Source organism: Bos indicus, chromosome 2, assembly GCF_029378745.1.
Source record: "Bos indicus isolate NIAB-ARS_2022 breed Sahiwal x Tharparkar chromosome 2, NIAB-ARS_B.indTharparkar_mat_pri_1.0, whole genome shotgun sequence".
NCBI classification, from domain to species: Eukaryota; Metazoa; Chordata; class Mammalia; order Artiodactyla; family Bovidae; genus Bos; species Bos indicus.
This window is the reverse complement of record NC_091761.1, coordinates 88,389,076-88,533,254: the sequence shown is the minus strand read 5'-3', so window position 1 is coordinate 88,533,254 and position 144,179 is coordinate 88,389,076. Positions and strand designations below refer to the sequence as shown.

Genomic DNA, 144,179 nt, shown 5'->3' with positions numbered 1-144,179 from the left:
TATTTCCAGAACTGATGTGTTTAGTCATTTGTGTGCGCAAGTGCCAAAGGCAGGCTGGGTTACTGTCCCAGGGAACATCTGCACCGTGTTTACCATCTTGGTGTTTGAGAACTCCGTCAATACGCGCAGACCCGTGACAACCTCAAGATTTTGTTTCCAAATGTGCCATCGATGAATAACGGCCCAAATGAGCACAATCATTCAGACAACAATTTGGGTGGAGAGTGAGGCTGGGAATTACAATGCGTTTCCAAGTGCTCTGGGGGTAAAAATCCGTTGCTATCATTACAAAACAATACAGTCTTTGGAAGCACAATAATGTGTAGGCTGGCTTTAGAATCAGACAACTTGCTTTTGTTTTGGAAGCACAGATTCAAGTCTAGCCTAGGATAATCACTGGCAGAAGCAGCTTTCTTGATGAAGTCAGTCCCCTGAAAGAACATGTGTCTGTATAACAGACAGTGCCTTCTCCTAACCCCCACCTCAGAAGCAAAGACTGAAAGCCCCTCAACTGAACTCAAGGCTCTCTCAATCCAGAGCACAGTGCCTCAACCTCCACCACTAGTAACTTGAGAAAAATTCAACTTCTGCCTCTGTTAGTGTCCCCAGTGGTTCTATCTCTTTTCAAATGACTCGACTTTTGTCTCTAAATGGTATCTTAGGGGTGTGCAAAGGCACAAAGGCGATTATTTTTGGCTACCTCCTAGAACTCGAGAAACTCCTTCGCAGAAGGTTGAAACCATGCCTGGTCATTTAGTCTGACTTGACTTAAAAAGGCATCGGATACAAATAGATTCTGGGAAATAAATCAACTTTAGGCCTTTTACTGCTGAAGGCTTAAAATAATTCCCAAAAAGGCTAATTATGTCTTTCTTTGCTCTGTAGTTGGGCTTAATAATAAGCACCAAGCATATGGCAGAGACTGGGCTGCATAACCCATCATAGCCTTCTGTTCAGCAATGAGGGTATTGGTCTGAAAGGAAACTATATACAGAAAGCTTATACATATTAATAGTTGTAGCATGTATTATTGCTAGAAACTATAAATGCAAACCTGGCTTCTAAACATTTCTTTCAACTTACTCATAATCAAAGAAACATAATGTGAAATAACACTAACCATCTATTTTTCATCTATCAGATTAATAGAGATTCTTAAATGATTATAATATGAAGGTGGATTTGATGAAATAAGCACTTTTATATCTTATGGTGAGAATATAAATTGAGATAATCTTTCCAGACAGCAATTTGGCAAGAGATACAAGGGCCATAAAAACATTCATATATTTTGATACTATCATTTCATTCCCAGACATCTATCTCAAGGAAATAGTATAAACTATGGACAAAGATTTACATATAAGAGTGTTCCTTGTAACACTATTTATAATAGCTAAATTGAAATGAAAAAAGAATGATTAAGCAAATTAGGTACATCTACCACATTCTATGAGACATTATGCAGTCATTAAGAATCATGTTGAGAAAATCATGTTCAAAGGCAGAGGGCAGAGGGGGAGTGAAAACAGGATACAGAACAATGGATACATCATGATCTTAACTATGCAAAATAATACACCCAACACATATTAGAGAAGAAATAGTGTTATTTAAAAAAATTCATCCATTTCTAAATTTCTGGATAGAAGCTGAAATATGTATTAGTTAGGGATTGGGATGTTAGAGGGGAAGTGCCTAAGCCACTGTCCTTGGGGAAATTGTGAACCAGCAGAGTAATCCAAATCCACTTGCAAAAAATATTCTGTTTAATATTACCGAAGCCTACCTTCTCTAAGGGCTGTGGGCTCCTCCACACATTCAAATAACAAGTATTTATGGAGCCCCCACTATGTGCCAAAGCACTATGCTTGGTGAAGGGAAGGCAATGTTAAGCAACAGAGACAGTTCCTGCCCTCGCAGAGCTTACAGTCTGAGCAGTCAGCATCATTTTGCTGTCTCCTGATATTTTTTTCTCAGTAGTAGCAGCAAGTCAGGGATTTGGGAAAAAGATGTCCAGTGGGATATGTGTGGCTAATGGATGCTGGACACAGCAATACTCAGCTGTCAGTTTCCTTTCCCACAATGAAGTTCCCTGATGGAATCCTCAAGACATTTAAAGTCTGTTAAACACGACTGCCTTGTGTTGGCTGGGCTATAGGGAATAATAGGAGGGGCTGGTCCCCACACTTTGTAGCAAAGCAGGCATAAGCGGGCAGAAGAAGCCTAACAAAGCACTCACCAGGGATGTGGAGACAGAAGCACAGAGCTGCTGCCAGTCCAGAGCAGGAGCGAAGGAGAGCAACAACCAGATGTGTCGGTGGAACATATGGAGTATCTCTAGAATACATGACACAGATGTAAACTCCTAGAGGAGGATATCCCAAATATATATAATACCTAGAGGTAAGTGGGGTTGTGGGTATATTCATTTTTTTCCTTCAGTCCACCTGATACTATCATTACATGAATGAAATGTAATTTTTAAAACCTCATTCCTTGCCACTGTCATATCATTTGTATTTCTACTACACTGTCTTCCTTGCTCATCTTTCATATCATTCTTCATTTTCTTCCTTCCCTCCTTTGCTGGCCCACAGATCACAAGTCTTGTCAGCCAGTCACATATATAAGGAGACTCTTTGTGCATGCACTCATTAAGCATTTCACATGTATTGACTCCTTTAATCCACACAACCTCCCTCCTGGATAGTAGTACCACTATCCTTATTTAGCAGACAAGGACATGGAAGCACAAGGATATAAACCAATCTGGCCAGTCATAGCAATGAAGAGGAGGACTTTGATCTGAACCCAGGCACTCAGACCCCAGAGCATACACATACCTAGCCCCTTTACTGGGCAGCTTGGGGGAAGACACAGATAACCACAGTTACAGTTCTAACCCCAAGACTGCTTAGTGTCCCAGCTTTTATATGAAATTGAGGGTATGGTTCCTGGGATCTTGAGCCTAAGTATCTGATAAGTGGTGGGACATAAGTCCCAGCTTAGTGCCCTGGGGCACACACTGCACCCACTCATACCCTCACCAACAGAAGGCAGGCCATAGGACTCCACTACTTAGTCATGTGATCTCAGGTAAGTTGCTTAAGCTTTTTGACCTTCATTTCTCAATCTACAAAAAAGGGCAGTAATATCCACCTCATTAAACAATGTTTATATATCTTATATATCCTTACTGTTGCATAGGACACATGAGTTTGATCCCTAGTCCGGGAAGATCCCCTGGGGAAGGAAATGGCAACCCACTTCAGTATTCTTGCCTAGAAATCCCCATGGACATAGGAGGCTGGTGGGCTACATGGGGTGACCCATGGGGTCACAGAGAGTTGGATAGAGCTTAGCAACTGAACAACAACAATAATGTATCCATGGCACAGTGTCTAGACATAATTAGTTCTCAGTAATGTTAGCTATTTGTCCCTATCAGTCATTGGCAAACTTTTTATGTTGTAGGACTCACTTGTCCTCATGTAGCTTACCTTCTAGGGGTCAGCAATCTACAGCCTCTAGAGTAAATCTGGCCCACTGCCTATATTGTAAATAAAGTTTTATTGGAACACAGCCATGTTCATCTATTTACATATTTTCTAAAGTCTGCTTTCATGTTACAATAGCAGAACTGACTAGTTGCAACAGAAACTGTACTACCTGAAAAGCCCCAAATATTTATTCTTTGGTCCTTTACCCAAAAACTTTGCCAACCTCCCCTACAGACACACTAACTAGATGGGGTAACAAAACAAATATACAAAATCGGCATTTTTTGGGTCAGGTTTTAGATCTGTATCTCTGTTTTGTTTACTTTAGGGGAAGCTAAAATAAGGTTTATATTCTAGACAAAGAGCACAGCAAACACATAACATAAAAATTTAAAAATTGTTATCTTAAAAAAGTCACAAATACACAAAGTCATTTGGCAGGATGTGAAATGTTTAACAAATTCCCCACATCATCTGGCCTTCCATGTGTCATTTCAGCATTGCTACTGAAGGCTTCTTTCCCAGGCACTGATAGTCTTATCAGGGAAGCAATGATCTATGTTTCAGCCCCTTGGTTCATACGTTTGGGTATCATCTGCCTTTCCCTGAGATGAATCAAAATGAAACATTATAGGCGTGAGAATGGGGAGGTTATGGCTTCCAGAATAAAACAGCAGCCTAGTGATCTATAGAATGTCTCCAAAGGATATTAAATTAATCAGCCAAGGATTATTGTGTATTTTTCTGAACATCTGTGAGCTCTTTCTTTAGGGTGTTTGGATGGAGTTTCTACGATGAGATTGTAGCAGGGAGACCATGGTTACTGTTGCACGGATGGCATGTGGTGAGAGATTTCACATGGTCAACAAGGCTCAGCATTCAGTGTCCAGTGGATTCTCTGGGAATATGAGTATACACACTTCCGAGGAAAGGAGGCTGTGTTCTGCAGTCTGTTTAGAGAAGGCTCAGGTTGGTAGGAATAGAAAATCTGTTTCTCCTATTGTGCTCTTTCAGAATCATGCAGCAGCCAAAAATCCCAGAGAGGGTGGGAAATGAGAGGTCTTTTTAGAAAAATAATTGAGGGGGAGGGAGAGCAGATCCAAAGTGTAGGGCAATTGTACATAGTTACTAAGAAAGTGAGGGATTCCTCCCAAATTAAATTTCATGTTAGGTGACAAAGATTACAGATCTAAACTAACCAGGGACTTGAGGGAGTGTGTTTTGGAGGCAAAGAGATGGCTGTGGAGAAGTGGAAACAATTTAGTTTAATGTAAAAAGCTGTTGTGTCTCGAGCATCCATCAAATTAATTGTGACAAAAATTACTTTTCAAGGAGGATACTTAACAGAAAGGCATCATATCAGGGTTTGGTTAGACAGTACTGCACAAAGAAAATAGTGAATCAGAGAAAGAATAGGGGCTTCGGACTGAGATAGACCTCAGTTTGCAGCCCAGATTAGCCACTCACCCTTGTAGAAGCTCCAAGAAATTACTTTGCCTCTCGGAACCTCCCTCTCCTCTCTCTGCAGCCAACCATGCCTTACAGTCCACTCCAGAGAGAAAATGGCAATCCTCAGTCCCAACCTCAGGCTTTCTGCACTCCCTCCAGCTTCAGGCTCATTTACATCCATATCTTTTCATGCCTTTTTTCTTCCAGGGAATGGAGGGTGTCTCCTCTGGTTCCCTTTAAAGCCACCTTGCTCCTGCCTTTGTCCCTCTCACCTCTTGACCCCCAGTCTCTATATCTCTGGTCTGTACCTCTCTATCCACTCCTTAGTCTCACAAGCAAACATTCCTCACCTCTCCCCTAAAACTCCTCAATTCTCCAATTACCTCCTAATTCAAAAGACACACTGGACTCCCGCACTCATTCTCAATCCCAGTACCAGAAATTCTGATTCAATAGATCCAGAGTAGGGCCTGAGGAATGTGTGGTTTGAAGAGATCCTCCGAGCCATTCACTTATTTCCTCCCACCTCCCACCGCAACCTGACTCCCAGATGAAAACCCATGCTTTGAACTTAGGCAGGAAGCCCAAGCCAGGCCTGGTCATTCACAAGATGCCTGGAGTCACAGCTGTATGCTTTTTCAGCTGCATTAGCTCTGTGCCCTGCTGGGAACCAGATGCATCCATGAAAACTTAGCTCTACCAGGCACCTTCTGTTCTTCCAAGGGAGTCAAGCCAATTGTTTTTGGCTGAGCCAAATACAGAATTGAAAGGGCCCTTTGGGAGATCCTTTGCAGATTTCTATAGCAATTAAGTATTTTCCTGTCTAACTTCCCACTCCAATGCTATTATGCATGGGCAATATGAGTTTGCAGACTCTGACTCTCCAGTCCCAACAAAATCTCCACCAGGTATTTCTGGGAGTTCTCAGAGGTGACCCATTATTGATTTCTGGTATTTTTGTTCTCTCTTCTTGCTCCATCCTCTCTCCCTCAGGTGCTGCTATGTTCATCAGTCTCTCCTGAACCTGCTGGACCTGCCAAGGCTTCCCCACAACTCTACTGTTTCCATCTTCTCTTCAGGATGCCACTGCCTTCACTGGACACCACCACCACTTTGGCAAGACCACTCATCCATCCAACAGGTTTGGCTGCCTCCTCCAGCAAATTGAAGGATTCCAGTGTTGATTCAAGGGGAGCTTGACTTCCAGGCGGCTGTTGAAGTGGGAAGAAATGTCTCTTTCTCCTTTTAGTGTGAGATTCTCTTATATGCATATCAAAGCATTTACTTACATCATAAAACCAAAGACCTCATTTTACAAATGAAAAAAATCTTAACCCAAGTGAGGCTGAACAACTTGTCTTAAGGATCAAATGGTGAAAACCCAAGTTTCAAATCAATTATTGTGTACTGAGGTTGTGGAAATTAATTTTAATGTAAGCCTGAGATAATCAAAAGAGAGAAGGATAACTTGTGTGTCTAAAAATCTAAAGTAATCAATAGGGAAATGTAAAGGCTTGTATGGCTTTTATGATTAATGATTGTAGCAAATCACAGATTAAATAGTCAGTAATAAGTCTGAGGCATTTTTGCCTTCAGAACCAACTGAAGTATCTCTACTAGCCATTCGGTAACAGGGAGCCCAGGCACCTCTTTGCTTTCCTTGAAGACCAACATCTGACCAGAGATAAGCCTTTCCCAAAGACCTGCTTAAATTTCCAATTATATCCAGCATGAACATCAACCCAACTTCATTATCGTAGGAGGACTGTTCTTCAGCCAAGCCTGTGTGCCATTTCCATGCCTCACACTCATGTAGCAGCAGTGGGCTTTGGACACACGCTTGATTGCTTCTAATACAAACACTAGTAACTATTTTGGAAACCTGACAGTTGCTCATCAAATTCTTTTCTAATGGCCTAATGTTACGGCCTTAGAAGAACTTATTGAGGGACAATGACCTCATTTGAATCTTTAATTACCTTCCACCTCTTTTATGGATATAAGCATGCAACTCCCTCATAGAACTATCATCATACGAATATGTTCATTAAGTCCAACAGCTGTCCTTTACCACTGAGGCCCAGAACATTCAAGCACTACTTCTCTGAATAGTTCATCAGTTGAATTATTTGATTTATTTTACACTTTTCAAAACAGTAAGCCCCAAGTTATGAGGTTTTCTCTTATTGCTTATGTTGAACTCTGCTGTTCCTCTGGTTATCCCATACCAGTGGACTCAAATTTTCATTTGGAGGTATGAAATTCTGACTTGGTCACTTTCCAGAGGTGGGGAACAGGAAGAAAAGGGAAGAGCCATGATTGCTGATTATAACTTGAGACCTATTTAATAAAAGCTGTATTCTGGCTTGATAAACTTTCTGCTAAATGTCTCTTTTAATAGAAAATGGTTCTGGGGTTTATTCTCAGGTGACAAGTTTACTTTCCAAAATCAGATTAAAAATTAGGTGGGCTGTTTTATTTTTATATTTTCTTTTGCTTATTTGAATTTTTAATGTTTTCATTGAGAAGATAAATTACTTGTATAACAATAAAACTGTTGTAAAGAAGTGAGGAATACCGTGAACACTTCAGATGACCATGATGACGTTAACCCCATCAGGGGACTATCTGGATGGAGTTGCTGCCCAGCCCGACTGAGTGAACCCTTTTAGTGCCTCTGCAGTTCATTAAAGCAAACTCTGCTGGGTTCATATGACAGTGTGAACTCAGCTTTGGACCCTCACTCTGCTCCAAACACATACATGGATAAACACATGGATAAAATACAGAGATACAGAAAAAAGACTACCAAGAAACTCAGCTGACCTAAAAGGTGAGAGTAATATCTTTCTGGTCCAGTCAAAGAAGAGAGATTTTTAAAACTTCTCTGTATTTTAAAAAAAATAGTGAGGGGTTGGGGGGAAAATAGGTGAGGGAGATTAAGAAGTATAAACTTCCAGGTGCAATGTAAATGAGACATGTATAAAATGCACAGTGTGGGGAATATAGTCAGTAAATGTATGATATCTTTGTATGGTAACATATTGTACCTAGACTTAGCATAGTGATCATTTTGAAATGTATAGAAATATTGAATTACTCTGTTGTGTAACAGGAACTAACATAGTGTTGCAGGCCAATTATACTTTAAAAACAAGTAAACAAACTCATCTAAAGATCAAATCCGTGGTTACCAGAGGCAGAGGGTAGAGGGAGAGAGAATTGGATGAAGGCAGTCAAAAGCTACAAACTAAAAAAAAAAAAAAATTATGTTTTAAAATTTGAGATGATTGTAGATTTATGTGCTGCTGTAAGAAATAATAGAGTGAGAGCTTACATACCCTTTACTCAGTTCCCCAGACAAAACCTTCATAACTGTAGTGCAGTATCACAATCAGACCATTGACATTACTATAATCTAGCAATCTTAACCATATTTCATGAGTTCTACATGCAGCTATTTGTGTGTATATTTAATAAGATGCAATTTGATATTACATGTATAGATTCAAGTAATCACTTCCATTGTCCAAATAGAGAGGAGGCCCATCACCAGAAGGATCCCTCTACTGCCCTTTTAGGACCACAGGCACCATCCTGCCCACCCATCATTATCTCCTGGAAACCACTGATGTGTCCTCCATCTCTAAACTTTGGTCATTTCAAGAGTGTCATATAAATGGAAGAATCATAGAGTACTTTTTTGATTTGGCTTTTCAAACTCTGTATAATTCATTCAGGATCCATTCAAGCTGTTGCATGTATCAACTCCTTATTACTGAGTAGTGTTACATGGTATGGATGTACCACAGTTTATCTTTTCACTCATTGAAGGATCTTTGGATTATTTCTAGTGTTTGACTATTACAAATAAAGCTACTATGATTTATGTATATATTTTGTGTAAATATTGAGTTTTAATTTCTCTGGGATACATGCCCAGAACTTTCTTTCAATCTCTCATACCACACGCAAACATAATAGGGTGGAATCATGTGTCTCATAGTTCTCACAGCTAGTCTGCGAGTCTGCTCTGGATGATTGATTATCATGTTAGAGGCAGAGAAACTGAAAGTATCAAAATGATCCACCAGACTACTCTGAATGTAAACTTTGAAGTTTGAATTCTTCCTCATTAAGGCCTTGTTTGTTCTTTAAGGCAGCCCTTTTCGTAAGGCAAGATTTCTCCATACTTGAAACGTGATATTCTTCTGTTACCTCTGAGATTTTTCATCTTAGTTTAGGTACTTACATTTAAAATACACGATTTCTGCACACATTTGGATGTCTCTGATTTTGAAAATGGATCCCTATCCCTTTCTCTTAATGACGAGAGCAGTCTAACCATCTCAGACAATGAGGAATGCATTACCACCAACTGGGGAAGAGCAGGAAGTCTGTAAACCCGTCAGCAGAAGCTAGCTAGCAGCCAGAAATTCCTCTTCCCCATAAGCTGGAAAACAGCTGTCCCTGAAAATTGTCGCTCCAAAGAAGGAATTACTTACACTCTTTTCTTTAACTCAAAAGATCAAGGCCTGGCCGAATGGAAGGCCAGGTCATTTGTCTGTACATTCACAAAGCACAGATTTAGCACCCCCAACCTCCAACTGGCTCCAGGTTGAAAAAGCAAAACTGGAAACCAAGAACCATCAAACCCTAAGCTTCATTATAGCTCCCTTTGACCGCTTCATTTCATTTAAACGGGCCACTCACTGACTGAATTTTTGTCCATGTTTTTCCATGTAGGAAGACGAAAAGACAAAGATTTGAACCTTCAGTCAACAAAACCAAAAAGAAAGAATTTTAAATCCATCAATCCCAAAATGTGCATTTCAGAAGATAGGGAGCTGGTCTAATTTAACAGTATGCTAAACAGGTAAATTATTTTATCTTAGAATTAAACTCATCAGCAGTGAAACATGAAGCTTCTACAGTCTGCCTGGAAAAGACAAAAAGTGCCGTGGCTCTGTTGTGAGAGTCATGGATTCAGCTCAGAGTGGGCAGGGGTCCAAATGACCTGAATATCCCACTTTCAACAACTAATTCAGGTTAAGTGAATTATATCAACATCCACCTTTTCTAGATTCTGGGTTGGACTTACATATGAACAGAATTGATGCTTGCTGGGCTTCCCTGGTGGCCCAGTGGTTAAGAATCCGCCTGCCAATGCCAGAGATGCAGGTTCATTTCCTGGTCTGGGAAGATCCCACATGCTTAGGAGCAACCAAGTCCATGAGCCGCAACTATTGGGCCTGTGCTCTAGAGCCTGGACGCCGCAACTACTGAAGCCCACATGCCCTAGAGCCTATGCTACACAACAAGAGAAGCCCAACCACTGTAAGGAGGAGTAGCCCCTACTCACTGCGACTAGAGAAAATCTCACATAGCAACGAAGATCCAACACAACCAAAATAAAATTATAAATAAAAAAGTTAATCCTTCCCAGGGAGATGGGATTTCATGTAATAATAAAAAAAAAAGACAATAATACCTAATACTGATTAGGTGCTAGCATAGGGTTAGCATCACAGGGATTATTTCCTTGTATCTTCAAGATAATCCTATGCTTCTGACTGCTGACAAGGGTTCAATCGTGTCCAACTCTTTGCGACTCCATGGACTGTAGCCTGCCAGGCTCCTCTGTCCATGGAACTTTTCCAGGCAAAAATACTGGAGTGGGTTGTCATTTTCTACTCCAGGGGCTCTTCCCCATTCAAGGATTGAAACTGCGTCTCTTGTGTCTCCTGCATTGGCATATTCTTTACTACTATCACCACCTGGGAAGGTAGATATTGTTATCCTATTTGATAGCTTAGGAAACTGAGACTTAAGAGAGTACAAGTGACTTGCTTACGATTTCATAGCTATTAAGTGATGAATCTAGGATTCAAATCTTTACCAAAGTTCAAGTTCTAAACCAACAACCAGAGACTACCCAGTTTAGTAAGAGACCAAGCACAGATCTTCTAGACTCCAATTTCCATTTTTCAGTCACTACAAGATAAAGCAAATGAACTATAAAATAAATATCTTTGAAATGAATCCCATATTAAAATTAAAACAATATTCAAAGGACAGCAGAAAGGGAGATGGTACCTCATGTGGTTCTTATAGTCAGGACATTAAAGAAGATTGGATTGGCCTTGAGCAGGGAAAGGTAGCGAAAGTGATGTTAAAGAAAAATCAGCCAACCAAATGCCTTGAGAGTCACTTGACTGGTGTGGTTGAAAATAGCACATGCTAGTCATGACCAACTAACAGAAAGATGGCCTGGATTTTAAATCCTCAAATCCTTACCTGAGAGGTGGACATGTGCAGGCTACATTCTAAATAAAGTTATATGTCTTATTACTATGATGGTTGGGGCCCCAAAGCCCAATGTGTTCTCTTGGTGAGGGGGGATAGGCCACCATGAGCCTGGCTCCCAGTTGACCTTATAATAAAAACCAAGCAGGAGATAGTCTTAGGCCTTCCCATTGCCTGTTACAAACCAGTCTTTCCTGGCTGTCTGCCAAAAGTGAGAGTTTGTAGATTTCACATCTCTCCTTGGAGTTTTCCCTTTAGTCCTTAGCATTACTTTCTAAATGAAGGAAAAGATGTACAAGAAAGCAGACAAATTATGTCCTTGTCTTATTCCCAAGTGCATATCTCTTGGCTTGAGAAAGAAAGCTTTGTTCTTCTCTTCAGGTAAGTGTTTAATCATTCCTTGTTAACCCTATGGGTGAAAAAGGGATTTGTATCATGGACTTTGGAGATGGTCAAATGCATGACACCTAATGTAGGGTGAGGGAGTTAGGGAGGGCGAAGTTCAGAAAAAGAAGGAGACCGGCACTTTACAGGAACAGATCACCTTTAACGAGGCAAGAAGGGGCAGCAGTCAGATTAGTGAGCTGCTGCACTAAGCCACGGAGAAGGCAATGGCAACCCACTCCAGTACTCTTGCCTGGAAAATCCCATGGAAGGAGGAGCCTGGTAGGCTCTCCACGGGGTCAGGAAGAGTCGGACATGACTGAGTGACTTCACTTTCACTTTTCACTTTCATGCATTGGAGAAGGAAATGGCAACCGACTCCAATGTTGTTGCCTGGAGAATCCCAGGGACGGCAGAGCCTGGTGGGCTGCTGTCTATGGGGTAGCACAGAATCGGACACAATTGAAGTGACTTAGCAGCAGCAGCACTAACCCAAGAAAAGAGTAAGTATATATAGGCATATATGTGGAAAGCTACTGTCTTAAGGGGGCCTGTACTTCTCCAAGGTTGTTCAGAGTAGTTATCTCTTAAACAGCTGCGGCAAGGAATTTTGGAGATCGGCCAGAGGCTGGACTGGCTGGGAGCTGGGCGTAATCAGCTTTAATGTCCATTTTTTTCTTTGGGTGAGAGAGTTCTTTGTTTTGCATAGAATGGTGGGGAGGACCTGGAGGGGAGTTTTAACTCCAGGCTATTTTGAGCCATGTAACTTTCCTTTACCTAACACCACACAGCATTTTATCAGTCATATATACTCCCTTGGACTGCAAGGAGATCCAACCAGTCAGTTCTAAAGGAAATCAGTCCTGAATATTCATTGGAAAGACTGATGCTGAAGATGAAACTCCAATACTTTGGCCACCTAATGTGAAGAACTGACTCATTGGAAAAGACCCTGATGCTGGGAATGATTGAAGGAGGGAAGAGAAGGGGATGATGGGATGAGATGGTTGGATGGCATCACCGACTTGATGGACATGGATTTGAGTAAGCTCCAGGAATTGGTGATGGACAGGGAACCCTGGCATGCTGCAGTCTGTGGGGTCTCGAAGAGTCAGACATGACTGAGCAGCTGAACTGAACTGATATACTCCCAGCCTAGGAGAGGAGGACACCACACACCACATATGGTCATATGGGGACAGAGTGAATGATCTGGGGGTATGGGAAGCTGCTTTAATAGTATTAAAAGAGTGACAGGCCCCCTGATTTCCATCGGAGCATGTTATTGGCTTATTTGAATAATTTCATAGGCAGGAAGGGAACTACAACTCGCTTCTCAGGGATGAGTGCCTCTGTGCCTCTTTCCCATGATAAGGCTAGAAGACCTTATCCATCGGAAGAGAACTGGGGAGGGAACTTGTGGTCAGCCCCTTAGAGGCTCTCTTTGTTTCCCTTGGATGTCAAGATGCATCTGTCAGGCCTTATATCACAATAGGACACGTTCTTAATGGAATAAACAAAAACAGAGAAGGGCTATACAAGTTTTGGTTTGTGTATGTCCTTCCTTATTCAATTCACATGCCCTTGAAGTAAAGTACATACCTGTCCCTCCCCATTTTTTCCCCTCCATGAAGCACTGGAAAACAGTTTGTCATTTTTGATGGAACACCTCAGTAACTGGACATCTGATCAGTGTTATTGTTTGAAAAAGTGTTTTTATTTGATCAAATGTTGGTGTCCAAGTTTTTATTGATTTACCAAATAGTTATAGAAACTCTAAGTAGAGACCTATTTGGTAAATTAATTAAAAAAAAAAAAAACTTGGACACCAAAATTTATTCAAATAAAAACACCTCTTCAAACAATAACACTGATCAGGAATCCAGTTACTGAGGCTCGTTCTCTGTGGGGCCTCTGGGTCCTGGTGCACACAGGGTTTTTTTCGAGCCCTCCAAACATCTCTGGTGGGAGGGGGTTTGATTCTAAACGTGATTTTGTCCCTCCTACCATCTTGTTGGGACTTCTCCTTTGCCCTCAGACATGGGGTATCTTTTTTTGGTGAGATGCAACATTCTCCTGTCAATGGTTGTTCAGCATTGAGTTGCAATTTTGGAGTTCTCACAGGAGAAGATGAGCTTGTGACCTTCTAGTCCCTTATCTTTATCCTACCTATCCAATCACAGAAAACTAACCAAACTGATCACATGGATCACAGCCTTGTGTAACTCAGTGTAACTATGAACCATACCATGTAGGGCCACCCAAGACGGGGTAAGGTGGACAGTTCTGACAAAACATGGTTCATGGAGAAGGAAATGGCAAAACTACTTCAGTATTCTTGCCTTGAAAACCCCATGAACAGTATGAAAACACAAAAAGATATGATACTGAAAGATGAACATCCTAGATCAGTAGGTGCACAATGTGCTACTGGAGAAGAGTTGAGAAATAACTCCAGAAAGAAAAAAGAAACTGAGCCAAAGCAGAAACAACACTTTGGATGTGACTGGTGATGGAAGTAAAGTTCAATGTTGTAAAGAGCAATACTGCATAGGAACCTCCAATCAAGGTAAATTGGAACTAGTCATACAGGAGATGGCAAGAGTGAACATCCATATTTTAGGAATCAGTGAACTAAAATGGACCGGAATGGATAAATTTAATTCAGATGACCATTGTATCTATTACTGTTGGCAAGAATCTCTTAGAAGAAATGGAATAGCTCTCATAGTCAACAAAAGTGTCTGAAATGTAGTACTGCAATCTCAAAAAAGACAGAATGACCTCTGCTCATCTCCAAGGAAGCTATTCAATATCAGGAATCCAAGTCTATGCCCCAACCAGTAATGCTGAAGAAGCTGAAGTTCTATGCTGACCTACAAGACCTTTTAGAACTAACACCAAAATAAAATTAAAAAAACAGATGGCCTTTTCATCATAGGGGACTGGAATGCAAAAGTAGGAAGTCAAGAGATACCTGGAGTAGCAGGCAAGTTTGGCCTTGGAGTACAGAATGAAGCAGGGCAAAGGCTAACAGGGTTTTGCCAAGAGAATGCACTGGTCATAGCAAACACCCTCTTCCAACAACATAAGAGAAGACTCTACACATGGACATCACCAGATGGTCAATAACTGAAATCAGATTGATTATATTCTTTGCAGCCAAAGATGGAGAAGCTCTATACAATTGGCAAAAACAAGACCAGGAGCTGACTGTGGCTCAGTTTATGAACTCCTTATTGCCAAATTCAGACTTAAATTGAAGAAAGTAGGGAAAACCACTAGATCATTCAGGTATGACTAAATCAAATCCCTTACAATTATACAGTGGAAGTGAGAAATAGATTCAAGGGATTTGATTTGATAGACAGAGTGCCTGAAGAACTATGGATGGAGGTTTGTGATACTATACAGGAGGCAGGGATCAAGACCATCCCCAAGAAAAAGAAATGCAAAAAGGCAAAATGGTTGTCTGAGGAAGCCTTACAATAGCTGAGAAAAGAAGAGAAGTGAAAGGCAAAGGAGCAAAAGAAAGATATACCCATTTGAATGTAGAGTTCCAAAGAATAGCATGGAGAGATAAGAAAGGCTTCCTCAGTGATCAATACAAAGAAATAGAGGAAAACAATAGAATGGGAAAGATTAGAGATCTCTTCAAGAAAATTAGAGATACCAAAGGAACATTTCATGCAAAGATGGGCACAATAAAGGACTGAAACTGTATGGACCTAACAGAAGCAGAAGATATTAAGAAGAGGTGGCAAGAATACACAAAAGAACTATACAAAAAAGATCTTCATGACCCAGATAATCACAATGGTGTGATCACTCCCCTAGAGCCAGACATCCTGGACTGCGAGGTCAAGTGGACCTTAGGAAGCATCATTAAGAACAGAGCTAGTGGAGGTGATGGAATTCCTGCTGAGCTATTTCAAATCCTAAAAGCTGATGCTGTGAAAGTGAACTGCACTCAATATGCCAGCAAATTTGGAAAACAGTAGTGGCCACAGGACTGGAAAAGGCCAGTTTTCATTCCAATTCCAAAGAACGGCAATGCCAGAGGATGTTCAAACTACTGCACAATTGCACTGATCTCACATGCCAACCAAGTCATGCTCAAAATTCTCCAAGCCAGGCTTCAATAGTACATGAACTATGATGTTCAAGCTGGATTTAGAAAAGGCAGAGGAACCAGAGATTAAATTGCCAACATCCATTGAATCATTGAAAAAGCAAGAGAGTTCCAAAAAAATATCTACTTCTGCTTTATTGACTATGACAAAGACTTTGTGTGGATCACAACAAACTGTGGAAAAATCTTCAAGAGATGGGAATACCAGACCACCTCACCTGTATCCTGAGAAATCTGTAGGCAGCTCAAGAAGCAACAGTTAGAACTGGACATGGAACAACAAACTCGTTCCAAACTCGTACTCCAAAAGGAGTACGTCAAGTCTGTATATTATCACCTTGCTATTTAACCTATATGCAGAGTACATCAGGCAAAATGCCAGGCTGGATGAAGCACAAGCTTGAGTCAAGATCTCTGGCAGAGATATCAATAACGTCAGATACACAGATGACACCACCTTTATGTCAGAAAGTGAAGAAGAACTAAAGAGCCTCTTGATGAAAGTGAAAGAGGAGAGTGGAAAAGCTGGCTTAAAGCTCAACATTCAGAAAACTAAGATCACGGCAACTTGTCCCATTACTTCATGGCAAATAGATGGGGAAACAATGGAAACAGTGAGAGACCATATTTTCTTGGGCTCCAAAATCACTGCAGATGGTGACTGCAACCATAAAATTAAAAGACACTTGCTCCTTCAAAAAACAGCCATGACCAACCTAGCTGCTGCTGCTGCTGCTAAGTCACTTCAGTCGTGTCCGACTCTGTGCAACCCCATAGATGGCAGCCCACCAGGCTCCCCCGTCCCTGGGATTCTCCAGGCAAGAACACTGGAGTGGGTTGCCATTTCCTTCTCCAATGCATGAAAGTGAAAAGTGAAAGTGAAGTCGCTCAGTTGTGTCTGACTCCTAGCGACCCCATGGGCTGCAGCCCACCAGGCCCCTCCGTCCATGGGATTTTCCAGGCAAGAGTACTGGAGTGGGTTGCCATTGCCTTCTCCGACCAACCTAGACAACATATTAAAAAGCAGAGACATTGCTGACAAATGTCCATCTAGTCAAAGCCATGGTTTTTCCAGTAGTCATGTGTGGATGTGAGAGTTGGACCATAAAGAAAGCTGAGTGCCAGAGAACTGATGCTTTTGAACTGTGGTGTTGGAGAAGATTCTTGAGAGTCCCTTGGACCACAAGGAGATCAAACCAGTCAATTCTAAAAGAAATCGGTCCTGAATATTCATTGGAATGAGTGATACTGAAGATCAAACTCCAACACTTTGGTCACCTGATGAGAAGAACTGACTCATTGGCAAAGACTCTGATGCTTGGAAAGATTGAAGGCAGGAGGAGAAGGGGACAACAGAGGATGAGATAGTTGGATGGCATCACCGCCTTGATGGACATGAGTTTGAGCACTCTGGGAGTTGTTGATGGACAGGGAAGCCTGGAGTGCTACAGTCCATGGGGTCGCAAAGAGGTGGACACAACTGAGCAACTGAACTGAACTGGAGTTCAGTGACTGCAGTCACTGGCATAATATTCATATTCCAGGAAGAGTCTGTCTGGCACATCTTAAGACTTGGCTAAGGGAAGGGGACACATTGACTAAACACTCTACCCAATTTGCAACATTTAGGGAAAATTTCTCAAAAGAAAATCAAATGACTTTTCACCCTAAGGTAGGAAAAGGAATTCTGAGCAAGCACAATGAAACAAAAACAGATATTCATTTCTAGAGATATTTTATTATCTTATATGAATTAGAAAATCAATGATTATCAAATGAAAGAGGTAAATCATACTTTAACTCATTTATGGTTCTTTGTGTTTTATCATTTCTGCTTGTGTATATACTTTCTCATTTTACCAAAATGAAGCATTTTCAATGCTTCAATAGCCAGTTGTAGAATAGACTTGTTATGCATTGAATTCAAATGGGTCAATCTGCCTTTAAGCCTTACCTCTTACTCCAACTGCAAGAATGGGTCTTTTTTACTTTTTTCACAAGGAAGTAGGTATAAGAATGGACTAGTGAAAACTCAGTGTGTTGAGTGATCTAAAAACTACTTAATGAAAGCATTTTTTCTCTTTTTTCAGTTCTACCATGCAGCATCCAGGACCTTAGTTCCCAGATCAGGGATCAAATCCACACTCTCTGCAGTGGAAGCATGGAATCTTAACCACTGGACCACCAGGAAAATCCCTAATGAAAGTATATTATGTGCAAAGTGTATTACTGCAGTGCTAGATTCCTGGGCAGTAAAAAGATACACACAACAAAAAGGAGAACTGCCTATACCTAAGGAGTTTACAATGAGCTTATGCACAGGCAATTTAGTGAAAGTTCAAATAACAAATATGTAGCCCAGATGTCAGCGGAAATTCCACATTCCTTTCCTCTAAAGTTTCCTGAAGAATCCCAGAGGCTTGTGTACTCAAGGTCACTTTTGAATCTCAGTGTCTGCCACCCCTGGAATCTTATTTTCACTTTTATTTCTGCCCTACAATTGGTTCCTTTCTCTGTTCTGTACCAAATCAGAAACTTGTTCAGTCACTAAGTTGTGTCCAACCCTTTGTGACACCATGAACTGCAGCATGCCAGGCTTCCCTGTCCCCATTCTTCACTATAAAAAAGGGCATATTTGAGTATCGCAAATTTCACTCAAACTTTGGAGAAAAGAAGACATATCACAAAAGAGCTAATAGGTTAAAAAGTATTCTATTTCTATATTTTTAATAGTCCTTGGGACTCTTCCAATAATTAAGAGCCCCAGCAGCCTGTTGTGTATTTTAGCTCTCTCCTTCTCTCATTCTTTGTCAGTAATTTGTCTCATGTTACTATGCCAAGCAATTCAGCTCTCCTTAATTCAGCCCCAGTCCTCAGTTGACACATCCCAAGCTGTTAGACAATGGCTCATCTACTTCTTCACTGGAATATACAAGAGAAATAGACCAGAAGAAATATTTTTTCTCCAGGGATATTAATCTTGCAACCCATCCTTGAGAGTTGGTAGTGGGAGCAGAAATGGTTATAATTAGTTTGGACTTTAAATAACATTTTTCTTTCTGTTACAATTACTCTATGAAGGCCCACAAGTGAGAGACGTTTGAGAGCCCAAGTGGTAAGGAAGGGGCCCAAGTGGTAAGGAAGGGTTTTGAAGGAAAGACTAAGAATTGAACTCATGACTATGACTTAAAAATGCAGCAATGAAGTTTAAACTGAAAACTTCATATTAAATTTTTCTTAAAGTTAAGTCACTCAGCTGTGGCCGGCTCTTTGCAACCCCATGGACTGTAGCCTACCAGGTTCCTCCGTCCATGGGATTTTCCAGGCAAGAATACTGGAGAGGGTTGCCATTTCCTTCTCCAGAAGATCTTCCCAACCCAGGGACTGAACCCAGGTCTCCCGCATTGTAGGCAGGCGCTTTACCATCTGAGCCACCAGGGAAGTCATATATTATCTCTCTTTCCAAGTCCCATCTACTTGTCATAAGTAATATCAAAAGAAGAACAAACCTCCCGCAGTGAGGAAAAACCAAGAGTGGTACCTTCAGGTAAGTAAAGAACTTCTAGAAGATATGAAGTGAATGGACTTCCCTGACAGTCCAGTGGTTAAGACTGTGCTTTCATTGCAGGAAGTAAGGTTTTGATCCCTCGTTGGGGATCTGAGATCCCACATGCCACATGGCCAAAAAAAAAGAAAAAGAAAATTTCTTAAACTGAATAAAATGTCAAGTTAAAAAAAAAATTAAAAGAAATTTTAAAACAAGCAAACAGAAAATGCCCCCAAAGGTGAAGAACCTGCAACCCCAAGTATTTGAAAGAAAGGAATGCCCCCCATGAGAAAAAAAGGAGAAAAAACAATTTTTTTAAGAGGAAAAGAAGAAGAAAAAGTAGATTTTCCAGAAGAATCTTGAAATTCTAAGATCAAAGACAGTAAGAAGTAAAGGAAGAAACTGGCAATGGGGTGGTAGGCTAGGTGAATAATTAAAGACTTACAGAACAGCTGCACCAGTCTCCTACTCTCAGAGTTGCAGGCTCTGTTGTTTGACCTGGGATATAGTCTTCCACTGGCCAAATAAATGAAAAATCTGATACAGAGCTTTTCCAAGGTGGTTGTTGGGACCAGAAAAGCAGGAAGCCCTCTAGGTAATATACGATCACTGTGCAATTCCCTTGGGAAAAGTAACACCTTGCACATCTTTCCCTCTGCTTCCTTTATGAGTTATCAAAGGAAAGGGGGTTCTATTTAGAACCTATCACTGCCAGAGAAACAGGGATTTTCATTCAGGCTGGGGAAATGCACTCCAGCTACCAATCCAGGTCATTCATAAATATGAATATACAGCCAACAACCACCAATCATTTGAAGGAAATGAATACTATGAAAGAGAGAGAGCAAGCTCAGAGAGTGGAAGAACTAATTCCTAAAGAAGCAGAGTTAATAGAAGAAACAAAAGAGAGTTAGGAGCATGTCATACCCAAAAGAAGAGCAGATGGCTGTGAAAAAGAATCTATCAGAATCCTTGGAAATTAAAAATATGATCACCATAATAAACAACAGATGGCCCAAATAACGGAATTTACATAGCCAAAGACAGAGTTAGTAAATGAAAATATCTGGCCAATGAAATCTCTGAGTGTGTAGTAAAAAATAAGATGAAAATAGGTACAAAATTAAGACAGGAAAGAGAGTTACAGGAGATGCAACATTCATCTAATTGGAGTTCTAAAAGGGAAGAAAGACCAAGAAAGAATAACCAAATAAGCAATTATAGAAGCACATGAAAAAACACTCAACATCACTAACCATTAGAGAAATGCAAATCAAAACCACAGTGAGATACCACTTCACATCAATTAGGATGGCTATTATTAAAAACACAAAACAAAACAGAAACAACAAATGTTGGCGAGGATGTGGAGAAATTGGAACCCTCATGCATTGCTAGTAGAAATGTAAATGATACAGCTGCTATGGAAAACAGTATGGTGGCTCCTCAAAAAAGTTAAACATAGAATTATATGATCAAGAAATTCCTCTTTTAGATATATATCCAAAAGAATTGAAGGCAAGAACTCTAACAGATATATACCAATATTCACAGCAGCATTACAATAGCCTAAAAGGTGGAAACAATCCAAATATCCATCAGTGGATGAATGGATAAACTAAATGTGGTATATTCACATAATACAATATTACTCAGCCTTACAAAGGAATAAAATCCTGATACATCTACAACATGGAAAACCCTTGTAAACATGCTTAAATGAAACAAGCCAGAAACAAAAGGACAAATACGGTATGATTCCACTTATATGAGGTATTATAGTAGTCAAATTCATAGAGCCAGAAAGTAAAATGGTAGTTACCAGGGGCTAGAGGAAGCAGGGAATAAAAAGATATTGTTGAATGGTTCCAGAGTTTCATTTTGGGATGATGAGAAAGGTCTGGAGATGGATAGTAGTGATGGTTACACCATAATGTGAAGGTACTTAAGACCTCTGGATTGTGCATTTTAAAAATAGTTTAAAAGGTATATTTTATGTTATATACATTTTAACACAATAAAAAAAGAAAGGAAAACAAATATATTACATATTGTGTTTGCATTTAAATAAATAATTTAGACATTTTAAAAAGAAAAAATTATGCAAAATTTCTTAAATAATTCATTGAGTGCTAAGCAGAAATAATTTTAAAATAGACCTAGACACACCATGATCAATTTTCTGAACTCTAAGATTAAAAGACAATCGTAAAAAACCACAAGAAAGAAAAACCAAATTACCTACAAAAGATCAGGAATCATAATTGCATATTCTCTAAAGTACAAGGTGCTATTAATAGAAAACAATGGAGTGATGCCTTCAAAGTTTTAAAAGAAATTATTTTGAGCCTAGAATTCTTTCTTCATCAGAACATCATTCACATATCCACAAGGGAGGGTAAGTTTAGATATTTAATGTCTCAGTTTACAACTTAAGAATACTTTCTAGAACAATTATTGGGAGATAAGGCAAATGAAAAAACTGATTTTAAAAAAGAAGTGCAGTTCAAGGAAAAAAGACATGCTAATAAGAGTTTAATTTAAAAATAAGTAGTTGTTGATAGATGGCTCTAAAACACACTACAAAAAATACACACTACAATTTTTAAGAAAAGATAAGCATAATGTAAAATGATTCATAATAATTAGAATTTAAAATTCGGAGTAATTTGAATAAAACCTAGGCAAGGGAAAGAGATACAGAAATTAAGTGAAAAGATTTGCCTTGTTTTGAGGAAAGTGAGAGTTTAGATATAGATTAAATATCAATTTCAAGAGAGAATGTAAGTTTAAACATAGTTATTAAAAATCTAAGAATACTGAGACAATAAAAATAAGACTTCAGTTCAGTTCAGTTCAGTCGCTCAGTCATGTCCGACTCTTTGCGACCCCATGAATTGCAGCACGCTAGGCCTCCCTGTCCATCACCAACTCCCGGAGTTCACCCAAACTCATGTCCATTGACTTGGTGATGCCATCCAGCCATCTCATCCTCTGTCGTCCCCTTCTCCTCCTGCCCCCAATCCCTCCCAGCATCAGGGTCTTTTCCAATAAGTCAACTCTTCGCATCAGGTGGCCAAAGTATTGGAGTTTCAGCTTTAGCATCATTCCCTCCCAAGAAATCCCAGGGCTGATCTCCTTCAGAATGGACTGGTTGGATCTCCTTGCAGTCCAAGGGACTCTCAAGAGTCTTCTCCAACACCACAGTTCAAAAGCATCAATTCTTCGGTGCTCAGCTTTCTTCACAGTCCAGCTCTCACATCCATACATGACCACAGGAAAAACCATAGCCTTGACTAGACGGACCTTTGTTGGCAAAGTAATGTCTCTGCTTTTGAATATGCTATCTAGGTTGGTCATAACTGTCCTTCCAAGGAGTAAGCGTCTTTTAATTTCATGGCTGACTTAGAACTTTCAAATACCATAGCAGGAAAAAAAGAAAACCTTATTAGTAAAAGTGAAAAACAAGGACCTAAAACAACACAGGCAAAAACAAAACAAAAACATAAAATAAGCAAAACCAAAGACAAGAAAGTCTTTCAAATAGAAAATACAACCCAAGAAGGCGAGAATAGGATAGATTGATTGCCTGAACAAGCACAAGAAGCACTTGCTTTATCCTAGAGTCTGCTCTAAGTTGTTTACAAGTATTAATTGATAGTCAAACAATCAAGCATTCAGTTATCTCCATAAATATGAATGGATTAAATTCCTTCATTAAAAGAGATTCTTGTGCCTTAAGTTGTGTTAAGGCAAGGAGGCAAGCGTGGAGAAGATGAAAGCAAGAGAGGAAACAATACCTTAAACAAAATTAGTTAAAGTTGTGGAGATAAGAATCTAGGAAAATTCTACCAAAACAAGACAGACAAACAAAGGGGAAATGGCAATATTATTATTAAATTTGAAAAGTAATAAATAAAAGAAAAAGAATTATCTTAAGATGGTAAGAGCTATCAACTATTAAAGGCCTTGGAAATATCCACTTATGAGCCTCAGAATAATATCAAAACATATTAATCCAAAACAATTAGGAATCCCAGGATTTGAATTGATTCAGGGGGTTGAAAAGGGAGGGAGAGGCTTTGGTAAAAAGGAATCACCCAGCGGTAGTTATAGTTAAGCAATAGCAACAGCACCTCCACTAAAACCGAGGGTCACTGGAGGAGGCAGAAGGAGAGGCAGAAGGCAGACTAGAAAGATAGAGCAGGTTGAATGCCAGGTAAAGAAGTCTAGTTTTAACCTCCAGGCAAGGCAAAAAGGAGCAGAAGACAGAAGTGATGAACGGTGATCTTTTAGGAAGATGAGGCAGGCTACAGTGTGCAGGGCTGGCTGAAGAAGAAATGGAGTGTTTGCAAAGCAGGTCCAAGTGACTGCTTACTTTTGATGAATCAGTACAACACTCTCCTGTTATCTTTATGTTCCTAGACGATCACAAAGAAATGCTTGGGAATTGAATTCAGTAAGGGATATGAAAGCATACTGAATATTGAGGGGCTATAAATGTGTAATATTAATATTAATTATTCTCATTCATTCTATAGTATTATGTTTAAATACTTAGAGTCTCTAAATTATGATCAGTGTAAATTGGTCTCCACGATCCTTATCCTGTAGGTAATTGGAAGCTTTGAAGAACTGGATCAAAGTGAATTCTTTTTTACCGAGAATCCAAGAAAAGCCAGAGTCCGTGCAATTGCAGAGCCTTTGCTAGCATATCTCTTCTCCTCTCCTTTCTTTCTGTGCATGGTATCCCACCCTACCCCAGGAAGAGTTAAGATCTGGGAACTGCCAACTATGAGAACATTTTCTTCTGTGAGAGAAATTTTCTTTTTTTAGAGTAATAAATCAGTTTTATAAATTTAAGATGTTAATACCTACATTTTTAAGGAAATATAAGTCCTGATTCTATAGTGCATAGGATATGTGGAGAAGCAGGCCATGGAAGATGGATTTGCCTGGTTTTAGGAGCTGTTGCCATGGATGCTCTCCCCTTCAATCACCTGCATCAGTGGAGACAAGACAAAATGGAGATAATCCCAACAGTAGATGGTTCAAAACACACTACTCTTTAGTTCGGGAGCACAACCAATTGCTTTCTCTTTCTGCAGCTAGCTCTTTCTAATTGCATATTACCTAGGTTAATGTTCAAAGTCATTTGCTATCCCTGACCACACACTAATTTATAAAGGGAAGAATGGCCAAGATATGCTGGTTGGCAGTGGTACATGAGCCTAGGATTAGCCAGTTGCCACAGATAATTATGGGCTTCCCCAATGGCTCGGCAGAAAAGAATCCGCCTGCAATGCAGGAGAGACATGGGTTCAATCCCTGGGTTGGAAGATCTGCGGAAATGGCAACCCACTCAACTATTCTTGCCTGGAGAATCCCACGGACGGAGGAGCCTGGTGGGCTACAGTCCATGGAGCTACAAAGAGGACACAACTGAGATGAATGCACAGATAATTACAAATGAGTAATTCACAACCAGAAATTTGAGAGCTCTTTTTTTTCCCTTTTGACCACACCGCACAGCTCATAAATCTCAGTTCCCGAACAGGGATTGAACTCAGACCCCAGCACTGAAAACCTGAAATACTAACCATTAGGCCACCAGGGAACTCCCTTGTAATTCTTAAATATATATATTTGTTATGTGCCAACAGTAAAATTTCTATGACATCTGTGATTCTGTGTGTGTGTGAGAGAAACAAAGGAGTTTATGGTAATGTTATGGTAATCCTTTAACACTAAAAGGCAACTACTGAGGTCCTGCTTTTAGGAATTGAAGTATCTCTGTAGCTACTTTCTAGCTTTGAAAATGTGAGGGTTTTATTTTTAAAGGAAAATGTTTAATGGTAATCTTTAAGTAAATGATTGTAATGTCACATGCCAAAAAGAGAAGATATTTACTAAATATGAGGCATCTTTTCTTAACTGATTTTATCAAGAATGATCATTTCCAGGGTTTTTATCAAAGTCTCACATTAGCATTGTCAACAAAAATAAACATAATTTAGTATCTTTCTGGCTTCACCAAGTACCTTTGTGAGCTACCAAGAACAATTATTAAGACATATGCAATTATTACTGAAGGATATAAGCTATTTCTATATTTTCCCATAGCATGTATAAATATAATAAATTAGAAGAAATCAGTATAATCAAAATGCATACACAATAACATTTGCTTGGCAGGTGGGAATAGGTGGGTAGTCTGTTCTTTGGTGAAGCTGAAAAAAAGTGAAAGTGGAGTCACTCAATTGTGTCTGACTCATTGTGACCCCTTGGACCCTAGCCTGCCAGTCTCCTCTGTCGATGGGATTTCCCAGGCAAGAATCCTGTAATGGGTAGCTATTCCCTTCTCCAGGGCATCTTCCTGACCCAGGGATGGAACACGAGTCTCCTGCATTGCAAGTAGATTCTTTTACCATCTGAGCCACCAGGGAAGCTTATTCTTTGGTGAATCTGTCCCAAAGTATAAGGCTAAAGGTAAGATGGCTATTGATACTTGGTAATAGCAACTGAGAAATTAGATGGATACCTGTTTGTAAAACCTTACATTGGAGACGACTGTCATTCTATTTACCTCTCCTTTTCTTACTCTTCACTTCTCTTTCTTAGAGAGGATGCCTGGTTGTGACTGGAAGGGACATTAAATCAATGTGTCCTTGCCTGTCAGACCATGTGAGCTGATTGGACTAAGGTTGAAATCTCCCTAAAGCTGAGCCCATCCAGGTCTCTCTACTGGTCATAGAAGTGCAGGTTAGAATGCCATTAGTAATCAGAGATGGAAGCTACTGTTCTAGGGACATTCATAAGAAAGCGAGAACAAAAGACAGAATCTTACTGATCTCTCTCTGGTTCTGTGAAATTCGATAGACTTGCTAAATTGGGCACCTTGAGATGTGTTTGTATCCTTACAATAAATCTTTCTTTAATTAGCCCAGCTTAAGTGAATTTCTTCTTGCTAACCACGCATAAGAAACCGTGTTGATTTTCAAGACTTCTAAAGATGGCAATAGCTTACATTGTTCTGCCAGAATTTCAGAGAGAAGAAAGCAATCTGATATCAGAAATACCATTGCTTTACTCTTGGTTTGTATCTCATATCAGTTTAGGGAACCAGTGGGTGAACCTTATTTTTATATGGTCCATAGTCAACTTACCCAAATTAGAAGCATGATTATAACACTAGGGATACTGTAAGAAGTGGCCAATTTTTTTTAAATTATCTTCCTATAAGTGGTGGTAATTCCAAGTATAGGGATTATGTGGAGCAATTGGATCTTTCATACATGGTTGATAGAATAGTTAACGATATAATCACTTTGGGAAAATACTTGACTTATATCTGACTCTATGCTACACCATGGATTGTAGTCCACCAGGTTCCTCTGTCCATGGAATTTTCTAGGCAAGAATACTAGAACAGGTTGCCATTTCCTTCTGTAGGGGATCTTCCCAACCCAGGGATCAAACCTGCATCTTTTGCATCTCCTGTATTGGCAGGCGGGTTCTTTACCAGCTGATTCACCAGGGGAGTGTTACTGTGAGGGGAAAGTAAAGATATTATTTATATTGCAGTGGGTAGCCTTTCCCTTCTACGGGGATCTTCCCCTTCCCTTCTCTTCCCAACCCAGGGATCAAACCCAGGTGTCCCACATTGCAGGTGGATTCTTTACCAGCTGAGCCATAAGGGAAGCCCAAGAATACTGGAGTGGGTAGCCTATCCCTTCCCCAGTGATCTTCCTGATGCAGGAATCAAACCAGGATTTCCTGCATTGCAGGCAGACTCTTTACCAACTGGGCTATCAGGGAAGCCCCAGACCAAAAGAAATATAAGAGGACAAAAAGCTGTTAAGAGCAAGTAAAGCAGGAGCACAGATGGGAACACCTTCCAAGGAAACAGCCTCTGGCTTATTGTTGAGCTTCAAGTTCCTGGCATGTCTGCTTCCCCCGGAGGCCTTGATAATAGATACCATGAAATTCAAGCATACATGAAAAGTCAGAAAATTTTCATGTGTATCGGCAGTAATACTTTTGAGGACATGACATGCAGCAAAGGAGTACAGTCCCCAGCTCCCAAATGCAGGGTTCTGACTCTATGCTACACCATGGATTGTAGTCCACCAGGCTCCTCTGTCCATGGAATTTTCTAGGCAAGAATACTAGGTTGCCATTTCCTTCTGTAGGGGATCTTCCCAACCCAGGGATCAAACCTGCATCTTTTGCATCTCCTGTATTGGCAGGAGATCCCCAGCTCTGTTACTATAATGGCAACCCACTCCAGTACTCTTGCCTGGAAAATCCCATGGATGGAGGAGCCTGGTAGGCTGCAGTCCATGGGGTCGCTAAGAGTCGGACACGACTGAGCGACTTCACTTTCACTTTTCACTTTTATGCATTGGAGAAGGAAATGGCAACCCACTCCAGTATTCTTGCCTGGAGAATCCCAGGGACGGGGGTGCCTGGTACTCTGCAATCTAAGGGGTCGCACAGAGTCGGACACGACTGAAGCGACTTAACAGCAGTAGCAGCAGACAAGTTAACCTCTCAGCTGTAAAATGACGATGATAATAGCAGCCATTTGGTGGGACCACTATAAGGATTTGATGACTCACACATGCAAAGCTCTTCAAAAGTTTTTGGCATATAAGAAGTGCTTGATAAATGTTAGACTCTTACATATCTTTCTTAGAAAAGGAAGCAAGAACTCTAAAGTGGATTCTCAGGCATGGACTGACTACTGGGCAAGTTTTAACATATCTAAGTAGAAAAAGATAAAAAGGCCTTTGAAAATTTTTATCTGCCTGTGTATTTCTCTGAAAATGTCATTGGCACTTTTGTGGGCATCCAGCAGTGAATGCTTCCGTTCAGAGAAGAGGCAGTTCTGAACTTGATACAGCTGTTTGCAGGGAATAGCGAGGCTATGAATTCTAGTCAAGATTTCACCATGTTGCCTACCAAAGTCTGGTGGTAAAGGAGCTTTGGGGATTAAAAACATTTTTTCCCACATCAAAGACTGTTACATTATCAAAAGTCAACATCCTACTAACTGAGGCTGTAGCTATGTCTGCCTGTTTACTCCAAATTACATAAACTGTAACTAGTCAGGATATCGTGGAATGTTGAACAGTGCATCCCCTCTTATTGGGTCCCCCTTCATTTGATCAAAAGCTACGAACATATTCATTTCACTTCAGATTTTACCTATGGTGTGCATGAATTTGACCTCAAAATGACTATGTTACTATAAACTAGATTAATTTAGCCAACTTATATTACCAGCAATAGTTTGTCTTGTTCTGAGATAAATACACAGTCCTAACAATCTGATATAGCTCTCTTGAAAAAAAAAAAAAATCCCCTACTTGGTACAGGAATCCAGAGACATTACTTACTGAAATGGATACAGCCATATAATGTATCTTATTGAATCAGAAATATTTCCCAGTTGATTATTGGATGCCTAAGTCCAATCAGAGTTATCACCTATTGAACTGAACACATTAAACTTACAAAGCCAAATGGAGCCCCTGGCAAATCATAAATACGGCCATGTCATCTCCATATCGGAACTCTAATGGCTTGAGTCAGGACTTGGGAGGAATGTTAACTCTTTCAGGGCACCAGGAGCAGGGCAGCTGGGCTCTCCTAGAGATAACCCCAAAGAATCAGGTTGAGGAAATCAAACTGCCCTTCACATCTGAAAAGACACCCTTCCAAGAAATATATGACAAAGAGTCTCCTTCAGACTCCCTGTCCTTTCTCTGCTGGAGTCGGTGACCTCCAGAGCTGTAGACAAAGCAGCTTTTCTTTTGCATTTAAAACAAACAGCACAGGAAGGTGACCCAAGGTGATTAAGAGACTATTAGGCGGTTCTCACTGATCATAGAAGTGTAAAGTTGAACTCTCATTAATATGCTGGTCCTGCTTTCCTCCTGAGAGGAAGTTGAATTTGGGGTTACCACAAGAAAGCTGGGCCATCCCAGGGTGAAGCAAAGAGGGTTGTTTTTTTTTTTTTTAAATTTCAGAGTGACTTGCCAAATCCTAAATTATTCTCTTCCTCTCTATGGTCCATTGTTTTTCTTTGTCTTATATGTATATTTAGACATCAAGGAATCAAATGTCTTACATATTTCTAGATAACTCAGCTTTCAAATAGATTATGTTCTTTTCCCTAATGCATACTCGTACCAGTCAGATCATGCTTCCTATTTTTTAGTTTGGAAATCAAGGTCACCAGTATGCCTAGGATGAAACACTGCACCATGTCGTGACCACTGTCTGTCTTCATTCCTTGTCATTAAGTGGGGCAGACATTTTTCTGTATTGGTATTCTCTGCCATAGTCTGTATGTTAGTTAACATTCCTTTGATTGCCAGTGAGAGAAACAGTTTCTGGCTAAGTTAAGTAAAAAGATGCAATGTATTGAAAGGATGCGGAGGCGGCTCTCCAAACCGAGGATGATGAAAACAGCCAAGTCTGATGGAAACCTCGGCAGCAGAGAACCTTTCCCCCATAGTGCTGCCACCGACGGGCATCAGTTTCAAGTGATGCATCCCTGCATGTTGTCATGCAACTCTGGAGATTCCAGAGAGAATCTGATTTGCTTAGCTTAGGTTGATTGTCCATTGCTGTATCCATCAGTTCTAGCCAGAGGAGAAAGCTTGTCTACAACTTGTCTATCCAAAACAGTTTCCCTCCAGGTAAGGGAAAAAGGTAGTAAACTGAGAGGTGATAGCCAGAGGCACTGAAGGCAGGAAGCTTTTGTTTATTGCTTTGAATAGAACCAAGCATTTCTTCAGTACTTTGCATGATACTTCCAACATTCGATCCAAGTATGGTCTCTTCCTCCTCAAAGAATGACACATTCTTACCTTCATATGTTTCCAAGGCTTTGAGAACATCATTTGGCTCACTCTGGTGTGGTGTGGAGAGTGCAAAACTAGCAGCTGATAATACTGTACCTACTGAGTGCGACCAGACCAAATTAAAAAAAAAAAAACAAACTTCTATAGCCAAATAAGATACATCCACCTCCCCAAAGGCATAATTTAGGATAGAAGAAAGGAGGGTGCTTTTAAAATGCCAGCCAGTTAGTTTACAGCCTCTATCAGTGCTGCAGAGATGGAAAAGGAAGGTGTAAAAAAGAAAAAGCTGATTTACTATCTATAAAAGATGAACAGCTTTGCCAGGCCACGGCAAGCCTAGAAGTAGGGCAGAGTAAAATGTTCCTGTTGGGTCCACACTGATGAAAAGGGGTTAGGTGAACTGATCAACCAACTTCTCTCCACTGTGGGGAGAAACTGCCATCCATGAGGATCCTGTCTGGTCAATTTAGGAAGGTGTTTGGGAATCCAGATGAATTAGTATTTATTTTCGCAAATTGAGACAAACAAAGGAGTCTGGAACTAAAAGAATAACCACATTTCTAGTTCTTATCTAAATGAAGAATATCTAGTTCTTATCTAAATGAAGGCCATCAGTCTCCTCTGAAGATTTTCTCAGGTCTCCCTCTTGGGAGTTGCTAGTGTTCATTCACTCATTGTATCTGACTTCCTGTGACTCCATGGACTGCAGCATGCCAGGCTTCCCTGACCTTCACCATCTCCTGGAATTTGCTCAATCTCATGTCCATTGAGTTGGTGATGCTATCCAACCCATCTCATCCTATGTCACTTCCTTCTCCTCCTGCCCTCAATCTTTCCCAGCATCAGGGTCTTTTCCAATGAGTCAGCTCTTCCCACCAGGTGGCCAAAGTATTGGAGCTTCAGCTTCAACATCAGTCCTTTCAATGAATATTCAGGTTTGATTTTCTTTAGGATTGACTTGTTTGATTTCCTTTCTGTTCAATGGACTCTCTAGAGTCTTCTCCAGCACCAAAGTTCGAAAGCATCAATTCTTTGGCACTCAGACTTCTTTATGGTCCAACTCTCACATCTGGACATAACTACTAGAAAAACCATAGTTTTGACTGTATGGACCTTTCAGGAGTAGGAGATACCAAAAGGTCCAGAAAGAAGCTGAAACTTGGTGAAGGTTGGCATCAGTAGAGCTGGTAGGGCCAAAATATGGGTCAAACCCAGAAAATAAAATGTTGGCCAGCATTGGAGGCAAGCCAGTTTCAGAGTTAGAGATGCCTTGTCCAAGCATCAGATTGATTCATCCTCTCTCTGAACAATGTGAGAAGCAAGTGGCTGGGTAGGAACTGGAGGTCCTCCTGGCCTGGGGCAAGAGCTACATCAACTCTTACAACCAAGTCTGGGTCAGAAGGAGGAGGACAAGGACCTGAGTGCAGGACAGATGCTTCCATATATGCTGAACCAAGGCCATCAATTGAAAAAACTCTGAGAAGGTCACAAATATATGACTAAATTCTGGAACATACTGAAATAAAAATTAATAAAAAAATATCTTTCTAAACCTATAAAAAAGAAAATCAAATTCTTTACTAGTGTGCTAAGGAAACCTGGCAGAGTCTCATCTAGTTTCTAAGTATTTCCAGTGTGAAATTTATCTTTCTGTTTACCCATGACCCTGCGTATGATTTCATAGAATGATTGGCCTTTCTTGTATTTAAATGGTGCCATTGAGCCCTCTGAGAGATATTCTATCCTGACAATTTTTTACTGGGGTAGTGTTTCTAAACCCTATCAGATCCAACGTGTCTCCTTTTAGAGAAAATATTTTATAGCATCTTATTTCCTATCTTGAGATTATAATCACAGATAATATATCTTACCTTCACACATAATTTTCAAAAAAACTATATAAAGTCATAGTTGTAATTTTAAGAAGAAATAAAAGGAAAGTAATTTTTCATAGGATAACACATATTTCAATATGTAAAAAAAGTTCAGAAATGACTGTTTTAGAAGACGGAATGAAAAAGCCAGATGTTTGCACCTGTATGTAGAAATATTATGGTTTCCACAGCTAAAAATGCCAACTGCCAGCTGATACAGGTGCCACACTGGCAACTCCAGTGTATCAGTTTTCTGAAGTGGCCAACAACTTTTGTTTCGTTCCCAAGAAAGTAAAGTGTCATTATTCCCCCATTTGAATGGTTGTTGTACTCATGGAAAATTCAGTATATATTTAAACTGTATCCAAAATAGTCTGTTTATATATAAAAATAGAGTTAGGCTTCAGGCTTGGATCATTAGAAACAGATTTTTCTCCTACATTGATGTCTTCTGGGACATTTAAAAACTGTGCCGCTCATGCATCCGTTGTTCACTATGCAAGACTGTCCTGTATATTGCACAATGTATATTGCACAATGTATATTGCACAATGCACAGAATCCCTGACACGTACCCAGTGCCATTCACTGTGATGGTAGAACATTTCCTCCATGTTTCCAAATGGTCCTTAGGGGAAGGCGTCCCTGAGAGCCACTACATTAGGGCATCTCAGTATGAAAAACCATTTAAAATATAAGGATCAATGAATTGGCCCCTTGTGTTATCGTCATGCTTTTGATGAGTGAAAATTTCAAGCAACAAGACTAGAATCTAGGAATAAGGAGACAAAGGACCACTTGAAGATCCCTCATATCACTTAACTAGAGAGCAAATAAGAATACTCTAAAAATGAGACATTTGATCCAAAAAAATATTATTGTTGAAAACCAAAATCATGTACCAACCTCTACAGGTCAAACCTCCCAAGTTTTAATCAAAAGGCCAGAATGGAAAGTCTTCACCCATTTTTGGGTCCTCATCTAACTTCAAGATCACTAACAGGGCATTGGATCCCTAATCTGTCCTATGCTTCTGACCTTTTAGATACTTTGCATCTGCAGCTTAAACATGTGATGTCAACCATCTGTGACTTTTGCATAATTGAAATGTTAAGCACTTTGAGGGCAGGAATCTTTTCTATTGTTTCTTGTGTTTCCTCACAAGAACTGGTACAAAATGACAGACTGGTGAACAATTCCAGGGAGAAATGGGAAGAACAGCTCCCAGAGAGGTGCTAATCAAGAACATTTACAGTCTCCAGCAAAAGGGGTCTGGCAGCATGAGCCCAGCTGGATTTCACTGCAATTTCAGAATTGCTATGACCAGTGACTGTAACTTCCATTCTCCCCCTTTATAAATGAGAGTGTTTGCTGTATCCTTTCCCTGTCTCACCAGTGAAGTAGGGTGTGTGTGAGTGAGGGAGGGGATGGAGATAACTTGTGTTTTTAGTTCATGAGTCTCCAGATACCAAGAATCACTGTCCTAGAGTAGTATATCTGAAGCACCTTGTCAGCAGTTGGACCTGATTTCAATCTTGAAATCCTAGACTTCAAGTTTAATGCCATAATAGCATGACATTTTGAAAAGCATGTAAAGACTTCAGTAGATTTGGAAAGAAAAAAAAAGTAATAATTTCTTTGAATTTCCTCCCATTAACACTTGGTCCTATAACTCACCTTCACCAATGGGACCTTAGCAAACAGAGAGCAAAGAGAAGCTTGAAATTGTTCTTGCATGCTGGATTTGAAATATTTGCTTGAAAATTATGTAGGCAAACTTGAGCTAGCCTCCCAAAAGATGAAGCAAGTGGAAATAGGCCCCAGTCCCTCTACCCATTCACGAGCTGACCACAACCACATGAGTAAGGCTGAGTCAGACCAGCAGAACTGCCTATGTGAGTCCAGCCCAAGAGGCCAACTTATAGAATCATGAGCTAATCAATGATCATTGTTTCAATGTACAAAGTTGTGGAGATGATTTGTTATGCAGCACAGATTAACTGGTACAGTAACTCTACAGCACCTAATGACGAGAACCTCAGCATCATGAACAGCTTGTGTTCCCTGGCTACTACTTCAGAAGACTTCATTATCTGGCTCACTGGAAACATGTAAGATACCCGCTTATCAAAAGGGACACTGGCCTCTCTGATTACTGACTTGTTTTATATATTCAACTTCCACACACAAAGTTTTCAATCTTGCTAAGTTATCAGATCCTGAAACTGCCTGAGAAAAAGAAACTTCGGGGTCCAGTACACCCTCCTGACATTTCTAGGCAGTTCCTCTAACTTTAATTTTACCTTTGGCTTATGAAATTTTATTTAATGGATCAGTTGTGCTCCTTAAAAACTTTGGGATTTTATCAAATTACTAGTTGTTATTTGACCCCATGCATCTCTCCCCATTGTCCCAGCTTACTGCAAGGTACATATGATTAAATATCATTAACCAAACAGAACTAAAGAAGTTTCATAAATAGACACACCAACCTTTCACCAAATATGGTCCATAGGCTCTTTCAGAAAAGAAATGCTGGAGTTTTTTTTTTTTGGCGTTTCTGTTTCTGAATTTGATTAGGACTGTGTGAGGTGAAAAGGGTACTAACCTAGGAGTTACAAAGCCTGGCTTCCCGTTTAGACCCTTCCCTCTATTTGTTAGAAACTCTCGGAGTTATTTAATCTCACTAAGCCTCAGTTTTTCCCATCTGCTGCTGGGAATGATAAAACCTATCCTACCTGCCCTGCCTGCCTACGTGGGAGGATTAAACACGAGGATGCTTTGAAAGGGATTTTGGAAACTGTGAGATGGTCTACACAGTAGCATAGGTCAGTGGTAACAGGTGCTGTTACTTTCTGTCCCACAGAGCCCTTGCTTTGCAATGTTTCCTCTCATGATACAGTTTAGCTTGTAACAGGAAGGTGTCAGTGAAGCAGTAACTGCAGCTCTTACCGAACAGAACAGACCATCTGAAGCACCACCTCTTTGAAGCATCCCAAGCCTTGTCGCACTGATTGCTGGGAAGGTGGACTTGGCCCCTCCTGGGAGTAATCTCCACCTTCTTTTCAGAACTGCCCTCTCACCTGCTATAGAAGGTCTCTGTAGTGTGTATTGCATTGATTTATTAGATTAGATCATTAGACCATTTTTATACCTGCAGGATTCAATTCTACCAAAAAAGTTTCCACACGCATTTTACGCACAGCCCCTAACATTTGTGGGATAAATGGAAATTGATACATCCTGAGAAATGTTTCGAGTATCAAGGAAGCTAATAAAGGGGTTAAATAAAATACATTCTCATATCCTGACAAATATATCTTTACATTTTAACCTTGAAAGTTAGTTTCAAATGTAAATTTCCCCTAAATTCAAACTTAGACTTTTCAGATTTCCTTCCTACGACATGGTGGGCCACCTCCCCCCAACCCCCACCCTTTCTCTTCCATCCTGCATTCTGAGGGACCTAGTGATCACACATGTGGACACTGCAATCCCTGTGTCCAAGCTCCACTCACACTCCTCACAAATGTCAACCTTTTGGGCCACTGGTAGACCCGAGGTGTGCACTGGGGAAGCACAGTCCACACTCAGAAGGGCAGGCTGGGGTCAAGGTCTGCACAGCCCCTGAAAATGGGCTAGGGGCCACTTGAGCAGGGATTTCCAGGGTCCTGGACACGCGGGTGTGGTCTAGGAGGGGACCCGTGGGCTCTAGAAGCTGTGTTCCCTTGGGCCTGCAGACTCCTCAAGCTTTACTTACTAAAATCCTGGAGGTTGTCAACTCTCAGGTTCACAACCTTCTACCCTCCAACTTCAAAAGCAAGCCACAAGCCACGAAGGGATTGTGTTGGCCACTGGTAGCGACAAAAAACACTACAAAATTATGTTCATTCAGTCAAGATGCCTGAATGCGCTTTGGAAGCAGGAAGCAGACCTGGGCTCTCTGGATGGAGTTCTGAGGCCCTAGATACCCAAGTGGATGTTGTTGACAAAGAAGGGTGGGTTTAGGGGGACATCTCTCTGACCCAGGGACTGGCACAGCTGGTGAAGGTGGGAATGAGGCCCCTTAAAGCTTGAAGATGAGTCAAGTTTGAGAAGCTGATGAGAAATCCACATGTAGATGTCCTACAGACCATTAGAAATGTGGATGTAAAGTTTGATCAAAGAACAAATAAATAAACTTGAATATTAAGAAAGGAAATGAAGTGGGATTTCCCACACAAGCTGAGAGATGGTAGAAAGTTGTCAGCAGAGGCTTGTGATGACCCTGAAATCATTGCTCCTAACAGCACAGAGGTGGTTGTCTCTCCATCTCTTGCAAAGGCTATTTCAGTGAGATATGGGATTGTCCAGTGACCATTAGGGGCAGCTGAAATTATCCTGAGATAAATGAGTTTGGACTACAAGTGCCAAAAAATATCAATTACCTACACAGTAGCTGTCCAGGCTGCAATCTTGTGCCACAATCTTCAGATTTCCAAGCTTCTTTTGTCTGCATCCTGAATAATAGTTTCCACCTCATGGTTTAAGATTGCTGCTCAAGCTCCAGTCACCATGTCCACATTCCAGTCAGCGGGAAAGAAGAGTAGAGTAGTTCTTTACCAGAACTTAGACACATGATCACATCCAACTACAAGAGATTTGGGAAATACACAGTTTATTTCAGTGAGCCAAGATCTCTCCCTCCTAAAAATTAGGGCTTCCATTACTAAAGAAGAAATAGATAATGGAAACTTAGAGACAGTTTAGCTGACTCTGCCACAGGTTGGAAAAGAGATAACAGAAAGAATTACTTTAGCAATAGCCTCTTTTTGTTTCTGATACACTGAAAGAAGTGAAAAGTATTAGTCACTCAGTCATGTCTGACTCTTTGTAACCCTATGGACTGTAGCCCACCAGGCTCCTCTGTCCATGGGATTCTCCAGTCAAGAATACTGAAGTGCATAGCCAATCCCTTCTCCGGGCGATCTTCCAAACCCAGGGATTGAACTCTGGTCTCCCACACTGCTGGTAGATTCTTTACCATCTGAGCCACCAAAGTCCTGGGAGTATGCCCTGCTTCATGTCCTGGTCCCTCTCCTACTGTTTAGGAGGGTGTAGCAGAAGCCTCCCCAGCTCCTCGCTCCATTTCTTTTCAAATAAAGCCTCCTGCAGCAGGCTACTATCTAGATACTGGGCCAGAGTCACATCTTAATTTGTCCTTGCTCTGCTCATCAAAGGCTATTTCTCTCTTTGAATGAGCTGTAGCTGTAGCCGTTATTATGCCCAGAAAGGCTGTGAAGTTTCCACGGATCAGCAGTTTTGGTAGTTGACTCTGCCTGATCAGATGTAGAGCAAATCATAAACTATTCAACATGTAAACACTGAGGATGTGCTCTGCATGGGTAACTCCCACGAAGTTTGGTTTGGCTAAATGCATCCTCGGAGGGCTTTAGCTCAGTCCACGGATTAAAGGAGAGAGGGGCGGCTCTAAATCCTATCAGCAAAGTTGGGGAAGGGGAGGGGGTGTTGAAAGGGGGCTAAGGGGGAAAATAAGGAGCATGGATTTATATTCTAAGGATGAGTTTTTCCTATGATAGTCTGTTGTCTTCCTTCCTGATGAGTCCCTTAAAGCCAAGGACTTCCTGGGGAGCCCATTGGGAAAAGACTTGGTCACACAGCAGTCTAGGGGAAGAAGGATGGCACGACTGATTCCTTGGAGTACAAGCAAATTTGCCACTCAGGCTGAATCTTAGCATTCATGGGCCTCGCCTGGTAACACTTTTCCCAGAACAGCTCTCATTGATCTGTCCTTCTCACCAGTAGGCTTTCAGATGGTAAAGAATCTGCTTGCAATGCACAAGACCCGGGTTTGATTCATGGGTCAGGAAGATTCCCTGAGAAGGGAATGGCTACCCACTCCAGTATTCTTGCCTGGAGAATTCCATGGACAGAAGAGCCTGGTGGGCTGCAGACCATGGGGTCACAAAGAGTCAGAAATGACTGAATGACTAACACTTTCACTTTCCTACCAGTTGCCACTCACTGAAGGGCAGGACAGGGGGCACCATTCTGGCAAATCCATGGGGTTTGGCGCCACAGATTAAAATTCCAGTTCTGCTGTTCACTATTAATAGTTACATAGTCTTAAGTGTGGCTACCTTAAGCCTCAATTTGCCTACCTGTAAAATGATGGGGAGAGGACATCCTCACAGGATTGCTGTGAAGCTGAAGTAAGGTAATTCGCATAAACTCCTAGATCACTTCTGGTCCATTCGGTGACCCAAGTTATAATTTCCTTCCACCTTTTCTCCTCCCCCACTGGAAACATTGAGGCACATGTGGAGACCACCTGGAAAACTTGCTGTGTCTAATAATCCTTGCCCCCCACCTCTGCGCTCAGCAACAAATCCCCCACCTTGCTCTCCCTGTCGGGTTGGGCCCTCCTCCGATCCGGTTCTTGGCTCACTGGTCATGGACTGTCCTTTTTCAACAGCTGCCTGGCCCCATCAAGTTCTCTCTGCCCCAGAGAGGCTTAGGGAGGAAGTCTTTAATTTCTCTGACCACAAAAACTGCTTGTTAGCTAAGCCATACGTCAGCCCAGATGACGGGGGCCTGGCCGGTCCATGGTGTCAGGAAATCCACAGCTGTGAAAACATGCAGTCCCAGTGGCTGAAAGTCCCCTGATGCCCAGGGCCCTCTGGAACCCCCCACGGTGGCTGAAATCTTCTCTTGGATCAGAGCAAGATGCAGGTCTAAATGGAGACTGGAACCCCAGAATCTTCCTTCTTGGCTGGTGTGCCATTTGCAATTCAAACCTCTTATTCTCTCCTTCTCCTCTGCCTGCCTGGCCTCATTGGAGTCAGTTAGCATTGGAGGCCTTAGAGCGGTAGGAATAAGAGAACTCCCTCCTGAACCACTTGCTTCCTCAGTGAGACACATCCCATGAGACCTGTACATGCCTCATCTGTTTCCCCCTCCTCATAATGCAGGGAGCCCCTCAGCCAGCCCTCTGCTGGGGCACGGGTCCCCGCCCTTCATGCCATCACCCTCGGTCATCCTTTCCCCTGCACTGTCAATGCTGCCCTCTGGATGGACTCACTCCCCTCACCATACAATCAGATTTGGTCATCTCTCCTTTAATAAGCAAACAAAACAAAAGACTTCTCCTCACCCTCCATCACCCGGCTCGACTACACACATACTTTGATATACCAAAATTACCTGCAAATAGTTTGTTTTAACACACTTTGAAAAAGCTTTTACTCATGTATATTAAGCAGCATTTTTAGTTTTGCAAGACCTGCCTCTTGAGAAACCTATATGCAGGTCAGGAAGCAAGAGTCAGAACTGGACGTGGAACAGCACACTGGTTCCAAATAGCAAAAGGAGTACGTCAAGGCTGTATATTGTCACCCTGCTTATTTAACTTATATGCAGAGTACATCATGTCTCTTGGGCAGTGAAGTAGCAGGGAAGGTAAGCCTAACTTAGGGAGATTATTCCACAACACTGTGCCCATCTGGTGGCATCCTGTGAAAGAAACGCTTGCTGGGTGCACCATATAGTTTCTCACAAACATACAATGTAGGCAAGCGTTCTCCCACTTCCTAGATCCTCTTAGGAGAGTTGTCTCCCTGCCTCATGCCTGTTCCCTGCAGAACACAATTCAACCTCCTCTCTGCTGTCTCTGTAGTTACCAAGAAAAAGACCTCCAACCATCTCCGTGTTGACAAACCCAGAGGAACACTTTTTTTCTTCATTTCCCTTGACTGAGCATCAGTTTTCAGTGAAATGGGCCTTTTTCTCTCTTGATGTGCTCAATCACTTCAGTCGAGTCTGACTTTTTGCAACACCCCCAGGCTCCTCTGTTCATGGAGATTCTCCAGGCAAGAGTACTAGAATGGGTTGCCATGCCCTCCTCCAGGGGATCTTCCCAACCCAGGGATCAAATCGGCGTCTCCTACATTGCAGGTGAGCCAAGAACCAGATCGGAGGAGGGCCCAACCCGACAGGGAGAGCAAGGTGGGGGATTTGTTGCTGGGGGCAGAGGTGGGGGGCAAGGATTATTAGACACAGCAAGTTTTCCAGGGTGGTTTCCACATGTGCCTCACTGTTTCCAGTAGGGGAGGACAAAAGGTAGAAAGAAATTATAACTTGTGTCACTGAATGGACCAGAACTGATCTAGGAGTTTATGTGAATTACCTTACTTCAGCTTCACAGCAATCCTGAGCCACCATGGAAGCCCTCCTCTCTTGATCCCTAATCCCAACTGTCTCCTGGTTTTCCTCTTTACTCACTAATCACAGTCTCTTTGGCTCCTTTGTGGCACACCCTCTTCTAGCCAAGCATTAAATGCTGGAGTTGCTCACTTCTCAGCCACGGCCTTATTTTCTCCTTTTTTACAGCCTGTCTTCAAGGGCAACATCCATTCTCACGGGTTTAGAGCTCTCTAAATGCCATTTATATGCTGATTACTCCTCAATCCACAAGTATTCCTCTGAACTCTCTTCTAAAATCCAGACTCCACTCACTGCTGGAATTCTTCATTGGGTGTCTCACAGATATTTTCAAAATGGCCAAAAAAGAACTTTTAATTACCGGAAACTCCTCTTTCTTCCTCAGCCTTCCTCGACCAAGGAAAAGACATAACAACTCTATCCAGTTAGTTGCTCAAGCCAGTGATCCTGGTTAAATGTAAACTCCACAAGGGAAAGGATCTTTGTCTATTTTTTCATGGCTGATGGTCCCAAACAAAGAGAGAAGTGATGGACACATATTGACTCAGCACTTATTGTTGAACGAGCGATTCCCTCAGTTTTTCTCATGCTTCACATCCAATCCATCAAGTCTGATTAATTATACTACTTCCAAACTATATCCCCCACCACCCTCACATCTTCATCGTATGCCCACCATTCTGCTCATCTCCTATTTAGATGTCTGAAATAGCCTTTTTTTTTTTTTTGGTCTTGCTGTTTCCATTTTTGCTCTTTGTCAATCTGTTCTCTTTACAGCATCAGATGATATCATATCAGTCCCTTAAAATCCTTCAGGGACTTCCCATTGGGCTTAAAAGGAAATATGAACTCCATTATTTGGCCTACAAAGCTTTGAATGATCATAGTCTAATTCTTCAACTTCATTGCACAACTGTTTCAAATTTTCTCATTAATTTTGGTCATTGGTCTTCTATGAATTCCTGGAAATTTCTGATCTCTTTCCACCTCAGACACTTGCTGCTTCTTTTCCTAGAGTATTTTTCCCATTGCTCGCTGTATGGAGGGCTGTTTCTCAGCCTTTAGGTTTCAGCTTAAATATTACTTCCTGAGGAGACCTCATTGACTACCCCACCCAAAATATCCCACCTTGGCATTTTTTATCACAGTACTCCCATTATTAACACTGGGCTTCCCTTGTGGCTCACCTGGTAAAGAATCTGCCTGCAATGAGGAAGACCTAGGTTCGATCCCTGGGTTAGGAAGATCCCCTGGAGAAGGGAAAGGCTACCCACTCCAGTATTTTGGCCTGGAGAATTACATTGACTGTACAGTCCATGGGGTTGCAAAGAATTGGATATGACTGAATGACTTTCACTTTCATTATTAACATTGAATAGAACCTATCATTATTTGAACCATTCATTGGGTTAAATGTTTATCATCTCTCCCTATGTTTTCTTTTACTCATCCCTCACTAAAGGAAACTCTGTAAAGTTAGGGACTGTGTCTGACCTGTTTCCATCATATGCCACTGGGTCTGGTTTGTAGCATTTACTCCTACATTTATTGAATAATGAATACATGACTCCGATGTGCTTTACCTCTCAAGTTACATGTGCATGCCTGAGATAGCTGGTTCTACCTTCACACTCATTTGAATGTTAAGTAACTCAGATATCCGCTGAAGGACCCATTCTTTCAGATGTATATATAGTTAAGAGGAACTCCCTTTCCTGCACAAGTCCAATGCCCTTGTCAGGATTTTTCTGAATTCCTGATGTCTTAGGTTCTTAAGAGCACTTCTGCTTTAAATTTTCTGCTCCTATAAATTCTCAGTCCCATGCAGCTGTTCTTAGCTTTCTGCTCCAACGTGACCCATATGAGAAACTCAGCTTCCTCGTCCTCTTGACCTCAAACACCACATAACCAGGCATCTGAGGACAGAGCAGACTTTGTTGATTTGTTGGAGCTCAGGTCAGGATGGAAAAGAGGCAGCCAGAAAAGCAACGGAGTGTTTCCCCTACAGCACTAGAAAACAAAAGGCTTTACATTTCAGTGTTAAATTTTCCTCCCTTAAGAGTCCTTCTGTCCTCAGCACAACCATACCAGCGTCACCACCACTGCCGCCACCCTGACATCGCTGATTTTTCACTTGGGCCATTTCTCAGTCCCTCTTCTCGCCTTTGCTCTTCACCTCATTTCTTTTGGAAAGTAGCTTCATGCTCTTTTCCTGTTCTTTCAGACCAGAGGTGAGAGGGGGCAGGATGGGAAGAGAAAAGGGACACTTGTCTTTCAGATAAACAGAGGGCAATCTACTTCAGAGAAATTGTTCAGTCTCTTATAAACATTGGCTTTAGGTAACTGTAGTTTTAAAAAGCACCTTAAAAAAAAAAAAAACCAAACTACTTTACCTACACATTCTGTGCACTAAGAGAAGCATATTTATTGCCATATGTGCCTACCTTAATAGTGATATATAGATTGATAGATATAATAGTGATATAATAGGTATACATATGGAGACAGGGGGCCTTCCCAGGTGGCACTAGTGGTAAAGACCCTGCCTGCCAATGCAGGAAATGCAAGAGACTTGAGTTTGATCCCTAGGTCGGGAAGGTCTCCTGAAGGAGGACATGCAACCCACTCCAGTATTCTTGCCCAGAGAATCCCATGGACAGAGGAGCCTGGTGGGCTATAGTCCACAGGGTCACAAAGAGTCGGACACAACTAAAGAGACAGCACACACGCACGCATATATAGAGAGAGACAGGGACAGAAACAGAGAGAGAGAGACAGACACAGCGAGAGAGATTTGGGGCAATTTTTTGGGTTGTTTTCCAAAGAATTCTTGTAGACAAGCCAGAATTCAGTGAACTCGACTCTCTAACAGTCATGGTTTTGGAATCTGGGCAATGATTCCCCTTGACTGGACCTATAGTTATCTCACCTCCATCCCTTCACACTGATACCCGTTACACCTTGACTCAGGTTGACAAAGTAACTGAGCTGGTAGAGTAGTCTGGGGAAAGGCTCCAGTTACGATCAGGGCTGAGGAAGAGTGAAATCCTCATTTGGATGTAAAGTGTGGAACATTGATGGGAATGGTCTCACTTGATTTCCAAAGAACCACTCTGAGCACATAGGAAATCTCACACATCTCAGAAACAATAAAGAAAATAATATAAAGACTATGTTCCTCTGGTGAAAGAGATTGAAACCATTTTCTCTAGATGAAAACAACTGAAAAGGTCATGTGTAGATTACCCAAGAAACATGATAGCTGACTCCCCAGAGCCAGAGTCAAGGATACTCTCAGACTTCAGCCTGTGATTGAAGTACATTACCTTTTGTTCTAAGTTCAAGTTGATATATTCTAAACCATTCAGGCCCCTCAAACCTGGTCTCTAAATACAGAATAATTTATATTTTTAGGGATACCTCTGACCCACTGCTAGCTTCCTTAAATTAAGGAGAAAGTGAAAGTGTTAGTCGCTCAGTTGTGTCTGACTCTTCTTGACCCCATACACTACTGCCCACCAGGCTCCTCTGTCCATGGGATTCTTCAGGCAAGAGTACTGGATTGGGTTGCCACTTCCTTCTCCAGGGGATCTTCCCGACCCAGGGGTCAAACCTGGGTCTCCCGCATAGAAAGCAGACTGTTTACCATCTGAGCCACCAGGGAAGTAAACTATGGGGAATGGGGCCATAAATGAAATGATTTGCATTCATTTTTGTGTGGGTTACTGAGTGACATACGTGCCAAATAGTCTAAAGAGGATGGAAGTAGGACTGTCCCACCATCCCCAGCAAGGGGGAGAAAGAGCGGTAGTTCTGTTGTTCCTATTCCATGCTCTCTTCTTCCCCAGGGAGGGCAGATCGGGCCAGTCCTCACCCCCAGTCACTGTCTTTCCCCAACCTATCCCCTTTGGCAATTGTCTGAAAAAGCAAGAGACACAGAAATGGAGTCTTTGTCTTTGAAGGAAGCTATGGCCCACCTGTTGGGACCAGACATAGCACCTCCCCCATGTACCACACTCTTGCTCTCCGAATGACTTCTCCTGCCCACTGTCCTCCCTCTTCTCTGCCTCTGGCCTTCTCTAGCACCACCTTGCTAGGCCAGGTGAGTCAGGGCTAATGACTGACTGAATGAACTGCTCCTGTTCTTCTCCTCACCTTCAGGCATAACTCAGAGTGAGGATGAGGGGGAGGGGTCTTTTTGGCCAATGTTTGTGGCCAATAGAGGACCCAGAGTCCTTGTATCCCCTTTACTGTGTAGTTCTGTGGTCCCAGCATTGCTATGGCTCCTCCCTTTCCTCAACTCCCTCCAAATTCAACCCAACAGATTTGTAGACTTGTCAGTACATGGCTCAAAACCTGCTCCTTCCTTCCACCTCAACTGCCATCAGCCTTGCCCAGACCTAGACTTCTGCATCAGCTAGTTTCATGCTCTTCCTTTACCTTATTCTCTTCTCTTCCTGTTCTCCACACACCGGCTGGAATGATGTTTTAAAACACTGGTTGGATGATATCACTGCCCTTCTAAAGGTCTCCAGTGTGAAGGCAGCTTCAGAATGTCTATTATAGGTTGTATGTCATTTAACTAGTATTGTGGAAACAGCAATTAAAGAATGAGGGCAGGAAGGGTTGATGGAGATTACCAGGCATGGTTTGGGGGCGGGGGTTGCCAAACCACTCTGAATAAAATCCACTCTATTCAGTGGCATTCAAGGGCTTGCGTGGGATAGCTCTTTTCTTTCTTTCTGCCCTCAGGTGGTCCCATTGTCCCTCTGCTTGACAGTCTTTCCCACAAATCCAGCTAGCTCTAACCCTGTCCTGTCTTTCCCACAGGTCCTCCCCTCCACCTCTGCTCAGCAGGACTGGCTCCTCCAAAGCCAGCATGTCACCTCATTGGAGAGGTCTTCTCCGGCCTCCCTTGTCAGGCCAGCTCCCAGGAACTTCCCTGGTGGTCCAGTCCGTCGGTGCTCCCAATGCAGGGAGCCCAGGTCCAGTCTCTGGGCAGGGAACTAGATCCCACACACCACAGCTAAGAGTATTCATTGGAAGGACTGATGGCTGAAGCTGAAGCTTCAATACTCTGGCCACCTGATGTGAAAAGCTGGCTCATTAGATTAGACCCTTTCCCAATCTGCTGGGAAAGACTGAAGATGAAAGAAGAGGGTGACAGAGGATGAGACGATTGGATGGCATCAACGGACATGAGTCTGAGTAAACTCTGGGAGATAGTGAAGGACAGAGAAGCCTGGCATACTGCAGTCCATGGAGCCACAAAGTAGACTGAGCGGCTGCACAACAACAACAACTAATAGTTGTTAGATACAGCAACTTAAAAAAAAAGATCCCACACGCGGTAACAAAGATTCTGCTTGCTGCAACTGTTGTTCATTGCTATTCCCAGCACCTCGCACAGTGCTTGTCATCATAGTCACCCCAGAAATATTTGGGGATGAGTGAATGAAATTTACACTGGCTGACTGCATCATTTCTCTTCCCATTAAAAGAATCATATGTACCTAAATTAAGAAAGTAGCAATGATTAATAGCAAATCTGGGCTCTGCACATGTAACCTCAATCATTCAGGTGCATAATCCAAATTTTATCTGGAGTTGAACACATACACGTGTTATCAAAGGAGAGCCTGATGGTGCCTGAACCCAGAGAACAGGCATCAGGGGTTTAGGAAGGGACGTGTCAAGATACATCACCACCACATTTTAAGTACATCTAGAATCATAAGGTCTAGTGCAGTGTTTCTCAGCCTCCATACTATTGAAATTTGGGGCTGAACAGCCATTGTCATGAGGAGCTGTCATGTGCTTTGTTGGACATTTAGTAGCATTTGTGGCTTCCACACATTAGACGTCAATATCACCCCATCATCAGTGATAAACGATAAAAAAATGTCTCCAGAAATTGCTAAATGTCCCCAGGGAATAAAATCATCCTGGTTGAGAACAACCAGTCTAGAGGAACAGTTAGCCATCTTCAAGAGAATTACCATCAAATCTTGGGTACCACAAAAGAAAGAAACTAGAAGAGTAGACTGGTAGTAGTTTGCTTTTTATTTCTGGTGTGAGGACTAGCACAAAGTATTCAAAGGCTACAATGTGTAATCAATCTAGCTTCAGCTTCAGAAACAGACAAAAGATCCACAGGATGAAGCCTGAAGCTCACCAGAGATTTCCAAAAGAAGAAGGAGGTGAATTAAATATGACTAGATAAAATAATTCATGCAACAGAGGTAGGATTTAATTACGGGTGACTGCAGTCTATGAACGTGAATCCAAAATGTGCCAAAGGCACATCATGCAATGATGACTGAAATGATGCTCATCGTAAATGACTGGCTTATAAACCAGAGCTTCCTGGATGGCACACAGGGAATGAGCAGCATTGGACAGTGGCCTTCATCAATAGGCAAGTCCAGGTAAACAGTTCAGAAGCTGCCAACCTGATGGTATCACTGGCCTGTGGTACTCGGATGAAAGCGCTTTATAAATCATCTTGATGTCAATCCGAGCACTTAGAAAAGCAGAACTAAGATTTCAGGTCGTAGGTCTGGAATGATGTGACATGTGTAGAGATAAATGGAGTACAGAGAAATGATAGGAATGAGACAGAAGTGAAACATGCTATACTTACTTGAAATAAACACCCCAAGTCTTACTGCAGAAATGCAAATTTTGACACAGAGAAGGCAGCAAAACAGTTAAGTAAATCAGCCTAGAAGGAGCTAGAATGGAAAAATGATTACAATACAGAGCCCTCCCAAGGAAAACAGGAAACATGCTGTGCTGGAGAGAAAGCAGAAACCCTTTCTCAAACAGACAATTCTACATGCAAGTGGAAACTTGAAAGGAGATACGGAGCCACCAGTTCTCACACAAACACGCAGTAACCACATAACAGCTGCCTGATGCAGAGCCGAGTCTGTGAATATGTCTTTGAAATTATCAGTGGCAACAGCTGAATAGGATAGAAGCTGTGAAGGCTTCTTCTCTGTTAAGAGAGGCTTTTAGAAAAGATGTGGGAGACCACAGACTTCATGATTTCAACAGCGAGGGAAAAGTGTTTTGAAGCTCTAAGCCATAGCTTGAATGTAAGAATTGCTAAGAAAGTTATGTTTAATTACAAAGAAATCAGCAGAAATTTTCAGCAGGGAAACTGTCCTGCAAATCTGTGAGGTTAAACTGCAAAGGAAAATGTTAATGGCTGAAGCAGGCTATCCAAAGAATTCAAACACCTTTCCGGAAAGCATTCGACGTCGTTCCTTGTTTAAGAAAAAAAAATCCTAATCTGCAAAAAATATATTCTGGCATTTACAAGGCAAGCTATTTTGACCACAAGGAGAAAAAGAAGCTCCCAAACCAATTTTGAAATCAACTATCGGATTACAGTCAATATTTTGGCGTGGCAGGAAGAACACTGAGGCTCATTGAAATACTGTGTGCAGCTCTGATAAGGACATAAATATGGAGAAGGTGGAGCAGGGAGCAACCAAATGATAAAGAGACTCAAAGGAGGCATTCTTTACATTAGCACGTATCTTGCAAAATCAGCAACTGCACAGCACTTGGTCAGCAAAGAAGGGGATTTATGAGAGAATTTCATTGAGATGTTAAGGGAAAATCTAAAGGGATTACCAATAATAATGCAACAGGGCTGTTTAACTTTGAATGTAAGACCAGGGTCTGCAAATTCAGGTCAATAAAAAAAAGAAATTAAAAATATTTTTCTTGTTTGTTTGTTGGGGGCGGGTTTGGGGTTTTTGAGGAGGGTAGAGGAGTCTTGAGGAATATTGAATGGGAAAGAGAAAATGTCAGAGCTGTGGAAAGGATAAAGAAAGAAGAGCATGAATTTTACAGTATCTTGTAAATGACAGTATAAACTAGAGAAACAAACATTTTTCTCCTTGAGTCCACCCTTAGTTTTAAACTTCCCCTCATGGACCTACCTCATAAGTGAATTTTGTATAATCCTGCTCTACGATACAGAAAGCAACTTGTTTACCTGTAATAGAGAATCTGGGTCACATAGCTCAGACCTCTCAATGTCCTTTCTGGCTTTTTGCTTCTGTTATTTCAAGTCCAAGTGCTCTGCCAAGATTCAGCCCAAATTCCATCTTCTCTGGAAAGCCTTTGCTGGCTTCTTCATTTAAAGTGATTTTTTCCTGTTCTGAACTCTTCCACCATGTCTTTCACATTCATCTACTGTCCCATTACTATATACTTGACATAAGTTATGTCAAAGAAAAAAATGAAAGAACTGAAAGGTGAGTATGTAATTTTGAGTGATGAAAAGAAGCATGAACAGATTAAAATTAGAGAATTGGGATCTAATCCTAATAAAGATTTTAAAATGGAAGAGATCAATTTTCTTAGAAAATAAAGGACTTTTAAATGTTAATATATGGTTATATTTATGCTATATTATTTCATTATGCTTTCATTAAGTGATCGTACTCTACAATAGATGAGTGTGTGTGTATGTGTATGTATATATATATATACATACACGTAAATGCATTTTTTAAAGTTCTAGAGCCACAGACACCTGTTAATAATTGTATTTTCCTCTAGGGAATGAAGTAACTAAGTGATTGAGTAAACCTGAAGTAGATCTAATTTATGTCACCATATCCAGAATGGGGTGTGAAAAGAGAAAGAGAGGAGATGTTTAAGGACGTTTGAATTGACTCTATTTGTGGATTATTTTTATATTCATATTCATAAATATGAATGTGCATATTCATGTGTGTATCAGCCAGAGTCTCAGTCAGAACTAAATCACCCCAATTATCCTAACAGTGAGAATTTAAACTAGGTATTAAAGAATGGAAAAAGTAAAAGGGGGACCCTGAAATATCACAGGAGTAATAGTTGTACAAAGCAGCCAGCACCTAGGGCTGGGGAACGGAGAGGACGTTGGGATTGTTAGGTTTTAGGAGTTTGGAAGGGAGTTTAGCTGGTGCTACTGCCTCAGGACCACAGAAGACAGAGTCAGATCTCTGACAAGTGGGTATCTGCAAAGACTGGGAAAAGTGCAAACTGGAATCAACTGCCTCTGCGGAGGGGTTCCGGTGAAGGGCCACTGCTGGGCAACACCCGCAGGAACAGGAGGCAAACAGGAAGCAGCTAGTTCTTCCTCTTCCTTCCACCTTTCTGTCTCCCTTTGGCGCCCCCTCATGGAGACAAGTGGCAGAGATTCTTTCTCAGTCTCAGGGCATGTGCCTAGCTTATTAATGAACCTATTTACAGTTTATCGATTAAGCTGTGCTGCAAACTCTGATCCTGGGGGATGAAATAAACAATTCAGCTCTATCATAATCATGGGAGTCAGAAATGGCCTCAAAGAGGTTATAAATGGACCCTCTGCTTACACAAAACTAGTTTCCTTGGAGAGGAACATTAGTTTGGTAGAGCACACACAGCTAGGAGCCAACATTTTTTAAATTCTTTTTTTGGCTCTGCTACTGAGTGGGCAGTCTTATATAAACCACATAATCTCTTTAAAAATAACAATAATAAAAATTAATTCCTGAATGGTTCTCACCATGTGTCAGGCACTAAGTGTTTTATGTATATTAATTAATTTAATCCTTGCAACAGTTCTGTGAGAAAAGGGACTTTAGTTACTTCACCCAAGGTCACAAAACAGTGAGGAAAAGACCAGAGATTGAACCCAGCAGCCTGATATACAAATTTTCTCTCTATTAACAAGCATTGCTGCCTCTCAAACATTTATATTACATGCCAGACACAATTCTACATTCTTAAAATAGAGAAAAATCTTCTGAAGTAAGGACTGTCACCCTCAATTTACATATGAGAATAATGAATCCAGGGGGCTCTCTGGCCTCCATTTCTCTGTCTGTCAAATGGGTAGGTTGGATCAGCTGACATTGATCTCAGTTTCTGCAGACACTGGGATTCTGTAATTAATGAGCTCAAGGGTTCTGGCTAAAACCCAACTAGAAAACCTCATTTTACACATTTGCAGACCCCCTGATCTCACAAGTTTAATAATAGCACACTCATGTACACAAGTACAAAAATTGCCAACTCAACGCAGCTTATTATTCTCCATCATCTATTCTCTAGGAATTAGATGGGAAATAAAAGGAAGGGAATCAAAAATCATTTAGGATAACACATTGCTTGCTTTCAGCAATTAGCTCCAAGATCATATCCACATCTAACTGTGTTAAACTGGGAAAGGGATGACACACACTTTTTATTACTTTTCTTTTCCTCATTTTTTAATATTCTGTTTGACTTTTAGACTTTCAGTCCACCACAAGCCTTTGAGAAAGGTTAGTATTTTCACAGCGGAAAGGTTCAGAACCCAGGGAAGCTTGCCTGAGGACACCCACCTGGTTAGAACTGAACTGGGATTTGAACTTGTGATGAGTTTTACCTAAAGTGACAGTATCAGGACTGTTAAGACTGAAATCAACCTTGTCTTCAAAATCCTACTTTTTTTAAAATAAAAACTTTCCTGTCAGTGTATATAACCTTGTAACTCTTGACAAGCCAAGGGATGGACATTGATAAACTCCCAGCTGAGTCAGCTGAGTGACCTGACCTCAGTGAATCCCTGTCAGCATCACTGTAGCAAGTCACAGACCAGCCACGGACCATGCTGACACCATCCAGGGTCCACAGGTATCTAATGTCCCTAGGAACTTCACACCACACTACAGAGCCTGGTGTGCAGAATATGGCAAGATCTTTAAGAACCTCAGGAATTCAGTGATTTTTTTAATAAGGGAAGATACCTATCTTCTTAGAAATGTTCCTATGAAAAAAGTTGTGCATGTGGGCAAAACCAAGCCCCCTCTGCTCACCAACAGATGACTTTAGCCAACCCTTGTATGGTGCCACTTTTAATATTAAAAAAAAAAAATTCCTAATAGTCTTTTGGACCCTAATCTTCTGGGAAATGAGGGTTTCCTGCCGTAACAAGAGGTCTGCCTCAGAGAGAGATTTGATTCCTTATTTGAACATCTGTAGAACCCTCTAAAATAGTTTAGATAGAAATGAAAATGATGCGAGGAGAGAAAACCTCTGTGAGGGATGGTCCTGGAATGCAGGTTTCATGTGGTTTACTCCAAGAATAGTTAAGCAAAAAGAGGATGGAGAGCTGCTCCTGCTTCTCACCTTCCCTCCCCAGATGGGGCAGAAGTCCCCTGGGAATCCTCTACTCCCAGTTACAGCACACCCCCCACAACTGGTGCCCCAGGGCTGCCTCCAAACTGAAAATGAATGACCAATCAACCATCAAGGTCAACAGCTGATCGAATCCAATGCTACTGGAGGGAGGTTGGGAGGCTTCGGCGCTTTGTTACCTGGGGTTCAAATCCCAGGTCCTCCACTGACTGCAAATCTTTGCAAGCATTTTTGAGCCTAAGTTTGTTCATTTGATAAATCAGGGTCATAATACCCATTTCACTGGCTGGTGTGTCAGTTTTCAATGGCTTTCGTAACAAGTACCACAAACTAGGGGGCTCACAATAACAGACACTTTTTCTCTTATAGTTCTGGAGGCCAGGAGACTGAAATCAAGATATCAAAGAGGCTAAGTTCTCTCTGAAGAGTCTAGGGAAGAATCCTTCCTTGCCTCAGCCCCTGACATTTCTTGGTGATGGCAGGATCACTCCAACCCCTGCCATCTCTTCACATCTCTCTGTGTCTGTGTTCTCCCCTCTTCTTATAAGGACATGAGTCATTAGATTTAGGGTCAAGGCTAACCTGGGATGATCTCATCTTGATCCTTAACTAATTACATCCACAAAAGACCCTATTACCAAATAAGATCAAATTCTGAAGGCCAGATGGACATAAATTCTTGAGGGGGCACTACCAACAGATGATAACTGTTTAGGGGATTGAATGAGAAGGATGCAGTTAAAGCACCTCATTTAATACCTGCATGTTATAGGTCTTTAATAAATACAGGGACAATTTTTATTTTTTGTTATTACGGCTGCAGCTGGTCTCATCATTGCCTTCTAGGCAATAAAGAAAAAGGATTGATTTGAGAATGAAAGGACAGGTCTGAGGAGTACCAAGGAAAGGGGCAGCGGAGAAAAAGTAGGAGGTTTGGAAAGCGGAAGGAGAAAGTGCTGAGGGGACACTCATTACCTGGGTTGTTCCAGTGCCCACAAGGGCTTCCCTTGTGGCTCAGCTGGTAAAGAATCCACCTGCAATGCGGGAGACCTAGGTTTGATCCCTGGGTTGGGAAGATTCCCTGGAGAAGGGAAAGGCTACCCACTCCAGTATTCTGGCCTGGAGAATTCTATGGTCTGTATAGTCCATGGGGTCACAAAGAATCAGATACTACTCAGCGACTTTCACTCACTCACTCTAAGGCCAGGGCCCGGATACACTGGGCGTGAGGCAGGAAAACTGGATACCTGGGTCTGACCCAGCCTGGCCATCTCCCCATTGTGGTCTCACTGCCCTGAGGGAAAAGAAACTGAAGAATCTGGGGGGAAAATTCTCTACATGCTCACTTCTTCTTGTCCTTCTGGTACAGATGCCTGCTTGTTCAGACATGTCTGACTCTTGTGAACCCATGGACTATAGCCCACCAGGCTCCTCTGTCCATGGAATTTTCTAGGCAAGAATACTGGAGCAGGTTTGCCATTTCCTACTCCAGGGGATCTTCCTGACCCAAGGAATGAACCCTCATCTCCTGTGTCTCCTGCATTGGCAGGCAGATTATTCTTTACCACTGAGCCACCTGGGAAGCCCCTCTGGTGCAGGTACTTCAGAATTTTTCCAATGGGAGTAGAAGAACTGATTCTGGAAGCAAGAATCACAGAATGTAGAGGCCTCCTCCCTGAAAAGTAAGTGGATCTCAATGCTAAGTGTGGAGAGAAACTCCTGTTATTTCAGAAGATTCCTGAGCCCTGGAAATGAACCAAGCATAACAAACACATGAAGTCAAAGGCAGCTGGAAAAGCTAGGCCCCTTCCTCCCCAAGGCCAGAATGATGGGCATCCTGGAAGCTCTAAAATTTAGTCAATGCAATTCTGAAGACACCAAAGTTTCACCCTGATATAAATTATACACCGCCAAGTACTGTAGCTTGGGTCAGATTCCTGGGTCAGGAAGATCCCCTGAAGAAGGAAATGGCAACCAACTCCAGTATTCTTGCCTGGAGAATCCCATGAACAGAGGAGCTTGGCGGGCTACAGTCCATGGGGTTGCAAAAGTTGGACACGACTGAGCGACTAAACCACCACCAAGCATTGTAGCTAATGGTTTTGCTAGAACTGTGGTACATGTTTATGTCACTGGAAGAGATCGAAGGTGAGTCATGACCACAAAATTATTAAGTATAAAGATTCTCTTGAAGGCTAACTTCTTCCTCCAGAGACGAGCCTCGTAGACTGTCAGCCATTGTTTGCTTTTTTGTAGCATGAACACTTTGATGGTCTGAGTCCATGGGCTACTTCTCAGAATAATGTTTTAAATAAAATAACAAAACAGTACAAAGCAAACAATGATATCAAAAGACAGTTATTAAAATACCAACAAAACAATCAGTTTATGAAGTGTGCTTTTTTCTCAATGTGTTAATCACAAGTTCTAGAAACAGGTCTTATAGCTACTATAATTTTTTGAAGTTAGGAGGAATTTAACCAATATTTCAAGATCTCTGCAGCAACTATAGAGAGTTTGACAAATTTCAGTGGTTTATTATCTACGTTCATAATTGAAGAAATGCTAACTTTCAGTTGGGGGTAAGTGGAAATACACACATAGTTTTTTTTTTTTCTTATCCAAGTTCACAGAATTCTCTTCCTAGGAGTTGGTGGACCCCATTTTTCGAACCTCTATTCTGAGCAAACTTCAAAGGTACCCAAATTGTGGTGGGGCTCTGCCAGCAAGCGCCAGCACCAATTCAGTTACGTTAGCAAAGGAGGCCCCCTGCTGGCCAAAACGCGGCTGCCATCCATCCGAAAACTCAATTGGCCGTGTTAGAAAACAATAGGTCAGGCAATTAATTCACTAACTCACATCAAGAAATGGAGCGCGGAAGACTACTTGTCAGCCAGGCCCCGGGGTATCTAATCAGTACAGATTTAAAAGTCCCATCTGGCTTAATGGGAAAGTGCTGATGGTTTATGCTGTTGGTCATTAGCCGAAGTGGAGATGCCGGCCTGGACCGCTGTTTCTAAGGCGGCGTCTTTCTCCTCTCCCGGTCAACAACAAACCCTGCAGATTGCTTAAAGGCTAGATTTCCCCAGGGGCTTGTCTGACCAGAGTATTTAAAGCCTGGTTTCAGTGCTTGGAGCCAAGGGCAAAGGAAGGAGAGGAGATAGGAATGCAGGACTTAGGATGTACCAGAAACCAGGATAAGAATTTTCACGAGTGCTATTCTGTCAATTCCTGAAGCAATCCTGCATGAAGTTACTATTATTATTTACAGAGGCTTGGAGAGGAAAGCTGTCACTCACGGTCACTCTGAATGAATGGCTATGTGGTTTTGGGGGGATGCGTAGCCCATCTGACGCCCAGTTTCTGCAGCCTGAGGCAAGGAGAGTCCCACCCCGGGGTACCCACTACAGTTAGCACAGAGTTCTGGAGCCTGGTGTTAGGTTTGAGTCCTGGACTTCACACTAACAGCATGAACTTAGACCAGTTTATCAATCATCTGTGCCTCATTTTCCCTATCTGGGAAAGGAGGATAGTAACAGTACCTATTACAAGAGTTGTTGTAAAGATCAAATGTAAACCCACAGAACAGTGCCCGATATCTGTAGAAATTCAATAAATGACAGCGATTATCACTCTGAGAAATGTTGCCTCCTGAATACTAAAGCAACAACACAGCCAGCAGCCTAAACCATCATTCCTCAATTAAAGGCAATTTTGTTCCCCAGAAGTTTTGGCCAAGTCTGGAGACATTTTTGGTTCTCACAGGGATCAAGACCATCCCCATGGAAAAGAAATGCAAAAAAGCAAAATGGCTGTCTGGGGAGGCCTTAAAAACAGCTGTGAAAAGAAGAGAAGCGAAAAGCAAAGGAGAAAAGGAAAGATATAAGCATCTGAATGCAGAGTTCCAAAGAATAGCAAGAAGAGATAAGAAAGCCTTCCTCAGCGATCAATGCAAATAAATAGAGGAAAACAACAGAATGGGAAAGACTAGAGATCTCTTCAAGAAAATCAGAGATACCAAGGGAACATTTCATGCAAAGATGGGCTCGATAAAGGACAGAAATGGTATGGACCTAACAGAAGCAGAAGATATTAAGAAGAGGTGGCAAGAATACACAGAAGAACTGTACAAAAAAGATCTTCATGACCCAGATAATCACGATGGTGTGATCACTCACCTAGAGCCAGACATCCTGGACTGTGAAGTCAAGTGGGCCTTAGAGAGCATCACTACGAACAAAGCTAGTGGAGGTGATGGAATTCCAGTTGAGCTATTTCAAATCCTGAAAGATGATGCTGTGAAAGTGCTGCACTCAATATGCCAGCAAATTTGGAAAACTCAGCAGTGGCCACAGGACTGGAAAAGGTCAGTTTTTATTCCAATCCCAAAGAAAGGCAATGCCAAAGAATGCTCAAACTACCGCACAATTGTACTTATCTCACACGCTAGTAAAGTAATGCTCAAAATTCTCCAAGCCAGGTTTCAGCAATACGTGAACTGTGAACTTCCAGTTGTTCAAGCTGGTTTTAGAAAAGGCAGAGGAACCAGAGACCAAATTGCCAACATCCACTGGATCATGGAAAAAGCAAGAGAGTTCCAGAAAAACATCTATTTCTGCTTTATTGACTATGCCAAAGCCTTTGACTGTGTGGATCACAATAAATGTGGAAAATTCTGGAAGAGATGGGAATATCAGACCACCTGACCTGCCTCTTGAGAAACCTGTATGCAGGTCAGGAAGCAACAGTTAGAACTGGACATGGAACAACAGATTGGTTCCAAATAGGAAAAGGAGTATGTCAAGGCTGTGTATTGTCACCCTGCTTATTTAACTTATATGCAGAGTACATCATGAGAAATGTTGGGCTGGAAGAAGCACAAGCTGGACTCAAGATTGCCAGGAGAAATATCAATAACCTCAGATATGCAGATGACACCACCCTTATGGCAGAAAGTGAAGAGGAACTAAAAAGCCTCTTGATGAAGGTGAAAGAGGAGAGTGAAAAAGTTGGCTTAAAGCTCAACATTCAGAAAATGAAGATCATGGCATCCGGTCCCATCACTTCATGGGAAATAGATGGGGAAACAGTGGAAACAGTGTCAGACTTTATTATTCTGGGCTCCAAAATCACTGCAGATGGTGACTGCAGCCATGAAATTAAAAGACGCTTACTCCTTGGAAGAAAAGTTATGACCAACCTAGATAGCATATTCAAAAGCAGAGACATTACTTTGCCAACAAAGGTTCGTCTAGTCAAGGCTATGGTTTTTCCTGTGGTCATGTATGGATGTGAGAGTTGGACTATGAAGAAAGCTGAGCGCTGAAGAATTGATGCTTTTGAACTGTGGTGTTGGAGAAGACTCTTGAGGGTCCCTTGGACTGCAAGGAGCTCCAACCAGTCCATTCTGAAGGAGATCAGCCCTGGGATTTCTTTGGATGGAATGATGCTAAAGCTGAAACTCCAGTACTTTGGCCACCTCATGCGAAGAGTTGACTCATTGGAAAAGACTCTGATGTTGGGAGGGATTGGGGGCAGGAGGAGAAGGGGACGACAGAGGATGAGATGGCTGGATGGCATCACTGACTTGATGGACGTGAGTCTGAGTGAACTCCGGGAGTTGGTGATGGACAGGGAGGCCTGGCATGCTTCCATTCGAGGGGTCGCAAAGAGTCGGACACGACTGAGCGACTGAACTGAACTGAATAGATAGAGGCCGGCAATATTGTTAAACATCCCACAATGCACAGGACAGGTCCCTCAACAAAAAATCAAGTGGCCTCAGATGTTAATATTGTCAAGGCTGAGAAAATCTGCCCTACTCTGAACACCAGTGAGGTGAAGAATAGTTTACCAGATATGATGAGATGCTAGGTGGAAACTGGAAGCCCCCATCCTACTGGAGGAGGGCCAGGCAATAACCAAGTACATAAACAGGAAACTATTAGATGACAATAAATGTGATAGAAGTAAGACAGTGGCAGAGAGTGATGGGGTTGAGCTCCTAAAAGTGGATGAGAAAACGTTTTCTTAGATGAGGTGGCATTTAAACTGGACTTGAATGACAGGAAGTGACCAGACATCAAAGATCTAAGCAAAGAGCCTGGCTGGCAAAGGGAAAGTTCTTGCAAAGTTATCAAGGCAGCGACAACTGTGATGTGACTGAGGACAGAAAGAATGGGAAGTTAGAGAGTAGTGGTGGGGAGAGAAGTAGAGAGTCAAATAAAATTCCAGTAAGAGACCACAGATGATTTCCTTTGGATAGTCCTACTTCCTGATATGCTTACTCCCTAGGAAAAAATATTGCCTCCAAGTATGTGACAATAACTAAAATATGTGATTTGCTATGGGATATAAATTTTAAGTTGGTTTTTAAACTGTTGTTCTTTCTTTTAGGAAGCAATAACGGGGAGTCTTTTCCCTAGCAACAAAGTAGTTAACAAGGTCAGTTATCGGATTCGGTTACTTCCGGTTTGAGAGAAACCATGTTGTGTCTTCCTGTTCTCTGTCACTTGGGGCTTGTTGAGATGCAGTGTCTTAAGAGGAAGTTTCAGAGGAGGAAGACCAGGACACAGTTCCATTCTGCTCCCTTGGAGCCTGTCAGTGGGCCCGAGCAGAATGCAATACTGCAAAGCATAGTTTGAGAATCAACAAGGCCAGGAGAGGAGGCAGGGAGAAGTGCTAGTCATCTTGCTGGCCTTGTCCATAGCTCTTCTGTCCTCACAACATCAGAGTCTAAGGAAAGGCCTGTAAAAGGAGTCAATTATCTAATTTGTCCTCTGTTTCTGGTGCATTTCTCATGTATTGCTAAGCCACAGTTGTAGTTTATTAAGCAAGTAAAGGAAGTAAATTTTGATAGAATGTCTAATAGACTGATTGGTTTATAAAAAGGAAGGGGGAGGAGTAGGCAAGAGGAGGCTTCTATTTTTGAAGATGGGATAAACTATACCCGGGATCCTCAGGGCAGGAATGTTTGTGTTTGGTGTAAATCGCAGGGATTGAGCCCCCCAAGGTCTGGACTTATTGTTTGGAGCATCCTTAAACAGCTCTGGACTCACAAGTCTTTTCCTGTGCTCTGTTACATTTAGTTTCAAACTTGCTGGCCATGTTTAGGATTTTTTACCAGACCCCAGTTAGAAAGCACATGGGCTCTTAAAGCTGGTTCTCAGTGAAGCTGGCAAAGCAAGCCAGTCAGCTAATTACCAGAGTCAGCACTGGTTTACGACTCAAGTAACCCAATTCGGACAAATTGCTGATTGTCTTTTCCTCTTCCTTAATCTTAGGACCCCTAGTCTTATTCAGGGCAATAAATGATACCCAGCTAAAAGACTATGTATTTCCCAGAAGTCATATGACTTCTGTATGGCCATATGACTAACTCCTAGCCAATGAAATGAAGTGGCAGTGTTTTGTGTAACCTCTTGGAAAGCATCTTAAAATACAGGTGATGTATACACTTTGATCATTCTTTCCCCTCATTCTGCCACCTGGAATGTGGATATGATGGCTGGAGCTCTACCAGCCATTGTGTGCTATGAGGACAGAGTCATACTCTAAGGAAACCATGGTGACTAGAAAGAGTCTAGATCTCCAAGGACTTTGTGGGGTTGGCATACTAGCCCAAAATATCCTGTCTCTGGACTTCTGTTATGTGTAAGAGAAAGCTGCTTCTATATTACTTATTTTTTATAGGACTTTAAAGTTTTCATTTAATGCAGTCAGAATTAATCCTAAATGGCCCACCAATATTTGCATAATGTACCCACATTGTGAGACTGAATGAACAAGATTAATACTTTCATAAAGATGTATTTTATCTAAGCATCTTAAAATTATCATTTTGAAACAATAAGCAATATATAATGAGATTGACATTATATAAAGTTTTAGCTGACCAATTTAGATTTAATCTAAGGGGTACTTTAATGCAACTTGGCAGATCTCATCAAATGAAGAGAATGGAATCCAGGTGTTGGTGGCTTTTTTTCATTTAAAACTGGTCTAAGACATCTGAAATCATTGGTGCACAGTAACAGAGAGAGTACCTCACCTTATGGGTCCTATAGCAGCATATCACTGATTCTCAGTTAGTATCATCAAAACATCTGGGTTGTCTCTCTATCTCTTAAGCCTCCTGATCTCTCTGATGTAACAGTATGTGCTGAAGGCTTTACAGTAGCCCTCTCTGGGGCTAAAACAAGAGTAGTTCCTCAAAGCCAATTGTAATTGTTATTGCTGCTCACCAAATACATCTCACACTCTGCCTTCCAGCCATGTGATACAGATGTACTTCCTAGCTCTCTGTGGTTGAGTATGTCTGAGTTCCCGCCAGTGAATTGTATCACTTCCAAGTTTGGCATATATTGCTCATGTGAGACTCTTCATAGTTGTATTTTTCACTTGCCATAGTATCAACTAGTGGCTGCCCATCAGCTGTGTCCAGGAGGGCAGGCAATGCCAACCGCTGAGCAGTGTCCCCAAAGGCTCTCTTGTTGCACATGTAGTTTGAACAAGAAATATACCCTTTTGTGTTTCAATCCATTGAGATCTGGATTGTTTCTGGAGCATAATCTATATTCTATTTAGTGCATTACACCATCCAGAAAAAGATTCTGAGGATGGTAGTAATCACAGAGGAACTGAATGAAATTATCTATGGTTCCAGCCATCAGAGAAGACATGTGAGCAACAGTTCCCTCTGAGTTGACTCATACATTTAACCCTTTTAACATCAACAAGTTCAAAAAACTTTTTTGTTGAGAAGTTGCCTTAACATATCTAGCTACAAAAATCCATCAAAACCAAGCAATCCCAAAGAAAGGCAGTGCCAAAGAATGCTCAAACTACTGCACAACTGCACTCATCTCACACACTAGTAAAGTAATGCTCAAAATTCTCCAAGGCAGGCTTCAACAGTGCGTGAACCGTGAACTTCCAGAGGTTCAAGCTGGTTTTAGAAAAGGCAGAGGAACCAGAGATCAAATTGCCAACATTTGCTGGATCACTGAAAAAGCAAGAGAGTTCCAGAAAAACATCTATTTCTGCTTTATTGACTATGCCAAAGCCTTTGACTGTGTGGATCACAATAAATGTGGAAAATTCTGGAAGAGATGGGAATATCAGACCACCTGACCTGCCTCTTGAGAAACCTGTATGCAGGTCAGGAAGCAACAGTTAGAACTGGACATGAAACAACAGACTGGTTCCAAATAGGAAAAGGAGTACGTCAAGGCTGTATATTGTCACCCTGCTTATTTAACTTATATGCAGAGTACATCATGAGAAACACTGGGCTGGATGAAGCACAAGCTGGAATCAAGATTGCCGGGAGAAATATCAATAACCTCAGATATGCAGATGACACCACCCTTATGGCAGAAAGTGAAGAGGAACTAAAAAGCCTCATGATGAAGGTGAAAGAGGAGAGTGAAAAAGTTGGCTTAAAGCTCAACATTCAGAAAATGAAGATCATGGCATCCGGTCCCATCACTTCATGGGAAATAGATGGAGAAACAGTGGAAACAGTGTCAGACTTTATTTTTTGGGGCTCCAAAATCACTGCAGATGGTAACTGCAGCCATGAAATTAAAAGACGCTTACTCTTTGGAAGGAAAGTTATGACCAAACTAGATAGCATATTGAAAAGTAGAGACATTACTTTGCCAACAAAGGTCCATCTAGTCAAGGCTATGGTTTTTTCCAGTAGTCATGTATGGATGTGAGAATTGGACTGTGAAGGAAGTTGAGCGCCAAAGAATTGATGCTTTTGAACTGTGGTGTTGGAGAAGACTCTTGAGAGTCCCTTGGACTGCAAGGAGATCCAGCCAGTCCATTCTAAAGGAGATCAGTCCTGGGTGTTCTTTGCAAGGACTGATGCTGAAGCTCAAACTCCAATACTTTGGCCACCTAATGTGAAAAGCTGACTCATTTGAAAAAACCCTGATGCTGGGAAAGAATGAAGGTAGGAGAAGGGGACGACAAAAGATGAGATGGTTGGATGGCATCACCGACTCAATGGACACGAGTTTGGGTAGACTCCAGGAGTTGGTGATGGACAGGGAAGCCTGGCATGCTGCAGTCCATGGAATTGAAAAGAGTCATACACAACTGAGCGACTGAACTGAACTGAACTGAAACCAAGCAATCCTATTTTTCAGTGACTTCAGGCCCTATCACCTGGTGGCTCAGAGGTTAAAGCGTCTGCCTCCAATGCAGGAGACCGGGGTTTGATCCTTGGGTCGGGAAGATCTCCTGGAGAAGGAAATAGTAATCCACTCCAGTATTCTTGCCTGGAGAATCCCATGGACGGAGAAGCCTGGTAGGCTAGAGTCCATGGCGTCGCAGAGTCGGACACGACTGAAAGACTTTACTTTCTTTTCAGGCCCTATCAAACTTACTGCAAGTTCTGCATTTACATTCCCCACATAACTGGCTCCACCATGTGGTATTCAGAAGAAATAACATTACAGGATTGTAAAAGCAAGGTCACGTATCCAATAATACCATATATGCCTTGAGTGGGGACTGCACATGATACAAAAAATTACATCCAGCTTACTAGGGCATTAAGTCAAAAGTAAGGGGAAAAATGTTTCTGTCACGTGAAACAGGAAATGCAGCAGTAGGGAGTGAGGCTTGATCATTTGTTATTCAATTATGTAAATAATATTTACTGAGCTCTACTATGTACCATAATTTATTATGGGCTCTGGAGATATAGCGGTGGACAAGATAGAAGTTACTGCCTTAGTTGGAAAGGCAGACAATGGAACAAGTCAACAAAGTAATATTTACCACAATGTTGGATGTGATAAGAGCTATAAACCAAAATAAATATGAGTTAGGGCATATAAAGTGATGCTGAGGGGTTCCTTTAAATAAGGTTGACAGAAATAAAGACAAACAATTCACATTTAGCTCTCCCAAAGTTCATTTAGATCATTTCAGTCACTCAGTCGTGTCTGACTCTTTGTGACCTCATGGACTGCAGCACGCCAGGCTTGCCTGTCCATCACCAACTCCCAGAGCTTACTCAAACTCATGTCCATTGACTCAGTGATACCATACAACCATCTCATCCTCTGTCGTCCCCTTCTCCGTCCATCTTCAACCTTTCCCAGCATCAGTGTCTTTTCCAGTGAGTCAGTTCTTCGCATTAGGTGGCTGAAGTATTGGAGTTTCAGCTTTAGCATCAGTCCTTGCAATGAATATTCAGGACTGATTTCCTTTAGGATTGACTGGTTGGATCTCTTTACAGTCCAAGGGATTCTCAAGAGTCTTCTCCAACACCACAGTTCAAAAACATTAATTCTTCAGTGCTCAGATTTCTTTATAGCCCAACTCTCACATCCATACATGACTACTGGAAAAACCATAGCTTTGATTAGATGGACCTTTGTTGGCAAAGTAATGTCTCTGCTTTTGAATATGCTATCTAGGTTGGTCATAGCTTTTCTTCCAAGGAGCAACTGTCTTTTAATTTCATGGCTGCGGTCACCATCTGCAGTGATTTTGGAGCCCCCCAAAATAAAAGTCTCTCACTGTTTTCATTGTTTCCCCAACTATTTACCATGAAGGGATGGGACCAAATGCCATGATCTTAAGTTTTCCGAATGTTGAATTTTAAGCCAATTTTTTCACTCTCTTCTTTCACTTGCATCAAGAGGCTCTTTAGTTCTTCGCTTTCTGCTATAAGAATGGTGTCATCTGCATATCTGAGGTTATTGATATTTGTCCTGACAATCTTGATTCCAGCTTGTGCTTCATCCAGCCCAGTGTTTCTCATGATGTACTCTGCATATAAGTTAAATAAGCAGGGTGACAATATACAGCCTTGACGTACTCCTTTTCCTATTTGGAACCAGTCTGTTGTTCCATGTCCAGTTCTAACTGTTCCTTCCTGACCTGCATATAGGTTTCTCAGGAGGCAGGTCAGGTGGTCTGGCAGTCCCATCTCTTTCAGAATTTTCCAGTTTGTTGTGATCCACACAGTCAAAGGCTTTGGCATAGTCAATAAAGCAAATGTTTTTCTAGAACTCTCTTGCTTTTTTGATGATCCAACGGATGTTGGCAATTTAATCTCTGGTTCCTCTGCCTTTTCTAAAACCAGATTGAACATCTGGAAGTTCACAGTTCACGTACTGTTGAAGCCTGGCTTGGAGAATTTTGAGCATTACTTTGCTAGAGTGTGAGATGAGTGCAATTGTGCAGCACTTTGAACATTCTTTGGCATTGCTTTTCTTTGGGATTGGAATGAAAGCTGACCTTTTCCAGTCCTGTGGGCACTGCTGAGTTTTCCAATATATATATTATATATGTGTTATATTATGAAGTACAACCACTTATAAATATGTGATCACTTATAAACATAAGAATCTAATTAAGTCTTTAGCCCTAATTCCAAGTTATAGAAATGACACTATAAGTTAATCAAACACATTCAGGATATGGCATATGGTATATGTCTACTATCCTAGACTCTTCAAAATTGAAATGTCATAAAAAGGGTGATTCCTAAAAATTTTAAAAAGACTTAAAAGACATAATAACCAAATACAATGTGTGAATCTTGATTGACTCTCCGTTCAAAAGGATAATTTTAAGACAATTGGTAGAATTTTAAATTTTGTTTTAAATATTGGATGATATGAAATTATTGCTAATGTTCTTATTTGGGGGAAATGCATGTTGAAAAAGTATTTGAAGTCTGAAGCTTACTTTCAAATGGTTTAGATAAAAACTATGTATGTGTGTGTGTAAAAAAGAGAAAAGGAAAAAGAGATGACAAAATGTTAATGTTTGATGAATCTAAGGCAAAAGTATATAGTTGTGCATCATAAACTCCTAGAGGAATCATAGGGGGTAATCTCCTTGACATTGGTGTTGGGAAAGTTTTTTTTTGGATCTGACACTAAAGCAAAGGCATCAAAAGCAAAAATTAAGTGGGGCTACAACAAAAATGTTTCTGTGCAGTAAAGGAAGCAATCGCCAAAGTGCAACTTGTGGAACAGGAGAAAATATTTGTCAACCACACATCCGATAGGGGTTTAATATTCAAGATATACAGAATCCGTACCAGCTCAACAGCAAAAACAAAACAAACCCAAATAACTCAATTTAAAACTGGGCAAAGGATCTGAATAGACATTTTTTCAAGAAAAGATACATAAATGGCCAACATGTACTAGAAAAAGTGCTCAGTATCACTAACCATCAGGTAAACTCAAAAATAAAAGCCTAACACTTGTGAGGATGTTTATCAGAAAGTCAAAAGGTAAACAAACTGGCGAGAATGTGAAGAAAAGAGAACTCTTGTGCACTGCTGGTGGGAATATAAATTGGGGTACAGCCATTACGGAAAACAGAATAGAGGTTCCTCAAGAAATTAAAAATAGAACTAACATATGATGGAGCAATCCACCTCTGGATACATATATCCAAGGAAGATGAAAATGAAATCATTATTCAAAATGATATCTGTACTTCCATGTTCATTGCAGCATTATTCACAGTAATCAAAATATGGAAATGAATTAAATGTCTGTTAACAGATGAATATGTATATATGTATGTGTGTGTGTAGTATATTTATATAACGGAATATTGTTCAGCCTTAAAAAAAGAAGGAAATCCTGTCATGTGCTACAACCTGAATGAATATTATGCTATGTGAAATAAGCCAAAGAAAGACAAATACTTCCTGGTATCAGTGATATGTAGAATTCCATCACACCCATCCCGCTCTCCACCCCCCAAAACACGTTGAGCTCACCAGGAACTGGATTGTAGCATCCGTAAGGATAAAAGCTAGTGAGATTAAGACAAAAACCTAGAATCCCTACCATAGAACCTTAAATGACCAAAATCTTCGATTAAACAACCCAACACAATAGGGATAGATCAGCTATATTCAGTAACACCAACAGAATTTACTGGGATAGCAGATCTGCCAATTTACTTCATCTGTATCTAACATAATTTGTAACGAAAAATTTAAAGATTGCTCAGACCAAAAGTGACCCAGTGCATCCAGCCTTCCAAACATCTCCAAGAAGCCAGACACACAAGTAAAGCAATGTTGTATCAACTTGGCCTTCAGCTAAATATCCCCAACTGACTTCAGTCAACACTACATGGAGCAGACAAACCAAGCCAAACCCCGCCCAAGTGTATGAGTAAAGAAAGTAACTGTTGTTATTTTTAAGTGACTCAATTTTGGGTTTGTTAAATGGTAATAAATAACTTTTAGCATTACTTCAGTCAGCTTTGAGAATGTCCTTGCATTCTGCCCTAAGAATATGTTTCAGGATACTCTTGTCTTCTTGTATAGAACTGGAATTGCCCCCAACGCCCGGCTCCTTTTATTGAGAAAACATACACAAAGACCACAGTTTAAGTATCAAGATTTTTTTTTTTGAAGAAATCAAACATTACAGTCACCTTCCACTCCCTTCCTCCCCAGATAGTTGCCACTATCATGCATTTAGTGCCTTATTCATCTCTTGCATTTTAGAAGTTTTACAATTTATATTTTCACAAACAATAAATAACACTATTTCATTGATTCTAAGTCAAACATTCCCCATCTATTTTTAAAACCATTGGAGATGTATCTTATAACAGATAGTGTAACTGGAAAGTGAACAGTGTAACTGGTTGCATTTTTCTTTTTTAGTAATATGTGCCTTTAAAAATTTTTTTATTTTGCATTGGGATATAGCTGATTAATAATGTTATAATTGTTTCAGGTGAATGGCAAAGGGACTTAGTCATACAAACACATGTATCCATTCTCCCACAAACTCCTCTCCCATCCAGGCTGCCAATTATGTGCCTTATTGATCTTATTTTCTATAAGCTGCTTTATATTATATAAAAATTTAAGCATTTATTTTTCTGCAAATTACTCTTCTTGCTAAATATTTTAGCAAGCTTTGTTTAGGTATAATTTGCATTAAAAAATATAATTTACATATAATAAAATGTACCCATTTTAAGTCCACAGTTTGATGAGTCATGATAGCTGTATAAAGCTAATTTTCCATTATTGAGCTATAAGCATTATTTATATATTCCAAATATAGGCCCTCTGTCAGATAATATGTATTACAAATAGTTTTCCCCAACCTGTGACCTGACTTTTCATTTCCTTGCTGCTCTCTTTCAAAGAGCAGAAGTATTAATTTTAATTAATTCCAATTAATAATTTTTTCACAATTCACTGTCTAAAAAATCTTTCTCTATCCCAAGACAGTAATTTCTATTTCTTTCCAGAATTTCTAGAGTATTAGCTTTTGTTAAATCTATGATCCATTTCACAATCTAAATTTTGTACTAAAATTATGTATCGTGTAAGGCAAAAGATGAGGTTATTTACTATGTGAATATATAGTTATTCTATGTTAAGACTTTTCTCATTAAATAACCATGGCACCTTTGTCAAAATCAATTGTGTAATATGCATGGGTCCATTTTCAAACTATTCTGTCTGCTGGCCCCTAACATTTCTTATAAAACAGGTCTTCCGGCAACAAATTCTATGATCTTTTCCTTGTCTGAAAGTCTTTTCTCACCTTTTCTGAAGGACATATTTCCTGAATATGGAATTCCAGGTCAACAGGTATATTTCTTTCTTTCAAAGATACCATGCCAAGGCCTCTAACTTGCAGAGTTTAAGAAAAGAAATATAGTCACTCTCTGTATGGAATGTGGTTGTTTTTTCTTCTCCAACTGCTTTTCTAATTTTCTCTAGTTTTCAACACTTTGATTATGATGTACTTTAGTTTTCTTTATGTGTGTCCCTGATGGTTGAATTTCTTGGATCTCTGGGTTTATAATTTTCATAATTAGGAAAACTTTCAGACATTGTTTTTACATTGTTTTTGTCTCCCTTATCCCATCTTCTAGGAGTCTAAATACAAGTATGTTAGAAAGACTTGATGTTATTTCATAGGGGACTAAGGCACTGTTCTATTTTCTTTTTCTCTTTGTGCTTTAGTCAGGTTCACTGATTTTTAGTTCTGTAGTGACCCATCTGCTGTAATTTCATCTGTTCTTTCTCACCTAGCTAGTGGACAAAGAAGTAATCAAATAGCAGCAGTGACTTTTTAAAAGTAAATCTTTCTCATACTTGAATTATTGGTATAAGTGTATTAACCACAAATAAAATATTTCAGGACTATGAATTTAGAAAAGTAAATTTTCTTTACTGCCTGTAAAATTAGTTTGTGTATATATACATATACATGTAACATGAGAAATGACACTGAATACGACACCAGTGATGGGCTGTTGTAATTTTTTTTACTTTGACTTTTACAGAAAGTGATGACAATCTATGGAAAATGCTTTATTGTATCATGCTTATTTACTACAAGAAACATTTTATAATAATACAAAAGTAATCCACAAACTTGATTAAAGTGAAGATCAATTGATCTGAAAATTTTTTCTTCCTTAGTCTTTCACAGTAATTGCCAAAAGTTCAATAAGCTGCTTTTTCCAAGAACAATTATTCTAATAACTTTGGGTGTTCAATCCGTGCAATGGTCCAGTCAGGCTTTACTCCTTGTGTAAACTCTCTCTGAAATCTAAGGAAACATTATAAACAATGTGTATCCTGTATCAGTTCAAAAATTTCCTGGATCACTATGTAATTTGCAAGTACATAGCTGAGGCAGTTTTTAGCAAAAAGCTAACAGATAATGGTAAATAAAAATCAAAAGTTTAACCTACTAATTTGATCACAAAAAATATCCCCACAAAAATGAGAAGTGCATTCTCAACTGAGTATTTTTAATAGACAGATCTATATACACTGCAATATCTGCCAGTCCGTGAGAGAAACGTGTTTTTCTGCTAAGTACTAGCTATAATATATGCCTAATATGAGGAGAAAAAAACTGGACTATGGTGATAAAACAGCACTTCCATGGAGGTTGGTTATGTGATTAGATTTACTCACAGCTGGCACTAAGTTCATTCTTGAAAATAGCAGTCTTTAGGACCTGCCTGTGATCTTAGTAGTGACTATCAGAACAACCAAAGGTAGTGTTGATTATAGTGTTCTAAATGATGTCTTTAAAAAGAGACAATTCAGTAGATTTAAATTAAATAAGTACTTAAATATATAGAATATTTTGGGCAATTACAAATAAAGCAAAATTCCACACAGGAAAAAAGAAACGAAAAAAAAAAAAAAAAGCACATTTCCTCCAAGAAGTGAAAAAAATGAAGATATAATTCTCTTTACCTTAGTGAAACAGGATACATTTTCTTTCTTAGGTCATTTTGGGGTTTTGTTCATTGTTTTAAAGCAAATTTGTATAACTTTGATGACGTAAAAGTATTCTTTTAAACAGATATTGAAGTATATCTCCACTGACTCTCTTGAATTGTTCACTGTTCCAAATTTTATTCACACAATAATACACTACAGTGTCTCATTTGAATAAGTTGCTAACCTCCCATTAGACAGTACCTCCTTAAGGGCAGGAACCCTTCAATTCTGTGTCTGAACTCCCACCAGAGTACCTGGTAAAGAGGAGATGGTCAATAATTATCTAGTGAGTGGATGGTCCATGTGCCAATTACAGCATATTTTATTTTCCAAAGATGGTCATAACTACATTTCACATACTCTTCTGCAATGTGACCTTGCTGCTGCCCCATGAAGATGTGGAGTATCTCCATGTCCTTCACTGTGCAGATCCTGTGACTGTTTGGACCAGCAAACCATGCAGAAGTGATGCTGTTCCAATCCTGGGCATAGCCCTTTACTGGAGGGCTACGTCTAGCATCTTCTGTCTTTTGGAAGCCAACCACCATGTAAAACACGTGACTATCTTAACACCTCCACAAGCCCAAGCTATAAAGAGAGGCCTTGGGGAATGAGACATTATGTGGAGAAGCCAAGGAGCATCCTGGTGCTGCCCTATGAGTGAGGAAGCCCATTGTGGAAATGAATCCCTGGCTCCTACCATCCCAGTTGATGCCAGGTAAAGCAGAGGAAACCCCACAGCTGAGCCTTTCCAAAATTCCAGAGCAGTAGAAAAGCAAGCAAAATGAATGGCTGTTTGTTGTCACCGAGTTTTGGAATGGTTTGTAATGTAGCAATAGACAGCTGAAACACTGTTTAAGTTCAGCAATATTATCGCTTCCTAATTTCTGAACGCTCCTATTTTGTGGCCAGTATGTCTTTATAACTATCTCTCTTCATAGATACTTGTCAAATTTCTATTTTTTCTTCCTAAAGCTCCCTTTAGTTTTCATGTCTGCATACTACCTTCCATTTCCTAAAGAAAGGAAACAATAAATGTGATTAGACTTACTCATAGCTTGCACTAAGAAGTTGTTTAGTTTCCACGTTCTGATCCCCCAACTTAACCTGGAACACACGGGCTCCACTTATGGCTTCACTGGGGATGTTGGCACTGGTTAGATACCAAAAGCACATCAGGATGTTAACAAACTTCCTTCCTTAGAGAAAAAACATACACACATACAGATACAATGACAATAATCTATCATCCTTATATCCAAAATGAAATCAGCAATTGGCAGTAATTATACAGTTGTTACACATCAAATTTTGTGCTCATTCTAACTTAAGGTACCTGTATTGACACCTTTTATTTTTAGAAAATTCTCTTGGGGTTTACGACGTATTTGCCTCCCTCTCTGTAACACAGTATAAGAGCTACTATTTACTGAGCAGGTACTTATTGCCCAACCGTACTATGTGGATTCTTTTCCATTTGTGGGATTTTCTAAAATTATGATAACAAAAAAAAAAAAACAAAATTATGATAACAGGTATCTATTGTCAAGCCAAAAAACAGTAGGGGGAAAAACACATTTTTTGGTGCTAACTTAACCCCAACTGCCAGAAAGAAAAAACACTTCTCTTCTACTCTAATTCACTTTATATGCCCAGTGATTATGAGAATGTCCTGTGCAAAAACCAGGCAGTGACCATGATGCTAAGATGCAATTTGAAATACTAGGGAGAAGAAAATATTTATCATTAAAAGTACCTTTCTGAATGTTTCAAATTAACATGTATGTGAAAATATTTTCAGTGTTAAAGAGTTCTCAATCAGAACTGCCTTGGCAAGTGTGTGAGCAAAGGCTAGATTTCCTATGTGCCTAGCACATAATACATATGTGTATATTTGTAGAAGGAATAAGTAAGTCACTGAGTTTTCAGGAATGCTATTGTTCAGGACAAGGAAAAGAACAAGATAAACGCCAAAGTTCCTTTCAGTTATTTTCACTGTCTCCAAATAAATCCAATTGGGAGTTCTGAGTTAATGTTACTCTTAAAACAGTCTTTAGCTAACAGTATTTACTTTTTCTTTTACTTTTTACTTCTACTGAACATACAGCTGGACACTTAAAATACTGAATTGTTTCCTTTAAGTTAGGAAATCTGAAACACAAATATTTTCATTTTGACGTAGGAGCAGCTTGTCTTGGGCAATTTTCATTAACTTAAGTGACAATGTTCTCTTCTATGAATTAAACAGCATTAGGGAAAAGTTCTTTTTTTAAAATTAATCTTTTTACTTTGTAATGGGGTATAGCTGATTGACAAACAATGTTGTGACAGTTTCAGGTGAACAGCAAAGGGACTCACCCACGCCTATACATGTATTCATTCTCCCCCAAACCCTCCTCCCATCCAGGCTGCCACATAACACTGAGTAGAGTTCCAGGTGCTATACACTAGGACCTTGTTGGTTATCCCATTTTAAAAACAGCAATGTGTACATGACCATCCCAAACTTCTAGACAGAAAGGCATTCAAAACAATTACCATACCCCAAGTCTTCCAGAGACTTTTTAAAGAATGAATAAATTATTTTCTCTGTAGTTCTATAAATATCCACTTGTACCAACAAAATGCCACTATCCCAGGATCTCTCACTAGTTTAGCTTATCTGGACAACTGTGGGCCATTTAAAATTGACTATGCTCCAGGATTACCTTTCTCATCATAGTAAATGGAGATGTCTCCTGTTGATGTGTACACAATTTCATCTATGTCAGCAGCAAGAGCATTTTTATGGTTGTCAGGTAGTGAAGTAACCTTTTCTTTCAATACACGTAGAGTCTAAGTATGGAAAAAGCAAATCAGAGTTCACTTGTTGAACTGTCAAAAGCTTTTCAAAAAGTAGAGTGAATTCTTCATGGAATGTATTTTGTAAAACTATTTTTAAATTTACAGCCATATGTATTCACTTTCAAAAGCAAGGCTGAGAGGCATCTGATTCTTCAGTTAGATAACCCTAATAGAACATTCTATGTAAGAATTGAAAGACATCATATTCACTCATGCCTTAAGTAGCAAGTGATTCTACGCTTTTTAAGACCCCGAGTACTCCAAAGGCAAGACAGAGGGACTCTACTTTGGGTGATGGCATACATGTTACTTTAAAGCATAAATAAGGACAATGCATATCATTCTAACGAAAGAAAATAATACACATTAATCATTATTTTTAAAGGAAAATTAAAGTATACTTTACCTCTTTGGCCACAAGTTCTTCCAATAGATCAAACTTACACTGTGACAGCAATTTGGACACATGAGCAAAAGCCTTGAAAACAAAAGAAAAGTGGGGGAAGGGTGGTGACTATTATTTTAAGATACCACGTGAAATACCATACAATGTACAATGCTTATACTTCAATGGCTAAGTATAACAAAGACTGTTTTATGATAAAGGCAATAAACATGGTCAACACTAAGATATCGATGGTTAGGCATGACTCCTTCAAAGTTGGTTGACTTTTCTTATGCGGCCTTTCCACATGCACAGTAGTAAGTGGGCAGATTGCTAATGATGTATCCACTCCAAGGACCCAAGAAAAGATAGTGTGTGGTGTACATACTAGGTTCTCAATAAAAACATCTTCTATATAGTTCCTTTTAAATAACGATGAAGTAATCAGCCATCCTGACTGTCATATGATCCCCCTCTGAATCCTGAATACATAGCAGCACAACCTAAGTCTGTACTAAGTACTAAGCAGTACAATCTAAGTACTGTGAGTCTGGAGATCTGGACTGCAGCTGACCCTCATTAAGATAGATAGAGAAAGTGTTAACCACTCAGTCCTATCCAACTCTGTGCTTTCATGGACTGTAGGCTGCCAGGCTCCTCTGTCTGTAGAATTCTCTAGGCAAGAATACTGGAGTGGACTGCCATTCCCTTCTCCAGGGGATCACCTGACTCAGGGACTGAATGCGGGTCTCCCGCATTGCGGGCAGATTCTTTATAGTCTGAGCTAACTCTTCAGACAGGTCTAAAACAGATATGGCATTGGTAAAGTGGGAGAAAAGATAATGAGTTTGCACAGTCTAATGCAGTAGAACTCAACTTTGAAGTACAAGATCCCACTTTGAAGTGGGAGACAGTCAACTGCAATCCTCCACACTACTAGCAATGAGGAATGGAGCTGTGCATTAAGACTCTACCTGTTTTCAAGGAGCTTCCTGTCTACTTGAGGAGAGAGCCAAGAAAATGGACAAATCCAAGAATTATGACAGGAATAAGAACAAGATGATTTTCGGAGAATACAGGTGAGAACTTACACTATCTGGGTGGACAATAAGGGGGCTTCCTAAAGGAAGAACCATCTAAGAAGAAATTTGAAGAACTAATGAGAGAAAGAGGATGCAAAGGTGTGTCAGACAGACAACTCTCATAATTGTTATGGGCTGGATTGGGTTTTCCAAATTGAAGCCCTAACTCCCAGTACCTCAGAAGGTAACTACATTTGGAGACAGGGCTTTTAGAGGTGATGACGTCAAATGAGGGTGGGCCCTAGTCCAATTTGACTGGTGCGCTTACAAGAGGAATAGTGGACACACATGGAGATACCAGGGACACATGAGCACAGAGGGAAAAAAAAACATGTGAGGACACAGAAATAAAATGATCATCTACAAGCAAAGGACAGAGGCCACAGAAGAAACCAAACTTGCCAACACCTTGTTCTCGGACTTCCAGCTTCCAGAAATGCAACAAAATGAAGTATGGTTTAAGCAACCCACACTGACGTATTTTGTTATGGAAGCCCTAACAACAATGGTCAGGAAGCAACAGTTAGAACTGGAGGGAACAACAGACTGTTTCCAAATAGGAAAAGGAATACGTCAAGGCTGTATATTGTCACCCTGCTTATTCAACTTATATGCAGAGTACATCATGTGAAATGCTGGGCTGGATGAAGCACAAGCTGGAGTTAAGATTGCCTGGAGAAATTTCAATAACCTCAGATATGGAGATGACACTACCCTTATAGCAGAAAGTGAAGAACTAAAGAGCCTCTGGACGAAAGTGAAAGAGGAGAGTGAAAAAGTTGACTTAAAATTCAACATTCAGAAAACTAAGATCATGGCAACTGGTCCCATCACTTCATGGCAAATAGATGGGGAAACAATGAAAACAGTGAGGCCTTTATTTTGCTCCAAAATCACTGCAGATGGTGACTGCAGCCATGAAATTAAAAGGCTTGCTCCTCAGAAGTAAAGTTATGACCAACCTAGACAGCGTATTAAAAAGCAGAGACATTCCTTTACTAACAAAGGTCCATCTAGTCAAAGCTATGGTTTTTCCACTAGTCATGTATGGATGTGAGAGTTGGACTATAAAGAAAGCTGAGCACCAAAGAATTGATGCTTTTGAACTGTGGTGTTGGAGAAGACTCTTGGGGGTCCCTTTGACTGCAGGAGATTCAATCAGTCCATTCTACAGGAAATAAGTCCTGAATATTCATTGGAAGGACTGATGCTGAAGCTGAAACTCCAATACTTTGGCCACCTGATATGAAGAACTGACTCAATGGAAAAAACTTTGATGCTGGGAAAGACTGAAGGCAGGAGGAGAAGGGGACGACAGACAATGAGACGGTTGGATGGCATCACCGACTCAATGAACATGAGTTTGAATAAACTCCAGGAGTTGGTGATGGACAGGGAGGCCTGGCATGCTACAGTCCACAGGGTCACAAAGAGTCGGAGCGACTGAACTGAACTGAATAATAATGGAGTTGAATTTTGAGAAAAAGCACACTTCCAAATGGACTCAATGATCCCTTGCAAACATTTTAGATGCTCTCAGGGTTTAGAAACAACCTATGTATTATAGTAAGCTTTTGTGTGTGGAAGATGGGTGAAATTTGGTTAGAAGTAACAGACATCATGGAAAAGGAGTATGTCAAGGCTGTATATGGCACCCTACTGCAGTACTCTTGCCTGGAAAATCCCATGGAAGGAGGGGCCTGGTAGGCTCCAGTCCATGGGGTCGCTGAGAGTTGGACACGACCGAGCGACTTCACTTTCCCTTTTCACTTTCATGCACTGGAGAAGGAAATGGCAACTCACTCCAGCGTTCTTGCATGAAGAATCCCAGGGACGGGGGAGCCTGGTGGGCTGCCGTCTATGGGTTCACAGAGTCGGACACGACTGAGGCGACTTAGTAGTAGTAGTAGTAGTAGTAGTAGTAGTAGTAGTAGTAGTAGCAAGGCTGTATAATGTCATCCTGCTTATCTAACTTATATGCAGAGTATATCATGAGATATGCTGGGCTGGATGAAGCACAAGCTGGAATCAAGATTGCCGGGAGAAATATCAATAACCTCAGATATGCAGATGACACCACCCTTATGGCAGAAAGTGAAGAGGAACTAAAAAGCCTCTTGATGGAAGTGAAGGAGGAGAGTGAAAAAGTTGGCTTAAAACTCAACATTCAGAAAACTAAGATCATGGCATCCGGTCCCATCACTTCATGGGAAATAGATGGGGAAACAGTGGAAACAGTGTCAGACTTTATTTTTTGGGGCTCCAAAATCACTGCAGATGGTGACTGCAGCCATGAAATTAAAAGACATTTATTCCTTGGAAGGAAAGTTATGACCAACCTAGATAGCATATTCAAAAGCAGAGACATTACTTTGCCAACAAAGGTCTGTCTAGTCAAGAATATGGTTTTTCCAGTGGTCATGTATGGATGTGACAGTTGAACTGTGAAGAGAGATGAGGGCTGAAGAATTGATGCTTTTGAAGTGTGGTGTTGGAGAAGACTCTTGAGAGTCCCTTGGACTGCAAGGAGATCCAACCAGTCCATCCTAAAGGACATCAGTCCTGGGTGTTCATTGGAAGAACTGATGCTGAAGCTGAAACTCCAATACTTTGGCCACCTCATGCGAAGAGTTGACTCACTGGAAGAGACTCTGATGCTGGGAGGGATTGGGGGCAGGAGGAGAAGAGGACAACAGAGGATGAGATGGCTGGATGGCATCACCGACTCGATGGACATGAGTTTGAGTGAACTCCGGGAGTTGGTGATGGACAGGGAGGCCTGGCGTGCTGCAATTCATGGGGTCGCAAAGAGTCGGACACGGCCAAGCGAATAAACTGAACTGAACTGAACAGACATCACAATCATGTTGAAATCCAGCCACGATACTCTAGTTTCTGTGGCCAATAATCAAACCTGAGCAAATTATCCTGTAAGGTAATAATGTCCCATTAAGAGGCTGCCCTGATAAAGCTTTGATGATATAAGATTTCTTAACCTAACAAGGGGCTTCCCTGCTGGCTTAGTGGTAAAGAATCCACCTGTAATGCAGGAGCCATAAGAGGTATGGGTTTGATCCCTGGGTCAGGAAGATTCCTGGAGTAGGGCATGGCAACCCACTCCAGTAATCTTGCCTGTAGAATCCCCATGGACAGAGAAGCCTGGTGAGTTACAGTTCATGGGTCACAAAGAGTCACACACGACTGAAGTGACTTAGCACGCAGACACGCAACCTAAACAGGCTTCTGGGAAATAGCTTTTTCTTTCATAGTAAAGGCCAAAATATGTAAAGATATTGGAAAACAAACAGTAAATGGTTAATGTGGTTTGATGGCAGTAACAGGGATAATATCATATGTACTTATCAATGGAAGTAAAGTTTGTGGGGCTAATAAAGCTGTTTAAGGAGAAGGTGATGGTACCCCACTCCAGTACTCTTGCCTGGAAAATCCCATGGACGGAGGAGCCTGGTGGGCTGCAGTCCATGGGGTCTCTAAGAGTTGGACACGACTGAGCGACTTCACTTTCCCTTCTCACTTCCACGCATTGGAGAAGGAAATGGCAACCCACTCCAGTGTTCTTGCCTGGAGAATCCCAGGGACAGGGGAGCCTGGTGGGCTGCCATCTATGGGGTCACACAGAGTCAGACACGACTGAAGTGACTTAGCAGCAGCAGTAGAAGCAAGGACTGTCTATCAATGGACCACCTATTCCTCTGGCTCACATGATGAATAAAAGCTTGCCTAGATTGGTTTAAAATAAGCTACAGGCTATACTGTATAACACAGGGAATATAGCCAATATTTTTAACTATAAATGGAGTGTAATCTTTAAAACTTGTGAATCACTACATTGTATATCTGTTACACTGTATATCTGTAACAATATTACAATTATACTTAGAGAAAAAAATTTTAAATTATAAAATGTTTTTAGAAAGCTTGCCTAGGTTATACTTAACTATGTCAATTTCTAGTAACTCTGGAGAACGAAGAATGCTTGTAGAATGAGTCACAGAACAATGCACCTCAGCAGTTGCTAGCTATGCATTCTTGAGTTAATCATTTGACCTTTCTAGACTTGATTTTTATCATCTGTAAAAGGGAATTAGACTAGAATAATGAGCATGAAGGTGTCTTTCATGTTCCATGACTGAAAAAGAAACATGTTAATGAATCGGAGAAGGCAATGGCACCCCACTCCAGTACTCTTGCCTGGAAAATCCCATGGACGGAGGAGCCTGGTAGGCTGCAGTCCATGGGGTCGCTAGGAGTTGGACATGACTGAGCGACTTCACTTTCACTTTTTACTTTCATGCATTGGAGAAGGAAATGGCAACCCACTCCAGTGTTCTTGCCTGGAGAATTCCAGGGACGGGGGAGCCTGGTGGGCTGCAGTCTCTGGGATTGCACAGAGTTGGACACGACTGAAGCGACTTAGCAGCAGCAAGAGCAGCATGGTCTAACTTACAGCTTGATACTCACATCCGAAGATAATATTCTAGAGTTGGGAGGTTAGTTTAAAGGGCAAGTTGAGCCCATGAGAGTAGATAATCTAGCCAATGTTTATGCACCAGATTATTCCCAAGCCCTAAAATTACATCTATGCAAAAGAAGGAAGAGTTGCCTTATGAGATCTAGGTAGGAAGACTTTTCAGCCACGTCGTTTTAAACTCTAGGTGTTAAAAAACTGGTTTGCTTGATCTGAAAGGTCATGTTAAGCAACCACTGGTTTAATGGAATCTCTAAATATTTGCCATGGATGACCTAACATTCTTTTTGGAAATCAGAATGGCTAAATGCACAAAAATTGACTTAGATGAGGCAAGATGCATACAGACTGGCTGATGAATGGGTGCAAATACTACTTAATAGCAAGGATGGGGGCTAAAAGAGCTCACAGCTGGAGGACCTTTAGGATCAAAGAGTGACTAAAAAGTGTTCCATGCTCCTTTGTGGTCAAAGGAAGTAGGGAGTTAGGCTTGATTGCTGTCCTGCCCATGGGAGGATGACTTCCATTCCTTATTGACACATAAATGAGCAGGAGGTAGACAAGCTCACAAGTCATCTGCAGGAATCCTGAAGGACAGTAGCATCATGCTCATTTCCTCTGCACAAACAAAAGATTTTGAGAACTGACAGGAACTGAGGTTTATCCCTTATAATGCTATTAACTATGCTTGCTCTTTGCTTTTAAATTTTCTTGTAAAAACACAGATTAGTCAAGAATTGACTCAGGGAAGCAAAAAGCACGAGTCAATATTGACACTGATTATATAAAGTTGAAAACATTCAATTTATAACTGACAGATCACATAAATAAGTATAAATGGCTGTGTTTATAGAAAAAAACTAAAAAAACTAGAAGTAAATATATCAGTGTCAGCATATAATCAGTATTGGCTTTTTCATTCTTTTTTCATTCAGAAAAATCACATTTCAGAAGAAATAAAGCCATGGAGCTTTTAAGTGACCGAAATAGGCTTTGAATCCATTTCTATCTGATTCAAAACCTGCGGAGGACAGAAAAAGTAATTAAGGGATTCAAATTGGTGTCTCCATCAATCCCCTATTCCTCGGAGACCGTGCAAACAGAAGCAGCAGCTTAATTTACAGCAAGTGGCCAGAGGGCTCTGTATTTGAGTCACTACCCACATTTGATCATTTGAGACCCAGTTGAAACCTCATCGCTAAACACTTTTGCGAATCTTAACTGCTGAATTCATGAGAGGTGGAGAGGTTACTCCTAGAGAAATAAACCAACCTGCTTCGCTCCTTCTGAGAACTCTGTGATGCTGAACTCTTGGTCGAAATAGGCCCAGATAAGGAAGGAGTAAATTCGAGTCCGAACCCAGTTGATGGGGTTGGAGAACCCCAGAATGATCATTTTGGTTTTCTGACGCTGCTGCGGTTGCTCCTCGGTGCTGTAGGTTCGCCGGGGGCAAGAAGGGAAAGTGGGGAGGGTTGAGGCGACTTCCAGGGGGCTGAGCAAGGGACGCTGAGGACCCCGAGCAGACAGGGCCAAGGCCGCGGAGGCCCAAGAGACTCGAGGAAATGGGGCTGCTCCCGAGCCGAGGCGGCGGCGGCATAAGTAGCAAAGTCCAGACAATGGGCGCTTCACCTCGGCCGAACTGAGAGTCCGGAGCCGGGCGGCCCAGCCCGGTAGAGGCCGAGAAAGTAGCAAGCGCGGTAAAAGACGGACGGCCAGCGCCATTTTTGTGACCTTTGTGCTTGCCTGTGCATCATGTAAAGTAAGTCGGTGTGAAACCACCTCAGCGAGGTTCGGAGAAGGAGACTGGAGAGTCGAGTTGGCCTGTTGCTGCCACCTCTAGTGAATTCGCCCCTTCTCTGCTCTCCATCATACACCTGTTGGCCCCGAGCCCCACACTAGGAACTGGCAGTTCTCGCGACTCAGCCTGCCTCCCGGACCTTTTCTCTCCGGGTCCTGTTTCCGGGCGAATCGCGCGCTGAGGAACGTGTTAGTGCAGAGGGTCCCGGGACTTAGAAGAGGATTGGCTTGAACAACCATGGCCGGGCACGGCTTCCCAGTACCCCGATTCGAGGGCGTTTCGCAGGAGCAGTTCATAGAGCACCTGTATCCGCAGGTGAGGCCCTCTCGCGGGGCGGAACCACGGGGTGTCGGTGGATACCCGTTCCTACCAGTCGAGCGGCTCCGAACTGGTTTCTTGGGATCCAGGTTGTGGCGAGAAGGTTGTCAGTTGAAAGTGGCTGGTTGGCCCTGCGGCCAAGGGAGCACGTGGGGGATGTTGACGGTCTCACCTATTAAATTTTTCGGCGAGTACCCTTCCACGTTTCTGGGAAGCAGTTGGACGTCAGAGCGCTGACTACGAGAAATATTTTGCTTAATAAGCTCAGCTAGCTGCCTTGGGGGAGTTCGATCAAGGAGTCTAATACCATTACCATGGCACCCTAGGGAAATACTCCCCCGCCCCCCACTCCCCTCCCCCGCCCCCCACTCCCCTCCCCCGCCCCCCACTCCCCTCCCCCGCCTCCCACTCCCCTCCCCCGCCTCCCACTCCCCTCCCCCGCCTCCCCCAGGTCTTCAAGTCTTTCGTCGAATTTCTTATAGTCTAGGGGCAGTTTCGCGCCCCATCTCCGACCCCCACCCCCCAGTAGCTTGAATGGCGCCAGTTATTCTTCACGAATTACTGGATTTGAAGGAGCAGTTTTTCACTGCACTGATCCAAAAAGGGAAGCAATGGGAATCCCACGAGAAACTTCCACTGGATTCTAACTAACATGGGTTGTAGATCAGACGTTCGATTGTTTTGTATCTGTAATTCGAACCTTAGTTCTTTAAAACAAAACTCAGAAAAATGTTAATGGGGGAGAAACTGTTTTTACTTGCAGTGCTTTTGCAAGGGAATCTAGGCATCAGAAAAACTGAGAATAAAGAGAGGAACAGATATTAAAAAAAAAAAAAAACCCATAAGATTACAATTAGCCTGCTCATGATAAAGAACCCCCTCCCCCAGTAATTTTACTTGATATTTATATCTCTGAGGATGGTTATAGAGTTACAGTTCTGAGTGTTAAAAAAGTCAGGGATGAAGTTTTCATTTAGGAATTAGAAACCTATGGGGAGGATTCAAGTCTGCAGCAGCAGTAGGCTCGATGGGTGGTTGTCTTTCCTCACCACGGAACACATTAGTGTATAGATGCCTTCAGGACAGAATTGTGACCATCAAATAATATATGAATGTGGAAATGCTTTGTAAGATGGCTAGCTAGCAAAAAGTGTTTTGTAATTTAGCCTTCCTAGACAAGACATACTGTTACAAAGAAAGCATCACTAAACATTGTAAAGTGGAAAATTGCAAATAACACTGATCACGGTGTAATAAAACTAGAAATCAATAACTAATTTGCAAAACAAGACTTTTCTAATTAAGAAACTCCTAAGAAAAGCTGTTAAGGGATATAGTCCTATCAAATTTTTAAAAATGTTTTAATAACCAACAGTGTGGTACAGTTGCATGGATAGACAGACCAGATGAATAGAGAAGAAAGTCTGAGTGACTTTATATATGTATCTCCAGAGTCTGGATAAATTTTCATTCATATAGAAATTCAGCGTGTGATGAACATGACATTAAATCACTAGGGCAAAGATGAACTTTTAAATAAATGGTGCTTGGACAACTGGATAGTCACAGTCATTTATAAGATGATAAAATTAGATTTATATCTGACACCATACACAAAAGTAATCTCCAAAAGGATCAGAGATCTAAATAAAAAAAGAAATTACATAAATACTAGAGGAAAGCATGGATAAATTTCTTTGTAATCTAGGTCTATGGAAGGGTTTCCTTATGACTCAAGTGTAGTAAAAGAACATTAAAATTTGAGTACATCAAATTCAAACTGGGAGGGAAATATTACAATATATATTTTATTAAATGTCAGCGAAAGCACATGTATGTAAAGAACTTTTAAAAATTAATGAGGAAGCAGGCAAAAATCTGATTAAAAAGTGAACAGTTGACAGAAAGATAAAAATGGCCTCTAAACACATGAAAAGACATTCAGCTTTACTCATAAGAGAATTTAAAAAATAGATACCATTTATGTATCATATTGGCAAAAATCAAAAGGCTTTAATAATACACTCTTTGTGAGTCTGTGAGGAAACTGGCACTCACATTTTATGCCAAGTCCTTTCATGCATTGGAGAAGGAAATGGCAACCCACTCCAGTGTTCTTGCCTGGAGAATCCCAGGGGTGGTGGAGCCTGATGGGCTGCCGTCTATGGGGTCGCACAGAGTCGGACACGACTGAAGGGACTTAGCAGCAGTAGCAGCAGTACAAGCCTAATGGAGGGGAATTTGGCATATCTAACAAAGTTGTTGATATGTTTACTTTTTGAACTGTGGTGTTGGAGAAGACTCTTGAGAGTCCCTTGGACTGCAAGGATATCCAGCCAGTCCATTCTGAAGGAGATCAGCCCTGGGATTTCTTTGGAGGGAATGATGCTAAAGCTGAAACTCTGGTATTTTGGCCACCTCATGCGAAGAGTTGACTCATTCGAAAAGACTGATGCTGGGAAGGATTGAGGGCAGGAGGAGAAGGGGACGACAGAGGATGAGATGGCTGGATGGCATCACTGACTTGATGGACGTGAGTCTGAGTGAACTCCGGGAGTTGGTGATGGACAGGGAGGCCTGGCGTGCTGCGATTCATGGGGTCGAGAAGAGTCGGACATGACTGAGCGACTGAACTGAACTGAACTGAGTTCCTCTTCAGGAGTTTACTTTGGGGATGTACTTCAACAGAATGAAAATATCTAGTATTTATTATGTTTGAGAATGATTACAAATAACCTAAAAAACCTACTATAGGAGACAGATTAAATTTTCCATTTACACTATAGTGTGCTAAGTTGTAAAAGAACAATGAGAGAAAATCTAAACTGATAGCAGTGATTTTCAGGATATAATTTTAAATTAAAAAGAAAAAATTACAAAAGACAATTTATAAATAATTTTGTATAAAAAAGTAAGGAAATTTATATGGTTTTTGATCACTTTGCAAAAAAGAAACATGGGGATGATAAGCCAGATGTTAATGAGACTGGTTATCTATAGGGGTTGAGTGATTACAACATGGGTGAGTATAGATGCAGTGACCTTTTTTATATAATTTTGACTTTGGAGATCACGTTAATGTTTTATATTCTGAAATAATAGTAATAATAAAATTAACATGGATAAGGAATAATTTTTAAAAAAGCCAAACTCTAGTATAGAATATTAAAAATAACAAGTGAACCTAATTAAGGGAGAGAGGAGAAGTAACCTAAGTCACTTTTGAACACAGTACTTTGATTATGAATTTGGAATGTGTTAGTTGCTCAGTCATGTCCAACTCTGCAACCCCAGGGACTGGAGCCTGCCAGGCTCCTCTTTGGAATTTCCCAGGCAAGAATACTGGAGTGCATTGCCATTTCCTTCTCCAGGGGATCTTCCTGACCCAGGGATCAAACATGGGTCTCTTGCATTGCAGGTAGACACTTTACCATCTGAGCCACCAGGGAAGCCCATACTTTGATTGTATGGCAGTCTAAAAACAAAAAGAACTATAAACAATGCTGAATTCTAGTTTGTATACTTTTTTACAGTGGTATAACTTAGCAGTTGTAGAGGTACTTAGTGTGAATTCTGGGATTGTGCAACTGATTAAACATTGAAGATGATTGGAACCAGGTTTCTCAGGAAGACAGCAGGTAGTTTACAAATATATGAACAAGAAATTTTGAAATAAATGTTGTGGTATAAGTTTGGAATTAGGTAACCATATTGGAAGTATGATTCATCATATATCCATTAAGACTGTGTGTGTGTGTGTGTGTGTGTGTGTGTGTATAGTACATATTGAGAGAGAGAAATATAACCATATGCATATGTAGTGTGTGGGAGGAGGTGTATATTGGGGGGAGGGGGTGGAGGGAGTGAGTATATACACACCTTCATGTGTTTCCTAGCTCTGGTCCCTGAGAAGGCCTATATGTAATGACACATCAATAGTCATGAACACATTTAGCACCCAGATCATTGTTTCTAAACAGCATTCCCCACTAGAAGAAACCAGAGCTACTTGAAGAAATAACTGTAGGGCTGGGACAGAGAGCAAAAGAATACTAGATTATAAAGTAAGACATGCTCAGGCAGAAAGTCATAAGAGTCAGCTTGAAGGTATTCTTACTGGCCAACTCTGGGATAACTTGAGCTTCAAAATTATATCAGTGGATTATAACTCAATGGAAAAAAAAAGAATGAATGGAGAAGTTAGAGCTAATTCTTACATTAGAATAATAACTAGTACGTGTAGAAGGTGATTTTTTTTTTAATCACGGTTTCTGCACTCAGCAATACTGAGTGGTACATTCTTTGCAGAAACGCATAAGCTGAATCTAATCATGGAGAAGCATCATGTAAATTCCTATTGAAGGACATTCTGTAAGATAACTAGCCTGTGCTCTTCAAAAAATGTCCAGGTCATAGAAGAACAAGTCTGAGAAACTGTTCCAGATTAAAAGAGGTGTCGGAGGAGGCAATGGCAGCCCACTCCAGTACTCTTGCCTGGAAAATCCCATGGGTGGAGGAGCCTGGTAGGCTGCAGTCCATGGGGTCGCACAGAGTCGGACACGACTGAGCGACTTCACTTTCACTTTTCACTTTCATGCATTGGAGAAGGAAATGGCAACCCACTCTAGTGTTCTTGCTTGGAGAATCCCAGGGACCGGGGAGCCTGGTGGGCTGTTGTCTATGGGGTCGCACAGAGTTGGACACGACTGAAGCGACTTAGCAGCAGGAATTAAATGCAGTGTGGAATCTCAGAAGTTGGGAAAAAATACAGAGACAATTAGCAAAATTTGGATACAAGCTGGATTAGATAAAAGTATTGTAGCTATTAAATATAATTTTGATAATTATTCTGTGGTTATACAAAAGAATGTCTTTGTTCTCAGAAAATATGCTCAAGTTTTAGAGATAAAGGAGCATGATAGAGACAGTTTGGAAAACTACTCTGAAATAGTTTAGAAAAAATTAAATTATTTTTAATATGTCTCCATACACACATTGCAAGAGTGAGAGCAGATGGTAAAGTAAGTGGGGCAAAGTGTTAAATTAGCAACTTGTGACTCAGAGTAAATGGTATATGGGAGTTCTTTGTAATGTTCTTGTAACTTTTCCATAAGTTTAGAATGGTTATCAAAGTAAAAAGTTGCAAACAATATTTGACTATAAAGTACAAATTTTAATCAGGTGTATTTTTTGTTATATATAACACTCATAAAAATGTTTTAAATAATATTCGGACTTCTCTTGTTTCTAAGCTTATGATAGTATTGCTGTTTGGTTTGGTTTTGTTTTCCTAATGCTAAAATTGTGTTCTAAGTATATTACATAGTTTCCTCTTCCTGCTTTAGTTACAGCATGAATTGTCAGAAGATCTGATTTTGAGCATCTTGGGATCAATAGTCATTTTTTATTTGTTTTTAGCCCTTTATTACCCAATATAACTCCTGATATATTGTTGGTTTTCCATAATTTTTGTTGATTTTTCCCACACAGAGAAAACCTCTAGTGCTAGAAGGAATTGATTTGGGAGCATGTACAAGCAAATGGACAGTGGATTACCTCAGCCAAGTCGGAGGGAGGAAAGAGGTGAAAATTCATGTTGCTGCAGTTGCCCAGATGGACTTCATTAGTAAAAACTTTGTATATAGGTATTTTCTTCTGAGGTTTACTCTGGGGATACACGTAACTTTTTTTAAACCTGTAAAGTAATTTTGCATTGTTATACAAAGACCATATGGCATTTTCTCTCTTGGCTTGTTTGATATAATTATAGACTAGCTTACTAATTTTTAAAGAATGGCTTTTAAAAGACAAGAATTCTCAGCTTACATAATTATACAAAGACATTTCCAAAGACTATTTTAAAAATAGAGTGTATACCCAATACCCTCTGGAGTTATGGAAAGAGCAGAGAATTTCTGTAACTAGAGTTAGATTACATCTAAAGCTGGATGTGCAATATTCATTTAGTGCTTCATTGATTAGTTGATCTTCCCACATCAGTAATTGTTATCTAGAGTTGTAAATTCTAAACTTTTCCTTCATAACCTGTTTTAATTTTAAATGCCCTATTTTTGGAAGATTTTCTACTTCCAGATTGTTTTTAGTTAAGTATAAGCTCCTGTTTTTTTTTTTTCTTTCTGCCCTCTCCAGAAATATAAGACAGGTGGTTGCTATGTTTGGTATAATCTTTTGTCAACTTGGATAAATATGACTTAATTTTCTTTTTTGACAAAATAATCTTAAATATTTTAAATTTCCCTCATGGTTGTCGTTTTATGTTTTGGGATGTCTTAAAAGATAGTTGAAAGCTGTGGTATGTCTGAACTTGAAAGCTTTAAATGCTGTAATCTTATAGTTTTACTATGCTGTTTTATTCCCATGAGTTTATTCCCTTGAGTTTTACTAAAAATGTTAAATTTAAAAACGATTTTCAAATTCTGAGCACGTGTAGTTTCCAGTAAATCCAGTCTATTGAAAAACCATGTTCACAAAAGACTGATTTTTTAAAGAAAGGTGGCTCTCACTGTTCCTTCCAGAGTTTAGAGATGAGCTAAACAGAGCTTCCAGTGTCCAGGGTCATACTTTTCTCATTAGAGTTTTCCAAGTTCGTATAGTAGCTTGCCAAACCGTTTCTTGGTATTTGATTCTTTGAATATTTGCTGTTACAGTTTTGGTTTTTAATAGGCCATGAATTGAATTTAATTGCCATAAATTTTTCCAAGTGTAAGAACTTTTCATTTTTTATTAAACAAGAAAGTGGAAGAAAGTGCTGGAATGATGAGTGTTTCTCAGCCTGCAGTTAATGATGTTTATTTTCCAGGGAAGCCCAGTGCTGTAACAAATGGGTATTGAAACTTCATCTTGAATTGCCTTAATGTTATGTCATGTCCTATAAACTTTTCAAAACATGTTTTTGAAGCACGTATATTATGTAATAGTTCCTATTCCAGCTCTTCTAAGCCTTTCACTAGAGCTGCTAAAGAGTTGCAAGGTTATTTGCTTAGAGACAGAAGGAAAACAGATATAGTCATTTTTGCAGTTATTGGGGAACAGGAAAGAAGGGAGGCATCTAGGCCACAGAGAGAGGCTGGAAAGTAAGAGAACCTACACACGTATCTCATTATTAACACTTTAGATTAAGGTTTCATTTCTGCTTTTTAAACACTTGAAGATAAATATATTCCCAAGTCTTGGCTTTTACTTCTTTCCTCATGGTAGCTCTTACTGTTCTTCCAGAATCCATATACATAAAAATGAAGAGTCTTGAAAGGATACTGTTGGTATTCTCTCCATAGGTTTTTTTTTTCCAAGTCTGAGTCTTACATGAGCTTTGCTTTGCTGCTTCTGCCCATCACATCCACATCGTCTAACTCCTGCCATCCTGCTCTTATTGTTTGTTACACTTTCCTCATTCCTGATCTTGGAAAGAAACCTTTCCAAAATGGGGAACAGAACAGTAAGGATTTTTTTTTTCTTTTTCTGAATGTTGTTAACTGCTTGCTGCTATGTTGCCATTATTGTTAACCCCACCATCTATCTTTTATCGAACATTTCTTATATATCAGGTACTGTGCATCCTAGATTATATTACTCATTTAAATGTCTATGAGGTAGATTTTTTAACCGATAATTATACAGATGAGAAAATGGAAGCTTAAAAATGTTAAAAAATTTACTCAAGATTGTAAATATAGCTTGAAATGATGGAACCAAGACTTATTCCCAAATTTGCCTGACTCCACAGAGTCCTAACAGTTCTAATTCCTCTTGGATACTACCTCACTTGCTGGTCTACGTCAGTCCAGACAAGTGGAGCATCGTATAGCAGGTGCTCTTCTTACTGAAACGTGTGTAGGATAGACCTGAAGGCCAAGGAACTTCCCAGTTGATATGCCTGTTTCCCCCCTCTCTCAGCTTTGCTTCTGTAGAAGCTTGGATGGTACTACTAAAGGAGAAGGTTGCTGAGGCCACCCAAGTTCTGCTTTGGACTGAACTACTCTACCTGGCCTGTTCTTGTAAAAGTCTTAGGTTCTCTTTAAGACCTTAGCAACTGCACCAATTACAGAGGTAGCTCTGGCCTGCAGAGGCTTCTGTATTATTTCCAACCTCTTCAAAAGGTGCTTTGGTAGAAATGAAGGGTGTCCAGTGAGATCAGAGATGGAAAACATTGAACAAATAAATTTGTTGATATTATTAGCCAGAAACTATAGTAGTAGATTGGTCTGAGTAGATGACAGCCCTCTTTCTTCTCTCCTGCAGTGTCCACTGTACATAATTATCAGTAGTGTCCTCAAATTCAGATTGACACCTGCTAGTCCAGAATCTGGCATCAGATTCGCTTCGCTTTGCAAAGGGGTACAAGGCAGGAAACAGCATCCTAGCAGGATAGTATCAGTAGAGTCCTTATACCAATCCAAAAGCCATTTTTGGCTCACTAAGTGATAACTTCCTTGTAAGGGAACAAGACTAGAGGTAGATACAGAGATACCCTAGTTTAGTTAAGCTACATAGTCCACAGAAACCTGTAGCATAAGATGACTATGATCTTAGTTTCTCAGTTCCTCCAAGGGACATGCTCAGTTACTGAGTTATACTGCACACAGGGAAGCCACATCCTCTGCTTCCCAACAATTTAAGAGTTCAGTCACCATCCTTCTAGTCGAGACATAATAAATAATTGTTTTTTTGCTGAGATTTGCTTCCCTTGTGGCTCAGCTGGTAAAGAATCTGCCTGCAATGTGGGAGACATGGGTTCAGTCCCTGAACCCGGTTGGGAAGATCCCCTGGAGAAGGGAAAGCCTACCCACTCTAGTATTCTGGCCTGGAGAATTCCATGGGCTATATATAGTCCATGGAGTCACAAAGAGTTGGACACGACTGAGCGACTCACTTTCACTTTGCCGAGATGCGTGGCATGTGGAATCTTAGTTCCCTAACCAAGGATCAAACCTATGCCCCCTGCATTGGGAGCACAGTCTGAACCACTAGACCTCCAGGGAATTCCCAGAGGGTCTTTTTCTTTTCAGTAAACGGTGTTATCTGTTCTAATAGCTGACATTCCACATTTATGTTAACCCACTATGTTTCTTGGAAAACATTGCATGGTCATCTTCTTACAAGGAAATCTTACCTCCCTGTTACAGAGTTCAAGTGGAGAAATATTTGTTAGTAAGAGCGAAAGATTACAACTCCTAATGAGAGGTGTGGAGGCTAGAGTGTAGTGACCCAGATGCCTTTGATGATGTCATTTTCTGTTTGATGTTTCTGATAAGGTATCATCTTCAGGTAGTGGGTAGTACTTTTGATTCTAGAAGATTGAACAGATAGGATATGACTCAGAAAAGGTAATCCTCAGACTCAAAAGAGTGAGGTAAAGGAAACAAACCTTGCTTCTACAGTGTTCAATTCTGTTTACCAGGATGGAAGGAGATGGGCCTTTGGGAAGAAATATTTAAGAATAAAATTTGATCATTTCACTGGAATCCTTGAGCTATTACTCAGAAGCCTGAAGTGATAGAATGTGGTGTAGAAGGGGAGAGCAGTTTTGTTTGGTTGTGCCAGAAGGCAGGCAGGTAGGTTGGTGAGAAGGGGAGGGGCTTTGTCTTCATGGGCTGTTTGCTTGTTTTCTCTTCTGCAGTAGCACTAGTAGTTTGCCTTGTTCATCCCGAGACTTGTTTTGCCACGGAACTTGAAAATTAGTAGCACTAAAAGCTTGCAAGTTTGTATATTTCCATATATACCATAAAACCAGAAACATTTTTCTAACAAAAACTTGGAATAGGAGTATATTGACATATGAGAAGGATCCATCTGTACTGTAGATCTAAAAATCTTTAATTTTTGAAAGCAAAATTTCAGACAACCTAAGTCAAATAAGCTCAACTCTAAATGAAGTTTGAAAGCTTAGAATTCCACATAATAGGTTATAATAAAAATTATGGATACTGTGTTGTAAAACAGAAGATTATATCAAACTCCAGCAAACAGTATGTGTGTGTATAGTGGCTAGAGTATTACTAGTTTATTTTTACTAAGTCCAAGGATTCTTTTGTGTTTATTTCAGAACTTTACCTTTTGACAAGTTGGTACTAAGGGCAGCTGAAGAAAAGCATACAGAATTCTTTATTTCAGAGGTAATTGTTTTTAACACAATTTCTTAAGAAAACATTAATATGTAATCACTAAATTATTTTCTTATAAAAGAATGTTAGATATATGAGAACTATAGCTTTCCATATATCCTAGCTGTGCTATTTATTAGATCTCAAACCTTGTCCTCATTACCTTTCTGTGCTTTGGTATTCTCATCTGTAAAATAGGAACAGTAATAGTACTTATTTCATAAGTTTTTTGTGACAGTTAGCTCTATAAAATCTGTACTCAGCACAGTGCCTGATAGGTAGGAATTACTAAATGTTAGTTATTAATACTATCTCCTCTGAAAATGCTTTGGTCTGATATGCCAAGTTCAGATGATAAAAAGGAGAACTTTGTTAACTCTGTTAACAAAGACAAAAGACTATTTCTATATTTTTTATTGTTATTAATGTGATTTCTGTTGTGTGTATTTGCTATAACATTTGTTCAGGATTATATGCAGAAGAATTCTACTTATTTACATAATAATCCAGCTTAAAATAATGCAAAATAGAATTTAAATATCTTGAGATGAGACATTGAGGCATTTATAAATACATTAAAAAAAAGTTTATTGTGTTATCTCAAAAGCACATTTGAAAAATAAACTGCTTTTTAAGCTTTGAAGAAAGCTGTTGTCTGCATCTGAGCCAGCTGGGTGATGGTCAGTTTGGTGGTAAAAGGTATTACATTTTCTCTGTTCTTTCATCACATGATGTTTTATCCCTACAGAAATCCCAGATGTCTGATTCTAATTGTATGACTAGAATATCTGCAAAACTGATTTCATTAGCTATATCTGAAAAATGTGTTTTAGCTTTACAGTCATGCTTTAACATGTATGTTCAGCTGCACTTTGGTACTTTCCTGTCCAAGGGTAATGAGTGGCACAGATTTAAATAGCCATGAAATGTCAAGTGAAATAAAGGAAATAGGGACAAGGTAATGGTAAAGCCTAAAAGTTAGGGCGATGTGTAAGATGAATTGGACTGTCAGTTCAGTTCTCTGGGAGACACATTCTGCGATGAAATTAGGACTACAAAAGACTTATTGGGGAAAATACCTGTGAAAGAAAAGGAGAAGATTTGGGTAGAGGGTGCCATCAGGCAATGATCCAGAGCTGACAAACTCTCTGCCAGCTCCATGTGGAACTCCTGAGCAAAGACTACTTCCTAGAGGAATCCTGTCCAGGGTGGCAGTGTCTAGGCCTTTTACCATCTTGCTTAGTCATTGGTTGAGGCTACCCTAGAAAGAGCACGACAGTTCAAAGGGTGAGGCGGACCTGAAGGAGTTAACAGCTGGCAGCTGTATGTTTATCACACTCCTTGCAATTAATGAATCTTTTCTTGAAGAGGGTTGTGTGGTGTATCTCTGTATCTGCCACATAAATATATATTTTAAATCCTGAAACATTAGAACTGGTAGAAAACTCTTAGAATTTTGAAGAACAGACTTTGAAACCTGTGAAAGTGAAAGTGTTAGTCACTTAGTCTTGTCCCACTCTTTGCAACCCCATGGACTTAGCCTCTGTCCATGGAATTCTCCAAGCAAGAATACTGAAGTGGGTTGCCATTCCCTTCTTCAGAGGATCTTCCCAACCCAGGGATCGAACGTGGATATCCAAATTGCAGGCAGATTCTTTGCTGTCTGAGCCAGCAGGCAAGCCCTGAACCTGTTTAGCTAGTAATAAATTTATGAAACTTATCTGATATCGTACTAGTTAAAATTTTAAAATCAGTAAATCTTGGATTTAAGTAAAATTTGTGAACACAGATGTATAATATATTGTTATGATAAATGAGATATATTTTGAAGTTTGTGCTATAATGGTCAATTTAAGTATAAAAGGCAGAATTCTTGTGTTGTGTTGCCCCTGTGTTTGACCTGATGTGGCTCAGTTTACTAGTTATTACAGAAAATACAGGCGATGTATACTTCATAATTCAAATAATTCCCTATTAGAGCTACTTAATGGAGAAGGAAATGGCAACCCACTCCAGTATTCTTGCCTAGAGAATCCTAGGGACAGGGGAGCCTGGTGGGCTGCCATCTATGGGGTCACACAGAGTCAGACACGACTGAAGCGACTTAGCAGCAGCAGCAGCAGAGCTACTTAATAAAGTTATAGTTGACAGTTTTTTAAAGCATCAACTTAAGTTTATTACTATAAGCTGACATAGTTCTAATTCATACCTGAGCTGACTCTTGATGATTTGGGTTGAGAATTATGATTAAGGATAAGCTTAGCTTTGTAAAATACAATGTTTCAGATTTTTAAAAAAATTAGTTTTAAAAGTATAAAGTATTCTATATTATCTTCTATATTTGCATTATATTAATAAAGTTTGTTGTTGGCCTTCAATGATACTCTGAGATCATGTGTTATAAAAATGGGATTTCTGTAAAGTCTGAAGATGCTAATTAAGATTGTAAATAATTTAGAATATAAAGTCTAAATTAAGCTTTAGATGTGATATGCATGTGTTGCCTTTATAAAGAGTTTATTTTACCTGATGTTTTGTGGATCCTGTCATTGTTACAAGCACGTAGAGAGACATTTCTTCATATGGCCACCAGAGAGCATTAGTAGAAAGGGAAGAAAATGGAACTTTTTTTAAAAATGACTTAATGGGGTTAGATTTTCACATTTATTCCCTTTTGTCTTTACTTTCTGATATTTTTAAGTGAATACTGATGTTGTTTTTCTTTGGCTTGTTTAAGGATGAGAAGTACTACCTCCGATCACTTGGAGAAGACCCTAGAAAGGTAAGAATTCTGAATGTGAAGTTATCTAATCTTTCCACAATTAAGGAATCTATTCTACTTATTTTGCAGACGGCCATTCAGTTAATAAAATATAATCTAAAATGATATAAAAAACCTGGATAATTCATATATATGTATTTAGGATCAAATTAATATGCACACAGTTAAGGAGCAGTCCCTAAAATGATCAAGTCAGATTCTGTCTTTTCTCTTTATGGCACGTGGCACGTTATTTCTTCACCTTCTTTTAGTTTTCTCTCTTAGGAGAAGCCCCAGGTTTTACATAGTTGATAACATTCAAGTTAATGACTCTTACATTTAAGTAGGTTGTATGATTCTTGCTTAGAGTAAGATGAACTTTCCTATTAATGAAGTATATAAAGGTTAACAATAGTAGTATCATTGAATGTATTATTACAGTCTGTCATTCTTTCACTTAAAAGGTCATGTGTTGGCTATGGTCACATCCTAGTATTTTAAAACAGTGAGCAGAATTTTGCACCATTCCTCCATGATATCATGGGCTTTGATGGCAGCCTTAGATAAAATAAGCATTACTCCAATACTGTGAAATAAAATTCTTATTGTATTTCTCTCAATGCAGGATGTTGCAGATATCAGAAAGCAGTTTCCTTTATTGGAAGGAGATATTAAGTTTCCAAAATTCTTCAAAGAAGAGCAGTTCTTTTCCAGTGTTTTTCGAATCAGCTCACCAGGGTTACAACTTTGGACACACTATGATGTATGCTACATAAAATGCGAAATCTAAAACTACAGTAGCCTTTAGAATTTATAGACTGAACATTCACAGTATTAACTTTTGGGAGGCTACCCTGAAGTTCTCTGACATGTAATTTGCTGAAACATGAGGTTTAAAAACAGGTGCTCTGCCAGGCAATGGTAATGGAGTAAATTATTTAGTTAATGCGAGAGCCTAGTTTGGAGAAGGCAATGGCACCCCACTCCAGTACTCTTGCCTGGAAAATCCCATGGACGGAGGAGCCTGGTGGCTGCAGTCCATGGGGTCGCTAAGAGTCGGACACGACTGAGCGACTTCACTTTCACTTTTCACTTTCATGCATTGGAGAAGGAAATGGCACCATACTCCAGTGTTCTTGCCTGGAGAATCCCAGGGACAGGGGAGCCTGGTGGGCTGCCATCTATGGGGTCACATAGAGTCGGACATGACTGAAGCGACTTAGCAGCAGCAGCAGAGCCTAGGTAGTTTCTTACATTTGCATTTCTCTATTCATCATTATAAATATATATACTGAGTTTTTTCAAGTGTTTTTTGTTTTTTTAACATGTGGAAAATGGACACCAGATGAGGTGGGGGAAACTGAAAGTGGAAAAAATGTTGAAGTTATATATGTGACTAGATGGAACCGTTGTTTGGGAGAAAGGCAGAAGTTTGTGGAGAGTCATTTCCAACTGTAAAAATTTGGAGATACCTGGAGGTCTTAGGGTATATACCCCTTGAGAATGTCAAGTGTCTACTGTATTTATTGAGCAGTAAGATGCGCAGATATTGATCTTGACCATTTATTCTATGGTGTTACAATTTTACTTGCTTAAACATATGCATGGGCTTCCCAGGTGTCGCAGCGGTAAATAATCCACCTGCTAATGCAGGAGACACAAATGATGTGGACTCAATCCCTGGGAGGATCTCCTGGAGTAGGAGATGGCAACCCACTCCAGGATTCTTGCCTGGAATATTCCATATGCAGTGGAGCCTGGTGGGCTACAGTCCGTGGGGTCACAGAGTCGGACACAACTGAGCATGCACACGCACATGCAAACACATGCAAATAAATAGCTAAAAAACATTAAAAGTCTAGGTTTGTATTTAGTTTGGTGTTGGATAGAGAAATTTAGAAAATTTAAACCAATATCTTGTGTGTACATTAGTTGCACAGTTGTGTCTGACTCTGTGACCCCTTGATAGGTTTCCAAAGATAGAATATTTTGAAAAGTTCTAAATATATAAAACTTTATAATAAAGTTTTAGAAGTATACTTTATAGTGTTTTATAGCTGAGGACCTCTTGGGAGGATTTTGATATAGTATAATGAGATAGATATAAGATCTTAACATGTTTTAAGGTTTTCAGTTCAGTTCAGTTGCTCAGTCATGTCTGACTCTTTGCGACCCCATGAATCGCAGTATGCCAAGGCCTCCCTGTCCATCACCAACTCCCGGAGTTTACTCAAACTCATGTCCATTGACTTGGTGATGCCATCCAGCCATCTCATCCTCTGTTGTCCCGTTCTCCTCCTGTCCCCAATCCCTCCCAGCATCAGGGTCTTTTCCAATGAGTCAACTCTTCGCATGAGGTGGCCAAAGTACTGGAGTTTCAGCTTTAGCATCAGTCCTTCCAATGAACACCCAGAACTGATCTCCTTTAGAATGGACTGGTTGGATCTCCTTGCAGTCCAAGGGACTCTCAAGAGTCTTCTCCAACACCACAGTTTAAGGTTTTAGTTACATGAATAGTATGATGAGAAAATGATAACTCATACTTTTAACTGTATTCACAAATTTTGTGTAGTATCCATTTTATCTTAAATATGAAGTTTTTCTTAAAAATAAGTCAAAGGAATGCTAGTTATGTAGTTACAGCTTACATAAGTCATTGTTAAGGGAGAAATGCTTAGGTTGAAGTGATATGTAAATAATCATGAACATGTCTTGCTTAGTATATATTTTAATTCCTTAGCTGGGAATTAATGTAGCTCTGCCTTTTTTTTTTTTCCTTTTTCTATTTTTGGCTGCACTGTGAGGCATTTGGGATCTTAGTTCCCCAACCAGGGATTGAACCCACACCCCCTGCATTGGAAACACGTAGTCTTGATAACTGGATTGCCAGGGAAGTCCTTGTAGCTCTGCTTTTAGGATTTTTCAAAATTTGTACTAATGCAGTGTACCCTTACAAACACGATAAAAGTCAACACTGCTCCATTATTACTAAGTTCGTCAAAATTATTTGCCAAGTACGGTCCTATCGAAATACTTTGGAAATCAGTATATTTTCCTGTAACCAAATTCTGGTTGGCCATCTCGTAAGAGCCTGTCCGTGGTTGCAGCACTCCCTTGTGTTTCCTCAGCACCTGGTTTTCTAAGTGCTCTCATCCTATCATCTAATGTTGGCCTTACAGTATTCCTGGATAGATAAGTAAAATAGATACTTACCAACGTGCACGTGTGTGTGCTAAGTCGCTTCAGTTGGGTCCAGCTCTTTGCGACCCTATGGACTGTAGCCCTCCAGGCTCCTCTGGCTATGGGATTCTCCAGGCAAGAATACTAAAGTGGGCTTCATGCCCTCCTCCAGGGGATCTTCCCGACCCATGGATAGAACCAGCATTTCTTACATGTCCTGTTCTGGCAGGCAGGTTCTTTACCACTGGTACCATCTGGGAAACCCATACTTAGCAAAGGAAAGTGAAAAGTGAAAGTGAAGTCGCTCAGTTGTGTCTGACTGTTTGTGACCCCATGGACTGTGTAGCCTACCAGGCTCCTCTGTCCCTGGGATTTTCCAGGCAAGGGTACTGGAGTGGCTTGCCATTCCCTTCTCCAGGGGATCTTCCTGATACAGGGATTGAACCCAGATCTCCCACATTGTAGGCAGACACTTTACCATCTGAGCCCCCAGGGGAGTTGGTCATACTTACCAAAGGGAGCCTCAAATAGATGTAACTGCACTTGGTGTCATAATGATGAAGCAAAGGCAAACAGTGTTCTGAGCAGATTTTCTAATGGCCTGCCAGTCCTTCCCATTTTAAGGCAGTGTTGGAGAAATAGTGACACAGTTGTGTAACACATCTGTTTTCACTGTTAAATTAGAATATTACTATAAGAGTTTTAGGTAATCTGAGTCAAGCTTTATTAAAAGACAGGATTTATGGTTAACTGGAATACCATTGATTCTGTATATTAGAATTTTATGCTTTTTCATAAGTTCTTATTTGCCTTCAGGTAATGGATAACTTCTTAATACAAGTGACAGGAAAAAAGCGTGTTGTTCTGTTCAGTCCTCGAGATGCCCAATATTTATATTTATCAGGTACTATTTTTTTTTAAAGAATAAATTTCTCAAGTTTTTTTTTTTTAATGTCTTCATTCTCATAGAAAAACTTTGTAGGGCTTCTTCCTAATTATGATTCTTGTGTTGTATTTGTGTCTTGTATTGTGTTCTTCATTGTGTACGTGTATACATGAGATGATAGGTTATATGAAGAATGAAATTTTTAGATTGATTATGTTACATGAATGTCAGTGGTTATAAATAAAGGGTAGGTCACTGAAAATTGTCTTCAGGAGAACAGTAATTGTTCTCAGTGTGATACAGTAAAGTAGTTGTTAAGAAAAAACAAAATTTCAAATTTATATTTGTGGTTATTTAAAAAAAATGCTAACTGTTCAATCTATATCATCCTGTTTTGTAACTTTTCAGGTTCTAAATCAGAAGTACTGAACATAGATAACCCAGACTTAGCTAAATATCCACTGTTTTCCAAGGCTAGAAGGTATGAATGTTCCCTTAAAGCTGGAGATGTGTTATTCATTCCTGGTAAGATTTCTAGACTTCAGTAACTTGCTTTTTATACTATTTATACTCACTTGACCATTATGTGATTTTTTTTTTTAATACAAAAGTTTGTTAACTGTATCCTATCCTATACAAGATGAATTTTTATATACAAATGTGTGTGTGTTTAAAGTATGCTAAGACAGGTTCTTACAGTATTGTCTTATTTTTCAAAGACAACCTATAAATATATTATTATACTCTTAAGTTCTCTTATTAAAGGATACTAAGCAAGATACTTTATATCTGCAAAAAAATTATACTTCATGGTACTTTTAAAATCATTTTGTTTCTAAAATATTTACATGTTTTAGAACTGTCACTTAAGTAATTATGAAGAAATTATAAATACATTTCAAAGCCAAACAGAATATTTTATTAAATATCAAATGTTATAATGCAATACCTATGATGTACACTATTGGGCACTATTTTTCTACAGTCTGAATTAGTGTCACTTAATTTCTTTGAACAGTATATAGGCATTAGTTGTTAGTAACCAGTGATACAGTTAACATCTGTAATTATACAAAACTGAATACCAGAAAATTATAAAAATCAAAATATTAAGGGGTGCATTAACAAATTTGGCTTATAGTTTTACTTTTCATATATGTTAATATGTTTATAATAATACCTCTTGAGTGATAAAATTTAGTTAAAAGTATTAATAATAATATCTTATTTGGGACTAGATTATAAATTCCTTGAGGACAGAGAACCATAGTTTGTTAATCTTTGTGTTGTCCTGTTTAGTTAACTTTACATAATTGTGTATAAAAGTTCAATACCTTGACTTCTCAATCCTCACTGAAAACAGTCACAGCACAGTGTTTTAAATCCATTGCCGTTACTTAAATTTGGGGGTTTTATATCTTGAGAGCATGGTTAAGGGTGATGCAGTTCTGCCTTATTCTGTATACAACTTTAAAAGAGAAAAAATACTGAACGTTTGCAGATATTTTGAAATAGGAGCAGAAGTCCCATCTCTGGATTTAAATTTAACAGGATGGTTAGCTTTTTTTCCGTTAACACTGAATAAGGAAAAAAAGGTTCTGAAAGAAGGAGTAGTTAAGATTAAAACCATGTTTGGAACCTGGTTTTGTAAATCAAAATATTTTAAGCTTTTTTTTTTTCTAGAGCACTCTTAGAAGGAGTTTATTTCTAAAATTTAGCATCTTATAAATCTTCCTTTCTGTCACAAGATTAAACACTTTTTGGATGTGACTAGGATCTCATCTTTGTTTAGTATTGGTTTAGTGTTTCTTTAGCACCTATGCTTTGAAAATATTTATTCTCAATTGAAAACAAAGAAGTAAATTTTTAGTGGAAGTAAAATATTAATTAGCTATACGAAGTTTACTTATCTTTTCCACAACCAAAATATTTGCTTTACTTTTATATATATATATATTATAAAGGAGCGTTAACATAGGATGATTGTAAGTGCATTAGAAATATAAAAACTGGGGAGGCTACAATAAATGCAGATTTTAAGCAAGTTAGAGAACCAAAGGCAGCTTAACCAGGAAGTCTTTGAGAACAAAAGTACTGTACTAAGTCAGAAAAGGTCAGATACCCCTCAAATAATTGAAATGTTCTGTGTATAAAAAATGAACACTTTTGATGTGGTGTGTGACTCAGGAAGTGTAAACAAGTAATACAAAACACAGCCCCAAATTACAGAACTAAAAAACAAATAGAACTTTATTGTGTCTTTCAAGTTAAAAGGGAAAATTGCTACTTTCAGAAGTTTTAAAGTAGGGTTGTGCTATTGACACTTTAAATTGGTTGGCAATTCATAAAAGTTAAAATGATTCTGTTAAAAGCTAGGAGTGTGCTAACGAAGGGATCTAGTTATAAGATTTATTTCTTGAATTGGCTATATGCAATTTGTGATATTTCACTGACATTTTGTTTTTTTTTTTTAACTGTAGCTTTTATTTTTAACTCTTTTTTTTTTAAATACTTCTTCAGCTTTATGGTTCCATAATGTAATTTCTGAAGAGTTTGGAGTGGGAGTGAATGTCTTTTGGAAGCACCTTCCATCTGAATGCTATGATAAAACGGATACCTATGGAAACAAAGATCTGACAGCAGCATCAAGAGCTGTACAAATTTTGGACAGAGCCTTAAAAACACTAGGTGAATTACCAGAGGAATACAGGGACTTCTATGCACGGCGAATGGTCTTGCACATTCAAGACAAAGCCTATAGCAAAAACTTTGAATGAATAATGAAATGAATGCAGTGAGCATAAACTTTTAAATACAGTTCAGCCCAAATATTGGAAAAGTGTAACAAGATGTAAATTAGTTTTTTAAAGATTTAATCTTTGTTACAATAGGAAAGATAAATCAATCTCGGATTTACAGATTTAGTATGAAGGCATGTTTGTGTGGTTTCTGCTTAATACAGATTGTTATGGCTTCCCTGCTGGCTCACATGGTAAAGAATCTGCCTGCAATCCAGAATACCTGGGTTTGATTCTTGGGTTGGAAAGATCCCCTGGAGGAGGGCATGGCAACCCACTCCAGTATTCTTGCCTGGAGAACCTCCATTGATAGAAGAGCCTGGCGGGCTACAGTCCATGGGGTCACAAAGAGTTAGACACGGCTGAGTGACTAAGCACAGCACACATGGTTGAAAAGGTGCTGCAGTGGGATAACCCTTTAGTTTTCAGATGCAAATAACTAAAAAATCCAACTTAAAATGACCTAAACAATTAGAAAATCTATTGAATCATTATACATGAAGTTAGCTGATGAAAAGGGCTTCAGTATTTCTATTCCAGTGATTCCTAGGAGGGTCACCTCTGGGCTTTTTTTCTCCCCGCTGTTTTCAACTGCAGCATTGGCATCATCTAGTGCTGGCTACCCTTGTGGTCACGGGATGTTTGCCAGTAGCAGTTGGGACTGTGTGCATCTTCATCTACATGCAGTGCAGGAATCGGGGAGGATTTCAGGGGCCCTCTCTTACATGCAAAAGCTTTCCCAGAATTTGCCACCAGATGCTTGGGTCTCACTGATCTGAAGTGGCTTAGACCTGTCCACCCGCAGGCCAGTCACTGGTAAAGGATATGGAATAACTCTTAGGTCAGTTGGGTCTACTGTAGCTGGAAGTGGAATTTGTTTCCTCTGAGACACAGGAGGTATTTATGAGGGCAGAATGGGTCATTTTTAGAATATGTTTAGATAAGGAAAAAAACGTGGGCAACCAACAATATGTGTACTACATTAATCTTTTCAGCTTTTTATAACATACAGATACATAGGCCTCATCTTTGTAGAGCAGTACTTTGGGAGTTTGGCATAGGTATCTAAAAGATTTGTGGGTTTCTTTTTTGATGCGTCATTAGGATCGAGAACACCTGGATTACATAATAGTAATTTGGACTTAGTTTTGTGATTTGTCCAAAGCAACTGTTTAATCTGATTGTGGTCCTGATCGTGGTTTTCTTGGTACCCAGTAAAAGTCATGCCTGCCCTTTTTTTTCAGTTTTTGAATACTCAAATCTGTTTTAATTTATACTTATGGCTAAACTTTAAGTTTTCCCCATGAGATGTTTTCTGCGTATCCCCTTTTTAAAGAAAGTTTCTTTAAAAAAAAGAAAAACAAAACTAAAAAGAACGAATATATGAGAGATCTCAATAATGTTGTCATCACTGAAGACAATGAGCGTTTGTATGTGGATCTATGCCATTCTTTGTTTTGCACCTAGTAATTATATTGCAATCTCATTGAAGAGAGACCACATGTATTTACTGAACACAAATGTGCTGATACAAAGCAATCTGATTACATCGATTTAGTGCATTTCAAATATGGAGAAAATTTTCTCTAATAAAAATTATACATTCACTCATACCCTGTATTTGGAATGGATTAATTTCAGCTTTAAAAAGTGAAAGTTAGTCACTCAGTTGTGTCCGACTCTGTGATCCCATGGGCTATATAGTCTGTCAGGTTCCTCTGTCCGTGGAGTTCTCCCGGCAAGACTACTGGAGTAGCCATTCCCTTTTTCAGGGAATCTTCCAGACCCAGGGATTGAACCCAGGTCTCCTGCATTGGAGGCCAATTCTTTACTGTCTGAGCCACCAGGGAAGCCTATAAACAGTAAATTATATGGCAGCCCACTCCAGTACTCTTGCCTGGAAAATCCCACGGACAGAGCAGCCTGGTGGGCTGCAGTCCATGGGGTCGCTAAGAGTCGGACACGACTGAGCCACTTTACTTTCACTTTTCACTTTCATGCATTGGAGAAGGAAATGGCAACCGACTCCAGTGTTCTTGCCTGGAGAATCCCAGGGACAGAGGAACCTAGTGGGCTGCCATCTATGGGGTCGCACATAGTCGGACACGACTGAAGCGACTTAGCAGCAGCAGCAGCAGCATGACAAATAGGAAAAATACAAAGAAAATTATTCTAAACTTCCTAGGCATCTTTGGGAAGAAAGATGGAAGTTACTCAGGTCAACAGAGTTAGTGTGTCAGAAAAGAAATTGTTTTATAGCTAATTACTAGATTTTGATCTTTGGTTATTTCTTAGGATAAGCAAAGAACTCTTTTCCCTGAGGAGGGAAAAAAAAAAAAAAAAACGATTTAGTTTGAACAGTATTTATGTCCACTCTTTAATAACCACCCCCCCCCCCCCGTTTTTGTTAGCCAATAAGAGAATCAACAAAATACCTATGTCCAGAATCATGTAGAACACTAGGAAGTAAATGTGAGATTACAATTTGCCTAATGAATAATCATTTTAATTCACTTTACTTGGAAAGTAAACTGGATGACCTTAGGCAAATTATATAATCCTTTAAGAAGCTTTCCTCATCTTTAAAGTAAAACTTGAACTTTATAGGGTTGCTACAAAAATAAAGGGGATAGCTCAAGGGCAGGCACATAGTTGATGGCTGGTGCTGGCTCCCATTTAATTATATTCCTTTGCTTAGAGAATTGAGGTGGTTCCTATTGTAGCATTAAATTGTAATATCTAGAGATGAATCCTTTAGGATGCTTTAAAATTATTTTCCTGGTCATAATTTTTAATGTCTTTTATTTTAAATGCAAAGTATTTTAATCTTTCTTGCCTACCTGGTTAGGACCAAATGAGATGTTTTTAATATGTAAACTATTACACGGTATATTACAACTTCTCAAGAATTCCAAATCTCAGAATTTTGTTGCTGAAAGGGATCTTAGAAATCATCTAGTCGATGCAGATTGCTTAAATCATTTTCTGGCTCACACAGCTGGGTGATAGAAACTGAAATTATAGTTGTGGTGACCAGATTAGTAATTCTCCATTCTTTCTCCCTTAGGTGCAGCTCATCTCAAATACTTAGGAATACATTATATAGTTATTCTTTGGTTACAGTTCATGGGGCACATAGGAATTTTTTCCTCTGCTAGCAAAACTTCTCACTGCATTGCTTGCTACCTAGGCAAGGAATACAAAGAAAGACTAAGTATGCAGTCAAAGAAATACTGTGCAGTCAAAGAATGACACTGTATGTATGTACTGGCAAGGTATTTTCCCAAGGTAATTAAATGAGAAAAAAAGTTTGAAGTGATGGGTACAGTATGCTAGCATTTGTATAAAAGAAACGTGCTGTAAGTAAACACTGTGTATATTTAGTTGCTAAATCAAGTCCAACTCTTTTTCAACCCCATGGACTGTAACAGCCAGGCTCCTCTGTTCATGGGATTTCCCAGGCAAGAATACTGGAGTTGGGTTGCTATTTCCTTCTCTGGGGGCGGGGGGGCGGGGGTGGAACCTGTGTCTCTTGCACTAGCAGACAGGTTCTTTACCGCTGAGCCACCTGGGAGGCCCCAAGTGTGCAAGGATACATAGGAAACTAGTGCTCACCTCTGAGGTTATACAAGCAGATGGGCAGACTGAAATTTGCAGTTACCTATTATCTGATTTTTTTGTTGTTGCCCTGGTGTATATTACTATTTCAAAATAAAATTTAAAAATGCCCCCGGTGAAGATTGTAATTATCATCTTTTCACAAACAATAGTATTTGTCTTGGCACATAATTACATCTGAATTCTAATTATTCAGTAACTTCAAACTTGTCACTGATGAAATATCAGAACAAGGGAAACTATAGGTCAACACGGCTTTTTCCCTATCTTTCCTTCCTTCTGAACCGCAGCTATGTGAACATTTGAAAAGAACCTTAGTAATGAGGCTTTCCTCACCGATCTAAATTTACCAAGAGACATCAAGGTTGAATCTTTTATAAGCTGACCACCCCCCAAAATGCAGAAAGCAGGGATTCACGTCTAGATGGAGTTGGAACTGTGCTGTTCTGACTCCTGCCCCGTGCTGAAAAACAGATAGTCAGGAGGAAGTAACACAGATTGGCACTCATACATGTCTCTGCCGGGGTTACCTAAGTCTTTCTTGACACATACAGGCCACGGTTACTTGGGTGTCTTAAATACACCGAAGTTATATTCTATTTTTTCAAGTTCCATTAAATGGAATACTAAAATGGCATCCTAAGTGACTCTGGCTGTCTCTACCACTAAGAGATCCTTGGCCTCTGCTTTTATAAAGAGCAACCTGGATTCACAGAGGTCTTATCCTCTAAAGCAGGTTTCTCTTAAAAGCCCTTAAATGATGTGTAACAGAATAATAGCTCTTTTAAGAATAGTATCTTTTGTTTCATACATTACTCTTCAATCTTAATATGTTATACATTTCCATACTCACATGCTGGGACTGTTTTGTCTACACTGTATCCTGTGCCTAAACCTTCTTTACCCTTGATGGGGCTTAGATATTGCACGAATGAAATGAAAAACAGATCACACCTTATTTTAACCAGGTCCCTTGATGACAGCTAAAGAAATACAGACCTTGGGTGATTAGCTCAAAAAAGGAAGTACTTATTTTTGAGAGATTTTGTTCTCTAGGAAATCCAACAGAAGGAAATAATGCTAATTTTTGTAGAGCAATTTAAAGGAAAGATGTATTTATATAGGAAAGGTTTCAAAGTTGCTTGTACGAAAACTTAGGGACATTAATGAAAACATTAACAAATCCAAACTGGCAAAGTGGAGAGAAATAGCTGCTTTCTAAGTAACAATCTAAAGTTATAAACAAATCTAGTTAACATACAGCACACATCCAAATACACTTCTGTGGATTAAATTTAATACAATTGTACATTCATGCTGTGGTGGTAACAACTTTAACATTATTTGACTACTTTTCTCAATTGACTCATGACACAAACACAAAAGCACAATCCAAAAGGAAACACTAACATTTGTAACAGTTTTAAACAAATGTGAAAAAAGAACAAATTTTTAAGTATTAAAATATTTGAGTATAGATCAACTTGAATATATTTTCATTCAAGAAAATAATTCTACCTTTCAACACTGTCTCATTTTGATGCAATGGCAATTCCAGGTGTCCCAGAGAGTAATTCTTAATATCCATTCAACATATAACAATTATAGTTAAGATGAGATAGCTACAAGGACCAGATCTTTAAATACCTCAGATTTTTAAATGAATCCTTCCTTCTGCTGAAAGTCATACTTTTCCATTTTAGTTAATTCGTAAAAAGAAATGCCTTTCCTTCCTCCTGCATTAAAATACTTAGTAACTTAGCTATTTACATTAGATATACATAAATTTAACCAAGGATTATTAAAACATATTGAAAGGAGCTATCCAATCAATAATGGTGTTTTAAGACAAGGTAATAAATAAAATGCTAGAATCAGACTGACTTGTTTCCTTGCTGGGAATTTTTGGTCTCAAAAGAAACAGCAGGTATTTAAAAGAAACCAAAGCAACATAAAACTATTGTACTTTATCCGTTTAGAAAACCATTGAAAGATACTATTCTGCAATTCATAGAATTAGGGGATATTAATTTTAAGTATCTGTTAAGTAAAAATCCTTTCTTATAAGTCTGAATATTTGGAATGTACTTACCAAGTTATTAAAATATAATTCTGGGAAGAAACCAAGAAATTAACATTTTAATTATTGTTTTATATATTGAGACCCTCTGGCTTATTAAGATATTAAGCTTCAGTCTGTTTTTTCAATCTGAAAACAGCATGTTACTTCCCTGCTTAATTATTTCACGACCCATAAAAGCTAATTATTAATAAACAATTTTTAAAAGACCATTAACTTTTTATTGTAATCACACAGCTATGTTTCAATGTTGGTTGACATTTATTAGGTCCTGGTTTCTCAAAATATATTTATCTAGGTAAAGAAAAATGGGCAGAAGGAAACCTCACCCAATTTATGTAGCAGTGTTAAGCAAATTTAGTTTTTCAGCCAAAATAAAATCATTTGTATCTTCAAACTTTCCCTTTTAACTTTTCTTTTAGCAATATAATTTTGCATTTTGGCCAAGGAGAACTGCTTTCTTTTGGCAGACAAAATCATGCTGCAGGAGAAACAGTGACTTCAATCTATAGAATCTGTCTCCTTTTTAATAGAGCTGTACCAAAGTAGAGGATTACATTTTACCTAAGCTGATCTCTTTCAAAAGACTGATAGGATGAAATGATTTTAAATCTGTATTTTTACCCAATATACACAATTATGTTCAATCTGAAACAATTTTCTAAAAGAACTGTTGCCAAATTTTAAGAAACTCCAAAATGTCTTATCCAAAAGCTGTCAATTAAAAAGTAAGCCACAGTGGTTAAGTGTAATATTTTTAAAACCAACTCTTTACTACTGCACATTCTTGGATATGTGGAAACAAATACATTTTGACTCTTAAGAAAAAACAATTGATGGCACATTGAAGAATAACTTCATGAGTTTATAAACATAAGAGGGTATAGTTATTGCAAAATGATGGAAAACATCAGTGTGCCTTCATTTTGTTTGAAGAGAGAGTATTTCCACTCAAAAGTTTTGAGTCCGAAAGAGCTATTTACTGTTAAAGTATCACCAAAATTAGTTTCAAACATTACTCAGAAAATAAACTATTTCCAACAATAACAATCTTCACTGCCTTTTATAAGGACTGTATTGTAACTTTTCATTTTTAAGCGTCTTATATCTCCTTGTAGGATTATCACAAATCACCTTTTAAATTTCAAATGAAGTAATTCCAACCCAGTCCCAATTAAATACATTTACAAACAAGGAACATTATTGCACATTACACCCATATTTTAGGAATGTGTGCTTCCTTCCCCCATGCCCAGGAAAAAAAATTGACACTGCATCTATGAATTTACATCCTCATTATCTGAATTCATAACACTTTCTGAAAGTGCTTCTGCTCTTCTACATTAATAATATTATAGTCTAAAATACTTCATGAACCCTGAAGTGATTCTCTATGGAAGGAGCATCGTTTGCAAAATGAATTTGGCTAGTCACCTGCATACCAAAATCTCCAAGTATCTGAACAAATTTCTTGTGCTCCTTTCCAATCCAAGATCTCATTGGATCATGTACTTGGTAAGGTGTTACATGGGTGTGAACAATTATCCCTGTTTGTGCAAATTCTTTCAAGACTTCTGGATAAGTAATCCAAGTGTTGCTTCCTCCAGAATGACCACCATCCAACCAGTACATTGTTTTTATGTTTTTGATAAAAGCATCGATGTTCTTGTCTTTCTTGGCTTCTTTCAATTCAAAAAGCAACTGATTCAAAACAACACAACCTTTACTGAATCCAATCAAAGTAAAAGAAGCACCATTTAATGATGGTGGAAAAAAACTCACAGCAGACTCATCAGATTTTTCACAGGTCCTCTCTTTTTCTCCCTGGCAACCATTGGTAGTATGAGAAGAAGTGGATCGACAATTAGATGCTTTGGAGTCCTTATTCGAATCTTTCACATTCTTCTTTGATAGCAAACTCTTCTGACTTAAGTTAAAAGCATTAACTAATAACATGTAAAGGTGCTTAAAAGCTCCAAAGTCAGTACTGTGTTCTGGAGCACCAAACATATTGCTTTTCACAAAATTGTCATAGCAGCTGAATTTGTGCAAATGCATTCGGGAACACTTTATCACCCAAATATAACTATTGGGGAACCGATGGGCTAAGATGGTGGCAACATTTTCTAGACTCCAGTTTTCCCACTGATAATTCTCAGGATGACGAGTCATAATTTCATGGTAATTCTGAAAAGTAAAAAAGATAAACATTACACATTTATATAAAATTATTTCCACAAAATTAGTTTCCCATTTTTATTGTGGAGGAAGTTGGTACATTATAATGACCTATGGTTAATGTACTCAAAATGAAAACTATAAATCTATTTATTACTTCCTGGTTGTAAGATTTTAGTATTACAGAGCTACAGTGAACATTACTGTGATTACATCCTTAAAAATAAATTCCTAGATGTGGAAAAACTAGGTTCAAGAATATTCGTAGTTTAAGATGGTTATATAGACTACAATACTGTCTTCCAAAGAAGTATGTATAGTTTTTCTTTTATCTTTGTTAAATTTCATTGGCACAGGATAACTTATTCTAATTTGAATTTATTAAAAATTTAAATGAATTTTGTTCATATATTTATTAGTTATCTAGATTTCTACTGTGCCTGTTTTGCCTTTTTAAATTTGCATCCTATTTATTTATAAGTACTTGATATATTAATAATGTCCTATACATTCTAGGACATGTATGTAAATTTGGTTTTCCTTTTAACTTTTATTCATAATATCCTTAAAAAAGGGAAATTCATTCAAATTCATTTATTCTATAAAATGTACTGGATACCTCCTGGACAGTCATGGATCAGAACAGATAAAACCCCTGCCCACAGAGAGTGCACATTCTAATATAGAGCTACGTAATAAACAACTCTGTAAGTCAACAGAACAGCACCCTCCAACGGAAATACAGTGAGCCACACGTAAAATTTTCTAGTAGCTACATTAAAAAGTAAGACATTAACAGATGAATTTTTTTCTTTTTGGGGGGGCTGTGCCCTCCGGCATGCGGGATCTTAGTTTCTAGCCAGGGATCAAATCCATACTCCCTGCAGTGGAAGCATGGAGTCTTAACCTCTGGACTGCTAGGAAAATCCCAAATTATTTTTAAATAATATATTTTATCGAGCCCCATACATCCACGTGTAACATATTATTTCCACATGTAACCAACATAAAAAGTACTGAAATTACTACATTTCTTTTTCTAAGTTTCTGAAATCTAGTGTATATTTTACACTTATAACACATCTCAATTTGGGTGCTAAATTTTCATCGGAAATACTTGATCTGAATTTAGATTTCATAAGATTTACAGCTGCAAAAGTAGATTCACATACCCAAGTTGCTCAAATACACTTAAAAAAGTTTTCTAGGAACTGAACTGAGTAACAGTTTTTAGATTTAAAGTTAAATGCAATGTAAAATATATTTCTTTGATTAGAGTAAATTTCAAATGGACAACAGCTACAAGTAGTTACTAGCTAGACAGCACAAGATATTTTAAGGTGGTTAAGTGCAATGGAATGTAACAAAAGTAGAGGAAAAGGACTGCAGAGTTTTGGAGAGGGTGAAAGATTATTATTTAAAACACAGGGTAGTCTCCACTAAGGCAACAGTTGAGAAGGACCTGAAGGAGCTGAGGGAGTGAGTCATGATTATTTCAGGCATAAGGAACTGCAAAAGGACCTAATGACCTGAAGTGGAACCATGGTTGACATAACTAAGATACAGCAATGAGACCAGTGTTCCACCAGTGAAGTGAAGGTGCAAAAGTGATCACGAGGGTCACAGAGATTGTTGGGGAAGAAGAGAAAGTCGCTCAGTCGTGTCTGACTCTTTGTGACCCAATGGACTATATGGACCATGGGATTCTCCAGGCCAGAATACTGGAGTGGGTAACCTTTCCCTTCTCCAAGGGATCTTCCCAACCCAGGGATCGAACCCAGGTCTCCTGCATTGCAGGCAGATTCTTTACCAGATGAGGCACAAGGGCAGCCCCCAAATACTGGGGTGGGTAGCCTATCCCTTCTCCAGCAGATCTTCCTGACCCATGAATTGAACTGCAGTCTCCTGCATTGCAGGTGGATTCTTTACCAACTAAGCTATCAGGAAAGCCCCTGGTGGGGAAGAGGGGAGGTGCTAATCATGCCTTGTAAGATACCCTGAGGTCTTTAGTCTGATAGGGTGTGAGGTAAATGGCTGATATAATCTGCCTTGCAAGGAATAATCTGACTCCTATGTGCGAAGGGGCAACAGTCTGAATCAGGAGAGCAGTGGGTGGCTACTGAAGTATAAGCCCAATTAGAGAATGTGGCTTGAACCAGAGTGGTATTAGAAGTAAAAGGTGGCAAGAACCAGTCAGATTCTGAATATATATTGAAGGCAGAATCACAGTGTCAACTACAAATTGGCACTTGTCATCTGCCTCTATAAGGATTAACTCAGGTGCCACTGCAGCTGCTGACTTTAACATTCCCTGGAAAGAGTTCAGGATGGAAAGCGGAAATGAGACACTCTGTGCTTTGGGAAAAACTGGCAGAATGGATCTTCAGATAGTTAGGTATTTTTAGGAGCTGATTTTATGAGCCCAATTCTTGCATCTCCTCATATCTACAAAAGCACTAAAACCCTTCATGGTGATGACTGATCCTAGTGACTAGCAGAAACCTTCTGCAGAAAATATGTGATTGATTGCATGTACTTCCCTTTCACTAAAACCACATTTATACTGACCTTCCCTCTACCTCTTTGGAGCAGTGCCTCAGAGCTATCTGAAATGCTGTTTCCTGGGCTGTAGTCCTCATTTTGCCCCTAATAAAACTTAACTTGCAACTCATGTGCCTTTTTTCAAGTCAGCAACAGCATTTGCTAATGGACTGGATATGGGGGTATAAAAAAGAGAAAAAGAACTGTAACTTTTCCTTATTTATAATAATCAATCATACACCAAACATTTTTAAATGCACTTCTCTTTTGACCTAGTTATTCTCATTCTAGGAATTTATCTCAGGGCTATACTTGCACATATGCATAAATAAATATGTATAAGGACATTTATTCCTGCTCTAGAAGAATGAGGCAGCTCTATAAGTACTCATATGTTTTGTAATATAAAGGCTAAAAACCCCCTGTACTGATAAGCTATCATTTGTGTTTAAAGAAAAAAAGTTTGCATCAGCATAGACTGTCTCTGGAAGGACATATAAATCAGTAACAATAGTCAGCCCTCCATGTGTGCTAAGTCACTTCAGTCATGTATGGCTGGCTCTTTGTGACCCCATGGACTGTAGTCTGCCAGGTTCCTCTGTCCATGGGATTCTCCAGGCAAGAATTACTGGAGTAGACTGCCATTTCCTTCTCCAGGGGATCTTTCCAACCGAGGGATCAAATCCAAGTCTCTTATATCTCCTGCATTGGCAGGCAGGTTCTTTACCACTAGCGCCACCTGGGAAGTCTTGTGGGATCTTAGTTCCATGACCAGATATAGAACAAAGGCCCCTGACTGTGAAAGCATACAGTCCTAACCAATGGACCACCAGGGAATTCCCCAACAATGGTTAGCCACAGGAATGGAAAATCAGAAACTGCCTTCAGTCATTCAAAGGGATGAAAAGGAGACTGACTTTTCAATGTATGATCTTGAATAAACTGAATTTTTAGCAATACGCACATTTTTCTCTTAAAAAATTAAGTCTAATAAAAGTAATACTACAAAAATTTATAAAGTCTATATATAAAAGTATAAGGAAAATAGAAAAACCACCGATCCATAAAACCTTCATTAGAAACAATCACTATTACAATTTTGGTGTCTAGAATTCCAGTGTTCTTTAGTATACATACACATATACAAGAATGTTTATGTTTATTTCTTCCCTCAACAAAATTATAGAGTTTTCACTTTAAAATGTTATAGGCACAATTCCTCATCAATAAGTATACATTTGTATAATTTCTAGACTTCCTGTCAGGAAGATTAATACCAATTTCTACTCCCCTAGAAGTATACAAGAGCTTATTTTCTCATATCCTTACCTACACTGGCTATTAGCATTAATTTTTTTAAAAAAATCTCTGCTACTAAGATAAAATGATGTCTGTCTTTTGATTTAATTTGCATATTTTCATTCCTAATTAGGTTGAATATTTTTCTATGCTTGCTGGCAATTTTCATTTTTTTGTTAATTCTCTGTTCATATTCTTTAGTAACTTTCCCAACAGGATGCTCAAGTTCTTCTTAACAGTTTGTATCTCATTAATATTAAGCTTGTCATATATGTTAAAAAAATATCTATTCCCAGAAGGCTATCATTTTTTTATGGATTCTGCTACTGCCTTCTGCACATCCAGATTTGTGAGATATAAAATTATCATAGGAGCTTAGATCTGAAAGGGCTCATCTAAATCCTGTTTTTTGGATAAATACTTATTTCAGTGAGAAAGCAAATTTGGGCCCTTTCCTTGTCCCTACCTATAAGAAATCTACCCTCTTTTTCTATACAGAACCCTATCTTGCAAATAATTAAACAATCTGCAATTCAGGCACCAATGTAAAGAAGAGAGGGATGGACATGAAAGGAAATATCCCTCGGGGAGGAGTGTAGGTGGGCATGCATGTACACACATGGGTATCATCAGAAAGGGAAGCAACATGTTTCCAATACAAACTAAAAACTTTGCCTATTAAACTTTGATTTCCATTTCTTCATATATTCATCAACTGACATTTGGGGGGCACTAAGCACAGTTCTGGGAATGCAAAGATAAAGGCATAGTCCCTCAAGAACAAAGTCCAGTGGGAGAGACAGATAAACAATTACAAGGTAATATGGTTATTGCTGTAAAACAGGGATATCTGTGGGAGGACACAGAGGAAGGGAGACTCTAACCCATGTTCTGGGAAATTAGGGAAAGCTCCATAAATATCTGAGTTTAGTTTTGCAGTATTAGTTAGAAATTCCAGAATTATGAAGTGGAATTCCTATTATGTCTGAAGTAGGAGGAATATTAGTCAAGTCTTCATAAAGATACCCAAATATTAGTTGGGAAGAACAGAGCCAACACTGAATTATTCTATGGATTCATAATTAGATATAAATGTCAAATACAAAAGAAAGCACAAATACCTAAACTCTTTTTACAGCTAAGGAAAATGAGGCCCTACCAACCACACAGCTGTTTTTATTACATATAGTTGTTTAGTAAATGAGCTAAAATGAACAAGATTCTATGACTTTGTTTAGTCTCTACCACACAGGAGATGGTAAACCTAAAAACTTCGTGTTTTCTTTGATCACCCCACATTACATGATCAGAGGAGGAAAATGCTCATACTTCGTAACTGTGTGTATTAAAATGTAAAAATAAAATCGTTACTCTTGTATCTAATAAGCCCAGAAGAACAATGGATAAGCACTTCTAAAAAGAGAGACCAGACAGCCCCTAAGGACTTGCTAACAGGTTGTCAAAACCAGTTCTGCAACCCAGGCTACTACTCAAGGCCAGTCTACAGAAGAGGTGGAAGAATGCAGGAAGATTCTTCTGAGAGAGCTTTCATCCCAGTTGGGAATAGAATGCACTTACTCTCCTTGTAGGGGTTAAAGGGTAGGCGGCTTGATTCTCTTCATCCCCAGTGAGGCGGGTGGCCAGAGAATCTCCTGGAGGAGAGACTACCTGGTGCTTACTCCAAAGAATGATGCTGGCTGACCTGCAAAAATGTAAAGGCCCACCCCATACTGGTACTGAAGTACTGGTTCCAAGGATTTTCAGGAAAACTTGACATGTATCTCCATGATAAAGACTTAATTAGGTGGACCACTCTTATACCAGCGTGAGGAAAGCTATATAAGCTACAAGCTGTACTTACATAAAAAGATGGGTCAAGGGGTTATCTTCACTGAGCATAAAGCGGACATCCCGTGTTCAAGCAAGCTAGAAGGACCGTTAACAGGAACCAGCCTGAGAAGGCTGCTTGACAAGCACATGAAACCCCAGGGTTTCTCATCAATCAGATGAGAAATAGTAGAATGCATGCGTATGTGTGTCTGCCCATGGTTCCTGGCACAGAGCTCCTAAAACCCTTGAAACTTCATGCGTGACAGAGGATGGTCACCAGAAAGACCAAGACATGATTAGAAGTTTGAAACTTTCAGCTCCACTTTCCATTCTCCCAAGAGGGGCTGGAAATAAAAGTTAATGACTGGTCATACATATGCAGTGAAGCCTCCATAAAAATCTCCAAAGTACAGGTTCGGGAAGCTTCCAGGCTGGTGACACGTGAAGGTGCTGGGAGAGCGGTGCACTCAGAGAGAGCACGGAAGCTCTGCACCTCTTCTCACGTACCTTTCCCTATGCATCTCTTGCACCTGAATGTTCACCTGTATCCTTTATCATATCCTTCTAGAATAAATAGGTAAACAGTGTAAATTGTTTTCCAAAGTTCTGTGAGCCATTCTAGCAACTAATTGAACCCAAGGAGGGGACTGTTTAAACCCCAATCTATAGCTGGTCAGTCATGAGTTCAGGTGACAACCTGAGACTTGTGACTGGCATATGAAGTAGGGAGGGGAACAGACCTGTGGGACTGAAGCCTTAAGATGTGGAATCTGACATTAACTGCAGGTAGATAGTGGAGACTGGATAACTCTAGAATTGAACTGAATTATAGGATACCTAACTGGTGGTGTAGAGAATTGTTTGGTGTGGGGGGTCTATTGTTAGAAATGTCCTGAGTGTGGTAACAGTGTAAGAAGTAAAGGAGAGTCACACAGGAGAAGTGAGTCTTTTCCCACTCACCAAGACATACACTTAGGACATGCTCATCTATATATCCTACTGTTTAGGAAAGCACAAGTTTTTAAAAGCTAACATTGGAAATGACCCAAATGTTTATGAACTACCGAATGGGTAACTATATCATATACCCACACACAGAAAACTACTTGGCATTAAAAAGAAATAATCTCCTGATAGAGACCACAGAGAATGAACTTCAGAAGCATTAGACTAAGTGAAAGAGGCCAGACTACTAAGTGAAAGAAGCCAGAAAGACAAGACTACATACTACATGATTCCTAACTAATGAAGATCTAGAAAGGCAAAACTATAGTGAAAGAAAGCAGATCAGTGATTGCCTGTGGCTGAGAAAACTGACTGGAGTAGGGTACAGGGGTCTCTCTCTTTAGGGGTAATGGAGATGTTGGGTTATATGTTTGTTTTGATGGTTACATAATTGTACTTGTCAAAATTCATCAAATTGTAAACTTAAAAAAAGAGGTAGTACAATTCTATATCCTGAGGATTTAAAAAGCAAGAAACACAAGAAAATTGGAAAATACCTACTTAAAAAAATTCTGATCCCCCTCCAAAATCATAAGAAACACATCAAGAAGTACCTAAAGAAAAGTTAATTACTGTGGCCTCAACTTTCCTGTAATTCAAATGATAAAAGGACAAGTGTGGCATAAAAAAGGATATACAATAAAAGATGACTACAAGAACATCAAAAAGGTAATGGTAATTAGGATTTAAAATTACACTGTCAACCAGATCCAATTAACACCAAATTATGAATCTTGTGTTAAGATAAGGCAAAACTTCTAAAGGTATCCTACAAAGTTCTGTTGGCCCTAATCCGTTCAATATTTATCCAAATTAAAAATAAAGACATAGAAAGAATGCTTACTTTATATATGATATAAATGGAAATAAGAGTTCTGAAAGGATCCATACACTAAAAAGATGAGCTGTATGAACAGGGTAAATTTCATAAGGATAAACATTAGACTTAAAAGAATCAAGTGCACAGATAAGGAAATCTGAACCTAAAAGCACTTCATATAATAACAACCAAGTAGCATTTAAGGCATTGCTCAAAGGAACTTATATACATTTATTCATTCAGGAAGCTATCTACTGAACACCTACTTCATAACACTCTCTAAGCATCACAGATGTAACAGTAAAGAAAACATACATGAAGCTTTCATCATACTAGTGGAAGACAGACGAAAAACAAGATGAATAACTAATATAGTAAATGAAATGGATAAAAACAAAAAAGAGAAAGTTCACAGAGATCCTGTGCACATGTATGATTATTAAATAGGATGGTCAGAAAAGGCCTCACTGTGAAGGCAGCTTTTGAGCAACTGAAAGGGGAAGTAATGAATCCTTCCAGACATCTGCAGAAAGAGTGTTCCAGGCAGTATGGGCAAAGCATTTGGGGTCAAGTGTGCCTAACATGAGCAATAAGGTCAGGGTGGCTGAGCCTTCTGGGGAGACAGTCAAAAAAGCCAAGGGATGGGAATCCCCTGGCAGTTCAGTGGTTAGGACTTCACGTTTCCACTGCAGGGGACCCACAGGTTGGAGCTCTGGTCAAGGAACTTAGATCTTGCATGCCTAAGTGAGGCGCCTAAAAAAACAGAAGCTACAGGGTGGGAAAGGTAAATATAGTGAAGTACCTTGCAGGCCATCAAGAGGACTCTGGTTTTTACTCTAAGTGCCATGGGAAGCTGTGGAGAGTTTTCAGTAGAGGTGTGGTATGATTTGACTTAAGATTTCTAAATAATTATTGTCACTTCTAGATACATTTAGAAGGTAAAGACACTTTATATGCTGATGTATCGAGTGGACAAAAGGATAACTATATGTGGCTATTATTAAATTTAGAATTAAAAAGTCCAGTTTTTGAATTGCAGTAGCTGCACTTCAAGTCCTCAGTAGCCCCTAAGGTTTTTGCATGCTGTCATGGTGCAAATACAGAGCATTTCCATGGAACATTCCCACCATCACAGAAAGTTCTCTTGGGTAGTGCTAGTATACACAGGTAAAGCTAAAATAAAGTTGGATGTGTTTCTTAAACCGTGCAACAATTAGTTTATTGTTTTTGAAATTAATGCTTTAAAACATATGCTAACAAACTATTCCCGGAGTCAGATAATGATGAAGGTGTATGTAGTTTTTTCTCTTGCCCTCCAAATAACTGACTGGTCTAGTTGGCTGCTAATCAAAACTATGAAAAAAATCGAGTATTTCAGTTTAAGAGAAGGAACTTAATTTACTCAGTTGATGCCCTTTTGCTCAGTTTGGCAAATCAGCATGGCACTGCGGACTTCCAGAGTTTTGTGGGCCAGCTGCAGCGTGCATCTATAATAATGACGATGATAATAATGGTAACTAACCTTCACTGCATGCCCACTAAACGTTTTTAAAGAGTGCCAATCAGAATATAGCACATATCTTCAGATGAAGTCTATAAAGTGCTAAATATAGTTAGTCTAATACCTCCTTTCATTTTGACCTCATCCATTTCTTTACATAGCCTGAGATGCCATTAGCTTTTTGGACAGTGATATACTGTTGATTTATGCAGAGTATGAAGTCCTCCAAAAACGCAGGTATCTTAAGGAAGAAATAGAGAATAATGCATCAAAAGCTCTGAGGCCAGATCGCCTAGGTTTAATCCCTGATTCTGCACATTTTAGCTATGAAATATCTGGCCAGTTGTTAAATCTGTATTGCAGCCAGCTCAACTACAAAATGGGAATAATGCTGTATAATATCAATGAGGATTAAATATGTGAATACCCAATGAGTTACACTCCTTTCTTATCTTTCTGATAAATTTAATGACTGGGGAATACTGTAGCACTCAGTTCTTAGACCTTTCCTGACTACCTTTACTCCCTTTGTGATCTCTTTCTTGGTCTCTTGGCTTCACATACTACCTATATTCTGACAACCTTCAACATTTGGGTTCTAGCCTAGACTTATTCCTGCAACTTTATACTTGCTAGTTACACATATGCATTTCCTTTTGAACATTTAATAGATACCGCAAATCTAAAATCTCTGGATCTTTGCCACTAAACTTGCTCTTCCTGTAGTCTTCATCATCTTGTCTCTCAACTAATGGAAGCTCTTCCTGCTGAGTTGTTCAAATTAGAAATCTTGAAGTGCATATAGTCAGTTACATATAATGGCTACCCACTCAAGACAAAGCAGTTCTAGATAAAGATCTAGATTAAGACACAACCTATCCATGAATATTTACCTGCAGCTGCAAAATTAATAATAAAAACAGAATCTCACACAAAAACAAAAGCACAGAATTTAGGTGAGCATCAAAGTATTGCCATGCTTAGCAATTACTGTCCCTTTTCTGCCACCCACTCTCCCTTTCTTAGTGTTACCAAGAGTGTCACACCATAGTACTAGTTTTTCTGTTTGCTTTTTAAGAACTGCCAGCGTTTTTTGAACACTACATACTAATTTAAAAGCCATTTCTCTGTCTCCTGCTCCCCCAACACCCCTCTGAGAAACGAGGTTTTAGAATAAATACACTGTCTCATATCTATGTCTTGAATACCACTCCCTCGAAACCTGGACTGACAGCTGGCTCTTCCGAGGTCGCGGCCCTCCAAGGACACCTACCCTCTAGGGCTCTTTGAGGAGGGGGTCGGGGCGTGGAAGAGGCGGTTTTGGATTGCGCGGAGCCAGATCGCGAAGCATATGTGTGGGTGTGTTCAGGCGAGGCAAGGAACCGGGCACCAGGTAGGAGAGAAGAATCTAGAGAATTCGCATATGCACAAGAGGAAGGAACAGGTGCCCAGGCAGGCCGCGGGTTACCTGCACATCCCCGGGGAAGTAGAGAACGTGATGCTGGGGCGGCGGTTGCACCTCCTCCTTCGCCGGGTCCTCAGAGAGGTCCCGCCGTCCTGGTCCCTCCCGGGCCGTCGCCGCCGCCAGCAGAAGCAATTCGTTGCTTCGCTGAGGGTCGGCTCCCGGCACCGTGGACAGCTGCACGCACTGCTGCCGGCGCCGCTCGGCCGAGGGGGAGCAGGGCGCGCCGCCGCTGCTGTTGCTGCCCAGGTTCATGGTTCCGGCGTGAGAGCTGGACGTGGCGATTCCGATTCCGAGCTGCGGCAGCAGAAGAAGCAGCGGCGGCGACCGCAGGAGCCTGAACCCCAACATGGGTCGCCGCCGCCGTAGCGGTTCGGAGGGTGGAGGGTGGGCCTGAGGGAGGAACTTCAGCCTGGCGCCAACGGTCGGCGGGAGCGGCCTGGGCGGCAGCCGGCCCAGGGGCAACGACTGCGTCAGAAGCCGACGTCCGCGCGCTGCGTGCGTAAGGGAAGGAGGGGTGTGCGCGAAATATGACTCGGGTTCCCTGAGGGGGCCATGAGGGGGCGTGGTCCGAGGAAGGACGTTTGTGATTGGTGGATTCTGTTCTGGCCGGGACGTTTGAACGGAAGTCTGGGGAGAGCCCTGAGAAGAGGAAAGGAGAGGGAATGAGCCCAGAATCCCCGGCAAAAAGGGTAACAGTTGTGATACCAGCGCTGCAGCAGAGGGTCGCGTCCAGTAATGGGGTAGAGTTTGGAGTTAACCATGCTTCCCTTTCTCTAGGCTCAACTTTCAGGTGAGGTTTTTCTAGTCCTTGAAGCCTTAAAAGAGACACAACCCCAAAGATATTAGAGTAATTCTGTCCTCTTAGAGAAATCTGTGGGAAGTCTTGTTGTTGTTGTTCAGTCGCTCAGTCGTGTCCACTCTTTGTGACCCCATGGACTGCAGCACTCCAGGTTTTCCCATCCTTCACCATCGGCTGGAGTTTGCTCAAACTCATGTTGATTGAGTTGGTGATGCCATCCAATCAGCTCATCTTCTGTCATCCCCTTCTACATGCCCTTTTCTCACACCCTTGAGTTTTTTTGTAGGTACACAAAGATTTCTAGGTTCTTGGGAATTTAGATATGAAGTCTAATGCATCTCTGATTGGCATCAGGCAGCAGGACACAGAAAAAGCGTTAGTTGTTACATATTTCCTGTCAATGGTGTTTGCCACCAACGAGATTTGCTTTTTAGGATTTTCAAAAACCAGCTTGAACAATAGGAATGCGGTAGATGTCCAACAACAATCTGTGGCCAGTTCAGTTCAGTTCAGTCACTCAGTCGTGTCCGACTCTTTGTGACCCTATGAATCGCAGCACGCCAGGCCTCCCTGTCCATCACCAACTCCCCAAGTTGACTCAGACTCAATATCCATCGAGTCAATGATGCCATCCAGGCATCTCATCCTCTGTCATCCCCTTCTCCTGCCCCCAATCCCTCCCAGCATCAGAGTCTTTTCCAATGAGTCAACTCTTCGCATGAGGTGGCCAAAGTACTTGAGTTTCAGCTTTAGCATCATTCCTTCCAAAGAACACCCAGGACTGATCTTTAGGATGGACTAGTTGGATCTCCTTGCAGTCCAAGGGATTCTCAAGAGTCTTCTCCAACACCACAGTTCAAAAGCATCAATTCTTCAATGCTCAACTTTCTTCACAGTCCAACTCTCACATCCATACATGACTACTGAAAAAACCATAGCCTTGATTAGATGGACCTTTGTTGGCAAAGTAATGTCTCTGCTTTTGAATATGCTATCTAGGTTGGTCATAACTTTCCTTCCAAGGAGTAAGCGTCTTTTAATTTCATGGCTGCAGTCACCATCTGCAGTGATTTTGGAGCCCCCCAAAATAAAGTCTGACACTGTTTCCACTGTTTCCCTATCTAATTCCCATGAAGTGATAGGACCAGATGCCATGATCTTCGTTTTCTGAATGTTGAGTTTTAAGCCAACTTTTTCATTCTGCTCTTTCACCTTCATCAAGAGGCTTTTTAGTTCCTTTTCACTTTCTGCCATAAGGGTGGTGTCATCTGCATATCTGAGGTTATTGATATTTCTCCCGGCATTCTTGATTCCAGCTTGTGCTTCATCCAGCCCAGCATTTCTCATGATGTACTCTGCATAGAAGTTAAATAAGCAGGGTGACAATATACAGCCTTGACGTACTCCTTTTCCTATTTGGAACCAGTCTGTTGTTCCATGTCCAGTTCTAACTGTTGCTTCCTGACCTGCATATAGGTTTCTCAAGAAGCAGGTCAGGTGCTCTGGTATTCCCATCTTTTGAAGAATTTTCCACAGTTTATTGTGATCCACACAGTCAAAGGCTTTGACATAGTCAATAAAGCAGAAATGGATGTTTTTCTGGAACTCTCTTGCTTTTTCCATGATCCAGTGGATGTTGGCAATTTGGTCTCTGGTTCCTCTGCCTTTTCTAAAATCAGCTTGAACATCTGGAAGTTCACGGTTCACATATTGCTGAAGCCTGGCTTGGAGAATTTTGAGCATTACTTAGTAGTGTGTGAGATGAGTGCAATTGTGCAGTAGTTTGAGCATTCTTTGGCATTGCCTTTCTTTGGGATTGGAATGAAAACTGACCTTTTCCAGTCCTGTGGCCACTCTGAGTTTTCCAAATTTGCTGGCATATTGAGTGCAGCACTTTCACAGCATCATCTTTCAGGAGTTGAAATAGCTCAACTGGAATTCCATCACCTCCACTAGCTTTGTTCGTAGTGATGCTTTCTAAGGCCCACTTGACTTCACATTCCAGGATGTCTGGGTCTAGATGAGTGATCACACCATCCTGATTATCTGGGTCGTGAAGATCTTTTTTGTACAGTTCTTCTGTGTATTCTTGCCACCTCTTCTTAATATCTTCTGCTTCTGTTAGGTCCATACCATTTCTGTCCTTTATTGAGCCCATTTTTGCATGAAATGTTCCCTTGGTATCTCTAATTTTCTTGAAGAGATCTCTAGTCTTTCCCATTCTGTTGTTTTCCTCTATTTCTTTGCATTGATCGCTGAGGAAGGCTTTGTTATCTCTTCTTGCTATTCTTTTTAACTCTGCATTCAGATGCTTCTATCTTTTCTTTTCTCCTTTGCTTTTCACTTCTCTTCTTTTTACAGCTATTTGTAAGGCCTCCTCAGACAGCCATTTTGCTTTTTTGCATTTCTTTTCCATGGGGATATATTAATCTGTGGCCAGTTGTGTATAAATAAATTGCTATTGTTGTTTAGTCACTAAGTTGTGTCCAACTCTTTGGGACACCACTGACTGTAACCTACCAGCCTCCTCTGCCCATGGGATTTTCCAGACAAGAATCCTGGGGTTGTTTGCCATTTTCTTCTTCAGGTGATCTTCCTGACTCAGGGATCGAACCGGAGTCTCTTGCGTTGGCAGGTGGATTCTTTACTACTGAGCCACCAGGAAAGCTCTATGTATGAATAAGGTTTGGCCAAATGTATGCTAAAGACAGAGAAGGGAAGGGAGAGTCCAGTATTCTAAACTCAAGTGCTTGTGAGGCAAGGAACTCTAAAAAATCTTGTGGGAGAGAATATTAGTGAGAATTTAAAATATTACAGCCAACACTTATTGAGGCATACTATAGACCAGGGATTGAACTAGTCATTTCATATATTAACTGTTCTGAGTCTATATATGTGTATGCTTGAGCACACATACTGTTTTCTTTACTCTATATATCAAGTATTAAAAGCCTTGAAATAGCACAAATGAGCAAATGATAAAATGTAATTTTCATATATACTTCCACATGTAAGTAACTTCATAGCAGTGTAATATGCTAGCCTACTCTAAATTATTGAGTTCCACAAGACATCATAATAGTGTGACCAATCAAAAGTATTTATTATTACTAAATAAATCTATCTATTGCTTGCTAAAATGAAGCAGAGGCTAATTATATAATAATGAGTATACAACCATATTTCAAGCTGGTTTTAGAAAAGGCAGAGGAACCAGAGATCAAATTGCCAACATCCACTGGATCATGGAAAAAGCAAGAGAGTTCCAGAAAAACATCCATTTCTGCTTTATTGACTATGTCAAAGCCTTTGACTGTGTGGATCACAATAAACTGTGGAAAATTCTTCAAAAGATGGGAATACCAGAGCACCTGACCTGCTTCTTGAGAAACCTATATGCAGGTCAGGAAGCAACAGTTAGAACTGGACATGGAACAACAGACTGGTTCCAAATAGGAAAAGGAGTACGTCAAGGCTGTATATTGTCACCCTGCTTATTTAACTTCTATGCAGAGTACATCATGAGAAACGCTGGACTGGAAGAAGCACAAGCTGGAATCAAGAATGCCGGGAGAAATATCAATAACCTCAGATATGCAGATGACACCACCCTTATGGCAGAAAGTGAAGAGGAACTAAAAAGCCTCTTGATGAAGGTGAAAGAGCAGAATGAAAAAGTTGGCTTAAAACTCAACATTCAGAAAACGAAGATCATGGCATCTGGTCCTATCACTTCATGGGAATTAGATAGGGAAACAGTGGAAACAGTGTCAGACTTTATTTTGGGGGGCTCCAAAATCACTGCAGATGGTGACTGCAGCCATGAAATTAAAAGACGCTTACTCCTTGGAAGGGAAATTATGACCAACCTAGATAGCATATTCAAAAGCAGAGACATTACTTTGCCAACAAAGGTCCATCTAGTCAAGGCTATGGTTTTTCCAGTGGTCATGTATGGATGTGAGAGTTGGACTGTGAAGAAAGTTGAGCATTGAAGAATTGATGCTTTTGAACTGTGGTGTTGGAGAAGACTCTTGAGAGTCCCTTGGACTGCAAGGAGATCCAACTAGTCCATTCTAAAGGAGATCAGTCCTGGGTGTTCTTGAACAGACTGAGGCTAAAGCTGAAACTGCAATACTTTGGCCACCTCATGCGAAGAGTTGACTCATTGGAAAAGACTCTGATGCTGGGAGGGATTTGGAGCAGGAGAAGGGGACGACAGAAGATGAGATGGCTGGATGGCATCACTGACTCATTGGACATGAGTCTGAGTCAACTTGGGGAGTTGGTGATGGACAGGGAGGTCTGGCGTGCTGTGATTCATGGGGTCGCAAAGAGTCGGACACGACTGAGCGACTGAACTGAACTGAACTGAACCATATTTTGGCCATCAGCATCTATCCTATTCTGTGAATCACGTTACTATCTCTTGTTAGGTAGAAGGTACTGAAATATAATCCAAAAGCCCAAACATGTTCATGTTCTCCAAATGCAAATTTTGACTTTTTTGCTCTTATTTTTAGATTGACCTTTTAATTGTCTTGTCACTCTTGATAGGGATGGGGAGTTCTTATGTTTTAGAAAGAATATTAATTGTAGTAACCATTAAATATACAGTTGTTTCAGTAACTCTATGGTAATTAAAGTCTATGAGAAATACAAATAAAGATTTAAAGGGCAGAATAAAGAAACAAACTAAAGTAAGCACAAGATTTTCCCCCCACAGGCAAAAATTTACACAACCCTACAGGAGCCACTTCTGGAAAAAGTAATAACTCTCCATCATATGTCTGTATGAATTGTGTCATTTAAGGTAAGCCATTAACATTGTAATTCCTTCTCATAGGTCCCATTAATATTACTGTAATACCTATTTTCTTTCTCCATCCCCTCTTCTTTTTTCGTATTTTGTAAATCACTACTTTTCTAACCAGGTAGTACTAGTTATAAGGAACCTATCTGCTGTTGCAGGAGACATAAGAGTCTTGAGTTGATCCCTGGAACCCTGGGTCTAGGAAATGGGAACCCACTCCAGTATTCTTGCCTGGAAAATCCCATGGATAGAGGAGCCTGGCAGGCTACAGTCCATGGGGTCACAAAGAGTTGGACACAATTGAAGTGACTTAGCACACATGTACTTTTCTAACAGGGGGTTCCCAGGTGGCTCAGTAGTCAAGAATCTACTTACCAGTCCAGGTTCGATGCACGGTACTGGATGCTTGGGGCTAGTGCACTGGGACGACCCAGAGGGATGGTATGGGGAGGGAGGAGGGTTCAAGATGGGGAACACATGTATACCTGTGGCGGATTCATTTTGATATTTGGCAAAACTAATACAATTATGTAAAGTTTAAAAATAAAATAAAATAAAATAAAAAAAAAAGAATCTACCTACCAATGCAGGAGATGTGGTTCAATCCCTGGGTTGGGAAGATCCCCTGGAGAGGGAAATGGCAACCCATTCCAGTATTCTTGCCTAGGAAATCCTATGGCACAGAGGACCCTGGCAGGCAACAGTCTATGGGATCTCAAAAGAGTTGGTCAGAACGTAGTGACTAAACAGCAACAACTTTCCTAACAATCATGGGCACAGACAGCCCTACTTTCTCTTTACTCTTTCTGAGAGCTGCACTTTCCTTTTTCGCTAGATGTCTTACATATACAAAGCTACTGTAACCAGTTGTTTGAGTTTACCCCTCCTTTCTAACAGATAGAGATCTCTACAAGGATTTTATTATGCTTATAGTGCCCAGAAGGCCATGGCTCATCTCTGGACTCTTGACAGTTCTCAAGCAGTCCTTTGGGCTCTCAGAACTTTTGTTTTATAACTTAATATAATAAATAGAAAAAGTTGCAAAATTGAAAGGAATCCTAGAAAAACTAATTTACGTTGAAAATGACAGCATTAAAAGGTCACAAACTCCAGTGTCTACAGAGGATAGGCCTACATCATAAATAATAAAACTGACCCTCTGTAATATAATAGGGAGTGGTAAAGACAGTAGCAGATTGAAAGGACATGTCATATTTGAAGGAGGCAGTCACTGTTTACCACCCACCAGTTATTAAATGAAGGCAACATTTAGCCAAACTTTCAGATTTTTCAAGGGACATCAGATATATCAGATTTTTATGTATCGTTTCTCAATTTACCAATGTTGACAACAAATTAAATTTATTTTTAAAACATGTATCAAATTAAATGTATGCATAGGCCAAATTTGGGCTGTGGGTCACATATGTGCTATTTTTTTTACTAAAAGGTAAAATGAATGGATACTGGAAATCTTAAAATTGGTTCCTGTGAGGAATTTAATGGAAAGGAATGGGAGAGGGGTGATGATTTTAACAAGTTTTTTTGTTTTGGGGATTTGAATTGGATCCCATCTGATATTTTTTGAGAGATTCCAATAAATGTTTTAATTCTTTTCAATTTTTCTTGGTTTTGGACAGGTGTTTTTTGGTGTGTTTTAATAAGCTTCTACCAAAACTGGACATTGAGAGGAATGAACTTCACATGAGGTATGGAACTCTAGCATATAATTTTGCCTGCCAAATGCCCGATAAAACAAGATTAGAGGATAAAGCTATTTGGGAATTTGAAAGCTTATTTTTTGACTAATCTTCCTAGTTAAGTGACACTTGTAGCATATGATTTAAACATGTGCATGGCAAAATCCAAGCTTTAGCGAAATACAAATTGCTACATGTCAGGACCTTAAGAATTATCTTTAACACTCAGTGAACTCACAAATGCAATGATTTGGCTGACCATATTTGCATGCATTGTACTTTACCCACTATGAAGAGGATGGGAAATATCAGTTAGAAACATAATAAATCTTCCACAAAATACTTGGAAGCCAAATCCAGCAACATACAATAAAGAATTAAACACCTTGACAAAGTAGAATTTGTCCCAGCAATGCAAGATTGTTTTCACATTTTTTTTTTCAGCAAGGTTACAATCTTTATTAAATTTCTATTCTGCTTTACCTTAGTAATAAAATCAAAAGGAAATATAAATTAACACTTGAATCATTATAAGCTGAATACATCAGAGCATTCCTATGCAGCATTTCTCAATCTTTGTCACAGAAGTTCAATTAACATTATAATCCATATCAATAGAATAAAAAGCAAAAATTACTTGATCATATTAATAGACCCAGAGACAGCATTTGAAAGAACTCAACAAAATAGAACCTCAATAGGTTCTTCCACCTGATAAAGGACATCTATGAAAAACCCATAACTAACATCATTTTTAATGGAAAGACTGAATATTTGCCCCCTAAGAACACAAGCATGGTAAAGATGTCTTTTACCATTTCTAACTGACATTGTGCTTCCCTTGTGGATCAGACGGCAAATAATCTGCCTGCAGTGTAGGAGACCTGGGTTTCATCCCTGGGTCAGGGAGATCCCCTGGAGAAGGAAATGCCTACTCACTCCAGTATTCTTGCCTGGAGAGTTCCATGGACAGAGAAGCCTGCTGGGCTACAGACCATGAGATTGCAAAGAGTTGGACATGACTGAGGTACTAACACACAACAATCAACATTGTACTAGAGGCTTAAGCAGAGACAGATAAGAAAAAGAGGTAAAAGCCATCCATATTGGAAGGGAAGAAGTAATACCATGCAGATGATGTGATCTTGTATATCAAAAGTCCTAAGGAATACACTAAAAAATAATAGAAATAATAAAGTTCAGCAAGGTTGCAAGATGTAAGATCAATATACAACAATTAATTGTATTGCTCTACACTAGCAATGAATAATCTAAAAATGAAATTAAAAAAATAATTCCACTTATAATAGCATCAAAAAGAATAAAATATTTAGGGATTGGGGGCAGGAGAAGGGGATGACAGAGGATGAGATGGCTGGATGGCATCACTAACTCGATGGAGTGAGTTTGAGTGAACTCCAGGAGTTGGTGATGGACAGGGAGGCCTGGCGTGCTGCAATTCATGGGGTCGCAAAGAGTCAGACACGACTGAGCAACTGAACTGAACTGAACTTAATAAATAAAGTAAAAACTTGTATACTGAAAGCTATAAAACATTGCTGAAAGAGATTAAAGACCTACATAGCACTAGGTATTCACTCTGGCCCGTCTTGCTTCAGCTCTCCTTCCCTCTGAGACAAAGGTGCTGTTACCAGGAGGGGAGAGATCTTATGCTTAGAAGGAACAAAATCAGCTCAGACCTAATCCTCAGGGCTTCTACGCATTGGGACCCTATACTGCCCCAATAGGTAGTGACACCCACTGAGCATAGGACAATCCCCAACTTACACATGGCTCTGTTTCTAGCCTCTCCATCTCCAGCCCCAGGAAAGTGATAGCTACCATTGAGAGAGCTAATTCTTAGGTAGGTTGATAAGGAGTCCAGGGCCCTCAAGGAAAAGAAAAAGGGGTCCAGGGTTCTCAAGGTAAAAGGGACAAACGTTTTTTCTATATTGCTTTGTCCTAGCTTAGTCACATCAGACGTTTTTTCTTAAACTCTGAGTTGTTATGACAACCATCTTCAAGACTAACTTTCTTTAAGCCCAGAGTTTATGATTATACAAGAAAACAGCTCATTTTGCTCAAAGGTATGTTTTTCCTTAAGTGAAGTGAAGTTGCTCAGTCATGTCCAACTCTTTGTGACCCCATGGACTGTAGCCTACCAGGCTTCTCCGTCCATGACATTTTCCAGGCAAGAGTACTGGAGTGGGTTGCCATTTCCTTTTCCAGAGTATCTTCCCAACCCAGGGATTGAACCCGGGTTTCCCGCATTGTAGGCAAATGCTTTACCATCTTTGTTTTTCCTTAAGCTCTGTACTAATGATTATATGCACTGGTCATAGCAAACACCCTCTTCCAACAACACAAGAGAAGATGGTACACATGGACATCACCAGATGGTCAACACCGAAATCAGATTGATTATATTCTTTGCAGCCAAAGATTGAGGAGCTCTATACAGTCAACAAAAACAAGACCAGGAGCTGACTGTGGCTCAGATCATGAACTCCTTATTGCCAAATTCACGCTGAAATTGAAGAAAGTAAGGAAAACCACTAGACCATTCAGGTATGACCTAAATCAAATACCTTATGATTATACAGTGAAAGTGAGAAATAGATTTAAGGGACGAGATCTGATAGAGTGCCTGATGAACTATGGACGGATGTTCATGACATTGTACAGGAGACAGGGATCAAGACCATCCCCACGGAAAAGAAATGCAAAAAAGCAAAATGGCTGTCTGAGGAGGCCTTACAAATAGCTGTGAAAAGAAGAGAAGTGAAAAGCAAAGGAGAAAAGGACAGATATACACATCTGAATGCAGAGTTCCAAAGAATAGCAAGAAGAGATAAGAAAGCCTTCCTCAGTGATCAATGTAAAGAAATAGAGGAAAACGACAGAAAGGGAAAGACTAGAGATCTCTTCAAGAAAATTAGAGATACCAAGGGAACATTTCATGCAACAATGGGCTTGATAAACGACAGAAATGGTATGGACCTAACAGAAGCAGAAGATATTAAGAAGAGGTGGCAGGAATACACAGAAGAACTGTACAAAAAAGATCTCACGACCGAGATAATCATGATGGTGTAATCACTCACCTAGACCCAGACATCCTGGAATGTGAAGTCAAGTGGGCCTTAGAAAGCATCACTACGAACAAAGCTAGTGGAGGTGATGGAATTCCAGTTGAGCTATTTCAACTCCTAAAAGATGATGCTGTGAAAGTGCTGCACTCAATATGCCAGCAAATTTGGAAAACTCAGAGTGGCCACAGGACTGGAAAAGGTCAGTTTTCATTCCAATCCCAAAGAAAGGCAATGCCAAAGAATGCTCAAACTACCGCACAATTGTACTCATCTCACACGCTAGTAAAGTAATGCTCAAAATTCTCCAAGCCAGGCTTCAGCAGTACGTGAACCGTGAACTTCCAGATGTTCAAGCTGATTTTAGAAAAGGCAGAGGAACCAGAGATCAAATTGCCAACATCCACTGGATCATGGAAAAAGCAAGAGAGTTCCAGAAAAACATCTATTTCTGCTTTATTGACTATGCCAAAGCCTTTGACTGTGTGGATCACAATAAATGTGGAAAATTCTGGAAGAGATGGGAATACCAGAGCACTTGACCTGCCTCTTGAGAAACCTATATGCAGGTCAGGAAGCAATAGTTAGAACTGGACATGGAACAACAGACTGGTTCCAAATAGGAAAAGGAGTACGTCAAGGCTGTATATTGTCACCCTGCTTATTTAACTTATATGCAGAGTACATCATGAGAAACACTGGACTGGAAGAAACACAAGCTGGAATCAAGAATGCCGGGAGAAATATCAATAACCTCAGATATGCAGATGACACCACCCTTATGGCAGAAAGTGAAGAGGAACTAAAAAGCCTCTTGATGAAGGTGAAAGAGGAGAGTGAAAAAATTGGCTTAAATCTCAACATTCAGAAAACTAAGATCATGGCATCTGGTCCCATCACTTCATGGGAAATAGATGGGGAAACAGTAGAAACAGTGTCAGACTTTATTTTTGGGGGCTCCAAAATCACTGCAGATGGTGACTGCAGCCATGAAATTAAAAGATGCTTACTCCTTGGAAGAATAGTTATGACCAACCTAGATAGCATATTTGGAGAAGGAAATGGCAACCCACTCCAGTGTTCTTGCCTGGAGAATCCTATAGATGGAGAAACCTGGTGTGCTGCAGTCCATGGGGTTGCACAGAGTCAGACACGACTGAAGCGACTTAGTAGTAGTAGTAGTAGTAGATAGCATATTGAAAAGCAGAGACATTACTTTGCCAACAAAGGTCTGTCTAGTCAAGGCTATGGTTTTTCCAGTGGTCATGTATGGATGTGAGAGTTGGGCTGTGAAGAAAGCTGAGCGTTGAAGAATTGATGCTTTTGAACTGTGGTGTTGGAGAAGACTCTTGAGAATCCCTTGGACTGCAAGGAGATCCAACCAGTCCATTCTGAAGGAGATCAGCCCTGAGATTTCCTTGGAAGGAATGATGCTAAAGCTGAAACTCCAGTACTTTGGCCACCTCACTCGAAGAGTTGACTCATTGGAAAAGACTCTGATGCTGGGAGGGATTGGGGGCAGGAGGAAAATGGGACGACAGAGAATGAGATGGCTGGATCTCGACTTAAGAGGGTTTCTCCGAGTCGATGGCATCACTGACTCGATGGACATGAGTTTGAGTGAACTCTGGGAGTTGGTGATGGACAGGGAGGCCTGCCGTGCATGAGGTTGGAAAGAGTTGGACAGGACTGAGCGACTGAACTGAACTGAACTGACTGAAAGACCTCACCAGAGCTACTCCCATAATTTACATTTTAAGTTAACAGGATTAGCCAGAAGGTTTAATCCAGAGACTGTCCTCAGGCAGGATACATTATTGTTATATAATCGTAAAGAATATAGAAGGAAAAAAAGTTTGTCCTTTCTTCCTCCTTGAGAATTCCAGACCCCTCTCTCCTTGGGGACCCCTAGACTTCTTATCAAGTTGCCTAGGAAATGACTCTCTCATAATGAAAGGACATCTTTTTGGGGTGTTAAAGCAATAAAGGCAATATGAATATCAAGTAAAATAGACTTCAGAACAAAGAATAGTTGTACAAGATGTTACCTTTAGTTATTTTTAGGGGAACTTGAGCAAATGATATATGGGATCTCTCTGTTATTACTTCTATAACTGCTTGGATGTAAGTTCAATTAAAAAAAAAATTTCATTGGGCTAATTTTTATCTTACTGCAGGCAACAGTTTTGCCAGTTGTTTGCTATCACATAACATAAGTCACCATATTTCAAGGGTTCAATTTAATTGTAATTGAATTAATATTCTGGATTCCCCACACTGCCACCAGCCTCCGAAATCCATCTAGGCATTTTTTTGCAGAGGAAAGGAAATGTCATTATTCCTCTTATGTGAAGAAAGTCCTTACTTACCAGAGAATGAAAGCAAAAGAAAGCAAAGAGAATCACATCTTAGTTTTAGTCCCTGAGGTCCTGGGCCACCTTTGTTTCTGGGAATTACCTCACTAGCCTTTTTTAAGAACAACTTTTTCATATTTTATTAAAATGCATGAATTTTATATATATTATTTATATTTTATATATATTACTTTTTTTGACTCCATGGCATGCAGGATCTTCCCCAACCAGGGATCTCAAACCCTTGCCCCCTACATTGGGAGTGTGGAGTCTTGCCAAGAAAGTCCCTGCTTAGTGAATTTTTAAATTTATAACTTAATTTTTAGAAAAGTTTTATATTTACAGAAAAACTGAATGAAAAGTGTAGAGAGTTCCCATATTCCCCCTCCCCACAACTCTAGTTTTATTATGGTAGTAATTACATCTTCCATTACAATGGTATATTTGTTACAATTGATGAGCCAATAGTGTTAATTACTTGTTTGTAGTTTTATTATGGTTCAACTTTTGTCTCTTATATTTGTGGATTTTGTCAGATATATATGTCATGTGTCCACCATTGTAGTAACAAACTGTATAGTTTCACTACTCTAAATATCTCCTATACTCCAGTTATTTTATCCTTCCTTTCCTCCCTCCCCCAGAACTATTGGAAATCTCTGTTCTTTCTGTTGTCTCTATAGTTTTGCCCTTTCCAGTATGTCATGTAGTTGAAATCATCTAGTATGTAGGCTTTTCAGATTAACTTTTTTCACTTAGCAATATGTATTCAAGTTTCCTCCATGTTTTTTTTTGTGGCTTAATAGCTCATTTCTTTTTATTGCTGACTAATCCATTGTATTGCTGTACCACAGATTCTTTATCCATTTACTTATTGAAGAACATCTTGATTGCTTCCAAGTTTTGGCAATTATGAATAAAACTACTATAAATACTTGTGTAGAGGTTTTTGCATGGACGTCAATTTTCCAAGTCATTTCGGTAAATACCAAGGCATATAGGGTTGATGGATCATATGCTAAGAGTATGTTTAGTTTTGTAAGAAGCTGCCAACTGTCTTCCAAAATGACTACTATTTTTGCATTCCTACTAGCAGTGAATGAGAATTCCTGTTGCTCGACATTCTCACCAGCATTTGGTATCGTCGGTGTTTTGGCTTTTAGCCATTCTAATAGACGTGTAATGGCATCTCATTGTTTCGTTTTGCAATTCTCTGATGACATATGTTGAGTGTCTTTCCATATGCTTACTTGCCATGTTTTTTTTTTTTTTCTTATTGCTGAGTTGTAAGAGTTCTATATACATTTTGGATACAAATCCTTTACCAGATATGTATTTGGCAAAGATTTTCTCCCAGCCTATGGATTGTCTTTCATTCTGTTAATAGTGTCTTTCACAATGAAGGAGTTTTAAATTTTAGTGAAATCCAACTTATTAATTTTTTCTTTCATGAACTGTTTCTTAAAAGTCATTGCCAAACCCAAGGTCACCTAGACTTTCTTGTATGTTATCTTCAAGGAATTTTACTGTTTTACATTTTACATATATGACTATGATATCTTTTGAGTTAATTTTTGTGTCAGGTATAAGATCTGTGTATAAATTCATTTTTTAAATATATGGATATACAGTTGTGCGGGCACCGTTTGTTGAAAAGATTATCTTTTCTCCATTGTATTGTCTTGATCCTTTGTCAAAGAATATTTTGACTATATTTGTGTTGTTCTATTTCTGGGCTCTTCGTCCCATTCTATTGAGCTTGTCAATAGCTTTTTAATAATTTCCCTTAATTTCTTATGCTGATTTGAGTTGAATTTTTATCAGTTCCTGCTGAAATATCACTGATTAATTCAAACACTTGGTACATGCCAAGCACTGTGCTAATCTCTTTACATAAATTTAACCACAGCAGTCTTTTGAAATAAACGAGGAAACTTGGGGTTTGCCAGTTTAAGTAACATGTTCAAAATCATACCACTTATAAGTGATCCAGACTCTGCCTGTCTATATTGTATTATCTGTCAAAGAGGACCTTGTTACTCCTTACTCGGACTATTACAATTGCTCTAATAGTCTTTCTTCTGCTAATTACTGCCTTTAACTGGGAAGCCCAATTATACTATAGTTGTCTTCTAAATTAAATACTGAGTTCTCAGCCAACATTTAAAGCCTGACCTACTTCTCCAGCTTTTTTCCCCCAGTATTCTTACTTGCTCAGTTGGACTGCTCTATGATTTTATATTACCCTCTCTGCTTTAATATGTCAGTATGTGACCTAACCTATTCCTATACTTGCTACATCTCCAAGTATTAAAATTCCTTTTGTCAAAATTCATCTCAAATGACTCTTCTCCCTTGACCCTTCTCCATTTTGTATCCCAACTTCACACTAAAATTGGAATTGAGAACTTTCTCCTTAAAATAACCAAAGCATTTCTTTTAAACCTCACTTATGGCACATCTATATGCCTTGTGTTTAGTTATGTGAATTTAATTTATTGTTACTACTAGACCACCACCTCCTCGACAGCTTGTCTAGTATATAGAACCTGGCATTCATTTAAAAATATTCATTGAGTATATAATATCTATACCAAGAATCGCACTGAATGCTGGAGTGGCAAAGATAAAAGACATGGCCACTGCCTTAAGAAAAAAAAAAAAGTACAGAGTAGTAGAAGCCAGATCAGAAGGCAGTTGAAAGTGAAGGTCGCTCAGTTGTTTCCAACTCTTTGTGACCCCATGGACTATAGTCCATGGTATTCTCCAGGCCAGAATACTCGAGTGCGTAGCCTTTCCCTTCCCCAGGGGATCTTCCCAATCCAGGGAAGCCCAGGTCTCCCGCATTGCAAGTGGATTCTTTACCAGCTGAGCCACCAGGGAAGCAGTTACTTTTCTGTAATTTAAGTTCTGTTTTGAAAGTAAACCTCTCATACTGTGGGATGGAGTATGGAGTGTGGAGTACTTAATACAGTTTGAGTTTGGGAAGGAGAGAAGACTTATCAGAGGACAACAGATAAGAGTTAGGATCTTGACTAGCAATATATGGAATAGCAGAAAGGCCTAAGAGATCATAACACATTTGGTGTGCATGTAGTTCAGATTAGCTATACCATAGTGATTGAGTTAAAGAAGCAGAGAAGGGCTGCATGCTGAGGAAATGTCTGAGTCTTGCAAAAAAGGAAGCATGAAGGACATGAAATTCAGTATAAGGTTTCAAACAAGGATCTGTCATTATCTCATTCATGCAGATGGATCATGCTGACAGTTATGTGGGTAATAAATCGGAATTGGCTGAGACTAATGACAGGAAGGAAGACCAGCTAGCAGAATGTTACAGTAGTCTAGGCTGTATAGTATTTGGATCTGAATAGTCCAAGGAGCGGAGAAGGCAATGGCACCCCACTCCAGTACTCTTGCCTGGAAAATCCCAGGGACGGAGGAGCCTGGTGGGCTGCAGTCCATGGGGTTGCTAGAGTCGGACACAACTGAGCGACTTCACTTTCACTTTTCACTTTCATGCATTGGAGAAGGAAATGGCAACCCACTCCAGTGTTCTTGCCTGGAGAATCCCGAGGACAGGGGAGCCTGGTAGGCTGCTGTCTATGGGGTTGCACAGAGTCGGACACGACTGAAGCGACTTAGCAGGCGGCAGCAGCAGTCCAAGGAGAAAAGAGGACTTAATTTGAGAGATGTTTAGGAGATAGAATTTATATTGCTTCTCGGCCTTTTGGCTAAGATCAAGTGTGGAATGTATAAGACTTGGTGATGGGATAGTGTAATTCTTTAAGATCTCAAGTTCTCTATACCTGGGGATTCATCTAAGCAGTATCTTTGTCCTGATATTTTGAAGAGATACTCCTTCCTAGTCTACTGTATAAATTACTAGAATCCATCTCCCTCCTCATCACCAATAGCCTCCTGGCCAAAAGAGCCTCTATTGCCAAAGGAACTTGCTGAGGAGGTTCTGCCTTATTATCAGAGTCCGCTTCTAGTAGATAAAAGAGCTCCTGCTCACATTGCCAAACTTGAGCGAGATATACTCCGAAAATGAAAATTAGAACTTATCTTTTTTTGAAATAATGTTGAAAGATAGGTACTTAGATATATCATGTGTTAAATGTCCCTTTTATGGTCTACTCTAGGAACATGAAACTGTTTATGCCACTTCGGTGACAAGTTCTAAACATCCTCCTCTTTTAAAAAAAACTTCAAATTCGGTTGAAGTCTTCTTATGTATATACTGATGAATAACGGAGTAGGGAATGGTTCACCTCAGCAAGAAGTAATATTTTATTGCTGACATTCCTGAGAACTGCTGTCACATAATGACAATGGTAATAAAAAAGTAGACCTATTTTTAGTTGGTTTTATTATTGTTGAACACGACTGAGCAACTGATCTGATCTGATCTGATTATTGTCTTTAAATTTTTCTTTCAGCTAATGCATCCCATATTATATGCTCTCAGAGCTGATAGTTTCCTCTCTCCCCTCTGCCCCAGTTAGTACACCACTGCCTACATCTGAGTTAGAAGTTGTGAAATGGAAATCAGAGATACATTGTGAGACAGGGAAAATTACTGAAGGAAAGAAACTTGGACATAAATTTATGTTCTTCATTTCACCAACAAAATGATCTGGGCTGATAACAACTTCTCTGAGCTTCAGTTTTCCCATTATTAAAACAGGGTTTAAATACCTATTTTGTTGTGGATTAAATAATGTAAACTTTCTGTGCTCAGTCGTGTCTGACTCTTTGCAACCCTATGGACTGTACTCCACCAGACTCCTCTTTCCATGGGATTTTCCCAGCAAGAATACTGGAGTAGATTGCCATTTCTCTTCCTTGGGATCTTCCCAACCCAGGCATCAAACCTAGGTCTCCTGTATTGCTGGCAGATTCTTTATCCCTGAGCCACCCGGGGAATAATGTATTTAAAGTATCTGACACTTAGCAAATATTCTCAACAATATTAATTCTCTCCTATTTTTATATTTTATAGCTTCCCAAGATATTTTGAATATATTTTTTATGTTTGAGAAATTTCCAATCTTAATGTTAAAGTGCTGCTTCCCCAAGGTAAGCTCTGAAAACGAAATTTCCAGACTCTCATAGTAAAGGGACAGACATGTGACCTAGGCTTCAACATTCAGCACACTTACATAGACTTTTATTTGGAAGTTAGCAGCTTTGAGGAAGCCAAGATTCTGTTTGGAAATCAATTTGCTGATAAAGGCATATGACATTTGGGGGTGGCAGTGCTTGTTAGGCTAAATTCCTAGGGCAGAAGTCACTTTGGTGGGAGTGGGAGTGGCAGCAGTTGCTTTTAGTGTTTGTTGCTGCAGAAGTATGTAGTACTCTGACTTCCTCATTGGGCCAGTTAAACTTCCTTTCTGCTCATTCAGTAAGAATTAGCATATGTTACTTGCCACAGTGAGCCTTAACTGATACATATTTCATCATTAGTATTGCTTCCTTTGAGTAGCAGGTTAAGCAGAATGTCAAGGAAGAGGCAATAGTGTAATTTATAATCACCTTAAATAAAAGTACATAATTCTGGAAAGTATATCCCAGAAAAGTTTTGTGAACTATAATTGGAGATTGAGGAATATAGCTTTTGAGGAAATTACATATAATATTAGAATACTTTTGTCAAATGTTTTTCTCTGTAGCTCTTGGAAATAGTTAAGAGAACTTAGGCTTTCATGTCCCTCAAAGAAATTCTTTCAGAACCAGTTTATAAAGAAAATTTAATCCCTGGATACTGATTCTGCAAAGCAGTCTCAGGTGAGTTCATCAATTCTGTCAAAGCCAGAATCAAAATAAATCAGGCATTATATGGCATATTAAATTTCTGGAGCTCAACTTATTTCCCTTAATCTCTTAGCAGCAGTAACAGAGTGGCAGCTCTCACTCATTGCAGTGGGGAAGTAACAAAGCAAGAGAAAAATTGCTGTTGCAAAATGAAGCACATCAACGCATTTCCATCTAATGCATTATGGTTCATGAATCTCCTAGGAGCCAGAAAAACACAGTGAAGTCTTTAAAAGCGAATCCAGATGTCAGTCATCACCACGGCAGTGCTTTAATTATCAAAAAACAAAGAAATAACTCCTTAGGTACATTCTAACCAGGTGTTCCTTCACAGAAAACAGAATAGCGGAAGAAACAGCTGTGGCATTCTATCTGCTTCAAGAGGAAAGGGAACTGCGACCTAAATAACAGAGACTTTCCGATGGAACAAAGATAAATCACAATTATCAGAATTTTTCAAGTATTAACATATAACATGATGACTAATTAATATTAATTACTCCATTTTCCAGATGAGAAAACTGAGTGCCTTATATGACAAACATTTCTAATTCAAAGTCTGTCAGTCTTCGACAAGTTTACCACAAAATGAATTGATTTTGCAAGATCTTTTAACTATCATATGACAAGAAGTGATTTTCTAGAAAACATTTGTGTGTTTTACACAAATAATCCATTTTCATCTTGGAAAATATAAAGGTGAACAAAAAGGAAACTTTTAAACCATCTCTAATAACTGCTATTTCAAACTGGGATTTTAAAGCTGGGCCCATGGTTGACTGCAGGGAATCTGTGAATCTCTGAAACCAAACAAACAAAAAGACCATGTGCATTTTTCTGGGGTGAGGGTATATATACCTTCATCAGTTTCTCAAATTGTCATTCAAAAATTATGAACTACCTCCATCCTTCTGGACTTTATGTATGGGACTGGAGGAACAAAGATGCTGTCCACAAGTCACAGCCTGAGAAGGAAGGTGGCCTTCATCTAAAATTTTATGTTGGCCAAAACAAGTAGTAATTTCTAAAATTTGACTTGGCTTTTGTGCAGTAAATTGTGGAAAGTTAGGAATATTTCCTTTTCTCCTTAAGGGTTTTATTTATTTATTTATTGACTTATAAGTTAATTTACAATGTTGTATTAGTTTCTGGCATACAGCAAAGTGATTCAGGTATATGTATATGTATATATATATATAATATATACACTCTTTTTCATATTCTTTTCCATTATAGTTTATTTGAAGGCATTGAGTATAGTTCCATGTGCTATATAGCAGGTCCTTGTTGCTTACATATTTTATATATAGTAGTGTGTATATGTTAATCCCAAACTCCTAGTTTATCTCCTCCTCCCCATCTCCTTTGGTAAAAATAAGTTTGTTTTCTATGTCTGTGATTCTGTTTCTGTTTTGAAAATAAATTCATTTGTATGTGACCCCATAGACGGCAGCCCACCAGGCTCCCCTGTCCCTGGGATTCTCCAGGCAAGTACACTGGAGTGGGTTGCCATTTCTTTCTCCAATGCATGAAAGTGAAAAGTGAAAGTGAAGTCGCTGTGCCATGCCCGACTCTTAAAAACCCCATGGACTGCAGCCTTCCAGGCTCCTCCATCCATGGGAGTTTCCAGGCAAGAGTACTGGAGTGGGGTGCCATTGCCTTCTCCATCATTGTTTTAGATTACACATATGATTGACATCTTATGATATTTATCTTTCTCTGGTGGACTTACTTCTCTTAGTATGTTCATCTCTAGGTCCATTCATGTTGCTACAAATGGCATTATTTCATTTTTTATGGCTGAATAATATTCAACTGTATATACCACATCTTTATCTATTCATTTGTTGATGGACATTCAGATTGCTTCTGTCTTGGCTATTATAAACAGTGCTGCAGTGAACACTGGAGTGAACATTGGAACACTGGAGTATCCCAATGCAGTGATCCATATAGCAGTTTGGAATCTCTTATCTGGTCTGCCTGTGAGTGTAAATATATACTATATAGTTCAGTTCAGTTCAGTTTAGTCGCTCAGTCGTGTCCGACTCTTTGCGACCCCATGAATCGTAGCACGTCAGGCCTCCCTGTCCATCACAAACTCAGAGTTCACTCAGATTCACGTCCATTGAATAAGTGATGCCATCCAGCCGTCTCATCCTCTGTCATCCCCTTCTCCTCCTGCCCCCAATCCTTCCCAGCATCAGAGTCTTTTCCAATGAGTCAGCTCTTCTCATGAGGTGGCCAAAGTACTGGAGTTAAGTATATATATATATGAATGAATCACTTTGCTGTATACCTGAAACTAACACAACATTGTAAATCAAATTTACAATTTCAAATTTACAATTGAAATTAGCACCTTAGGTCTAACATCTAACCTTCTTAACTTTTCTGATTTAGATGTTAGACCTAAGGTATTAATTTCAACTGTAAAAAGAATAAGAATTGTGCTTGAATGTTTGAGAGCCCTAATTTAACACATGAATGAGTTTAATTCATTAGATTTTTTGATAGTGATTCATTTTCATTGAGGTATAGTTGATTTACAATGTTGTGTTAGTTTCAGGTATACAGCAAAGTGATTCATATATATATATATATATATTTTTTTTTTTTTTTCTTTTCAGATTCTTTTCCCATATAGGTTATCACAAAATATTGAGTATAGTTCCCTGGGCTATAGAGTCTGTCTTGTTATTAATTCATTAGATTTTTAATAGTTATAAATCTTAGGTTTTGCCTGTTGAATTGTTTGTCTGCCTTGTCAGTTGGGTAAAGTAGCTCAGATAATCAGATATCTTAAATGTGTTAATATGGTTTAAAAGACTTAATTTTTTTGTAAATGAGGAGTTATCTTTTTAAGGAATCATAATCTGTTGAACTTATGAATTAATTGAACATTAAGCAAAGAATGAATAAAAGTGATTTATAATGTATTTTTATGTCCCACAGTATTGATAATGATGAAAAAGTCTGACCATATCAAGTATTAGAAAGATGAAGATCTCTTTGCTTGAGGGAACGCAAAGTGATGGAATCCTTTGAGACACAATTTGACAGACCTCACAACTCAATGATTCTATTCCTAGGTATTTATCCTAGAAAGGTTCTTACATGTATACACTAAGAGATATGTTTCAAGAATGTTCATAGTAGCCTTGATCATAATATCAAAATAAAACAGAAGAACAACTGAAAACAACCCAATGTCCATTGACAGCAAATGGATATATAAATTATTGGTTTTTCAAATTATGGAATATTATACAGCAGTGAAAATGAGTGGGAATAACTAAAATAAATCTCAGAAAGATAGTGTTGAGTAAAAAAGCAAATCATACCAACACAATTCTATAAAGCAATTATTCTTCAATTTAAAAATAAATTAATTGAAATGAAAAAAAGCAAATCACAGATAAAGCATACTGTCATCTATGTTCAAAAACATAAAACTAAACAATATGATTTCAGCATATACACACTCATTTGTAGATAAAACTGTTATGGAAAGTGAGGGGATTATAAACAGAAAATAGGTAGTTGTTTCTGGAAGAGATGGTAGGGGAAGAGGATTTGATCAGGGAGAGGTTCAGAAAGCTTCAAGGGTGATAATCTTTTCCTTGAGCTGGGTTGTGGCTCCATGGATATGTATTTTATTATTCTTTGAGCCATGTATATTATTTTATGTCTCATTGTATGTGTGTATACACACATATATGCACACATTCTTTTATAAATATGAGATAATTTATAATTTTAAAAAATCTGCAGATTAAAATAAAGTGATTTTATTAGATTTCTAAGTTGTGTTTCAAGTCTTAAGAAAAACTAGTTTTATACTTACGACTTGAATATATTGGATGCTATTGAAAGTGCAACAGACGTTAAGTACTGCATTCCTTTTCAACCATCAAAGTCCTTTAGAACATTTCAAAACTCAGCTGGTATAGTTGATAACCTCTCTTTCTGGCTGCCCTTTCTCCCCTCTCCAATGGCATTCCTAACGTAATATCTTGATGAATCTTGGCTTTTACAAAAGATGGAAAAAGCAACTTTTGGTTTTAAACTAAACCAGCTACAAAACTCCCCTGACAAAGGGAATCTAAAGCATAGCTGTCTGCTTGAAATGGAGGGAGAGAATAATATAGGGAAATATGAAGAGGACAAGCGCAAACTAACAACTCAGATTACCTTGTTATAGATGTTCTATTACATTTTTATATAATTTTTCTTTCCATATTTAATGTTTTTCAGAATATTTAACCAAACTGATTCCTTCCCATCAGTTTATTATAAATAATATTCATTTAAAAACTCTATATCCTATTTAAACAGCATTAATAGCCAGAAGTTTTTTTTTTCCCTCCCAAATACTTTTGATAGTTTATTTCAAATTGGTCTATTCCTGAAATTCAGTCTTCCATCCTGGCATCTGAGTCAATGAAAAAGCCTTAAATCATCCCTAGTGACTTCATAATCAAATTTCCTTCAATGAAATCCTTGTGTGGGTATTTGCTGGCTTAAAAGAAAAATCTCCCAACTACAAATTGGCCTTTAGGTTATGGGTTCTGTGCTCTTGCCTTCAGAAATTCTGCTTAGTTCTTTCCCTTCAGCAGAATTCTCTTTTCTCATGGATCTTAAGGGAACAATTAGGCAAGATATAAATTCCAGAACCACTTTGCCTGCCTTTTCTTGCATTGGACCTTCAGTTTTCCTCCCCTGTGTGTTCATTCCTTTTCTCTCTGTTCTTTTGTCGCTTTTCCTCTTAACTCCTTCCCTTTTCTGAGAGTGTAACTATTCATTTCCCAATTCCCCAAAGAAACATACAAGACTTAGTATTTGTTGCTGATTTGCCCCATGTTTCTGCTGCTTGTCTCCAGTCCCTTTTCAGTTTGTTTCTTCATCTCCAGCCTCATTCCAAACATAATTTTATGCCCTTTACCAAACACATTTTCTTCTGGTTTTATTCCTTTTTAAACTTTAATTCTCCTTTTCTTAGTCACTATTTACAAAGGCTTCACCTGGGATAAAAGCAATAGATTTGATCTCAAAGTTCTCATTTAGTATTTTCTCATGAAGAAGTAATTATTATCCACATTTTACAAATGGCTAAAAGAAGGAGCGAAAGGAAAATATATTGCCTTAAACCATGTGTTAAGTCTGTTAGAAAGCCAAACTAGATTAGAGACCAGTTGTCCCCACATCTACCACCTGGTGCCCTTATCACCTGAACCTTTATATTTTTTTCAAGAGGGGACCTAAGAACCATCTGCAGTCTTGTTGCTTCTCTTCTCCAAACTGAGGATTCACAGACTGAGGAGACATGGCCCAGGAATCTCCATTTTAACAACTCCCAAGGTCCTTCTTAGGCAAGGTAAAATTTTAAAAAGCCACAACTCTGGCTCTGCTTCCTAAAAATAGTGAGGGAATTAATCATTTTTGTGCACATACTGTGTGTCTGATGCTATGCTCTAATTTTACATACACATGCCATTAGTTGATTTACTCCTATAAAAACCCTTTGAGGTAGGTTTTCTAATATCTACTTTATAGGAGAGAAACTGAGATTTGAGTTGGAAAACTGCCCAAGGCTACTTAGCTGGTAACTGGAAGAGGCAGTCTAGAAGAGTCCACATCTGACTTCATTACCCTGGATTTTAGGAGCTATGACATGACACATGTTTTAAATTTAGCATAAATAGCTATTAGATATAATAAATGTTACCATATGTATATAGGATTGTATTAATCTCATAGTGTGCAGCAAACAATAAAACAGACAAATTGATTAAGCACATTCAAATTTGTTTTTTCATTAAGACATAGTTGATATATAACTTTATTAGTTTCAGGTATACAACGTAATGATTCAATATTTGTGTGTGCTTGGTTGCTCAGTCATGTCTGACTCTTTGCGACCCCATAGACTGTAACCTGCCAGGTTCCTCTGTCCATAGGATTCTCCAGGCAAGAATGCTGGAGTGGGTTGCCATGCCCTCCTCCAGGGGATCTTCCCCATCCAGGGATTGAACCCAGGTCTCCCGCATTGCAGACAGATTGTTAACTGTCTGAGCCACCAGGAAAGCAATTTGTATATATTATAAACTGACCATCATAATAAGTTTAGTTAACATCTATCACCACACAGTTAAATTTTTTTTTCTCATAATGAAAACTTTTAAGTTCTACTGTCTTAGCAGCTTTCAGATATACATTACAGTATTCTTAACTATAGTCACCATGCTATATATTACATTCCCAGGACTTATTTACTTTATAATGAGAATTTTGTAACTTTTGACCACTTTCACCCATTTCACCCATCCACATCCCCCCCCCACTCCCCCGGCAACCACCAATCTGTTCCCTGTATCTATGAGTTTAACGTGTTTTTTAGATTCTACATACAAGTAAGATATTAGTTTTTCTCTGTCTCACTTAGCATACCTCAAGGTTCATTCATGTTGCTATATATGGCAGACTTTCTTTTTTATGGTTGAATAATATTCATACATATATATTTGTATAATAGAATATTACATATATCACATTTTTTATGCATTCATCTATTGATGAATATTTAGGTTGGTGGCTCAGAGGTTAAAGCGTCTGCCTGGAATGCAGGAGACCTGGGTTCGATCCTTGGGTCGGGAAGATCCCCTGGAGAAGGCAATGGCACCCCACTCCAGTACTCTTGCCTGGGGAGAATCCCATGGAGGGAGGAGCCTGGTGGGCTGCAGTCCATGGGGTCACAAAGAGTCAGACACAACTGAGCGACTTCACTTTCACTTTTCACTTTCTTTCCATATATCTTGGCTGTTGTAAACAGTGATGCAATGAATATGGAGGTGTGTGTATCTTTCTTGAGTTAGTGCTTTCATTTCCTTAAGATAAATACACAGAAGTGGAGTTGCTAGATCATATGGTAGTTCTGTTTTTAGTTTTTTGAGGCACCACTATACTGCTTTCCATAATGGCTGCACTAATTTACATTCCTACCAGCAGTACACAAGGGTTCCCTTTTCTCCATATCTTCCCTAACACTTATTATTTCTTATCTTTTTGATAATAGTTATTCTAACAAGTGTGATATCTCATTGTGGTTTTCATTTCCATTTCCTTGGTCATTAGTCATGTTAAGCATGTTTTTATGTTCGAGTTGGCCATCTGTTTGTCTTCTTTGGAATAATGTTCATTCAGATCCACTTTTCAAATGAATTTATTTGCTATTGAGTTGTGTGAATTCTTTATATATTTTGTCTTTTGAGCCCTTGTCAGAAAAATGTTTTGCAAATATTTTCTTCCACACAGTAGGTTGCCTTTTGATTTTGTTGATGGTGTCCTTTGCTGAGCAGAAGCTTTTTAGTTTGATATAGTCCCACTTACTTGTATTTGCTTTTGTTGCCTTTGCTTTTACTGTCAAATCCAAACAAAATATCATAAAGACTGATGTTAAGGAACTTACTGCCTGTGTTTTCTAAAGTCGCTTTAGTGAGCGACCTCACTTTCACTTTTGACTTTCATGCATTGGAGAAGGAAATGGCAACCCACTCCAGTGTTTTTGCCTGGAGAATCCCAGGGATGGGGGAGCCTGGTGGGCTGCCGTCTATGGGGTCGCACAGAGTTGGACACGACTGAAGCAACTTAGCGGTAGCAGCACTTGGACCATGAATGTAATAATGAGGTAGAGCAATCACTTTGAATCACTTGGAAAGTGAATATTGAGGATGGTATGAAGCGCCTGAGTCTGAATGTGCATCCATAATACCAGCCCTGAACTGCTTTCTGGATTTTATAAGAGAGAGAAATTTTTCTCTTATTTAAACCTGGTAATTTGGGGTTTCTGTGTCTCACAGTTGAACCTAATCC

At 39.7% G+C, this 144,179-nt stretch overlaps 3 protein-coding genes and 3 long non-coding RNA genes across 12 annotated transcripts; 4 read left to right on the top strand and 2 right to left on the bottom strand.

Annotated features, from left to right (window-relative positions):
* Window positions 1–2,106: 2,106 nt before the first annotated feature.
* Window positions 2,107–8,845, top strand: LOC139176795 (uncharacterized). The gene is made up of 2 exons (XR_011561253.1): window positions 2,107–2,406; window positions 5,946–8,845. It is a non-coding gene; the product is annotated as an uncharacterized lncRNA (long non-coding RNA).
* Window positions 8,846–65,848: 57,003 nt separating this feature from the next.
* On the bottom strand, window positions 65,849–79,427 carry MAIP1 (matrix AAA peptidase interacting protein 1). 4 transcript variants are annotated; one of them, XM_019974556.2, is made up of 6 exons: window positions 78,809–79,427; window positions 71,987–72,058; window positions 71,445–71,571; window positions 69,788–69,935; window positions 68,938–68,990; window positions 65,849–68,047 (listed from the first exon to the last, which is right to left on the bottom strand). In XM_019974556.2, exons 1-5 carry the CDS (start codon window positions 79,256–79,258, stop codon window positions 68,942–68,944), a joined length of 846 nt encoding a protein of 281 aa, XP_019830115.1. In that variant the 5' UTR covers window positions 79,259–79,427; the 3' UTR covers window positions 65,849–68,047; window positions 68,938–68,941. The 4 variants fall into 4 exon arrangements, 2 of the variants coding, with proteins under 2 accessions (XP_019830115.1, XP_019830110.1); XR_011561249.1 differs by lacking the exon at window positions 68,938–68,990 and having other exon boundaries at window positions 69,788–69,889; XM_019974551.2 differs by lacking the exon at window positions 68,938–68,990.
* A 6-nt stretch (window positions 79,428–79,433) lies between these two features.
* On the top strand, window positions 79,434–103,136 carry TYW5 (tRNA-yW synthesizing protein 5). 3 transcript variants are annotated; one of them, XM_019974540.2, is made up of 8 exons: window positions 79,434–79,649; window positions 85,143–85,297; window positions 89,716–89,785; window positions 92,511–92,555; window positions 93,160–93,297; window positions 96,531–96,618; window positions 97,009–97,125; window positions 99,121–103,136. In XM_019974540.2, the coding sequence occupies exons 1-8, from the start codon at window positions 79,572–79,574 to the stop codon at window positions 99,375–99,377; spliced, it is 948 nt and encodes a 315-aa protein (XP_019830099.1). In that variant the 5' UTR covers window positions 79,434–79,571; the 3' UTR covers window positions 99,378–103,136. The 3 variants fall into 3 exon arrangements, with proteins under 3 accessions (XP_019830099.1, XP_070626005.1, XP_070626007.1); XM_070769904.1 differs by lacking the exon at window positions 89,716–89,785 and having other exon boundaries at window positions 85,143–85,235; XM_070769906.1 differs by lacking the exon at window positions 93,160–93,297.
* Window positions 103,137–104,291: 1,155 nt separating this feature from the next.
* C2H2orf69 (chromosome 2 C2orf69 homolog) lies at window positions 104,292–118,223 on the bottom strand. The gene is made up of 2 exons (XM_019974526.2): window positions 117,739–118,223; window positions 104,292–107,283 (listed from the first exon to the last, which is right to left on the bottom strand). Exons 1-2 carry the CDS (start codon window positions 118,081–118,083, stop codon window positions 106,456–106,458), a joined length of 1,173 nt encoding a protein of 390 aa, XP_019830085.2. The 5' UTR covers window positions 118,084–118,223; the 3' UTR covers window positions 104,292–106,455.
* Window positions 118,224–118,354: 131 nt separating this feature from the next.
* On the top strand, window positions 118,355–137,476 carry LOC139176782 (uncharacterized). Of its 2 annotated transcripts, none has more exons than XR_011561236.1 (3): window positions 118,355–118,525; window positions 124,988–125,056; window positions 135,496–137,476. It is a non-coding gene; the product is annotated as an uncharacterized lncRNA (long non-coding RNA). The 2 variants fall into 2 exon arrangements; XR_011561237.1 differs by lacking the exon at window positions 118,355–118,525 and adding an exon at window positions 122,933–123,347.
* LOC139176781 (uncharacterized) lies at window positions 137,477–142,148 on the top strand. Its single transcript, XR_011561235.1, has 3 exons — window positions 137,477–138,292; window positions 139,263–139,399; window positions 141,562–142,148. It is a non-coding gene; the product is annotated as an uncharacterized lncRNA (long non-coding RNA).
* The last annotated feature ends 2,031 nt before the right edge of the window (window positions 142,149–144,179 follow it).

Bases quoted from the DNA above. Each gene is read 5' to 3' on its own strand.
- MAIP1 (XM_019974551.2), bottom strand. From the start codon at position 79,258: ATGGCGCTGGCCGTCCGTCTTTTACCGCGCTTGCTACTTTCTCGGCCT. The intron at 72,059-78,808 runs GTTGGTTTATTT...TTTGTTTTCAAG, and splicing joins TCTCAGAAGGAGCGAAGCAG to GCTTTTGCTCATGTGTCCAA. The intron at 69,936-71,444 runs GTAATCCTGGAG...TTTTTCTCTAAG, and splicing joins CATTTACTATGATGAGAAAG to GAAGGAAGTTTGTTAACATC.
- TYW5 (XM_019974540.2), top strand. From the start codon at position 79,572: ATGGCCGGGCACGGCTTCCCAGTACCCCGATTCGAGGGCGTTTCGCAG. The intron at 89,786-92,510 runs GTAATTGTTTTT...GGCTTGTTTAAG, and splicing joins CAGAATTCTTTATTTCAGAG to GATGAGAAGTACTACCTCCG. The intron at 93,298-96,530 runs GTATGCTACATA...ATTTGCCTTCAG, and splicing joins AACTTTGGACACACTATGAT to GTAATGGATAACTTCTTAAT.
- C2H2orf69 (XM_019974526.2), bottom strand. From the start codon at position 118,083: ATGTTGGGGTTCAGGCTCCTGCGGTCGCCGCCGCTGCTTCTTCTGCTG. The intron at 107,284-117,738 runs GTAACCCGCGGC...TTTACTTTTCAG, and splicing joins ACTTCCCCGGGGATGTGCAG to AATTACCATGAAATTATGAC.